Below are 144,179 nucleotides of genomic sequence, written 5' to 3' on the forward strand. Positions count from 1 at the left end.
ATGACATTGATCATTGCAATATAAAAACATTTGTAAAAGAATGATAGACCTAAGTAATTTTGTGTAAAAATTTAAGTTAACAATAATAATATTTCATGAAGATGACTCTAATTCATGGCATTTTTCTTCTTGCAAAATTCTCTAATCAAATATTACATGTGACGTGAACATATCAGTTTTTTTTTTTAAATTTATTTTATCAATATTGAGAATATCTAAACCTAATTCATAATAATGATACATTTTAAATTAACGTAACAAGGTGACATTTGCATATTAAAACCAAAATTTTTTTTAAAAAATAGTTATGAAGAAATTCTTTCATTTAAAAGTAGTTTATAATTTCTTTTGAAAGAATTTTCAAATTTTATACAATTTACAATTCTTTCATTCTTAGTTATAAAGAAATTCTTTCATTTAAAGATAATTTATAATTTTTTAGTTTTAAATTGTCTTCAAATGAAAAAAAAATATAATAAAAATTTATCTTTTAAATAAAAAAGTTACAAAGAAAGTCATTAAGTTTTTAAATAAAGGGATGCATTTACAAACTAAACAAGTGAAAAGATCACTGTGGCTCTCTATAAAAAAAAGAAAGTGAGAAAGTCGTTAGGTTGAGTTTTACTGGAATCAGTGGTCAAGAAAGGATTGCCTTAGCTTAACCTTGAGCCGATTGAAAATCGAGACTAGCCAGTTGCAAACCATGGTAAAGGAAAGAAAAACGGTGAAATATATGAGAAAATAGTTGAAAAATCTTTCAAATTTATACTAGCATTTTCGGTTCACTTCTTTTTTAGGAGAAAATTCGATCGACGATCGTTTAATAAAAGAGACTTTTTTGAATATTGACTAAAATTAATTTATAGAATGCAAGAAAAGTCAAACCATGTGAGGTTGTGAAATGAAATGTGAAATAGAAAAAACTCATCAATATTTATGTGTGTGTATGTATAGAATTTACTAAAATTATGCAAGGTAAAACTTCACTTTAACATTCTAAAACAATAGAATGCAAGAAAAATAGAGACATGTCATGATGTGAAATGAAAGGTGAAATAAAAAGATCCATTTACTTTTTTAAACCTGAAATAACATTTAAGATAAGTCTCAATTATCACTGAAAACATTGAAAGTATGCCTAACCTCTAAGGCTTCATTTAAAAAACAAACAAAGACAAAAAGCAAGAGAAGTTAAGTGAGCATTGAGTAAAAGGACCAATTTACAATGATGGAAATAACATTTACATTATTAAAGGAAGATATAATATTTATAAAACCTTCCTTATCAATCAAAGAGGACACTTGTCCCCACCATCATAAACCTCTATATCAACGACTCAAAAGATGCACATTTTCTCAACCTTCCCCAATGGCCTTCTGCAAGCCAAAAAATCAAAGCATTGATTTAAAAGACTCTCAATGAAAACTATCTTTTGTTTTTAAAAGATATGGTCTCTCTCCACATTGAAAGATGAAAAGGCACAAGTTTTATTTAAGTAGTCATAACACTATCAAAGTCACTTTTCCATTTCAACTTGTTATACTTCAAAATTTAGATATGATAAATCTCTTTATGCTTGAACAAAAAATTTATCACGTTTAGAAATTTTGAACTTCAAACTTCACATTACGCATTTTGGAAATGGGCATAAAAGTTATACATCAAGAAGTTATATTAGTGACCTTTCAATAATATAGCCTTTCAATGCTTCCATGTCTTCCCTGTAAAAACATTTTCTGAAACATAATGAATTATAACTTTGTGCATTTCAATCAGTAACTTACCACCACAATCACACCACCATCAAGAAACCGTACATAAACAAAATTCTCATCAAGAGACCATGGATCATAAACAAAAATCTCAGTTTTTGTCCGCCGACAATAAAATGTCGAAGAAACTCTCTCTTCACAATAGAATTGAGTCCGAAATGTGAGGAATAAAACTTCTCTTCATAATACCTCGCTTGGCTTTTGAGCACAAAACCACTTTCCTCATGAAGGTACCTTTAGTTAGAGAGCTCAAAAAAGGGATAATGTACAAGTATTCAAATTAAACATTTAAAATAAGTCCTCTTCAAATAGGCCAAAGTACATTTGCACAGAACCACCTCTCGGTGTCCCAATTCTCTAGAAAGAAGAGGCCATGCATGCATGCATGCATGCCCTGGCCATAAGGTCCCTGCAGAAGACATCCAAATGCTTCATGCACAAAATAGTCCATGCATGCATGCCTTGGCCATAAGGTCCATGCACAAGACAAACAATTGTATGCACAAGACATCCAAAATGCTTCATATACCAATATTACTGGTATTAGAAGCTTCTGCAGAAGATGTCACCATCAACCTTTTCCTTTTACTAAATAAAAATTGTCAAACTTGAAAATTAGTGGAAACCTATCAACATCAAACATATAAAACTAAATATGTGAAGAACCGGTCATTGTCAAAACCTGAACTTTAAACTTTCAAGTAAAAGAACACTTTCAAAATGAATAGCTTCTAATCTAATAAGGGTTCAATGTCACAAATAAACTCAATACAACGCCCAAAACTCCCATTTCAAGCCCTCGGATAAAATTGCTCTCTTGTCATGACATAAAAGAAGCAAATCTCATTGGGAAGTTGTGCCTAAAGGCACACTTTCTGTTTGTCATGATCATAGATCACTTCCATATCCATGAATCGCCATAGGAAGACTCATACCTTGAATTATGTGCCTTAGAGGATCACAAAATCGATAAATGAAAAAGCCAAGGTGAGAAAAGTTCTACCTTCATCACAGAAATCACACAGAAAACATTGGAGCCTTGCAAACGTTTGCATATTTCCCAACAAAGTATATGCACACAAGAAGACTAGGGGCACACGAACCCTACCAATATAGAAGGAGATTAGCAAGTTGAAGGAGTGAGAGGAAGCTTACCTGCAAAACATAACGAAACAAAGCCTGTTACAAATGTGCCTAAAGAATGACAGGATGATGATAAAAAAATATTAAAAAACTCGCTAGCTTGAAGAAAGCAATACTTAAAAAGTGAAAAGATAAGCCTACGATCTGCCAAAAATCAAGAAGTGGGGAGTGGTGTGCTTGCAAAAGGTTATACAGAAGAAACTTCACCCACTGTCCGATTATTTTTGGGGCTACCATCTAATGGCTCACCCACCACGTGTAGCCACGTTTATTTCTAGGCCAGACTTCTTTAAAGTTTCCTCTTCTTTTGAGTTTCTCTCATTTTGTACCATTTTAATCACTTTCCAAGCGGGCTTTTTTCACCAAATTTTGGCATGTTATCAAGCAAAGCGTCCCAAAAATAAATATAAAGAAACTTCATTAAAAAAGCTAAAATTTGTGTAGATTTTCCAAACGTCGCTTTCGAAGCCACTTTAGTCGCTCAAACACAACCCTAGTGTTAACCCACTAAAATTACAAAATTCCGGGCTTATCCAGTAGCATAACACAAGTTTTAGCGTAAATACAAGCAAATGTTTCAAATTTTAACGTGAAACTAGGAGAGTATTAACTGGTTTTTGGCAAGTCACAGCCCCTCATCATTATAAAATAGAAGAGACATGTAACCAAAAATACCTCGACAAAGAATACAATGATGATGTTTGCCCGTTGTGAAGATTAGACTGCACCTACAGAACCACTGTTGGGCAGATTTGTGACACAACTTGCAACTCTAGAGATCTCCAAAACCGCGAATTCTTTACTTTTTCTTGCAATGAGCTAGCCCACTCTTCAGCCACTCTCTCACTGTTCAGCTCGCTCGGCATTGTGAAGCTGTATACAAACAAGTTCAATGTGAATCAGATAGATAAAATTAACCACACAATTTACCAATGTGCGAACACACCATGTTGAAACCATGCCTTTCTGGTTGTACATAAACAAAAACAGGTCCCTATTTTATCAAATAATCCACAAGGATTCGCATGATAAAAACTGGAATGCTAAACATTGCATGTCACCCAAGGCAGTCACTTTTTGAAACGTTTTATCATATCATGTGAGTTAACCAGAGATGATTAATAATACTCCAACATGTATGTATACGTATACATTAGAAGGGGGTGGAGATTTTTTAAGTAGGCCCACAGTGTAGATGTAACATGTATCTTGGGGTATTATTAAAAATCTCTTGCACGCACATGATATAGGAAGCTTTTGAGGAGTGACTGCCCCGAGGGATGTCATCAGCATCAGCATGTAAGATTTACATCAAAGAGGAAGCAACCTGGTGAGCGAATGCATTGCAAAGATCCCTTTCTGGCCTTGCACTTCAGAGGTTTGGAAAGCTACAGAACTGCAGCTAAACTCTTTAGACAAAGAAAAAAAGGTTGTAGGCTTGTCTTAATCAGTGGCAAAGCATCCAAGTAGACCTTTGGATCAAGATCTTGAACTGAAGCAGTGCGCTTACAGATAATGTACGTACAGCTTTGGACACATTTTCTTTCTTGAAGTAATAAATGACAGGATATCCTAAAATCCATCTACAAAAACCATATCCACAACCACCTATCAGTTCTTCCAAAAATCACCGAATTTTACTTGCATGTTTAGAAGGACCAAGAGTGTCTAGAATCTAGACACCCTCATATAGTGGGTTGTCGAAGCATTCTTACCCATTTAGGGTAGGCAAGGCGGCCTCACACCATAATTCAGAGCTGCCCAAATCAATGAGTCCACAAGTAGAAGATGATGGATGACCAGAGGTGCTTTCAGAAACTTCACAGATAGTATATTGATGCACGTGACATAGCCTACATCAGTCTCTAACTAATCAGCTATAGAAATGGAGAAAAATTGAAATGTCTTTCTACCATTGGATACTTTTGAGAGGAAAAAGGTCGTGAAAGAAGCAAATTCATTCAAAGCTTCATCTTTCTCGGACGACAAGGCAAACTGCAAAACACACATCTTAAGCACATCGGCAACTAGTATGCTCGTGTACAGGATAAAATATGCAGAAGACCACAGCTACTTACCCTAGCTACAGTGTCATCCAAAACTATGAATTCAAGTTGGACAGAGCGGTTGAGGGATCCATTCATTAGCGCAGTCAAGTTCTCGACATGAATCAGATACACCACATCGTCGAAGCGCATGACTTTTAAACAAGATATAAGAACGACTTCCTGCAAACAAGAGCCAAGAATTGTTAACGTTTTACATTCAATGATAGTTCTTGCCTCTTAAGACTCCCTTATGTGACTAATTGAAAGGTCTAGCTTCTTTGAAGCGATAGCTCTCTTTTCCCTTCCATAATAAAACACGAGATCTAAATCATCTTGGCCACAAGCCTTTCTTTACAGAGAGTGAGGCAGCAGTGACCGGTGCAAGAAGATCCAAGAGTCTGCATAGCTGATCTTGCAAGTTACGAACTCCTAGAGCATAATCGACCATCACTGCTGGACGCAAGCCTGTGCAAAGGGCAGCAATATCTGCAGTGAAGAAAGAGTTAAAATTTAGGTCTTCAAAGTTATATCAAGAAGAAAACTTCATAGTGCATACAATGGTGTAGAAAGAAATAGGCAGGGAATGCTTTTCAGCAAACGTAGAGAGAGACAAGGGCTTCCGATATATATTCTTGCCTTCCTTTAAGATTTATAGACAATATGCTTTGTGCATACAGATTAAAACAACCACTGATATCTAAGCCATGGCACATCCCAGATTATTATAACTAATGGGGAGCCTAGTAATTTGAGCAAATAATGAAAAGTTAGATGTCCTCTGTCCAGATGCTCTTCATTTCAGATCTAGATATTTTGCTTATTCTTGCATAGGCCCTTGTTCCTAGGTTGTGGGGTTACCGCTATTCTGTCAGGCTGGAAATTGTTCTCTTAGGGCTATCCATAATATTTATGACCCCAATACACTTCTTCACATTCCATACAACGAATGTAACAGACTTGGACACTCCAAGTCGGGAATCTACCACAGCACACTTGCGAAAACTGAAAGAACTGAACAAAACTAAGAGAGAGACAACACGGCACGGCGAAGTTCCGCACTTAGAGAGATTGGCCCCAAAGACTGGCACCCCTTTCGGTATTTCTTTATTATTAATGTTGGGGACTCCCAAAAGCAGCCAACGTAATTTCCAAAACTCCACACAGCCTGCCACGTCAGCATAGTGTGCAATTTACGAAAAAAACGTACAATCCTGACACGTCACCATCCAGCACATTTTTCGGGGGTCTATACAGCCTGCTACGTCAGTAGCCAGCACTAGGGTTTTTTATTTTATTTCTTTTTTTTATGTTCCCTGGTCCCCACCGGACGGGACTCCATAAGTTGGAATAACTTATAAGATCATTTTATCTGCCAGGGATTGTCCGGGTGGTCATGCCACATCACCACTTAGTGACATACCCCCCTCTTTAAAGAATTGTAATCGCCCTCGATTACGCCTGCAAAAATTAGACACGCGCCACAAACAAGTTTAGTAGACACTAGCTCTAAGTACCGACGACCTAGACAACACAAATCCAACACACGATAGTCACTGAACATCTACATCACATTCAAATCAAATCACAAAATCTATTGACATCTAGGACCATGATCTCTCGGCGACGTGTTTAGCAATCGCATCTAGATCCACACCGGCCCTCACTGATGTCGGATTGATTAATTCTTATTGCTATCATGTCCATAGAATCTCAAGACCGAAATGATGCAGTCATTTCATCTTTCAAACCTACACTCAAACACAATCACATGAGAGAGCACACATAAATCAGATTCATGTCACGAATTCCCAATTCGAAGTACTTCTTTCATAAAGTCATCCAACAAAATACTGTAAACCCATCAGTATCCCTGAAATCCAAAGAAAAATCAGTGACTTTATTTCATCTGGGGAAGCTGTGACAAAGGAGCGGAGTGACAAAGTCCCATCTGCACCAGATTCAACCTTGCTAATGCACGGGATCTCTCGGAATAGTCGAAGCTAGACCGAAAACCTCAAGGTAAAGTTCCAATATCTGAGGAGTATTTGCTAGGTCCTTCTCCTCCATCCACTTCCCATCCATTGTCGGATAGTTCTTGACTAAGAACCGCCGTTCACTTTACCTTTCTCTTCCCTTTCCTACTCAACCAGTATCCGTTCCAAAACGAGAATCTTCTCGCTCTCTTCCACTTCAAGTTGCTCCTCAAGCTTCCTATCAATTGGCACGTCACCGTTAAAAGGTTTCAATAGACTCGCATAAAAAGCATTGTGAATCTTCTAAGTATCTAGTAACTTCGGTCTGAAGGATACATCATTTATATTTTTTTGAATCTGGAAAGGGCCATAGTACCGCATTCTTAGCTTTGGAAAAAACCGTTCCTTTCCCTTTCGTTTCCACAGGTATGTCTTCTCAAACCGTAAGAGCACCCAATCGTCTTCCTTCAATTGCAAGTCCCATCAATTCTTGTCAGCTGCCTTCTTCTGCCATGTTTGAGACTTCTCAAGAACCTCGTGCACCTTAGCAAAAGCTGTATCCAGATCTAGACCATACGAATCTACTCAAAAAAATTCTTATCCTTGGTCAGGGGAATTCTCTAATCTACCGATTTATTCCCTTTGCGTTTCTTTCCTTGTGCCTTGGGAGCTATGGGTAGCTTCGGTAGCTTCCCCTGTCCATTGGCACGTCAGTCTCAATCATTCACTCTGAGACGCACTATCCTCTAATCCCCTTTCTTCTTTGAAATCCTGTGATGAGCTGTTATCCGGCTCCCCTAATTCATTCACTCCACTGGCATACTCGTGCCGTGTTGAGATGGATACTATCCTATCCATAGGATAAGTCAATGAGCCGGCATGCATTCCAAGTCGTTGCTTAGCATGTTCCATAAGTCTCTGAATAGAGTTAGATTTTTGGTTTAAACAATAGTCTCGAATCTCTTTTAGCAAACCACGACAAAACCGCTCAACCTAGTCTCTCAAAGTAATCTTCCAAAACGCAGACACTCGCAAATAAGTATCCCAAAACCACTGGCAATAGTCATCCAATGTATTTTTCTCAGTCATTTTCAAGTGATGCCAAGCCGTGATGACATCTCGTGCATATTCATATGATATCCAAGTTGACGTGAAAATTATCTTGAACTTTAACCATGTCGCAGGTGCTTCTCTGCATAACAACAGAGTAGACCACCATGTCTATGCAATCCCTTTCAAGTAAGATGCCACCCTTTGCACCCTGGAGTGTTTTGTGAACCGTCCTCCAGAGAAGGCGACCTCAAGCTGTTGTACAAACTCAAGGGCTCGATGGGTGTCTTGGTAGCCTGAAAACGTCTCAAACCTGACGATCTGACTCCCTTCCTTGAACTCCTTGGTTTTCTTGTTGATCTAGTCATTGTCAAAAGAGGACGAACTCTCCTCTTCTAAATTGCTAGATGGTCTTCTATGCCTTCTAGACTTTTTCAAAAAAGAATCTTGTCTTTGGTGCTTAGATATTGAGGAGCCTTCCTAGCACCCTCGATTACTTCAAATGGCACCTTCCCCGTATGTTGTTGTAGGTAAACACCACCAAGGGTAAAGTAAGTCTTCTGATCCGAAATATTAGACTTCAACAGATCCAAAATCACCTAATTGGCTATCTCAAATTGCCCATCTATTTGCGGGTGGAACGAGAACGAGAACTGCAACTGTGTGCCAATGTTCACCCAGATTGCCCTCCAAAACAAACTAGTAAACTGGGGATCTTTGTCCGAAACAATAAACGCAGGCATGCCATGTAATCGGAAAATCTGTGAGACAAACAGTTTTGCCACCAAAGATCAGTCTTAGCTTGTCTTCTTTACCGGAATGAAGTGGGCCTGTTTACTCAATCTATAACTGACTGCCCAAATGCCATCATGAACACTTTGAGTCTTGGGAAGATCAAAAATAGAATCCATGACAATGCTTTCCTAGGGGCGGGAGGGTACGGGTGAAGGCTGTAGAAATCTTGATGCCTTATGCCTGTCAAACTTGACCTTTTGACAAATGTCAACAAACTCGTCCACATCGTTTTCTTTTTTTGGGCCTCAATCAGTAAAAGTAACGCTCAACACTCTTCAAGGTGGTATCCATGCCGCCGTGGCCGAAAAAAGGTAGACATTGGCACTCTGTCAAAACCTTTTGCTTGAGAGGCTGTGTAACACACAACATCGTTTTCCGTATCAAATAGCCGTCCCGTATGGAATAGCTTGCAACTGTCTCTCCACAGTGAAATATATTTTCAAAATCAAGATCTATGGCGTACTGATCTACCATATCCTCGAAGCTTTGATGATGTATCGTAGAAATAGCCATAACCAAGAGCTTTCTAGACAACGCATCTACCCCTTCTACGACAAGAAGTAGGGTAAACTTTGATGGTCTAGCTCCGAGTAGAGAATGTCGCCACTGAATAAGAGCATGGATAGCTGCCAAAAGCTCTCGATCATAAATCTGTGCAACCAACTCAGGACTTTAAAACATCCTGCTCTCGTAAGCAATGACATGGCCTTCTTGCATCAAAACTGCTCCCAGACTACGACCACATGCATCACAGTAAACTTAGAATGGCTTTTGCAAGTCTGGCAAGGCCAATGTCACAAACGGGAGCGCATAACTATATAAAATATACTCGGATAAACAGACTTTATCACTTAGTACTAAAGCCAAAGGATATAGATAGAAAGAGATATAGAGAGAGAGAGATAGAGAGTGAGAAGATCGACACAGTACTGGGGACCAAAAGATGGGCTGGTCCCCCCCCGTAATAGTATCTTTATTACTGAGGAGAAGTCTATACAAGCACTTGAACCGAACGTATTACCACATTCGTTCTAGAATAAGACTTGATGGTTCCCGGAAGCCTCGGCTTCCGATTCCTAGGGCAAAACCCTATTCCAAGGAACTTCCGTTCCTTATTCCAAATCCTTGAGAACCAAGATTCTCGCCTCTGGATCACACCTTCCAGACTCAGGGCATGGCATCCTTGCAACTCTTTTCCGACTCTGTTTTCAGAGCCTGTTCCTGCAGAATAACTCCGCTTTCTTGGACACGAAGTCCTTTCCTTGGGAATTTCAACTTTCGGATCACATCTCGAGAGTCTACCTCTCTTCAATCCTTGGATCTGCTTCCCAAACTTGGGTACGAAACCCTTGGGCTGATCTAGCTCTAGTTTCTCAGAGCGCTTTCTCCTGCAAAGGCTCATGCCTTCCTCTGCTCCTACTCCCTCACGAAGAGGAAGTACACCTGCAATCAACTACTCAGAGATCATAACATGAAAATCGTTACCTTCAAAGTCTCGACGCTCGAAACGCAACTCGATTCTCGAAAAAGCAATTCCTCGGAAGAGATCTCTGCATAGAAAATCCTCTCTTCCAATCCTACACACAAAAGAGGTGTGTTCTCGGGTTCCTTCTCGTAAATTAGCCCTGTCTACGACGTTTATGGACTGAAAACAGAGAAAAACAGCAACTTGTCACGATGGAAACATGCTCCGTAGGCACTTCTTCGCGAGGGAACTCGTGCACTGGGTCTTGACGACATCTGGTACACTTGGGGCAACTGTGGGCATCACCGGCAACGTCTTCTTTACGGCTGAAATCTGCAGTAGCATCTCCTCCTTGCCAAAAATGGTCCTCTCCTTGAGTGAGGGCATGTGATACTTTTATAGCTCCTAGCCACAAGCACGAATAGCTGCTCGCGTAGAGGTCGCGGCCGTTTTTTTTTTTTTTTTTCAAAAAAAAAAATGTCATTTTTTTTTTTGTTCTGCCAGAAAAAGAGAGAGAAAACACTGGCTGATCTGTTGCCTTATTTATCAGATGGATGCCCACTTATTAAATAGGCGGCCGGCGTATTTTAAAAATAGTCTGAACCTACCCAAAAACTCAATAAAACCTTATAAGTTAAAAACAATGCTTTCACGGCACTTCCCAGGCATCCCTGGATGCAATCACACGCACAATTGCAATGCAAACATAAACTTCCTCGCGGGAAAGCATTTGCTTTCCCAAAAAGCAATCCGCTTTCTCAGAAAGCATCTGTTTTTTCCTCAAAGTTTCCTCTGAACCCATCTTCATTCAAGTGCTTGTTTTTCCTTGTGCACAATTCTAACACAGTTCGGAATTTCCTCCAGACTATGGATATTCCCTTTTCGATGCACCCGTCACCCACCTTGTGACGCATCAGGAATACCCATCACCTAGTCCTTTCCTACCGAACTTACGGTACAATCTCCTTCACGATGCTCTATGTCACCCATCCTATGACGCATCAGAGATGTCCGTTCCCGGATGGTCGGATACTTCTTTCCGATGCTCCCTGTCACCCATCCGATATGACGCATCAGAAGTACTCGTTCTTGGTGGCCTTACAGATATTCCCGTTCTCAGTGCTCCCGTCATTACTTTGAATGACGCACTAGGAATACTCTGTACTCGGATGTCTCCAGTGAGAAAAGCCCTCTCACTTAATATTCCAATAATTCATTTAGAATTATTTTTCCTTGGTGTTCCAAGCGAGAAAACCCTCTCACTTAACCTTGGTTCTCAAGGATTTGGAATAAGGAACGGAAGTTCCTTGGAATAGGGTTTTGCCCTAGGAATCGGAAGCCGAGGCTTCCGGGAACCATCAAGTCTTATTCTAGAAGGAACGTGGTAATACGTTCGGTTCAAGTGCTTGTATAGACTTCTCCTCAGTAATAAAGATACTATTACGGGGGGGACCAGCCCATCTTCTAGTCCCCAGTACTGTGTCGATCTTCTCACTCTCTATCTCTCTCTCTATCTATTTCTCTCTATATCCTTTGGCTTCAGTACTAAGTGATAAAGTCTATTTATCCGAATGTATTTTATATTGTTATGCGCTCCCGTTTGTGACAGTGGTATCAGAGCGCTTTCTCCTGCAGAGGCTCATGCCTTCCTCTGCTCCTACTCCCTCACGAAGAGGAAGTACACCTGCAATCAAATACTCAGAGATCATAACATGAAAATCGTTACCTTCAAAGTCTCGACGCTCGAAATGCAACTCGGTTCTCGAAAAAGCAATTTCCCGGAAGAGATCTCTGCATAGAAAATCCTCTCTTCCAATCCTACACACAAAAGAGGTGTGTTCTCGGGTTCCTTCTCGTAAATCAGCCCCGTCTACGACGTTTATGGGCTGAAAACAGAGAAAAACAGCAGCCTGTCGCGATGAAAACACGCTCCGTAGGCACTTCTTCGCGAGGGAACTCGCGCACTGGGTCTGGACGACATCTGGTACACTTGGGGCAGCCATGGGCATCACCGGCAACGTCTTCTTTACGGCTGAAATCTGCAGCAGCATCTCCTCCTTGCAAACATTGGTCTTGCTTCTGAGTGAAGGCATGTGATACTTTTATAGCCCCTAGCCACAAGCACAAATATCTACTCGCGTAGAGATCGCGGCCGGGTTTTTTTTTTTTTTTATATAATTTTTTTTTCATTTCTTTTTTTCACCGTTCTGCCAGAAAAAGAGAGAGAAAATGCTCGCTGATCTGTTGCCTTATTTAATGTTGCTAAATTGGCTTTATCTTACAGAAAAATAATTCTAAATGAATTATTTTTCTGTAAGATAAAGCCAATTTAGCAACAGCCAACACTGGTCCAATTGTCAGCTTTTCCTTGAGAATCTGAAAGGCTGCAATCTCTGTCGGTCCCCAAGTAAAAGAAACGCCTTTCTGAGTCGACATATGCAAAGGAGAAGCTATGTCTCGAAATTTCCAAATGAACCGCGGATAATATGAGCACAAGCCTAGAAAACGTCGAACCTCATGAACATTTTTCAAATCATGCCAATCACAGATGGTCTCTACTCTGGCCGGGTCCATCTTTACCTCTTCTGCTGAGATGATATGTCCCAGAAAGTGTATCTCTCGCAAGATCAACTCGCTCTTTTTCGCATTTACAACCAGTTTATGTTGACGCAATGTCTGGACAACTTGTAGCAGATGGTCTTTGTGCTCTACCTCACTCTTGAGAAGACGATGATGTCCTCAAAGAAAGTGCCCACAAATGATCGCTACTCTCTGAAAATCCTATCCATCATGCGGTTGACATTCAAATGGCCAAATGGCATCACGAAATATTTATACAAACTCAAAAGTCGTCCTAAAAGTTGTCTTGTAGACGCCTCTAGGAGCAATTCTGATCTAATGATAACCACTCTTCACATCAATTCGGCTAAAGCAAGTAGAACCCTGAAGTCTGTCAAGTTTATCATCGATCCTTGGAATGGGGAATCTGTTCTGGTTCATTATTTCTTCATTTTGGGCTCGGCTAACTCTGTAAGGTGGCCGGTTTGGTGGTGTTCTACCGACAATCGAATCGATCGTTATGATCTTTCGCACGTGCAAGAGGTAACTGTCCTGGTAAGCCTTCAAGGAAGCAGTGAGCCTAAGCTTGCAGAAATTCTTGTTGTTCCTTGTGAAGGTCAAACATATTTGACCTTTGATCATCATTCAGTTCTTTCAAGAAGATCGAATAAACAAAAAGACTAGATTTCATCACGTGGGACGGACTCACCTTTCAATTTCACATCAAGTACAATCTCTTTGCCCTTCTCATTTTTCAAGATGGCCTTCCTTGCCCTATAATTGACCACGGCGTTGTTCTTGTGGAGCCAAGGGATTCCTAGGAGGACGTCACACCCTTCCAAAGGCATGATGTAAAAGTCCCCGCGTCCTAAATACCCTTGATAATGCAAACGTAGTTTGCCAATGACAGGTGTAATGGCAACATCCCATCAGAGCGCCGCTAGAATAGCCTCAGCCGGTGGCCCCATTTCCTCGGGCGTAATTCCCAATCGAGCCGCCAATTTAATTGAAGTTGTCCTTGGCTCCTCCATCAAAGAAGATAAGGGCTTCCTCGGCTTGCACTTTGCCCCATGCCCCGCAAAGTTCGGTACTTTCGTTCATCTGATCGGGTCGGCGGTCCCCACAAAATCTGGTACAGACTTGCTTTCGTCTTTCCTATTCTTCCGCGCTCAACTGCTGCTCTGTAACTATCTGTGCTTATCCTTTAGTGGTCCTGTAACAAACTTGGACACCCCAAGTTAAGATTCTACCACGACACAGCAGAGATTCACTTTAAAACAGTTCACAAAACACGACACGGCTCGGCACAGTTCCGTGCCAAGAGGTATTGGCCCCAAAGACTGGCACCCCTTTCGGTATTTCTTTTTATATTAATCTGTTTGCGAAGTACAAGGGAGTCCGCGTGAACTCACACTCAGACTCTGCGTCCAGATGCTCTGAATAATGCGTTCTAAAAAGACTAATTTATTCTTACAAGGGATGCCCCAAGAGCAAAGCCCCAGAATCAGTTAAAAATAACTCAAAAGCATTATGCCCAAAAGCCTTTTACTCAAAAATCTGCCAGCCAAAAGCAGTCAACACAAATTACGGGCATCCGTACACTGCCACATCAGCATGACAAGCGGAAATTTTAGAAAAGAGACGTGTCCTTGTTCTCCGCAGTCAAAACACTTCCCCTCTTTGAGGTAGTCTGATCTCTGTTCCTCCGTCAATCGGGGTCGTGCATCCTTCTTTTTTTTGGAAACTTTCTTCTCCTTCTGTTATCATTTGTCGAATTCTGTCCGGTCCTTGATGTCCGGTCGAAACTTGATCAATGGGGTAAGTCAGGTTACCCGAACGCATAGCAAATCCTTGCTTAGCATGTCCCATCAATTGTTGTATGGACTCAGACTTCTACTCAAGGCAGTAATCGCGGATCTCTTAGGGAAGTCCACAGCAAAACCGCTCCATTTGCTACTTAAAAGTGACCTTCTTAAAAGAAGAGGCAGGTATAAAAGCATCCCAAAATCTCTCACAATAAGCATCCAAAGTGTAAGGCTTGGTCATCCAAAGATAGTTCCAAGCAGTAATCACATCTCGTTTGTACTCCTCACTCAACCAAGAGGAAATAAAGAACCGTTTGAACTTTAACCACTTGGTAGGGACTTCTTTCCTTAAGAGGAGAGTGGACCACCATGTTCGTGCATTTCCTTTAAAAAATGATGCTGCCCTCTTGATTTTGGAGTGCTCTGAGTAGCGTCCTCCAGAGAATGTTATGTCAAACTGTTGAATAAAGGTTAAAGCCTTTGGAGCATCTCGAAACCTTGAAAAAGATTCAAAATTTACTGCTTGTCCACCCTCGTTGAATTCCTTGGTCTTTTTGCCCTTGTCCTCGAGAAAATCGTATTGATTGGCTCTGTAAAAATGTTTCTTTTTTGAATAAAACATGTAGTCGTCGGAGCCCGAACTCTCAAAAGAGGATGAATCCTCGTCAAAACTGTCAGAAACATGTCAAGATCTGCGGTATGGTCTGCTCTTCTTTGCCTTCTTCTTGCTCTTCTTGCCAAATCTCTGGTTGTTTCTTCATTTCTTGCCTTTTCTATCCTCATCACTCGAATCGGAAGAGGAAGAGCTATCCGAACTGTCGGAAGAAGATGAGGACGAACTGGACAGTCCTTCGAAGCGTACATGCTTCTTCTATTTTGTTGCACTTGCAAAAGAAGATTGACAGCCCAAATAACCGGGGTAGTCAGTCCCCTTGTTGCGTTTCTTCGATTGTTTCTTCGGCCCCAAAAGTTGGTTGACTCGTCTTTTGACAACGTCATCAAGTTCTTCTGCAGTAAACATCCTTGGGATAGGATGTTTCTTGACGGCTGTTTTTATTGGTGTATCAATGGCTTTATGCCAATGCGTATGCACTTCGTCAATCAGGTGTCGGGTCAAAAGTTTTGCATATTGTGGATTCTTTGCAAACTAGAGCATTTGCTTTGCGCAATCATCAACCTACTGCTGATGTTGCATCTCCATATACTTCGTAGGCCGAGGTGGCACGTATTCTTGATCCACTGATCCATTCGAATTTTCTGTGCTGTTCCCGAAGAGGCAGGAGTCGTCGTCTGATTCTTGTCAAAATCCGTATGTGTCAGAGAAAAAGGGATCGGATTTTCCTATAGAAGAGAAATCGAGTGAGCTTCGATACCATTGTAACAAACTTGGACACCTTAAGTCGAGAATCTAGTGCAACACACGAGAGAGAATCACTTAAAAATACTTCACACTTCATTCGCAGTTCAATTGAGTCGACACGGCCCGGCATAGTTCCGTGCCCAGAGAGATTGGCCCCAAAGGACGCCCCTTTCGGTATTTCTTTAGTTATTAGTGCTTGAGCAAAGTATAGTTGCCCGTGGGTCCTCTCTGCTCACCGGCTTGTAAGCACAAGTAAGCCACAGAGAGGCCCACGGGACTTATTTAAGGGCCCTTGGCCATGGGAAAAGCAATACATGAAAAGCTTCCAAACTCAAAAGCACTTGGCTCCCTAAAAGCAGCCAGCACATAATGTGGAATTCCGTACGGCTTGCCACAACAGCACAGCCAATGTGTTTTGGCAAAATCTGTATGGCCAACCACGTCCGCATTCCAACGCAACTACGTGATTCCGTACAGCCAATCGCCAGCCCTTTTTTACTAGTGCTAGTGTCGCCAGGGCCCAATCGGCAAGTGCCCTATAAGTTGAAACAACTTATGGGCATGCCACGTAATCAGTTTGTAACATGAGAATCTAGTGCGACACATGAGAAAGAATCACTTTAAAATACTTCACACTTAATTCACAGTTCATTTCGGTTGACACGGCTCGGCATAGTTCCGTGCTCAGAGAGATTGGCCCCAAAGACTGGCGCCCCTTTCGGCATTTCTTTTTGTATTAATGCTTGAGCAAAGTACATTTGCCCGCGGGTCCTCTGTGCTCACCGCCTCATCAGCACAAGTGAGCCACAGAGAGGCCCAAGGGACTTATTTAAAGGCCCTTGGCCATGGGAAAAGCAATACATGAAAACCTTCCAAACTCAAAAGCACTTGGCTCCCCAAAAGCAGCCAACGCATAATGCAGAATTCCATGCGGCCTGCCACGTCAACGCAGCTAGCACGTTTTGCGTAAATCCGTACGGCCAGCCACATCAACATTCCAACGCGATTTGCAAGATTGCGTACAGCCAACCACCAGCCTTTTTTTACTTGTGCTAGTGTCACCAGGGCTTTGAGGGCATGCCACATCATCAGTCTATGACATATCCCCCTCTTGGAAGAATTGTAATCACCCTCGATTACGCCTGCAAAACAGACAAAGGCCATAAACCAATTCAGTAGCCATTGACTCTAAGTACCAACGCACTAGACAAATACAAATCTAACACTTGCACAAAGACAACTCAGTCAGTGCACATTCACATCATATCGATCACATATAAATTGATTCCAAATCTAAGACCATGATTCCTGGCAACGTATTTAGCAATCGCATCTAGATCCACACCGATGTCGGATTAGCTAATTCTTATTGCGATCATGTCTATAGATTCTCAAGACTGAAATGCTGCAATTATTTCGTCTTTCAATCTTGCACTCAAAACAAATCACATGAGAGAGTACACATCAATCAGATTCAAGTTCGGGAATTCCCATTTTCAGTTTCCTTATTTGTAAAGTCATACAACAGAATACTGTCAGCACAGCTAATCGCTGAAATCCAAAGGGAAATTAGTGACCTTATTCTATATACATAATCTGTGACAAAGGAGCGGAGTGACTCCCCCAGTCCCATCTGCACCAGATTCAACCCTGTAGATCTGCAGGATCTTTTGGAATAGACGAAGCTAAGCCGAAAGCCTCAAGGTAAAGTTCCAAAATCTGAGGAGTATTTGCTAGGTCCTCTTCCTCCATCCACTTCGCATCCAATGCCGGATAGTTCTTGAATTTAACTAAGAACCGTCGAATCACTTTACCTTTTACTTTTCTTTCTTTATGGACCAATATCTCTTCTGGAACAAGTATCTCCTCGCTCTCTTCCACTTCAGGTTGCTCATCACGCTCCCTATCAACTGCCACCTCACCCTTAAAAGGTTTAAAGAGACTCACATGAAAAGCATTGTGAATCTTCCAAGCATCTGGTAACTTGAGTCTGAAAGATACATCATTTATCTTTGTTTGGATCTGGAAAGGGCCATAATACCTCATGCTAAGCTTTGGAAAAAGCCGCTCCTTTCCCTTTCTTTTCCTTAGGCGTGCCTTCTCAAAATGTAAGAGCACACAATCATCTTCCTTCAACTTCAAGTCGCGTCTATGTCTATCTGTTGCCTTCTTGTGCCATGTTTGAGTCTTCTCTGGAGCCTCAAAAACCTTGGCAAAAGCAATGCCCATATCCCTTGTGTATTGATCTACATCAAAAATCTTGTCCTTGGTGCTTAGAAATGAAGGGACCTTCTTAGCACCTTCAATTACCTCAAATGGCACCTTCCCCATCGAAGAGTGAACCGTGTTATTGTAGGCAAATTCCACCAAAGGCAAATATTTTTCCCGTTGAGTCTTCCTATCAGAGATGTAAGACTTCAATAAATCCAAACCAATGAATTGGTTATCTGAGATTGCCCATCTGTCTGCGGGTGGAATGATGATGAGAACTGCAACCGCGTGCCAATGTTCTCCCAAATTGCCTCCCAAAACAAACTCGTGCATCGGGGATCTCCGTCCGACACTATTGTCTCAAGCATGCCATGTAATCGAAAATCTGAGCAATAAACAGTCTTGCTAAATGATTAAGCTTGACCATAACCTTTACTAGATTAAAGTGAGCTTGCTTGCTAGATCTGTCAATGACTGTCCAAATGCCATAGTGCCCACTTTGACTCTTGGGGAGATCAAAGATGAAATCCATAGCAATGCTTTCCCAGGGGCGGGTGGGAATGGGTAAAGGCTATAGAAGTCCTAGTTCCTTATGCTTGTCAAACTTGAACTTTTGGCATACTAAACAACTGCGAACAAAGTCATCCACATCCTTTTTGAGCCTCGGCCAATAGAAGTAACGCTCCAAACCTTCAAGGTGGTATCTATGACGCGGTGGCGCGTAAATGGTGGACAATGGCACTCTATCAAGACCTTTTCCCAAAGGCTGTGTAATACACATCGTTTTCCGCATCAAATAGCCGTCACGTATGAAATAGCCTGAAACCGTCTCCCCATTCTGAATTCGGGTAAAAATGTCAACAAAGTCGGGATCTGTGGCCTACTAGTCAACCATATCCTCGAAGCTTCAGTAATGAATCGCGGAAATAGCCAAAACCAAGGGCTTTTGAGACAATGCATCTGCCACTAAGTTCTTTTGTCCCTGAACATGGACAATCTGGAAGTGAAACTGTGACAGAATGGTAGCCCATCGCGTCTGCTTTTCCAAAAGCTGCTTCTGTGAGTGACAAGAAGTAGCATAAACTCTGATGATCTGTAGAGACTGTGAAATCAGCTCCAAGTAAATAGTGTCACCGCTATGTAAGAGCATAGATCACTACCAATAGGTCTTTCTCATAGATCTGTGCTACCAACTCTGGCCGGGAAAACATCCTGCTTTCGTAAGCAATGACATGGCCTTCTTGCATCAAAACTGCTTCCAGACTACGACCACAAGCATCACAATAAACTTTGAATGGCTTTTGCAAGTCTAGCAAAGCCAATACTGGTCTGGTAGTCAATTTTCCTTTGAGCGTCTGAAAAGCGGTCACCTACGTCGGTCCCCACATGAAAGGGACTCCTTTTTGAGTCAGTAAATGCAAAGGTGAAGCTATCTCTACAAAGTTCCGAATGAACCGCTGATAGTAGGAGCACATGTCTCCCTACTGCTGCTCGCCCCCCCCTTGCTGCGCCATCGCTACCCCCCCCCCCCCCCCCCCCCCCCCAACCCGCTGCCCCTACACTGTCCCCCCACCCCCTGCAGCCCCTGCACGTTGCCCCTCAGCCCACCCGCTGCCCCCCCCTATCTGCGCGCTGCCCCAAAGGCTGCCCGCAGCCCGCTGCCCTCCTCTCGCTTTGCCTTCCCCACTCCTTCCCCCCGCTCGCTGCTGCTTGTGCACCCGCACATTGCACGACTGCCCTCTTCGTCCTCGCCGTCCCCCCATCCCCCCCCCCCTATCCTCTTCGCTCCCGAAGGCCCTCTGCACCTGGCTCGGCAGAACTTTCTCTTCGGAAAAAGTGCCTCGCTGACTTGTTTGCAGGTTTTTTCTTCACCGCCCGCTTCTTCGACTCAGCAGTAGACACAGATGGAGGCTCCAGCTTCACCACAGAGGGACTCGCTTTGGTCCTCTTGAGCAAGAGGAGCCCCCTACGCCAGCCTCCACCTCCGCTTCACCCTCGCCAGCCACTTCGCCTTCCGATCTCCCCTCCTCCTCCTCCTCATCCCCTCCCCCGCCCTCAGCTCCCGTCCACTCCCCACCTCGCCCCCCCCCATGTCTCTGTCGCCCCACCCCGATTCTCTTCTCCCCCCCCCCCCCCCCCCCCCCCCCCCCCAGCCCCTTCTCCCCCTCCTCCTGCTTCAGTACCACAGTCGGCTCAGGAGACTGGTCCCTCGCCGACGGCTAGGAGATCTCTTGGCAGCGCCTTTGCCACGAGTCGCCTAGCGAGAGAGGGTCAGCCCTTCATGCGGCCCCCTCTGCAGATTCAGACATCTTCTCTTGCAGCTATCCCTCGTGGTTTGACGAGCATTGACCTCCGACGCCGCTGGGATTTCTTCGATTATGGGTTCACTCGCTTTCTCGGCGATTCCGCAGCAGACCACAGAGGCAGCCTGCTTCAGAGTCCACGCATTGTTCATCGCCGCTAGGGGGACAGAGGCCTTGGACTCAGCAATTGGTTTCTCCTTCCCCCTCTATGGTAGGACTGAGACAGAGTGGTCCCTCGACTCAGTGGTGGGATGGTTACATACACACGTTCTTGAGTTCTCTCACCACATGAGAGAACTTGGCGTTACAGGCTTGCTGCAGACTTTGTGGCCACTGGCCAAGTTTGCGGTGACACCCCCAGACTCAGCAGGATGTAGACACATTGTGGTGTATTTTTTTGCTGATACGCAGTGTTTGCCTTGCTATGTATACATCCATGAGGACTCCTGGACAGAGGAGGTTGCTTTACGCATGGCTCGCTCCGCTTGGGCTTGGACTAGGCACTCACTGCAGTCTCGCCTATCTAGAGGACACTCGGATGCGGATTACTCCCCATCCAAGCCAGCCTCGAAGATAGCTCGTCTTGCTGTTGCGGCAGCATCTGTTCTCTCTCGCTCCCCATGAGGATCGTCTCGTGGAACGTGCAGGGACTAGGTGGGCCCCAGTTTCAGCGACAGCGGGGCCGATTGCGTCGGGAGCTTCAGCGTTGCCTTGTGGCAGGAGAGATTGATCTCCTTATGCTTCAGGAGCACCATTTGTCTGAGAGCCGCATTCGGCGATGTGGTCAGATTTTACGTGGACGCTATGATACCTTTTGGTCAGCTGCTTTTGGACCTGGAGGCATCCAGGGAGGGGTATGTATGACTATTGCGAACTCATTGCAGCAGGCCATTGTGGGCAGAGGGATTATTGTGCCTGGCAGGGCTCAGTGGATTACTATGCAGGTTCAAGGTGGCCATGTGGGTTTCCTGAACATCTATGCGCCCAATGTGGCGAGTGCTCGTGCAGAGTTTTGGTCAGAGATTGTTGAGTCTTTGCCACAAGCTCACCAGTGGTGTGTAGGAGGGGACTTCAACATGTTGGAGGACCCTTCTGACAGGATCGGAGGTAGCCATGCTACTGTGCATGGAGTCGAGTTAGCAGCTTGGGAGAGGTTGTGTATGACTTTGAGGGTCTCCGATACATGGCAGCATTCTGGCTTTGTGAGGCCTCCAGAGAGTCTTGCCTTCTCTAGATCGGACCGCAGAGTGGGAGGAGTGAATCTATCGCACATAGATCGCTTCTACACTAGTGACCACTTCAGAGACTTGGGGGGATCAGTGGGCATCCTGGCAGGGACATCCTTCTCGGACCATGCACCAGTGATCCTCACAGTGGCAGACAGGCAGAGGAGTGGGAGCACGATGCTTCGCATCCCAGAGCGGGTCTTGTTGGACTCAGCACTCAGAGAGAGGGTCGAGGCTCTATGGACAAAGGGCAAGGACAGCCAGGATCCACCTACAGACAGAGTGGCCTCAGGCCTAGCTCGGCTTAGCCACTTCTTTCTCCAGGAGTCTCTGGCTCGACGGGCTCCAGCGAGAGAGGAGAAGAAGCGTCTCAGACGAGGCATTGCTTCACTACAGAGGATGCAGGAGCAACATCCAGACAGTCCATGGTTGGAGGAGCAGTTACAGCAGGTTCGACAGGAGCTTGCTTGCACAGAGGAGAGGCGCCATGAGTTTGCCTTTCACCGACATGCATCTCAGTGGACTCAGGTGGGTGACAGAGTGACAGGTGCTTTTTTTGAGACAGTGGGACCTCGGCACTCGCATGCCAAGGTCAATCAGTTGAGGAGACCAGATGGGTCAGTTGTTTGTGAGACAAAGGATATGCGTGCAGTTGCTACTGACTTTTACAGTGAGCTACTGTCGGCTGAGCCCGAGTCAGAGAGATAGGTTGCATGCAGGGAGCAGGTTTGGGCACAGATGCCTTGTCTTGTGACTGAGGAGATGCGCCAGAGGCTAGAGATACCTCTTCAGCTTGAGGAGCTGCACACGGCTCTTAGGGCCCTCCCTCGTGGTAGCTGTCCAGGTGAGGATGGGCTGACTCCCAGCTTCTTCTTAGAGTATTGGGACCTGCTTGGCCCAGATCTTTGTAGTGCCTTTCAGTACATTCTGCACACAGGAGTGATGCCGGATAGCATGAGTGAGGGCTTATTTACCTCATTCGAAAGGAGGGTGGCTCCTTGGATGAGATTCGACAGTGGCGCCCCATCACCGTCCTCAACTCAGCCTACAAAATTCTTGCCAAGGCTTTGAGTTTGAGGATTCAGCCACTTTTGGAGAGCCTTATACATAGGACTCAGACAGGTTTTGTCAAGGAACGCAGTATCCTTGACAACATCTTCACTTTTTGGGAGGCTTCTGTCCTTGCACGGCTCCGTGGGGAGGACCTTGTGATTCTTCTTCTCGATTTTGAGAAGGCATACGACAGAGTTGACTGGGACTTTCTAGAGGGCACGCTACGCAGGATGGGCTTCTCAGATGCTTGGATCAGAGGGGTGTCAGCTTTGTACAGACAGGTTCACAGTCAGGTGCTGTTGGCAGGAGGTAGAGGTGAGCGCTTCATGCTCACACGTTCGGTCAGACAGGGCTGTCCTCTTGCCCCTTTTCTCTTTCTGTTCTATGTGGAGGCGATGAGCCGATTTTTGGTGTCACAGCAGGTTGGTTTGAGAGGCTTAGCACTCCCAATACGGGGAGATGAGCTTCTGGACGCTGAGTTTGCCGACGACTCAGCCTTGTACTTAGAGGGCCAGGAGGCCAATCTACACAGATGTGAGCAGGCTTTGGAGACCTTCTGCTGTGCATCGGATGCATTGATCAACTGGAGAAAGACAGTGGCTTTCTCGGTCGGCAGTGCTCCTGTGCCAGATTCGATGCCAGGAGAGGGTTTCGGTGGATTCCTCCAGGGACTACAATTCGGTACTTGGGTTGTCAGGTTGGTCTAGACTTGTCCCCCGAGTAGCAGATTGCTCCTCTTCTCCTGTCCATCAGGAGAAAGCTGTTACATTGGAGCTCAGCACGACTTTCGCTGGCCGGTAGAGTAGTAGTTGCCAACCAGGTGTTGATGGCGACTATGTGGTACATCACTTCTTGCTGGATCTTCTCGAGTTCTTGTATCAGCCAGGTAGAGAGGCTGATCAGGAACTTCCTTTGGTCAGGTCGCGATACTCAGATTGCCCGAGCCAAGGTGGCTTGGTCGGTCATCACACTTCCTTGTTCTCACGGAGGGCTTGGGATCATTGATCCTGCACACTTCCTTGTTCTCACGGAGGGCTTGGGATCATTGATCCTGCACAGCAGAGCAGAGCCCTTCTTGGGAAGTTTGTCGTCAGAGGACTTCTTCCAGGCGAGGAGCATTGGAAGGAATTCTTGTTGCAGAGGCTTCGTGCCAGGGAGCCTCAGTCAGGAGGTCCTTGGCAACCTTCGACCAGATGGATCTTTTCAGAGCTACGCCGAGTTGGTTTGAGCAGGAGACTGGAGGACAGATTCGCTGTGAGTTTGCTTCGATCTTGGGAGCTCTTACGGCGTGGCCTAGAGCAGAGACAGCCGACGTGCACGGAGGAGCGCCTACGGCAACCCCTCGTCTGGAACCCCATGGTTAGCACTCAGAGAGGCCACTTGGTTGGGAGTCGGCCTCATGTTTCTTGGGGTCCCATGGCGGCAGGTCCAACGTGTGGTCTAGGTGACTGGCTAGAGTTCACAGGTTTGTCAGAGGAGGTGCATGCTGTCCAGCTGCAGGGCATGAGAGGGGTGCAGAGCATGTGTCAGGAAATCTCAGAGTCAGTTTCAGCTGAGTGGCTCACGCCTCTCGAGCCAGTAGCAACCCGGTGGATGGGAGCCTTCACACGACTGGAGGTTCTCATTTCAGTCAGGGCTTGCTCAGAGACTGTCCCAGCCCTGTTCTTCGAGCTTCAGGGTAGGGGACGATTACAGCGAGTTGCAGTAGAGGCCCCGCAGGTAGCAGAGTGCTGTTTCCAGAGGATCCGAGTTGTGGGCATCTGTGGGAGGACTTGCGTCATAGACCCTGACCCAGCAGCTCTTGAGATTGGGCACTGGAGGCTATGGGCTTGGGAGTGTTGTCCACTGGCACGAGTACAGTGGGATCCTGGTGAGTGGCTATGGAGGGACCCCTTCTCTTCTGCCGACCGCCCAGGAGTCCCCTTCTTTCAGTACACTGTTCAGCTTGGACGTCATATACTTGCAGCACAGAGAGAGGCCCGCCACGCTGCAGACGTCATTGGCAGGAGGAGGGCCTCACAGTCGAGTTCTTGACAGCTTTTTGGCAGAGGCTGTGGGACTCCAGACAGCCGAGGCGAGTCACCTTGTTCCAGTGGCTGGTTGCACACAGAGCCACAGCAGTAGGGAGCTGGCTGGTGCATAGTGGTCTCTCGGCCGAATGTGCAGCCTGTGACCAGTTGGTGGAGAGTCAGCGTCACTGTCTTTGGGAATGTCCCTCGGCCCAGCAGGTGTGGCTACGTGTTCTTCGGCTGATGCCTGCCCTCTCCACGGCTCGACAGTACACTTGGGGGGCAACGGCTTGGTCCACCCTCACGGACCCAGCACTTCAGTTTGAGCTATCTTCCACCAGCAGGATGGTAGTGATAAGGGGAGGCGACCTACACTCCAGCCTGCTACAGAGATTACTCCATAGGAGTGGTGCAGTGAGAAAGAGGAGTGTTGGGAGCTCATCAGCGGCCTAGCTCTCTGGTTCATCTGGCGGGCCCGCTGTTTCCACATCTTTGAGGCTCGTCCTGTGCCACCAGAAGAGACTATTCGTGACTTTTGGCTAGAGCTGATCCATACTCTCAAAGGACAGCTTGAGGGACTACAGGGCAGCTCCGACCGCATGCGGGAGCGCCACGAGGGTTTTCTTCGACTCTGGCGCCCTGGGCCTTTCTACACCATAGTCCAGGAGGTGCTCAGATGGCACTACTGTCCACCTGTGTGGCTCTTCCCTCCTCCCATCTCTTGATTTAGCCTCATTGTATATATGCTGTTTTTTCATTGGGAGAGTCTCCCCATCATGCTTGTTGTAGCCCTCTCTCGCAGAGGTGGATGTAGCCCTATGGGCAGTTTTCATTAACTAATAGAAGGATCTTTTTCTCGAAAAAAAAAAACAAAAAGTAAGAGCACATGTCACAAAGTGATGACGTGGCGGACAGCAAAAACCCTAATTTCTGCCAAAAACCCTAAAATTCCTGCAAACACTAATTTCTGCCAAAAACCCTAATTTTCCGGAAATCGCAGAGGTGAAAAGAAAATTTGGAAATTTTGAGCGACGCAAATCTCAGCTTTTTGCTATGATTTGGGAGAAAGAGAGCGAAAAAGAGAACTTGCTTTTAACTGACTCTCATTGAGAGAGAGAGAGAATCTGCTTTTGCTTTCAAGATTTTGGGGCTCTGCTTTTGGGCATCCCTTGTAATCTTTAAATTAGTGGTGAGGGCCTCACTTCTCAGAGCATCTGGACGCAGAGTCTGAGAGTGAAACCCTAGCCACTCTCTTGTACTTTGATCTGATTAATATAAAAAGAAATACCGAAAGGGGCGCCAGTCTTTGGGGCCAATATCTTTAGGCACGGAACTCCGCCAGGCTAGTGCAAATCTATTGTGATCTCTGAATTGTTTTGAAGTGGTTATTTGGTGCTGTCGCGGTTGATTCTTGACTTGGAGTGTCCAAGTCTGTTACAGTGGTATCAGAGCACGGCCGATTTTTGTTCTACGGGAAATCCGATCCCAAATTATTTTTTTTTCCGCGGCACCTGTGGCTTTACGCAAGGATCATTCGACTCCCTCTGCATCTGGAGATAAGGGCTGGGATCACAACGAAGATTCAGACAGAAAGTATGGCCCGCCTCGGCCTACTCATGCGGAGCAAAGAGAAATGAAGCGTCGTCAATTGATCGGCGATGCAACAAAGATTGATGCTCAGTTTTGCGAAGGATCCGAAATTGGCAAAATATATGAGCGAGATTTCTTTTCAGGAAGTGCATACACTGGCAGAAAACCACTACACCACCACTGAAACCTGCTCTCAAGAAACCTTCTGATCACAAACAGTATACAGAGAAGTAATTACAAGAGGTGGTTGATGCACGGATTGCTCAGCTTTTTGACGCGCAAAAGAAAGCCGAAAAGCACGGCAAAAAGCAGAAGAAAAGCACCAACTTCCCGAGATATTTGGGTTGTCAGTCGACTTTTGACAAGCCAAAGAAACAGAAGAAGCGTGTTCGATTTGAAGGAGTACCCAGATCTTCTTCTTCTTCTGACAGTTCTTCTAGCTCTTCAAATTCGAGCCAAGAAGACAGAAAAGGTAAAAAGCGAAGCAAGAAGCAACGCTTCGGAAAGGGCAAGAGAGAGACAAAGAAGGCTAAATCTTGCCCAAAGACTGACAGTTCTACAGAGGACTCGTCTACAGACAGCTCAGATTCTGATGACGGAAACTTTTATGCGAACAAGAAGAATTTTTACAAAGCCAACCAGTATGACTTTCTCGAAGATAAAAGCAAGAAAGTCCGAGAGTTTAAGGAAGGTGGCCACTCGATCAAGTTTGATACTCCTCGGATGGAGGAGGAGGACCTAGCAGATACTCCTCGGATTGTGAAACTTTACCTCGATGTTTTGGTTTAGCATAGTCTACTCCAAATGGAACCCAGAATTCAACTTGGCCGGAGATCTGGTGCAGTGGGATGCACAAGAGGGGAGTCACTCTGCTCCCTTGTCAACAGATGCCTTGATTTTGATACTAAAGTCACTGATGTCTCTTTGAGCTTCAGGGATACTGAGAGCTGACAGTATTTTGCTGGATGACTTTATGAAATGGAATTCCTGATAATGATATTGATTTGTTTCTTCACTTCTTTTGAGTGCAGGAACTGACAGACGAAATGACTGCAGCATTTTGGTCTACATGATCTTGAATAGACATGGTTGCAATAGGGGTTAGTCAATTAGACATCGATGAGGTCCCGGTTGGACCTAGATGTGATTGCTAGCTACATTGCCGATAAATCATGCTCTAAGATCCGAATGAATGTTGAATGTCATGTGATGTCCTGTGATGTCTGGTGATGTCCTGTGATGTGACTGTCAATTTTGTACATGTGCTAGATGTGTGTTCCTAGTACGTAGGCACTAACAGTCAGTGTCTACTAAGACGGTTTATGGCTTTGGCGGTTTTGCAGACGTAATCCCAGTCGATTACAATGCTTTCCAGAGGGGGGTATGTCACAAAGTGATGACGTGGCGGACAACAAAACCCTAAAATTCCTGCAAACCCTAATTTCTGCCAAAAACCCTAATTTTCCGAAAATCACAAAGGTGAAAAAAAAAATTTGGAAATTTTGAGCGACGCACATCTCAGCTTTTTTCTATGATTTGGGAGAAAGCGAGAGAAAAAGAGAACTTGCTTTTTACTGACTCTCATTGAGAGAGAGAGAGAGAGAATCTGCTTTTGCTTTCAAGTTTTTGGGGCTCTGCTTTTGGGCATCCCTTGTAATCTTTAAATTAGTGGTGAGGGCCTCACTTCTCAGAGCATCTGGACGTAGGGTCTGAGAGTGAAACCCTATCCACTCTCTTGTACTTTGATCTGATTAATATAAAAAGAAATACCGAAAGGGGCGCCAGTCTTTGGGGCCAATATCTCTAGGCACGAAACTCCGTCGGGCCAGTGCAAATCTATTGTGATCTGTGAATTGTTTTGAAGTGGTTATTTAGTGCTGTCGCGGTTGATTCTTGACTAGGAGTGTCCAAGTCTGTTACAGCACAAGCCCAAAAATCTTCAACCTTCATGAACATTCTTTAGGTCAAGCCAATCGCGGATAGTCCCAATTTTGGCAGGGTCCATCTGCACTCCTTCTACTGAGACGATGTGTCCCAAAAAATGTATCTCCAACAAGAAAAACTCACTCTTTTTGGCATTGATAACCAATCTATGCTTCCGCAACGCCTGAAAGACCTGTAGCAGATGATGTCTGTGCTTTCTGTGCTTTCCTTCATTCTTGAAGAAAACTATAATGTTGTCAAAGAAAGTGCCTACAAAAGATCGATACTCTTGGAAAATCCTATCCATCATCCGATTAAATGTTGTTAGAGCATTTGTAAGTCCAAACGGCATGACCAAATATTCGTACAAGCCAAAGGTTGTCTGAAAAGTTGTCTTGTAGACATCCCCCGAAGCAATTCGGATCTGATAATATCCACTCTTTAGATCAATTCTGCTAATACAAGAGGATCCCTGTAGTCTGTCGAGAATATCATCGATCCTTGGGATAGGGAATCAGTCCTCGATGGTGATTTTATTGAGAGCTTTATAATCAATGCACATTCTCCATGATCCGTCTTTCTTTAGGACTAGCAATACCGGAGTACAGAAGGGTGACATGTTAGGTCGGATGAGACCCTTTTCTAGAAGTTCTTTTACTTGATTCATTATTTCTTTTGTATGGGCTCGGCTAACTCGATAGGGTGGCCGGTTCGGTGGTGTTTTTCCAAGAATCAAATCAATCGTATGGTCCTCAGGACAAGTTGGAGCTAACCCACCTGATAGGACTTCAGGGAAATAGTCAACTTGTGTGTGTAGAAATTCTTGTCGTTCCTTATCCAATTCAGACATATTGGTTCGTTGTTCATCATTCAATTCTTTCAAGTAGATCGAGTAAACGAAAAGACTGAACTTCATTAATTTGGAAATGGCCGAAGCCGATACAATAGGGACAGACTTGCCCTTCAATTTTACATCAAACATAATTTTCCTGCCCTTCTCATTCGTCAAAGTAGCTTTCTTAGCCCAATAATCAACCACGGCGTTGTTCCTGTGGTACCAAGGGATTCATAGGAGGACGTCACACCCTTCCAAAGGCATGATGTAAAAGTCCACGTGCCCTAAATACCCCTGACAATGCAAACGAAGTTTACCAATGACAGGGGTAATGGCAACATCCCGTCCGGGTGCCGCTAGAACTGCCTCCGCCTGTGGCCCCATTTTGTCGGGTGTAGTTCCAAGTCAAGCCGCCAATTCATGTGAAATTAAGGTTGCATTGGCTCCTCCGTCAAAGAAGATGAGGGCTTCCTGATTTCGTACTTTACCCCATGTGCGGCATTGTTCTATGCTTTTATCCATCTAATCCAGGTCAGTCCCTGTACAATTTGATACCAGTCCTGCTTTCATCTTTCCTTTTCTGCCATGTTCTTCAGTTGCTCTGGAACTCTCTGACTTGTCTTCTGATTGTCCTCGCTCTGCCTTTTTGGGGCACCTTGCAGAGATGTGTCCTTGTTCTCTACAGTCAAAACACTTCCCCTCCTTGAGATAGTCTCATCTGTATTCCTCCGTGAATCACGGTCGTTTTTTTCTGAAACCTCCTTCTTCTTCTATTATCATTTGTCGAATTATGTCCAGTCCTTGGTGTCCGATCGAAACTTGATCAGTGGGGTGAGTCAAGTTACCCAGTGGGGTGAGTCAAGTTACCCGAATGCATAGCAACTCCTTGCTTAGCATGTCCATCAATTGTTGTATGGACTCGGACTTCTGCTCAAGGCAATAATCTCGGATCTCTTTGGGAAGTCCATAGCAAAACTACTCGATTTGAATCTTTTCTATCTACCTCTTCTTTGTGCAGCGATGTATTGCTGAGACAACAAATTTGCAAACTGAGGGTCTTTCTCAAATTTAATCATTTGCTTTGTGCATTCGTCAACCTCTTGTCGACGTTCCATCTCTTGAAGTTCGTAGTGAGTAGGCCGAGGTGGCCCATACTCTTCCTCTCTTAAATCGTTAAACTCTTATGCATGGTCTCCTCCCGCATCAGCAGATGCAGAAGAAGTCGATTGATTCTTGTCGGAATCCATAAGTGTTGCAAGAAAAAGGATTGGATTTCCTTATAGAAGAGAAATCGGCCGTGCTCTGATACCACTGTAACAAACTTGGACACCCCAAGTCAAGATTCTATTGCGATACAGCAGAGGTTCACTTCAATTCAACTAACAAAACAAAAGAGAGACGACACGGCCCGGTGTAGTTCCGTGCCAAGAGGTATTGGCCCCAAAGGCTGGCGCCCCTTTCAGTATTTATTTTTTTAATAATCTGTGTGCAAAGTACAACTAGTCTGCGGGTGCTCATTGTCAGTCCCTGCGTCTAGATGCCCTGTTGAGTGAGCCCTTAAGGCCACTTATATAGATTGCATGGGATGCCAAAAGCAAAGCCCCAAAAACTCAAACTTAGAAGCAATCTTCTCCAAAAGCTACTCATCTTCAAAAGCTGCTAAAAACAGTCAACACAAGTTACAGAAATATTCGTTCATCACTGCCACGTCAACATGTCAGCGCGTTCTGCGGGATTTCGTACGCTGCCACGTCAGCATGTCCACGCATTCTACCGGATTCCGTACGGCTGCCACAACACCCTGTCGACGCATTTCCCGGGTGACTCTATGTGTGTGTATGTTAGGGTTGCTCTACCACGTCACCAATGGTAAGGTAAAATTCGCTTTGGCACCTGCATCAAAGAAAATAAGTGTCGTCTGATCTTTGACTTTACCCCATGCTCTGCATAACTCGTTGGCATCCGTGCTTGGCATGTCACTAAACGTGCCATGCATTTAGGCTTCTTTCCTTTCTTGTCCTCTTTATCATCTGAGTCAGCTAGTATTTTCCTTTGTGGACAATCTCTAGCAAAGTGACCAGGCTGCTCGCATATAAAGCATTTATTCTCAGCCATCAAGACCTTCTTTTCCTCGAGCGACTTACGCACAAAAGGCTTCCTTTTCTGTTTCTTTGCTTGCGCTCCAGAAGTCCCGACTGAGTCCTTATCCTTGTTGACTTTTTCTGACCCTGTGACGGTTCAAGAGCCATTTTCACAAAGGGCCTCTTTGCTGAATGTTTCTTTTGCTGCCCCCCTTCCACGTTGCCCAGAAACCCACTGTCCTCTCCCTTCAACAAGGCAAGACCAGTGTTGGCAATTTCAATAAGCTAAGTGAGGATAGCCACTCTGTTCTTTGTACAATAATCTCGAAGCCCTTTAGGCAACCCACAACAATACTTCTCGATCTGCTCTATCAGTGGCACAAACCTGTAGGAGGTTACTGAGAGCAACGCTTTACAAAACCTCCGATTGTACTCATGTAGGCTCTTGCAAGTAGCCGCAGTGAGTTGGTGCCAATTCGTCATGACATCGGCTTCAAATTCATTTGACAGCCACACAAATGCAAACATTTGCTTGAAGTATACCCATGTGGCGGGTGCCTGTCCTTGCATCAACAATGTCGTCCACCATGTAAGCGCATTGTCTTTCAAGAAAGTGGCAGCTTTCCTGACCTTAGAGGCCTCTGTAAAATTCCCTCTTGCGTAAGCTATATCAAACTGCTGGAGAAAAGTAAGAGCCTTTGCCTTATCCTCAAAGGCGCTGAAAGTGCTAAACTTTACAGCTGCACCACCTTCTTTGTAAGCTTTTGGCTTTTCCAGTGCCCCCAAATTTTCATAGGGGATTGTTTGCAACATGGGCACTACAAAAGCAATCTATCAACGGACCTTGGAGAATGTGCATTCATTATAGAGCTCTCAATAAAATCACCATCAAGAACCGATTCCCTATCCCAAGGATCTATGATATTCTCCACAGACTAGAGGGATCCTCTTGTATTAGCAAAATTGATCTAAAGAGTGGATATCATGATATCCGAATATGTCTACAAGACAACTTTTTGGACAACCTTTGGCTTATACAAATATTTCGTCATACCTTTTGGACTTACAAATGCTCCAGCAACATTTAATCGGATGATGGATAGGATTTTCTGAGAGTATCCATCTTTTGTGGGCACTTTCTTTGACGACATTATAGTTTTCTCCAAGAATGAAGCAGAGCACATACATCATCTACTACAAGTCTTTCAGGCGTTGCGGAAGTATAGATTGGTTTAAAAGAGTGAGTTTTTCTTGCCGGAGATACATTTATTGGGGCACAGCGTCTCAACAGAAGTAGTGTAGATGGACCCGGCCAAAATTGAGACTATCCCGCAATTGGCCTGACCTAAAGAATGTTCATGAAGTTCAAAGCTTTATGGGCTTGTGCTCTGACTATCGGCATTCACGGACGTTTGCAAAGATAACTTCACTTTTCCATTCACTACACTCAAAAAGGATTCCCTTTCACATGGGGACCAACAAAGGTGGCCGCTTTTCAGACGCTCAAAGAAAAATTGACTACTGGACCAGCATTGACTTTGTCAGACTTGCAAAAGCCATTCAAAGTTTATTGCGATGCTTGTGGTTGTAGTATGGGAGCAGTTTTGATGCAAAAAGGCCATGTCATTGCTTACGAAAGCAAGATGTTTTCACGGCTAGAGTTGGTAGCACAGATCTATGAGAAAGAGCTATTGGCAATGATCTATGCTCTTACACAATGGCGACACTATTTACTCAGAGCCGATTTCACAGTCTTATGGATCATCATAGTTTACGCTACTTCTTGTCACAGAAGCAGCTCTTGGAAAAGCAGATGCGATGGGCTAACATTCTATCACAGTTTCACTTCCAAATTGTCCATGTTCAGGGACAAAAGAACTTAGTGGCAAATTCATTGTCTCGAAAGCCCTTGGTTCTGGCTAATTCTGCAATTCATTACCGATGGCCAAGGGCCTTTAAATGAGTCTCCTCGGCCTCTGTGGCTTACTTGTGCCGACGAGCTAGTGAGCAGAATGGACCTGCGGGCAACTCTACTTTGCTCAAGCATTAATACAAAAAGAAATACCGAAAGGGGCGCCAGTCTTTGGGTTCAATCTCTCTGGGGACAGAACTACGCCGGGCCGTGTCGACTCAATTGAACTGTGAATTAAGTGTGAAGTAGTTTAAAGTAATTCTCTCTCGTGTGTTGCACTAGATTCTCGACTTGGGGTGTCCAAGTTTGTTATAGCCGGCTCGTGAGCACAAGTGAGCCACGAGGAGGCCCAAGGGACTTATTTAAAGGCCCTTGGCCATGGGAAAAGCAGTTCATGAAAAGCTTCCAAACTCAAAAACACTTGTCTCCCCAAAAGCAGCCAAAGCATAATGTCGAATTCGGTACGGCTGCCATGCCAGCGCGTTTTCGGAAATCCGTACGGCCAACGACATCAACATGCGAGCACGATTTTCCGGATTCCATATAGCAAGCCGCCAGCCCTTTTTTTTACTGGTGCTAGTGTCCCAAGGGCCTTGTTGACAGGGGCCCTATAAGTTGGAACAACTTATGGGCGTGCTACGTCATCGATCTGTGAAATTTCTCACTTGGGACACCAAGAATAATAATTCTAAATGAATTATTGGAATTTTAAGTGAGGGTTTTTCTCACTGGAGACATCCGAGTACAGATATTTCTAGTGTGTCATTCAGAGTAATGACGGGAGCACTGTGAACGACAATATTTGTAAGGCCACTAGAAACGGCTACTTCTAATACGTCACATCGAATGGGTGACAAGGAGCATCGGGAAGAATACTCAACCATCTGGCAACGGACATCTTTGATGCGTCATAGGATGGGTGACATAGAGCATCGCGAAGGAGATTGTATCGTAAGTTCGGTAGGAAAGGACTATGTGATGGGTATTCCTGATTCGTCCCAAGGTGGGTGACGGGGGCATCGGAAAGGGAATATTCCATAGTCAGGAGTAAATTCCGATCTGTGTTAGGATTGTGCACAAGGAAGAGCAAGCACTCAAATGAAGATGGGTTTAGAGGAAACTTTGACGAAAAATACAATTGCTTTCTGCGAAAGCAAATGCTTCCCCGTGAGGAAGTCTATGTCTGCATTGCATATGTGCATGTGGTTGCGTCCAGGGACACTTGGGAAGTGTTGTGTATGCATTGTTTTCAGCTTATAAGGTTTTATTGAGTTTTTTGGGCAGGTTCAGACATTAAAAAAAAAAAAGGGCCGTCCACCCCTTTTCAGCCCTCAATCACAATGAGCCAAAAAAAGTCAGCGCTCTCTTCTTGGCAGCCCATGTTCCTTCTCTCTCTCTTTTTGGCAGAACACTAGCGCTCTCTCTCCTCCCCTCTTTGGCGGCCCTCTCCCTCGTCTATTCCTGCTCGCAAGGTTGCCTCTATTTCCATCGGCTGCTAGGAGCAATAATAGCGAACCCCTCTCACACACTCAGTCACACAAAGAAGCCAGCGCTAGAAGAAAGAAGCGGCTGCTGCAGATTTCAGCCATGAAGTTGACGCCGCCGGAGATGCTCATGGCTGTCCCGAGTGTACTAGATGTCGCCGAGACCAGGTAGGCGAATTTCATCATGAAGAAGTGCCTACGAAAAGTGTTTCTATCACAACAGGCTGCCCATATACGTCGTAGATGGGGCTGATTTACGAGAAGGAACCCGAGAGCACACTTTCTTCTGTGTGTAGGATTGGAAGAGAGGATTCTCTGCAACGGGATCTCTTCCGGGGAGTTTCTTTTCGAGAACCGAGCTGCGTTTAGAGCATCGAGACCCCGCAGGTAACGTTATTCAAGTTATGATCTCTGAGTATTCGTTTGCAAGTGTCCTTCTTCTTCGTGAGGGAGTAGGAGCAAAAGAAGGCATAAGCCTCTGTAGGAGAAAAGTGCTCTAAGGAACTAGAGCCAGATCAGCTCCAAGGGTTTCATGCCTGAGTTTGGGTAGCAGATCCACCGATCTGAGAGTGGTAGACTCTCGAGCTGGAATCCGGAAGTTGAGACTCCCAAGAAAGGACTTCTCGTTCGTAAAAGCAGAGTTGTTTTGCAGGAAGAGGACTCTTTAAACAAAGTCGGAAAAGGGTTGCAGGGATGCCATGCCTTGAGTCTGGAAGGTGAGATCAAGAGGTGAGAACTTGGTTCTCAAGGATTCGAAATAGGGAACGAAAGTTCCTTGGAATTAGGTTCGACCCTAGGAATAGGAAGTTGAGGCTTCCAGGATCAAGTCTTATTCTAAAACGAATGTGGTAATACGTTCGGTTCAAGTTCTTGTATAGACTTCTCCTCAGTAATAAAGATACTATTACGGGGGGGGGGGGGGGGGACCAGCCCATCTTCTGGTCCCCAGTACTGTGTCGATCTTCTCTCTCTCTCTCTCTCTCTCTCTCTCTCTCTCTCTCTCTCTCTCTCTATATATATATATATATATATATATCTCTTCTGGCTTCAATATTAAGTGATAAATCCTATTTATCCGAGTATATTTTATATTGCAACACCCCAAGTGTACTATCGGGCTGAAGAAAGCGCAACCATCAGTCGCAAGATTCGAAGCCACACCTGTTGTGCCATTGGACAATCTCAAAGACAATATCGCTAGGTCTCAAGTGAATGGCCACACCTTGCGCATGCTACCGAGAGGCCACTATGTACCAGCCAACTCCCAATTGCAGTAGCTCTGTGTGTCACTAACCACTGAAACAAGGTCATTCTTCTCCTGTCAACTTTCCCACTACCGCTCCCAAAATCCTGCCAAAAAATCTACCTTGAGACCCTCCTCCTACCAATGGGTCGCTGCAACAGGATGAGCCTCTCTCCGAGCTGCCTCTCTTCGAGCTGTCAGTATTTGACGACCTTGCCGAGTTGTAACTGCAAAGAAGGGAGTCCCTGGGTGATCAGCTGAGGAAAGGGGGTCTTGGCAAAACCACTCTCCTGGATCCACTGCACACGAGCCAAAGGACGGCTCTCCCATGCTTAGATGTGCCGTGGCTAGTCTCAATATCAGTAGGGTTAGGATCAATGCCACAGATTGAAACCGGCCCGTGGGGCGGTAGGCTTTGGCTTTCACCCGAAATTCTTTACTTTAGACACACAAAGAGAGAACGTGCAAAGGAAACCTGCGACGGGAATTAACACTTAAGCACACACACGGCTCGGAAGCTAGAATGGTCCGAGCAGACGCCGACAACCTATAGGCCCCAAAATTGGCGCCCCTTTTGGTATTTCTTTGTACTTTGAGAGGGTAAGTTACAAAGTAGAGTCCGGGGAATCCTTTACCTGTATCCCGCTAGATACCACCTGTTTTGGCCAAATTTCGACAACATAACAACCCCAAAACTTGCGCGAAACCGATTCCCTTGCTGGAACTCACTTCCACTGGCATAAACCCTCTAATTCCTACCCAAAAACAGTAAATTCAGGGCGCTGTATTTACTGGTTTTTGCCCTGTTTTTAGCCCCAAACAATCCCCTAACTGTCCTCTGCCAGTGGGGCACGATTCCCAATGGTTCTGGCGTCTGTCTGGCTGAAAAACAGTCAAATTACAGCACATACACAACGCTGAAAACGCAGCTGTACGGTGCAAGGTTGCATAGGTACGTACGTACCTTACCTTTCGTACGGTACAACCGTACGGTACGGTAAGGTACGTAAGGTACGGTACCGTACGGTGCTTTAGTTTAAAAAATCCAATGAGCCCTAGTCTCATATTTAAAGGCCCTTGGCCTAAAAAGCAATTACAATGAAAAGCCTTCAAACTCAAAAGCATCTCGTCCAAAAGCAAAGCCAAAAAGCTTGCAGCGTAAATCACGGAAATCCGTACAACTTGCCACATCATCGACCAGCGCAAATTTTGAAAATCTGTCTACTGTCTGCTGCCCTTAGGTTAGGGTTAGGGTTTCTGCAGTTTTAGGGTTAGGGTTTCTAGAATTAGGGTTTGCAAGTTTTAGGGTTAGGGTTTCCAAAATTAAGGTTTGCATGTTTTAGGGTTAGGGTTTCCAACATTAGGGTTTCAACACTTAGGGTTTCTGGTAAAAATTAGGGTTAGGGTTTCTAGAATTAGGGTTTCAATAGATAGGGTTTCTGGCAAAAATTAGGGCTACAGTTTCTGCTCTCGAGCAACCACGTCATCACTTTGTGACAGTTTAGGCCCCTCGGCCACATCCGTAGGTTGGTTCCATTCTTTAGGCTTTGACACGTCGGCAGCTTGTTACATCTCCCCTTCTTGAAAGAGAGTAATCGTCCGCGATTACAGCATATCTGCAAAACAACTCAAGTTAGCTCAAAAAATTCCGAGGGTCATTCCGAGGGACAATCAGTTTGCTCTTTTGATCAAGAAGTTAGCTTCTCCTTTCTGCTCTTTTGATCAAGGAGTTAGCTTCTCCTTTTGGCTGTTTTGATCAAGGAGTTAGCTTCTCCTTTCTACTCTTTTGATCAAGGAGTTAGCTTCTCCTTTCGTCCAGATCGGAACTCTTGATATTCCGGCATAGTAAAATTAGCCATCACACCCAGACCGTATTGATCTTCCACGGGTGTCTTGATGCACTAAAATTACATACGCAGGCAATCTCATCCAATCAGGAATATTGAGTAGTTTGCACATCACAATGCAACACAAATGCTCACATATGCATGTTACAGGACATAGAAGCATAAAGCCGCCGACAAACACTCCTCCCGCATAACCTAACAAGGTCCGGGCCGGGAGATATTCAACGACTCCCTCATCACTCCTCCCGCATAACCTAAAAAGGTCCGGGCTGGGAGATATAGAGGCCTTTTACAACCAAACGCCCCCCAGACCGCAGCCTGCGTCATTTGGAGGTGCTGAGAGTAACCACTGCTCAGACTTCTTAATACTCCTCCCGCATAACCATCCAGGTCCGAGCCGGGAGTCAACAACAATTATATTACAAGCATACAACCAAACGCTCCCCAGGCATCGACTTGCGTCGTTCGGAGGTTTTTTAGCATACAACGGAACGCTCCCCAAGCATCGGCCTGCGTCGTTCCAAGGTTTTCAAACAAACAACGAAACGCTCCCCAGGCATCGGCTTGCGTCGTTCCGAGGTTCAAACAATACCAAAACAGTATTTCTCACTTTTCCATCCGAGAGTAAAATCACCAATCAATGAAACCAGTAATAAAACCAGAGTCAAACAATTCCAATCGGCACCAAGACAGGCTCATAACACATACCATCCATTTCAAACAAATTCCAAACAGAATCACCAAACAAGATCAATCAGAACTCAAACTTAAAAAGCATTCTCGACATCAGTCAAGCTCGAAAAGTCGAGTGACTTTCCATCTCAAAACCTGCACCAAAAATTAGGGTTAGGTTCCTTCCATGACGTCGTAATCGAGCACAGCATGGTACATCAGCTCTTGGACAGACAGTGTTTCTTTGGGAGCGATGGTAGTTCCAAGAGATAGCAATCACACCAAACGTCCAAGGTCATCTGCTCGTGAAGAGACATCTATTGAGAGATGTCGAGAAATTTCAGGTTATAATTTGCTAGGGTTTCCATGGCAAGCATTTCAGGATACCCCACTCTGCCAGAAGTTGCACTCCGAAGGAAGAGGTCAGAAACCATATAACTTTTTTTTCCGAGAAAACGATCCTTCTATTAGTTAATGAAAACTGCCCATAGGGCTACAACCACCTCTGCAAGAAAGGGCTACTACAAGCATGATGGGGAGACTCTCCCAATGAAAAAACAGCATATATACAATGAGGCTAAATCGAGAGATGGGAGGAGGGAAGAGCCACACAGGTGGACAGTAGTGCCATCTGAGCACCCCCTGGACTATGGTGTAGAAAGGCCCAGGGCGCCAGAGTCGAAGGAAAGCCTCGCGGCGCTCCCGCATAGGGTCGGAGCTACCCTGTAGTCCCTCAAGCTGTCCTCTGAGAGTATGGATCAGCTCTAGCCAAAAGTCACGAACAGTCTCTGCTGGTGGCACAAAGCGAGCCTCAAAGATGCGAAAGTGTCAGGCCACTGATGAGCTCCCAACACTCCTCTCTCTCACTGCACCACTCCTGTGGAGTAAGCTCTGTAGCAGGCTGGAGTGTAGGACGCCCCCCCTGCATCACTATCATCCTGCTGGTGGAAGATAGCTCAAACTGAAGTGCCGAGCCCGTGAGGGTGGACCAAGACGCTGCCCCCCAAGTGTACTGCCGAGCAGTGGAGAGAGCATGCATCAGCCGAAGAACTCGTAGCCACACCTGCTGGGCCGAGGGACAATCCCAAAGACAGTGACGCTGACTCTCCACCAAATGGTCACAAGCTGCACATGTGGCCAAGAGACCACTATGCACTAGCCAGCTTGACCAGCCACTGAAACAAGGTGACTCGCCTCGACTGTCTAGAGTCCCACAACCTCGCCCAAAAGACTACCAAGAACTCGACTGTGAGACCCTCCTCCTGCCAATGACGTGCTGCAGCGGGAAGGGCCTCTCTCTGTGCTGCTAGCATATGACGTCCCAATCGAACAGTGTACTGAAAGAACAGGACTCCTGGGTGGTCTGCAGAAGAGAAGGGGTCCCTCCATAGCCACTCACCAGGATCCCACTGTACTCGTGCCAACGGACAACACTCCCAAGCCCATAGCCTCCAGTGTCCTGTCTCAAGAACTGTTGGGTCAGATGCCCACTACTCGAATCCTCTGAAAACAGCACTCTGCTACCTGCGGGGCCTCTACTACAACTCGCTGTAGTCGTCCCCCACCCTGAAGCTCGAAGAACAGGGCTGAGACAGACTCTGAGCAGGCCATGACTAAAATGAGAAACTCCAGTCGTGTGAAGGCTCCCATCCACCGGGGTGCTACTCACTCAAGAGGCGTGAGCCACTCAGCTGGAACTGACTCTGTGATGTCCTGACACATGCTCTGCATCCCTCTCATGCCCTGTAGAGCTGGAAACCTTACACCTCCTCTGACAAACCTATGAACTCTAGCCAGTCACCTAGAGAGCGCGATGGACTTGCTGCCATGGGACCCCAAGAAACATGAGGCCGACTACCAACCAAGTGGCCTCTCTGAGTGCTAACCATGGGGTTCCAGACGAGGGACTGCCTTAGGCGCTCCTCCATGCACGTCGGTTGTCTCTGCTCCAGGCCACGCCGTAAGAGCTCCCAATATCGAAGCAAACTCACAACGAAGCGGTCCTCCAATCTCCTGCTCAAACCAACTCGGCGCAACTCTGTAAAGATCCATTTGGTCGAAGGTTGCCAAGGGCCTCCTGACTGAGGCACCCTGGCACGAAGCCTCTCCAACAAGAACTCCTTCCAGGGCTCCCCTCGAGGAAGAAATCCTCTGACTACGAACTTCCCAAGAAGGGCTCTGCTCTGCTGTGCTGGATCAATGATCCCAAGCCCTCCCTGAGAACACGGAAGTGTGATGACCGACCAAGCCACCTTGGCTCGGGCAATCTGAGTGTCACGACCTGACCAAAGGAAGTTCCTGATCAGCCTCTCTACCTGGCTGATACAAGAACTCGAGAAGATCCAGCAAGAAGTGATGTACCACATAGTCGCCAACAACACCTGGTTGGCAACTACTACTCTACCAGCCAGACCAGGTCGTGCTGAGCTCCAATGTAACAGCTTTCTCCTGATGGATAGGAGAAGACGAGCAATTTGCTGCTCCGGGGACAAGTCCAAACCAACCTGACAACCCAAGTACCGAACTGCAGTCCCTGGGGGAATCCATCTGAAACCCTCTCCTGGCATCCAATCTGGCACAGGGGCACTACCAACCGAGAAAGCCACTGTCTTTCTCCAGTTGATCAGTGTGCCCGATGCACAACAGAAGGTCTCCAAACCCTGCTCACATCTGTGCAGATTGGCCACCTGGCCCTCTAAGTACAAGGCTGAGTCGTCGGCAAACACAGCGTCCAGTAGCTCATCTCTCCGAATAGGGAGTGCTAAGCCCCGCAGACCAACCTGCTGTGACACCAAAAATCTACTCATCGCCACCGCATAGAACAGACAGAGAAAGGGGGCAAGAGGACAACCCTGCCTGACCGAGCGTGTGAGTATGAAGCGCTCACCTCTACCTCCTGCCAACAGCACCTGACTGTGAGCCTGTCTGTACAAAGCTGACACCCCTCTGATCCAAGCATCTGAGAAGCCCATCCTGCGTAGCGTGCCCTCTAGAAAGTCCTAGTCAACTCTGTCGTATGCCTTCTCAAAATCGAGAAGAAGAATCACAAGGTCCTCCCCACGGAGCCGTGCAAGGACAGAAGCCTCCCAAAAAGTGAAGATGTTGTCAAGGATATTGCGTTCCTTGACAAAACCTGTCTGAGTCCTATGTATAAGGCTCTCCAAAAGTGGCTGAATCCTCAAACTCAAAGCCTTGGCAAGAATTTTGTAGGCTGAGTTGAGGACGGTGATGGGGCGCCACTGTCGAATCTCATCCAAGGAGCCACCCTCCTTTCGAATGAGGTAAATAAGCCCTCACTCATGCTATCCGGCATCACTCCTGTGTGCAGAATGTACTGAAAGGCACTACAAAGATCTGGGCCAAGCAGGTCCCAATACTCTAAGAAGAAGCTGGGAGTCAGCCCATCCTCACCTGGACAGCTACCACGAGGGAGGGCCCTAAGAGCCGTGTGCAGCTCCTCAAGCTGAAGAGGTATCTCTAGCCTCTGGCGCATCTCCTCAGTCACAAGACAAGGCATCTGTGCCCAAACCTGCTCCCTGCATGCAACCTATCTCTCTGACTCGGGCTCAGCCGATAGTAGCTAACGGTAAAAGTCAGTAGCAACTGCACGCATATCCTCTGTCTCACAAACAACTGACCCATCGGGTCTCCTCAACTGATTGACCTTTGCATGCGAGTGCCGAGGTCCCACAATCTTAAAAAAAGCACCTGTCACTCTGTCACCCACCTAAGTCCATTGAGATGCCCGTCGATGAAAGGTAAACTCATGACGTCTCTCCTCTGTGCTAGCAAGCTCATGTCGAGCCTGCTGTAACTGCTCCTCCAACCATGGAGTGTCTAGATGCTGCTCCTGCATCCTCTGTAGTGAAGCAATGCCTCGTCTAGGACGCTGCTCCTCCTCTCTCGCTGCAGCCCGACGAGCCAAAGACTCCTGGAGAAACAAGTGGCTAAGCTGAGCTACGCCTAAGGCCACTCTGTCTGCAGCTGGAACCTGGCTGTCCATGCCCTCTGTCCAGAGAGCCTCTCTGAGTGCTGAGTCCAACAAGACCTGCTCTGGGATGCGAAGCATCGTGCTCCCACTCCTCTACATGTTTGCCACTGTGAGGATCACTGGTGCATGATCCCCCCAAGTCACTGAAGTGGTCACTGGTGTAGAAGCGATCTATCCGCGATAGATTCACTCCTCCCACTCTGCGGTCCGATCTAGAGAAGGCAAGACTGGCTGGAGGCCTCACAAAGCCAGAGTGCTGCCATGTATCCGAGACCCTCAAAGTCATACACAACCTCTCCCAAGCTGCTAGCTCGACTCCATGCACGGTAGCATGGCTGCCTCCAATCGTGTCAGAAGGGTCCTCCAACATGTTGAAGTCGCCTCCTACACACGAATGGTCGGCTTGCGGCAAAGACTCAACAATCTGTGACCACATTGGGCGCATAGATGTTCAAGAAGCCCACAAGGCCACCCTGAACCTGCATAGTAATTCACTGAGCCCTGCCTGGCACAATAATCCCTCTGCCCACAATGGGCTGCTGCAATGAATCGGCAATAGTCATACATACCCCACCCTGGATGCCTTCAGGTCCAAAAGCAGCTGACCAAAAGGTATCATATCGTCCACGCAAAATCTGACCACATCGCCGAATACGGCTCTCACACAGATGGTGCTCCTGAAGCATAAGGAGATCAATCTCTCCTCCCACAAGGCAACGCTAAAGCTCCTGACGCAATCTGCCCCGCTGTCGCTAAAACTGGGGCCCACCTAGTCCCTGCACGTTCCATGAGACGATCCTCATGGGGAGCGAGAGAGAACAGATGTTGCCGCAGTAGCAAGACAGGCTATCTTCGAGGCTGGCTTGGATGGGGAGTAATCCGCATCCGAGCGTCCTCTAGATAGGCGAGACTGCAGTGAGTGCCTAGCCCAAGCCCAAGCAGAGCGAGCCGTGCGTAAAGCAACCTCCTCTATCCAAGAGTCCTCATGAATGTATACATAGCAAGGCAAACACTACGTATCAGCAAAGAAGTACACCACAATGTGCCTATATCCTGCTGAGTCTGGGGGTGTCACCGCAAACTTGGCCAATGGCCACAAAATCTACAACAAATCTGTAACTCCAAGTTCTCCCATGTGATGAGAGAACTCGACAACCTGTGTATGCAACCATCCCAACACTGAGTCGAGGGACCACTCTGTCTCGGCCCTACCAAAGAGGGGGAAGGAGAAACCAACTGATGAGTCCAAGGCCTCTGTCCCCCTAGCAGCGAGGAACAAAGCATGGACCCTGAAGCAGGCTGCCTCGTGGTCTGCTGCGGAATCCCCGAGAAAGCGAGTGAACCCGTAGTCGAAGAAGTCCCAGCGGCGTTGGAGGTCAATGCTCGTCAGACCACGAGGGATAGCCGCAAGGGAAGATGTCTAAATCTGCATAGAGGGCCGCAAGAAGGGCTGACCCTCTCTCGCTAGGCGACTCGTGGCAAAGGCACTGCCAAGAGATCTCCTAGCCGCCGGAGAGGGACCAGTCTCCTAAGTCAACTGTGGAACTGGAGCAGGAGGGGGGGAAGAAGGAGCTCGGGCAAACGGAGGAGAAGAGGAGCGGGGTGGGGCGACAGAGGTAGAGGGGCGAGGTGGAGAGGCGACGGGACCAGAGGGCAGGGGGGGGGGGGGATGAGGAGAAGGATGGAAACTCTGAAGGGGGAGCAGATGTCGAGGGTGAAGCGGAGGTGGAGACTCATGTAGGGGACTCCTCCTGCTCAAGAGGACCAAAGCGGTTCCCCACGGGAACCCACTGCTGCTGAGTAGGCACCTGAGGGCCACTCTAAGTGCCAGGATGTCGCTGTGGCCCCTGGCGTCGACGGCCACGGGCCTGCTGCCACCCCTCCTCCACTGGAGCCCCAGGCTCGGAGGGTGGCTCTGCATCTGTGCGCTGTGTCGCTGACTGTGGCTGCGGCCCAGCCTTGGCAGACTGGGGCTGAGGCTGACGTGTAGGTCGTGGTCTCCTTCGTGGACAGGCCTTCGCAAGGTGGCCCATCTGTCGGCAAATGAAGCACTAGTTCGAGAGGCCCGAGTACTCCACACTCTGTCTAAACCAAGCCCCACTCACCCGAGGCAGAAGGATGACCTTCGGGAGCGTGTGGGTATCTCTGACCAAAACTCGAACTGAGGGGATGCCAGCCGCCTTGGCAGCTACTGACGCTGCCGTACGAGGTGTCTCCAGGACAGTCCCAATGGCGGAGCCAATCCTGGAAAGAAGTGGTAGGGACTCCCTCCGTAAACCCGGAAAGCAGACTGAGATGGGGATGTCTGCCTCCTCTACTAGAACATCCGAAGTCGGGTCAAATCCATGTCGCCACTGTCGAAAGTGGGCGCGTGATGCTCGGATGGCCAGTGGACTCATAGCTATGACCTTGGACGCCATCTCTGAGGTCTCGAACTCGATCTGATAGTACCCCCGTCCGAGAATCTGGACATCCAAGATCTTGCCCACCTCTGCGAGAAGGCGGGCCTGGAGAAGGTCATGCAGCTCTTCTCTGCTAGGTCGGGTGCCGAGAATCTTGCAGATGACCTAAGTCGCCTGCAATCGCTCTACTTTTGCGGCAAGGCTCGCTTGCTCTGTCGGCGAGAGAGCAAGTCAAATGGTGGGCTCAGCGGGGTCGGGCGAGGGGGCTTCTGGCGAGTCCCTCTGTGGCAAAGCTGGAGCCTCCATCTGTGTCTACTGCTGTGTTGAAGAAGAGGGCGACGGGTGGACACTGCAATCAGGCGCAAGAGACACTGCCCCAAAAAAAAAGAAGCAGTGCCGAGGAGACCGAATTGCAGGGGATGACGGGGAGAAACCGAGGCGGACGGGAGGACGGGCCCGGGGGGGGGGGCAGCGGGTTGGGGAGAATGGAGGCGCTGGCGGCAGCAGGAGGAGGGGGTGACGGGGGCAGCAGCGCGAGGCAGGCAACGGGCGAGCTGGCAGGGGGACGGCTCAAGCAACAGGTAGCGCGGGGGTGGGCAGCAGGGCAGAAGGACTTCGGGCAAAAATTTTCTTGAAAGCTTGCCAAGTACTTGGAGTATGTTGCTTGGTAGCTGTAGACATCAACATCTGCATGGCACTACTTCTGAGAAAAAAAACAGTGACTTGAAACAAATCTGGATCCTTCTCTTGCAAGTGATCTTAATTGGCTTATGCCCTGTAAGACATGAGCGGTGAAGACGGGAGGGCACCCGATGCGCAATGAAGTAAGGGTGGGAGTGGCTAACAAGTCCGGGTTGGAGGGCGAACATACCTCAAATCAAATTCCAATAGCTCTGTCTGCTCTTTTGTAGGACAGGTATGCTTTCAAAAAAGCACACGCCTGATGCTCTGATACCACTATCACAAGGCGGGCACCACATGCCAATAGAAAAGAACAGACTGAAACAAACTTTTAGCACTTCAATAATAACTGAATTGAGAGAGAGAGAGAGAGAGAGAGAGAGAGACGACACGCGACACGGAGTGGCGGAATTCCACCCCAAAGAGTATTGGCCCCAAACCTTGGCGCCCCTTAAGGTATTTCTTTATATTACATCAACACAGCACAAGCCGGTACTCCAGACTCTGCACCTTCTCCAAGAAGCGTGCCAGAGAATGAGCCCTAGCCTCATATTTGAAGACCCTTGGCCTAAAAAGCAATTACAATGAAAAGCCTTCAAACTCAAAAGCATCTGGTCTATAAGCAAAGCCAAATAGCTTGCAGCATAAATCACGGAAGTCCGTACAGCTTGCCACGACATCGACCAGCGCAAATTTCGAAAATCTGTATGTTGCCCTTAGGGTTAGGGTTAGGGTTAGGGTTAGAGTTAGGGTTTCTGCAGTTTTAGGATAAGGATTTCTAGAATTAGGATTTGCAATTTTCAGGGTTAGGGTTTCTAGAATTAGGGTTTGCATGTTTTAGGGTTAGGGTTTCCAACTATAGGGTTTCAGCAGTTAGGGTTTCTGGCAAAAATTAGGGTGAGGGTTTCCAGAATTAGGGTTTCAGCAGTTAGGGTTTTTGGCATAAATTAGGGTTAGGGTTTCTGCTCTAGGGCAACCACGTCATCACTTTGTGACAATTTAGGCCCCTCGGCCACATCTGTTTGTTGGTTCCATTCTTTAGGCTTTGACACGTTGTGAGCGGGATGAAAACACACACAGCGCCTCTATAACGCCTCGACACACACTCTTGGAATGATACACACACACTATGGGGCACCACTCGGCTTCCACAACACACTTGGCCGAGACAGGGAACACACCTCTGGAGTGAGAGGAGAGAGACTATCTACTTGCCCACTCCACACAGACACACGCACACACACACCCAAAAAACTCAGCTCAAAAGAGGAGAATTTCTGATGTTTAGATACAATTGAGCTTGGGCCAACACCAATGGGGCAAATAGCTCACACAATATGGATAAAAGATACCAGATACAATCACAAATTGGAGTAGAAGCTTCGCTCATAGGAGAAACTTACACAGCCAAAACAACAGAAAAAGAGTGAGGAATTTGGCAAAATGGACAGCGCCATCGCGTCCGGAACGGCCCAAAACCTCAGTCTACAATGTCAAAGTGCTCAAATCCGACCTTGGATGAGCAGTTTACGACCAAAACAGGCTCCAAAAACCCCAAAAACACACTTGCGGCTGTTCCTCCTCTCTTCTCCACGTTTTTTCTGGTCTTCTCTCTGTTTTTTCAGTTCCGACACTTAGCTTTATTAGTTGGGCACCCTTGGCCTTTTAGATGACCTCAAACGGACCCCGAAAAGGCCAAAAACTGACCTCGCAGTGCATAGTTGTCACCTTCTTGCATCATCCGCACACCTGGCACTCATTTCTTTTCAATAATGCGTCTCGCAACCACGTGAAGTAGCCCCAAAAAGTGGTCCTAATGATGACCTTTCTGCATAACTCTCACAAGAAAAAACCCACGTGTCCGTACTTCTCCACGTGCAAGTATTGACCCCGTTCGACCTCCTGACGCCACTAGATGCCATCTGACGCACCTGCTTACCTCATGTCGTTGGCCCGCAGATAGCTTCCTCGAGAAGTTTTACGCGCTACCAACTCCTCATTATTGTAGAAAAAACACACTGGTACTGGTAATAGTGAAAATCGATGCACTATGTACATGTTGTCCTACATGTACACATGTGGGCCCCACGTAACCACCTGGCTTTGAAAAATGGGCAATTCCTTATTTGATGCACCATGCATGTATATGTACATATGTGCAATCCCTTGCTCCAAAAAAATCCTGACATAATTTGCCCATCCCCTAGCCTGCTAGATAATTCATGATCAGCAACAGCAAAGAGAGATATGAGACTCGCAGCGTCACAGGTCTCCTCATCCCTCACAGACATCACTTGCTCCACAGACAGCTCATCCTGCTCCACCATCATCAATCTAGCATGATACAATTTAAGACGCATCCAGGTTAGCCAACTGATATGTACCATTCGAGAAACACTCCACTACCTTGAAAGGGCCTTCCCACTTAATTTGAAACTTCTTTTGGAAGGTGTTGTCCAGCTTACTGTTGTAGCGCAAAACCAAGTCGTGCTTCTTGATACCCTTACTTTTGACCTTTTCATTTATCTTTGCCAAAGCCTTATCCTGCATCTGCCCATAATGCTCCAATGCGCTCATCCTATCCAGCTGAACCTCTTGTAACTGTAAGAGCCTCTCTTTGAATGCATCACTAGGTGGCCCAAGCAACTTCTCTAGCATCTTTACTGCAGGCAACTCTACCTCCACAGGCAATAGTGCTTCCTTTCCATACACCAAATGAAATGGAGTGAACCCTGAAATTCTGAAGCACATTTCCTTCAATGAGGTGTTCTTGCTCTTCCACACACCCAACACTTGCTTCACAACTAACAAGGCATCACCTTTTATGCTCAACCTTCTAACCCCATGCTTCAAACAAATGTGTAATCCAGCTTCCAACGTAGCATATTCAGCCTCATTGTTACTATGCGCATCTAACTTGAACCCTCTCTTGCATACTAGCTTCCCCTCTGGATCATAAAGTGCTATACCTCCTGAAGCTGCATCATGGCTCTTTTTGTATGAACCATCAAAGAACAACACATGTGCATTGCTGATCTGTGGTACTTCGTCAACTACCTTTCTCACCACCTCTTCCTTGACAATAAGGGGATTCTCCTTGTAGGTCAACAAATCACCTAGGGTAGCCCTCGTACTATCTTCCACTAGAAAAGAGAACTCAAACTCTTGCAGCTCAATTACCCATTTCTTCACCACATTTGACATGTTAGTACCATTAATTAATTGTGGAAAAAAGGCATAACTCGTCAAGAAAACAAAAGGTCGTGGTAGCAAGTAATGACGAAATGGTCGACAAGCAAATATTACACTGGCCATCACTAGCTCTACTTCCGAGAATTTTCTCTCTGCTACCAGCTTCACACGGCTTGCACAATACACTGGCCTCATATAATGGTTGTTCTTCCCCTTTTGCAATAACATGGCTCCAATGGCATCATCCCCTACTGATGGATTTACATAAAACACTTGCTCCCAATCAGGAGCCTGCATGGCTGACAACCCCCCTAACACCTCTTTCACCTCTTGAAACACTTCTTCACACTTGTCATCCCATTGCAATGGATCATGCTTTGCCACTTGCTGTAATGGATAAAGAAGCTGCGAAGACAATGGAATAAACCGTGCCATGTACTTCACTTTGTCTATAAAAGTTGCCAATTGCTTCGTACTCGTAGGTGGTGGAAGAAGAATAATAGACTTAACCTTATCTGGATCAACCTCAATGCCATTTTCTGACACCATATGGCCCAATAACTTCACCCTTGGCTGTGCTAGATGACATTTCTTTGGATTTAGTTGTCCTCCACATTCATTATATCGAGCCAATACCATCTGCAGCTTCTCATGATGTTCAGCCCTACTGCTGTAGACACAGAAGTCATCCATGAAAGCTTTAACACAACTACCAATGAATGGTTCCAATACCCAATTTGCTCTCTCTTGATAGAAAGATGGTCCATTTGACAGCCCAAATGGCAATACTGTGTAGCAATAGCAGCCCCATGGCGTAATAAAAGTTGTCTTTGTGCGGTCTTTAAGAGCAATCTTCAATTGAAAATAGCCTGAAAAACCATCACACACACTGTACCTCTCATAACCAGCCACTGAATCCAAGATCTCATCGATGAATGGAAGAGGATATGGGTTCTTCTTAGTGGCTAAATTTAAGGGCCTAAAATCTACACAAATCCTCCACTTCCCATCCTTCTTTGGACTGACTACAACTGGACTCACCCATTCTGTGGTCTCCACAGGGACTATGAACCCTGCCTTCAATAACTTGTCCACCTCTTCTCGCAAGGCTTCCATTTGCTCTTGACCCATCCTTCTTAGCCTTTGCCGCACTAGTTTAGCACCTTCTTTCAGCTCTATATGTAACAGACTTGGACACTCCAAGTCAAGAATCAACCGCGACAGCACCAAATAACCACTTCAAAACAATTCACAGATCACAATAGATTTGCACTGGTCCGGCGGAGTTCCGTGCCTGGAGATATTGGCCCCAAAGACTGGCGCCCCTTTCGGTATTTCTTTTTATATTAATCAATCATCAAAGTACAAGAGAGCGGTTAGGGTTTCACTCTCAGACTCTGCGTCCAGATGCTCTGAGAAGTGAGGCCCTCACCACTAATTTAAAGGTTACAAGGGATGCCCAAAAGCAGAGCCCCAAAAGCTTTTAAAATCAAAAGCATCAGTTCTCTCTCTCTCTTAGAGAGTCTTTTCTCTTTTTTTTTTTTTTCAAAAGCAAAAGCAAAATTCGCGTCGCTCATCATTTTCCACAAAAAAAAAAAAAAAAAAAAAAATTAATAATTTGCCTCCGCGATTTCCGGAATTTAGGGTTTTTGGCAAAAATTAGGGTTTGCAGGAATTTTAAAGTTTCTGGCAAAAATTAGGGTTTCTGTAGTCCACCACGTCATCACTTTGTGACATACCCTCCTCTCGAAAGCATTGTAATCGACCACAATTACGCCTGCAAAACCGACAAAAGCCATAAACCGTCTTAGCAGACACTGACTGTTAGTACCTACGTACTAGGAACGCACATCTAGCACATGTACAAAATCGACAGTCACATCCCACGACATCACAGGACATCACCAGACATCACATGACATTCAACATTCATTCGGATCTTAGACCATGATTATCGGCAATGTAGCTAGCAATCACATCTAGGTCCAATCGGGACCTCATCGATGTCCGATTGACTAACCCCTATTGCAACCATGTCTATTCGAGATCAAGTAGACCAAAATGCTACAGTCATTTCGTCTATCAGTTCCTGAACTCACAAGAAGTCAAGAACAAATCAGTATCATAATCAGGAATTCCATTTCATAAAGTCATCCAGCAGAATACTGTCAGCTCTCAGTATCCCTGAAGCTCAAAGAGACATCAGTGACTTTAGTATCAAAATCGAGGCATCTGTTGACAAAGGAGTGGAGTAACTCCCCTCTTGTGCATCCCACTGCACCAGATCTTCGGCCAAGCTGAGTTTCTGGGTTTCGTTTGGAGTAGACTATGCTAAACCAGATCTTCGGCCAAGCTGAGTTTCTGGGTTCCGTTTCTGGGTTCCGTTTCTGGGTTCCGTTTCGGGAGTATCTGCTAGGTCCTCCTCCTCCATCCACTTCGCATCAAATGCAGGAAAGTTCTTGAACTTAACCAAGAACCGCCTTCAGACTTTACCTTTCTTCGTATCATTATGTGCCAAAATCTGTTCAGGAACAAGGATCTCCTCGTTTTCTTCAATTTTGGGTTGCTCATCAGGCTCCCCATCATCAGGCACATCACCCTTAACAGGGTTCAAGAGACTCACATGCAATGCATTGTGAATCCTCCAAGTATCTGGCAGTTTCAATCGGAAGGAGACATCATTTATCTTGTCAGTAAATTAGAAAGGTCCGTAGTATCACATACTAAGCTTTGGAAAAAGCCTCTCCTTTCCCTGTTTCTTCTTAGGCGTGCCTTCTCAAAAGTAAGAGCACCCAATCATCCTCCTTCAGTTTCCAGTCGCGACGATGGCGATCCATTGCCTTTTTCCGTCGTTCTTGAGACTCCTGAAAAGTCTGGCGAACCTTGGCAAAAGCCGTATCCAGATCTCGCGTATATTCATCCGCTTCAAAGATCTTATCTTTCGTGCTCAGGAAGGGTGGAACCTTTGCAGCACCTTCAACAATCTCAAATGGCGCCTTCCCTGTCGACGAGTGTATCGTGTTATTGTAGGCAAATTCCACCAAAGGTAAGTTCTTTTCCCATTGAGTCTTCTGATGTGAGATACAAGACTTCCATAAACCTAAAATCACTGAATTGGCAATCTCAGATTGCCCGTCAGTCTGCAAGTGGAACGATGACGAGAACTGCAACCGCGTGCCAATGTTCTCCCAAATTGCCTTCCAAAACAAACTCATAAATCTGGGGTCTGTGTCGGAGACAATCGTCTCAGGTGTACCATGTAATCGGAAAATCATCGTGATCATTCTGTATTCTCGGGAGATCAAAAAAAATGAAATCCATTTCAATATTTTCCCAGGGGCGGGTGGGTATGGGTAAAGGCTGTAACAATCCCTTTGCCTTATGCCTGTCAAACTTGACCTCTGGCATACCAAGCAACTGCGCACAAACTCTTCCACATCCTTCTTCAGTCTCCGCCAAAAGAAATCTCTCTACCCCTTTCATGGTGGTAGCAATGCCGCGGTGACCCGTAAAAGGTGGACAGTGGCAATCAATCATAACCTTTTCCCTCAACGGCTGTGTAACGCACAACATAGTCTTTTTCATCAAGTAGCCTTCCCGAAGGGAGTATCTAGCTACTGTCTCCCCATCCCGTATCCGTGTGAAAATATCTGCAAAATCTGTATCTGTGGCACACTGATCGACCATATCCTCGAAGCTCCTATGATGTATCGCGCAAATAGCCAGAACCAACGGTTTCCGAGACAAAGCATCTCCCACCACATTCTTCTGTCCCTGCACATGGACAATCTGGAAGTGGAACTGTGACAAGATGTTCACCCACCGCATCTGCTTTTCCGAAAGCTGCTTCTGTGACAAGAAGTAGCGCAAACTCTGATGGTCTGTAAAAACAGTAAAATCCGCTCCGAGTAGGTAATGCCGCCACTGAGTAAGAGCGTGGATAACCGCCAAAAGCTCTTTCCCACAGATCTGTGCTGTCATCTGCGGCCTAGAGAACAAACGGCTCTCGTAAGCTATGACATGGCCTTCTTGCATCAAGACTGCACCCAGACTACGACCACAAGCATCACAATATACTTCAATTGACTTCTGCAAGTCCGGCAAAGTCAAAATAGGTCCTGTAGTCAATTTCTCTTTCAACGTTTGAAAGGCAGTCACCTCTGGGGGTCCCCACGAAAAAGGTACTCCTTTCTGTGTCAAGATATGCAAAGGGGAAGCAGCCTCTGCAAACTTTCGTATGAACCGCCTGTAGTACGAACACAGTCCCAAGAAGCTTCTAACTTCATGGACATTCCTCAAATCGGGCCAATCACGGATAGTCTCTATCTTGGCCGGGTCCATTCGCACTCCTGCTGCTGACACAATGTGTCCCAAAAAGTGTACCTCTAGTAGGAAAAATTCACTTTTCTTTGCATTAATCACTAACGTGTGATCTCGTAATGCTTGAAAGACTTGAAGCAGATGATCTCTGTGTTCTGCCTCATTCTTGGAGAAAACAATGATGTCGTCAAAGAAAGTGCCAACAAATAGCCTGTACTCTCGAAAAATCCTGTCCATCATCCGGTTAAATGTCGCAGGAGCATTGGTTAAGCCAAAAGGCATCACCAAAAACTCAAATAACCCAAAAGTCGTCCGAAAAGCTGTCTTGTAGACATCTCCTGGTGCTATCTTGATCTGATGATATCCACTCTTCAAGTCAATCCTGCTAAAGCACGAGGACCCTTGTAACCTGTCGAGTATATCATCGATCCTAGGAATCGGAAATCTGTTCTTGATGGTGATTTCGTTGAGAGTGCTATAATCGATGCACATTCTCCAAGATCCGTCTTTCTTCAAAACCAACAACACTGGAGAGCAATACGGTGAAGTACTAGGCTGGACAAGACCCTTTTCCAAGAGGTCTTTCACTGAGTTCATAATCTTTTCATTCTGTACTCGGCTCACACGATAAGGTGGCCGATTCGGTGGCGTGCTTCCAGATATCAGATCAATGGTATGATCTTCAAGCCCTCTCAAAAGCAATCGGCATGAGCGTGGAGTTGGCCTTGGTGAAAAGAAGTGAAAAGAAGTTGGCCTTGGCTCCTTCAAAAGACCTTCCTGATCCTTCACTTTGCCCCAAAAAAAGCGGCAAAGGTTGTACTTTCATTCATTTGATTCGGTGCAAGTCCCACGCCATGTGGTACCAGTTCTACTTTTCTATCTGCCTTTTCTGCCACATTCCTCAGCTGCTCTCGAACTCTCAGACCTGTCGTCGTCTTTATCATTCTGTTCTTTCTGTGCCTTATCAGGGCACTTCGCGGAAATATGTCCATGTTCCCCGCATCCAAAGCACTTCCCCTCTCTGATGAAGCGAGATCTCTCCTCAGGAGTAAGCTTGGGTCGTGCATCCTTTTTTTTTCTCTGGGTTGCTCTTTTTCATTCTACTTTCATTCCCAGAAGTCTGTTCGGCTCGTTGTGTCATGGCCTCATCTGTGGGGTAGGTCAGACTGTCAAAGTGAATGGCAAAGCCCCGCTTCGCATGACTCATCAACTCCTAAATAGAAGCTGACTTCTGTTCCAAGCAGTGATCTCGGATCTCTGCAGGTAGACCCAAGGTAAACCGCTCAATCTGTTCTTTGAATGAGATCTTCTTGAATGAAGAGGCGCGTAGAAAAGAGCTCCAGAATCTTTCACAATAAGAATTCACTCTATCGCTCTTGGTCATCCGGAGATGGTTCCAAGCAGCTCGTATATCTCGCTCAAACTCTTGAGTCAACCAAGAAGAAATAAAAAGCCTCTTGAATTTCAGCCATGTAACTGGCACAGTCTTGCTTAATAGAAGCGTGGACCACCAAGTGCGAGCATTCCCCTTAGAGTAAGAGGCAGCTCTCCGAATCTTGGAGTGCTCTGAATAGCGTCCTCCCGCGAAAGCGATGTCAAAGACACAGCCTTCGAAGCATCTGAGTCTCCTAAAAAGTATCAAACTTGATCGAGTGGCCACCTTCCTTAAACTCTCGGACTTTCTTGCTTTTATCTTCGAGAAAGTCATACTGGTTGGCTTTGTAAAAATTCTTCTTGTTCGCATAAAACTTTCCGTCATCGGAATCTGAGCTGTCTGTAGAGGAGTCCTCAGTAGAACTGTCAGTCTCTGGGCGAGATTTAGCCCTCTTTGCCTTGCCCTTTCCAAAGCGTTGCTTCTTGCTTCGCTTTTTACCTTTTCTGTCTTCTTCGCTCGAATCCGAGGAGCTAGAAGAACTGTCAGAAGGAGTAGAAGAAGAACTGGGTACTCCTTCAAATCGAACACGCTTCTTCCGTTTCTTTGCCTTGTCAAATGTCAACCGACGACCCAAATATCCCGGGAAGTCAGTGCCTTTCTTCTGCTTTTTGCCGTGCTTTTTGGCTTTCTTTTGCGTGTCAAAAAGTTGAGCAATCCGTGCATCAACCACGTTCTCCAGTTCCTTCTCCGTATATTTCTTGGAGGCAGAAGGTTTCTTGAGAGCGGGTTTCGGGAGTGGTGTTGTGGTTCTCTGCCACTCTATCTGTACCTCTTTCAAAGAGGTCTGGTTCATATATTTTGCCATCTTCGGGTCCTTGGCAAAATTGAGCATCATCTTTGTTGCATCGTTGATCAACTGGCGACGCTCTATCTCTCGCCGCTCCGCCTAAGTAGGCCAAGGCGGGCCATACTCTCTGCCTGAATCTTCGTTGTGATCCCAGCCCGCATCTCTTGATGCAGAGGGAGTCGACTGGTCATTGCCTGAAGCCATAGGTGCCGCGGAAAAAAGTTCGGGGATCGGATTTCCCGTAGAAGAGAAATCGGCCGTGCTCTGATACCACTGTAACAGACTTGGACACACTCCAAGTCAAGAATCAACCGCGACAGCACCAAATAACCACTTCAAAACAATTCACAGATCACAATAGATTTGCACTGGCCCGGCGGAGTTCCGTGCCTAGAGATATTGGCCCCAAAGACTGGCGCCCCTTTCGGTATTTCTTTTTATATTAATCAATCATCAAAGTACAAGAGAGCGGTTAGGGTTTCACTCTCAGACTCTGCGTCCAGATGCTCTGAGAAGTGAGGCCCTCACCACTAATTTAAAGGTTACAAGGGATGCCCAAAAGCAGAGCCCCAAAAGCTTTTAAAATCAAAAGCATCAGTTCTCTCTCTCTCTTAGAGAGTCTTTTCTCTTTTTTCTTTTTTTTTTTAAAGCAAAAGCAAAAATCGCGTCGCTCATCATTTTCCAAACCAAAAAAAAAATCTGCCTCCGCGATTTCCGGAATTTAGGGTTTTTGGCAAAAATTAGGGTTTGCAAGAATTTTAGGGTTTCTGGCAGAAATTAGGGTTTCTGTTGTCCGCCATGTCATCACTTTGTGACACTATATGCATCTCTTCACCCTTGAACCCTCTGATCTCTTCATATGAAGTAATGAGCAAATCAGGAAAACTAGCCAGCATGTGCAAATATATCTCCTTCTCCATAGCTGAGAGGTCTCCGTTGATCATTTGTGTCATCAATTCCTGCTTCTTTGACAACTCAACCTTGGTTTGCATCAGCCCTTCAATCACTTCATAAGGCCCTTCACTTTCATCTTCAACCTCATTCGCAAATGCAACTAAACCAAACTCCTTGATTTCTTTGTCCATCAAAAGAAATGCAACATCAGCATCCTCATCACTGCTGGAAGTGCTATCACTGTCCTCATCTGTCACCGTGGAAGAGTCTTCATCACTAGACTTATCCTCATGTTCATAAATCTCCTCTAATCGTTTCCTTGTGTCCATATTATAAAGCTTCTTGGTACCTGTCTTTCCATAGAGGCTTATCGTACCATGTCGCCAATCTTGAACAGCTCCCATTGCACGTAACCATGGTCTGCCCAATATAATAGGATATGCTCCCAATCCTGCTGGCATCACATGAAAATCAACCACTGCATTTACATCATATGCCTCCACTTCTAAGCTCTTTACAACACCCAAGCATTTTACTTTTTGATGGTTAGCCAATCTGATCCGAAAACCTGACACCCCTGCCACTGTGAGACCCATCTTCTCAGCGCATGAGTGTGTTATGACGCATATTTGGGCTCCACCATCCACATAACCTTGTCCCAAATTTTTCCTTTTATGCCACACATCTACTATTGGACAAATGTCTGGTAGCTCATCCATTGCCAACACCTTTACTGAACCTCTCTCTGGCTCTTTCTCCATTGGGTTAACCATCCTCTTCCACTGTCGCTTTAGCTTAAGCACCATCTCTATAAGCTGCCCAAAAGTAACATCTGCTTTCCTGCTCGTCAGATCCTCCTTCAAGTCATAGCTTAATTGCCCATCCCCTAGTGGAAAATCTGAAACATGAAACTTTCGACGAGCTCTCCTTTTTCTCTTGGCCTTGACATCCTCGCCTTCATGACTCTTTCCCTTCTTCTTACTAGGACTCGGGGCATTTCTTCCTTCCTTATCCTCTGTGGTCCTCTTCCCAATAGGCATCACTAATGTATCCTCTAGCTTTGATGCCTTTTCCAAGGTGACTATACTTAGCACTTTTGTCTTTCTCTTTTCCTCCTGGGTTAATCCACAGGTTCCTTCATCTCCCTTAATTTCGATGCCATAATCATTTGACCTAGTTAATACCTATCTTGGCAATGGATACATGTCGCCCCCCATCCTTGGTGGCTTATCACATTGCGGATTGATGTGACACAACTCTCCACAATTGTAACATGTGGACGTCTGCCTCCAAAACCTACCATTGTTTTGTCCAACACCATTCCTAGGTCTTTCTTCACCTCCTGGCTGATTTGCAAACCTCCCTTGACCTCGATTATTTCCCACTTCACCTAGCATGTTTAGGCTGAGATTCTTTATCAAATCTACCACTTGCCTCATGTCTTGCCTTAGTCCATCATCTTGCACCGATGTAGTGACCATTGCTGGCATAACCTGAGTAGTAACAGGAACCACTGGTTCATGATGAACCCCTGACATGCGACCTTGTAAAGACTCTATAGGCTGAAATTCAGACCTCATGGGCAAAGACTCCACCCCTAACTGGCTCATTTTCCTCAACTTTCACTCTTTGTTCCTTGCTACCTCCAATGCATCTTCATATGTCCTAGACTTCTTTAGCTCCACTCTCCAACGTATATTCTCCCAAAGACCAGCCAAGAACCTGTCCTTCTACCTGTGGTGCTAAAGCCTTGCACATTCGCTCCCATGCCAATGAAAACTTACGTATGTACGCATCTACTCGCTCACCTTCCTTCTGCACCAAACCTTGTACTTCTTGCCACATTTTGTCAGGATCTTCTATCTTCACAAACTCCACTTCCAATCCATGCCTTAGATTGTCCCAACTCAATCTTACGGGTGGATCAGCCACACGCAACTCCTCTTCAAATGCTTTGAACCAAACTCGTGCATCACTCTTCAAACGGATTTGGAGAAGACGTAGCATCTGCGCAGGGTCATGAATCTGGTTGCTAATGCAGGCAACCTCCATCTTTTCCAAAAAGTCTTCCACATCTTCATCACTTTTTCCATGAAACTCCGGATAAGAGAAAGCCATGGGTACCCAAGTTTCAATGCTTTGAGAACCCCTTTGAACACACGTGCAAGAATCCAAAACTTTTAATGACTCAATTCCCAGAAACTTCAATGGAGCTCAACTTTAGATAAGGACAAACACATGCACATCAAATGAGTTTTCATAGTTGATCATCGGAATTACAACAGGCACAGGATATTCCAGGATCTCTCTTAATCTTCTTGGCCCGAACATAAAGACTATGCGCTACTGGAAAAAAATCTTCCTAGACACATGAACATTTATCTGGATTCTCTGAGTGAAATGAAAAGGAGTGAATTGAGGGCCATTTTGATCATCCATTAAAGCCCACCATGCAACTCCCAAGAAAGCACATCTGACTTATCCTCTGATTTTGCCAAAATTTCAGCAACATAACAACATAAATGCCTTAAAAGACCAAAAGACCAGCCATCATAACTTGGAAAAATTTTGACAGAGTTTCCCAAAAAGTAGAGCAGTGGAACCCAAAATATAGATTGTATATGTATGCATAAACTGTCAACAATAGAACCCGAGCATCAAATAGGACTCACTAGTACATAGCCTATGGCGAGGTCACGAAAAGGGTACTCCAGCTACCTGTATCACCGAAAGGATCTCCACATTTGAGAATCCCCCAGCTCAATAAAACCTCACGCTATCGACCCTCACAAGAAGGCTAATGCAAATCGCGTATAGTCAAGTCTCAGAAATGACTATCTTCCAGACCAAGTCTCAGAAATGGCTGGGACTGCCAAATAAAACCATATATGGCTCCACAAAGGAGTACCATGGCAGTTTCCACAAGAAACGTACAATCCAACAGAAAATGCGCACAAACAGGCGCCAAGTGATGCATACCCACAACAACTGCAAGTGACATCAATGCTAGTATATCACTGTACTCCAACTACCTGTACCTGTGTGAATCACTTGTACCTGTCCCTGTAACCTGTAACCTGTAACCTGTAATCCCGAATCTCGAAGCTTGAAGCTCGAAGCAGAAGGTACTCGAAGAAGATCCTCCATGGGGGCGCCAAAAGAATGTGAGCGGAATGAAAACACACACAGCGCCTCTATAACGCCCCGACACACACTCTTGGAATGATACACACACACACTATGGGGCACCACTCGGCTTCCACAACACACCTGGCCGAGACAGGGAACACACCTCTGGAGTGAGAGGAGAGAGACTATCTACTTGCCCACTCCACACAGACACACACGCACACACACACACCCAAAAAACTCAGCTCAAAAGAGGAGAATTTCTGATGTTTAGATACAATTGAGCTTGGGCCAACACTAATGGAGCAAATAGCTCACACAATATGGATAAAAGATACCAGATACAATCACAAATTGGAGCAGAAGCTTCACTCATAGGAGAAACTTACACGACCAAAACAACAGAAAAAGAGTGAGAAATTTGGCAAAATAGACAGCGCCCTCGCGTCCGGAACGGCTCAAAACCCCAGTCTACAATGTCAAAGTGCTCAAATCCGACCTCGGATGAGCAGTTTACGACCAAAACAAGCTCCAAAAACCCCAAAAACACACCTGCGGCTGTTCCTCCTCTCTTCTCCACGTTTTTTCTGGTCTTCTCTCTGTTTTTTCAGCTCCGACACTTAGCTTTATTAGTTGGGCACCCTTGGCCTTTTAGATGACCAAAAACTGACCTCGCAGTGCATAGTTGTCACCTTTTTGCATCATCCGCACACCTGGCACTCATTTCTTTTCAATAATGCGTCTCGCAACCACGTGAAGTGGCCCCAAAAAGTGGTCCTAATGATGACCTTTTTGCATAACTCTCACAAGAAAAAACCCACACTGTGTCCGTACTTCTCCACGTGCAAGTATTGGCCCCGTTCGACCTCCTGACGCCACTAGATGTCATCTGACGCACCTGCTTACCTCATGTCGTCGGCCCGCGGATAGCTTCCTCGAGAAGTTTTACGCGCTACCAACTCCTCATTATTATAGAAAAAACACACTGGTACTGGTAACAGTGAAAATCGATGCACTATGTACATGTTGTCCTACCTGTATACATGTGGGCCCCACGTAACCACCTGGCTCTGAAAAATGGGCAATTCTTTATTTGATGCACCATGCATGTATATGTACATATGCGCAATCCCTTGCCCCAAAAAACTCCTCACAACGTCAACAGTTTGTTACAATCATCTACATTTTCAGCCACAAGTGGTGCATCCTGAGGGTCAAGAATAGACCTAACAGGTGGCTGGTCATGCTGAAATTTGACCCATTTATGGTCATGCTTTGAAGCACAATTGTTTTGAAGCAGCCTTGCCTCATTAAAAACAACATCCCGGCTGTGTCCAACCCTTTTGAGCTAAGGTAACCAAATCCTGTAACCCATTTCGCCTTCTTCACCATATCCCATGAAGAGACCTTTAATGGACTTGGCATTTAGTTTGCTTCTCAACTCAAGTCTAATATGCACAAAAGCTTCGAAACCAAAAATGTGTAAGTGATCATATGAAGCAAATGTCACCTTTCAAAGACATGTGAGGGGATCGATTGCATATATACACTGCAGTTTTCAAAGCTTCTCTCCAAAATCCATGAGAGAGATTAGCTGTGGACAGCATGCATCTCACCCTCTCACAAAGTGTCCTATTGAATCTTTCAACCACATCATTAGAAGAGGGGCTGTATGGCACAGTAAGCTCTCTCTTAATGTCCAAATTTTCACAAAATTTGTTAAATTCAGCACTTGTGAACTCTCCCTCATTGTCCGTACGCAAGCATTTCAGCTTTGTACCTGTTTGGGTGGTCACAAATGCATGAAATTTCTTAAACGCAGCAAAGGCTTCATCCTTAGATTAAAGCAAATAAACCCAAATTTTCCTAGAATGATCATCAACAAAAGAGACAAAATAGCATGCACCTCCCATAGACTTAGTAGGCATGCTACATACATTAGAATGTACAAGATCAAGCACACAAGATTTACGAGAGACACCGGAGTAATAAGAACGCTTTACTTGCTTGCCATATTGACATTCATTACAAAAGTCAAGCTTTGTGCCTTTAACATCAAGCTTGTTCAAAGTACAAAGCTTAGAAAGACCCTTTTGGCTCATATGGCCAAGCCCCTTGTGCCATAACTCCATGTGAGTTAATTTCAGCCAACGCAATAAACTTGCCCAACATGGCCTTTCCATGCATGCAGTAAAGTGCCCCTTTCTTTGTGCCCTTTACAATCAGCCTTGAGCCTTTAGTCATTTTCCATGATTCTCTCTCAAACAAGATGTTGTAACCATGCATATCCATCTGACCAACAGAAAGCATACGCTTCTTGATTCCCGGCACATATCTAACATCATGCAAGACAAGCTCATTTGTGCCATCTATGGAGAGATGCACAGTGCCAATACCCTCAATGGAACATGCATGATTGTTTCCAAGGTATACGTGGCCATGCTTGCCTGCATCAAAAGTAGAGAAACACTCCTTGATAGGAGTCACATGAAATGAAGCACCGGAATCAACTATCCAAGTCTAGGATAATGCATCATTGACAGTCAACAAAGCATCAATAAGATCACTCTTGGTGATCTGCATGTCTTGTGAATGAACATTAAGAGAGGCATCAAGGTCATAAGCATCATCATCTGACAAAGTGGCACACAAGATGTCCTCTACATCTGACAGCTCATTCACAACACTAGAAGCCACATTGGCCTTCTCTTTGTCCTTTGAGCTGTCCTGTGCATCTGCCTTGACTTCCTTCTTCTCTTTCTTTTTGTCTCCACCATTCTTTTTCCGTTCTAACTCGGCTTTGTAGTACCTGTAATCTGATTTCTTGTGACCTTTCTTGCCACACTGATAGCAAGTCACATCACCCTTGGCTTTGCTAGCATTTCCCCTTTCCTTACTCTTACTCTTACTCCTTTGTACATAGACATTCTTCTTCTCTGTCCTGCCTCTAACCATGTTGGCAGAGCTGCCTCTCTCTCCACCTGCTTTTCTCTTGATTTCCTCATTCAAGACAGAACCCCTAACACCATCAAAGGTCAAATTGGGGTTATTCGACAATGAAAGCACCAATGTTTCCCATGGATCAGATAAGGTCATAAGCAAGAAGATAGCTTTCAGCTTATCATCAAAAGAAGGCAAACCTGAATCCTGTAACTGCGACAAAGTACCTGTAAACAACGACAAGTTCTCTGCAACGCTCTTGGACTCATCTAGCTGCATGCCAACAAGTTTTTGCATCAAATGCACTTGGTTGACAAGCGTTATACTCTCATACATCGCCTTTAACTTCTCCCACACATCAAAAGCATTTGTGAGACCTTTCAAATCACTGATTGTCTCATCGGTCATGGCCATTTTGATGTATGTAACTACCTTCCTGTTCATGCTAACCCATGCTTCATCCAACATATCCTGTGGCTTTACCTGTTCAAGTGCCCCTTCACAATCCTTAAGAAATAGGATTCCCTGGATCTTGTCTTTCCAAAGGTCGAAACCTGTTCCATTGAACCTCCTAATCTCGAAGAGATTCTTCACATCCGAAGAAGATGAGGCCATAGATGCACGAATAAGGGGACTCATACGCTGAATTTTTGGGCAAAATGCACCAAAACCGGAATATAACCTCACAAAAGTGTGCACTACAGCTCCAAATGGTCACAGGAGCAATTTGGGGCAAAATGAGTCAATTTAGGCACAAAAAAACAATTTCCGTAATTTCTGCGCAAGAAATTTCAGCAAGTGAATTTGTGCTCAAAAACAACAATTTTGGTTGTTTTTAGCCTCACAGGACATACATAAGGCTAATGCACAGGCTTTAGAAGCATGTATGAGCAAAAGCCCCAATTTGTAACATTAAATTGCAAAAAATTGAGCCACAAATGGTCGTACATAGCCAAAACATGTCAAATGTGCATAAATTGCATCAATTTGAACTTTCCTCAATGTAAATGCATCAAAAAACACTTGCAAAAACCTGTGTAAATCTAAAATTTGCTAAAAATACCTGTTTTGGAACCTGTTTTTCAGCAATTTCTTTGTTTTCGGGTAGCGGGACCTAGTAAAGATGTTCCCTCACCTTAATACATGATTTGCAAAACCTGTATTTTTCCGTCATAACCTGTAATTTGCTGATTTTGACCTAATTTCAACTTGTTTTAGGTCAATTTGACTAGCCGGGAGCGCTCTAGTGTCCGGGGACGAGTCCTTTGGCGATAAAATTGCAAAACCTCGCATGAAAGTTGACTTCCTTGGCTGAAAATCAGCGTTTGCAGGTTTCGGAGCAAACCCTAAATTTGTTGTGATACCAGTTGATGAGTGCGCAGCAATGTGTGCAAGTGATAGAGCACGAGGAGATGTGTAAGACTTAAGGCTTGGAGAGGAGACATTGGTGTGCAGAGATGGGGGCATGAGAGGTCGAAGTAGGAGAGAGAGAGACTGCACGATTCTTGTAAGGGGAATAAGTTGAGAGTGGATTGGGCTCTCATTCCCTTTATGAAAGTATAGGACCGTTTTTAAGTTAGTGGCCAAGTTCAATGTGAACTTCGCCAAAGGTTAGTAACCTTTAAAAACTATACACAAAAGGGGTCATTTGGGCTGGCCATTTGGCCTTTAACCCAACAAAAACAGCCATGTAAACACGCATCTGATGCCTTCCAATGCTGAAAATAAGCTCTTTGGACCTAGGTAAAGTCATGGGAAGCTCAAAAATGGAGAGAAATGGCTGAAAATCAGAGTTATCAACCTCCAAAACTGCTCTAGAAAGTCAGTTACGAGTTTTGTTCTCCCAAACCTGGTAAATTGGCCAAAAAGTGCCACCTAGCACTCATGCATGCAATTTCCCCGCATTGGGCTTCTTGCTTAAAAATCTCTCAATTGGTGCATCAGTTGACTTTGCAACAGAGTAATAAAATGTTTCCCTTGTCATTATGAAGCTAATGACGCGCGCACATGTACGGTGAGGTTATGATCCTCACCGGTGCTTGCTTTGGAGTAGCATTTAGCTACCCCTATTCTTGCTCAAGGAGGCTCTTGCCTCAGCACAAAAGCATGAAACCACACAGCTGTACATCAATCAAATAAGAGCCCTCTTGTGGGGCATCACATAACTACACAGGGCGGAGAGAGAGAGAGAGAGAGAGAGAGAGAGAGAGAGAGAGCAGTGTGTAGCGTGCAAGGCATCACAACTAGCACCACATTGTACATGAGAGGGAAAGAAAGCACTCCATAGCTCTTAACCTGTGGACATATTCTCAATGAAACATGCCCCCAACATAAATCGAGCACCCCCTCTTCTGTCCTTGACTTATAATGCATTTGTGAACAAAGAGATACAAAAAAGGGAAGATATCCATGCCTGCCAAAAGCTACGTATCGCTGAAAACGCAGCAAATTAGCCCTATAAACACACATCTGATGTCTTCCAATGCTGAAAATGAGCTCCTTGGACCTAGGTACAGTCATGGGAAGCTCAAAAATGGAGATAAATGGCTGAAAATCAGAGTTATTAGCCTCCAAAACAGCTTGGAAAAATCATATACGAGTTCTGTTCTACCAAGTAAATTGGCCAGAAAGTGCCACTTGACACTCATGCATGCAATTTTCTGCATTGGGCTTCTTGCTTAAAAATCTCTCAATTGGTGCATCAATTGACTTTGCAACAGAGTAATAAAATGTTCCCATTGTCATTATGAAGCTAATGACGCGAACAGATTTCATGGCCGAAAATAGCAGTTCCCTAATTTTTAGGAGATGCTTCCGTTGGGCTCCCACTGGTCTTCTGACCATCTATCCCCATTGGGACCGCATCCAAAAATGCAATGTGGCCCAACTATCGGATACTTTCCTTTGGTGACTTTATGCCTTTATTGAGTTCACTTCCTAGTATCCACCAACTTGCTAAGTGCGACGGGCGGGCCTACATGATCTTGAACTGAGCCTAGACATCCTTTTACTTTACAAGTTCCAGTACCGCGACCAACTTTCCGTCTGCGGATGAAACTACCGTTCGCATTGGCCATACAATGTCCGACCATTTGTAACTTCAAAAAGAGGGTCTCAAAAATTAAACAAAAATCATTGGAAAGAAACCAACAACTAAGGTTAGCAGTTGCCACGTCCTCGTGACACAAATCCTTCCACATATGCCCACTACTCCAATCCTCTGAAAGTAGCACTCGGCTACCTTTAGTGCCTTGGTAAAGATGCTATGGAGCCTGCCCTCTCCCTGTACCGCAAAGAAACTGCACGATCTTGTGACTGTACAGGCTTTGACTGAGATGAGGACCACCAATCGCGTGAAGACCCCCATCCAGCTGGGTGCTGCCGACTCTTGAGGGGTGTGCCACTGTGCAGGGATAGCCTCTCTAATGTCCTGGCACATGCTTTGCGCTCCCCTCATGCCCTGCAACTGAATCTCCTGCATCTCCTTGGGAAGAACTGAGAACTGCAGCCAGTCGTCAAAAGTACGAGCTGGACCCTCTGCCATGGACTCCCAAGAGACGTGAGACTTACTACCAACCAAGTGACTTCGCTGTGTATTGACCAAGGGGTTCCAAACAAGTGGCTGCCTCAACCACTCTTCAATGTGTGTGGGTTGATGTTGCTCAAGGCCCCCCCGTAGCTGCTCCAAAGACCGAAGCAATCTCAACACAAACCAATCCTCCCACCTCTTGCTCAGGCCTACTCTGTGCAACTCTGTAAAGATCCAACGAGTGGAAGGCCTCCAAGGGCCGCCTGTCTGGGGGGACCGGGCCTGAATCTTATGAAGCAACAACTCCTTCTAGGGCTCTGTCCTTGTGAGAAGACCATTGACCACCAGCTTCCCGAGGAGGGCTCTGCTATGATGTGTTGGTTCCATGATCCCCAACCCTCCCTAAGAACAAGGTAAAGTAATGACTTGCCAAGAAACCTTGGTCCGAGATGTAGTGTGTCCTTTCTTGTCCACATGAAGTTCCTGATCAGCCGCTCCAGCTGGCTGATGCAAGAACTTGAAAAGATCCAGCAAGACGTGATGCACCACATAGTAGCCAACAACACCTGATTGACCACTACAACCCTGCCTCAAGAGAAAGTCGGGCTGAACTCCAATGAAGTAGCTTCCTCCTGATGGAGAGGAGGAGGGCTATCTATGTGAGAGAGAGCGTGTGCGGAAAGCCGGGCTGAACTCCAATGAAGTCGCTTCCTCTTGATGGAGAGGAGAAGGGGGGCTATCTGGGTGAGAGAGCGTGTGTGCGGAAAGCCGGGCTGAACTCCAATGAAGTAGCTTCCTCCTGATGGAAAGGAGAAGGGGGGCTATCTGTGTAAGAGTGCGCGTGTGCGGAAGCGTGAGAGGAGAGGGGACAGAGAGACAGTAGACACAAACGCTGGTGTAGGGGAAGAGGGGGCGATCAGCCCCCCTGACTACCAGAGCATAACACATGTACAAATGCCAGATGATATCTAATAAATACCCCCCTGGCCCCATATATATGAGTGCCCAAGGGAGTCCATACTGGGCGGGCGGCCGCCCATATTAAAGTGCAACCTATACATGGGTGGCCAGCCTAGAGACATACTAGCCGTACAAGTATGCCATATGGGAAGCAGCAGTGTGGTGACATAATAGCTATACAAGTATGCCATAGACCAATGTGAAGCAGCAGTGTGGTAAATTTAACACCCCTCTCAGCACCGGATGCTGAACAAACCGCATGAAGCCGAAGATGTGAGGCAAATGATGAAGATGTCTGTTCCAATGTCCGCTGAAGGAGCCTCCATGAGTGTAGCAACAGTCTGTCTGGGGTGTCCCAACCTCCGAGAGGTCTGCATGGTAAAGTGCTGTCACGAGCAATGTAGCAAATTGTTGTACTCTGTCAATACAAGGTGAAGATACTGCGTGAAGGTCTTGAACTTAGTGTAAAAACAACTCCTTGTCGCTAAAGAAGTATCAATAGGCCTACAAGTGTCCTGCCCAATAGGATCTGTGGTGTCTGTAGTCAATCGGAGAAAATGGAGAAGCCTAGGTGCCGTCATGAAAATCATCGGAAGCCTGTCAATGCATGAACCTGCAACCGAAGGTGGCCAGGTGGCTAAGCTGTGGAAAACTCCAAGCAGGCCTGTAACAAACTTGGACACTCCAGGTCAATATTCTACCGTTGTCGGGGGATATGGGTTCGCAACATGAGCCAAGAAGCCGCGGGGCCTCTGGCTGTGAGAGGTCTGAAAGAGAATAAGTAGCCAAGGTGGGCTGTTAGCAGCACCGTCACTTGGATCATCTGATAACTAGTAGTTTAAGCTCCCGTTTTACAGGATTAACCGGGCCGTTAACGACACCGGGGCTTAATAAGATGATTAATTAATCTTCAGATTGATAACGGGTGAAGGAAATTTTCATCTGTCACTTTACCTGCTTCAATTGCCCCTTGGATTCTTCCAAACTTTAATTCTGCTCATTGCCTCAATCTTCATGCTTAAATTATTGTCGAATGTTCTGCAGCTTCCTGCTCTGTGTGCTTTGCACTACCTTAATTGCCGTTCACAAGCTTTGACTTTCTCCTCTAATCGACTTGCTCTGATTGCCTTCAAGCTTTGTATGCCCTTGGTGATTTCTCTTACCAAGCTCAATAGAGTGAGAGAAGCTTCCTCTTCTTCTAGCTTTCATGCTTGCTCCCAATCTCGGCTTCCTTCACTTCAATTGCTCGCTTATGCCCGTACCTCCTCTTCTTCAAGGTCAAAAGTACTCCTTTCTCTCCCTTTGCCGAGAGCCTCTTCTCACCTTCGTCATCAAAGCTCTCTCAAGTACTTGCTTCGAGTTCTTCAACTCTTCCAGAGCCTTGAGAGCCTTCCTTTCCTTGTACGAACTACTCCTCTTGTTTGCTTGTGCCTCCTCTCTATAAGGAGGGTAGAGAGAGAGAGAGAGAGAGAGAGAGAGAGAGAAAATGAAATGAAATGATATATTTACGTCTACAAAAGGCCAAAATGACCTATGAGACCATCACGGTCACAAAATGGTGTATCTGATACATTGTCTGTAGAACTAAAAAGATGAAAAAACTATGAAAGAAAAACTAGACTGAAAGCTGTAGTGACAAGCTAGGGGGTGGGGGGGGTGGGCGCATTGACTAGAGACTCTCTAGCCAGTACAACAATCCAATGATACAAACTCATGCACATGAAGAAACTGAGGGTGAGGGAGCATCTGCACATCAGGGTCCCAAGATGTCCAGCATCAGCCGCTGGCGAATCTCATCAATGTCCTCCATAGTAAGCACTACGGCTGGGCGTCTCCCATATCGTGCTAGAATGATCCTGATCCTCTGATGAATCCTCCGTCGATGAAGTGATGAGAGAGAGAGAGAGAGAGAGAGAGAGAGCTTCAAGCCCTTCAACTCTTCGAGAGCCTTGAGAGCCTTCCTTTCCTTGTCCGAACTCCTCTTGTTCGCTTGTGCCTCCTCTCTATAAGGGAGAGAGAGAGAGAGAGAGAGAGAGAGAGAGAGAGAGAGAGAGCCCTGGTCGAGGAAGTGAGAGAGCCCCTAGAGAGAGCTCGAACTTTTTCTTCTTCTCCTTCGTTCTCATCTCGTTCCCTTGCTCCACAAAGATATTCCAAGGAAAAAAAAAACTAGTTTTCTCATGCCATGCCTCTATATTTGGCAAAAAAAAAAAATCTTTCGGCTTGTCGTGGCAGCGTGACAAGCCACCTGCTGACGTGGCAGGGCCGGGGTGGACCAGCTTGAAACTCGACGAGAGTGGAGCCGAATTTGAGCGCGCGAGACAGCTACAGATTTTGTGTTCTTGGGCGACGCCATTGGAGCATCACGACGGCCTCCGCAAGCTCCCCTACTCTCCCCTTTGCTGCCTGTGCGCTGCAATCGTCGCAATGGCTCTTCTTTTTTCCCCTTTTCACTCTCTCAAAACCCTCCTTAATTGGGTGGCCACCCCATGGACGGCCGTTCTCATGGTGGGCGGCCCTTGGCCCTTGTAGGGCACCACATTTGGTATGTATATCAGCTAAGGCATTGCCCATTACGGCATTTAGCATGCACACCAGCCAAAGAATTGCTTAGCGCGGCTTTCGATTTTCAGCAGCCCTTGATTGACAATATTGTGAATTTCGTTGCCATTTGAATGTCATGGATATTGCCACAGCCTTCAAGATGCAAGTATAAGTGATTGCATTTGGAGAAACGCCTTCCCTTGCATTTAGTTAACAAGCCAGATCTTGTTTGCCACAGCCGTGTTAGGTATTCTCCGCAACCAATGATCTCCGGTAGACGACATTTTTGAACTGAAGCTCATCAAAACCTTGTGGTTTCGTACAGGCACCACATTTAACATATTTAACTTCCAAAGCATGCGTGTCTCCATTAGCCATATGGCATCATAGTCACAAGGGACGCCCTTTTTCGGCTTCCGTCCCCACTTGCCGTCCCACCCTCTTTTTTACACTAAAAATCCATTTGAACCTCGTTCCCCATCCTGAAATGCGTCCCTTGTGACTATGTCTGGCATACAACTCAACTAAAGCACTACCAAGCACGACATTGTTTTTCGGCATTCCTTGGTTGAAACTCAAAAATTTCCCCAACCAAACTGGTACGAAATTGGCCCTCGGTGAAAAATAATCTGGCGATATCTTGGTAACCGTAACTCCGATCATTGATCTGAAAAGACCGACGCGCTCCACAAAGTGAGCACTTCAAGACCATGCATTCACTTCATTTCTGTCCCATCAACTGCAGTTGCCCGATCTGATACAAATCTGCAATTGACTCAAACTTCAAACTGCCATAACTTCTTCACCGTAGCTCCAATCGAGGAGCCGTAAAGACAAGCCGATAGAGCACTTCAAGCACTGCAGTTTTAGATCATAATCTCCCATCTATGATCACCTCAAGCATACTCCTTTTTAGCATCATTAAGGCATCTGTTGGCCCTTTAAAGCCGCATCTGGCATACATTAATCGTAAAACTAGCTTGTTAGCAAGCCCTGAACATTAATCATTAATTAGGTAAGCTTCAATTAAGCTCTATGTGCATCTTCTTGGTATCTTTCTTAGCATGGGAGCAGAGCAGCACGACATCCACCCCCTCTGAACCTGCACAACCTTCAGTCTGTACCAATTGCACTTCAATCTGGATTTGCTATAGGTACCTTAAGCTCTTTGCCATCATCAGACGTAAATGTTAAACGTATGAAAAATAACTTTAGGCTTATACCCCATCATCAATGTTCTAGCTTAATCGTTAGGTAGCTACCCATCAGAAATCTTTGAAGCGTATCTGCCGTATCTCCAAAGCATTCATTTATGGAAAACCTGTTTAGTAAACCCGCCAGACTCAAGTGCTCCAGTTAATGATGCACACGGCTTCACCATCAAGCTCGCTTTAGGGAACCCTGTCAACCTCAAGTATGCCTTACTCTGTCTACACACGGAATGGCCGTCAAGTCCTTTATTTCAAGTTTTGGTAGCAGAACCAACTTAAAAGATGTGAAGATACTTCATCAATTGTCCAAAGAAGTCAAGTGGAAGCCACCATGTAATCTTATTGAACGCGGCGCAAAACCCGGGCTGCCACGTCAGTATTCAGTCAGCGTGATTTTCGACGGATATTCCGCTGCAACCTGTCGACGCATTCCTCAGTGTCTGGGGGCCTACCACGTCACCAATTTGTGACATACCCCCCTCTTAAAAGAATTGTAATCCCCATCGATTACGCTTGCAAAACAGATAGAGGCCATAAATTGTCTTAGTAGACACTAACTATTCGTACCGACGCACTAGACACAAAACATCTAGCACATGCACCAACCGACAATCACATCACAGGACATCACTTGACAAATCACATTCAAATTCATTCCAAATCTCAGACCATGATTAATCGGCAACGTATTTAATAATCGCATCTAGATCAAGTCGGGACCTCACAGTTGCCCGATTAACTAATTCTTATTGCAATCATGTCTATAGAGATTTATGAGACCGAAATGCTGCAATCATTTTGTCTTTCAGTTCCTGCACTCAAACATGTCAAGTACAAATCAATCATTTTCATTTTCGGGAATTCCAGTTCATAGTCATACAGCAAAATGTTGTCAGCCCAGCAGTATCCCTCAAACCCAAAGGGACATCAATGACTCTATATCAAAAATCGGGGTAATCCGTTGACAAAGGAGCGGAGCGACTTCCCTCTTGTGCAAGCCCGCTGCACTAGATTCACCCATGTTGAAATCGGGGTTCTATCGGGGTAGACTATGCTAAACCGAATGCTTCAAGGTAAAGTTCCAAAATCTGAGGAGTATCTGCTAGGTCCTCCTCCTCCATCTACTTCGCATCCAATGCAAGATAGTTCTTGAATTTAACCAAGACCCGCCTAATCACTTTACCTTTAATCTTTCTATCTTTATGTGCCAATATCTGTTCTGGAACGAGTATCTCCTCGCTTTTCTCCACTTCGGGTTGCTCATCTAGCTCCCCATCACTCATCGGACACATCACCTTTAAAAGGCTTCAAGAGACTCACATGAAAAGCATTGTGAATCCTCCAAGTATCGGGCAGCTTCAGACTAAAGGAGACATCATTTATCTTTTCTTTTATCTGGAAAGGTCCATAGTATCTCATGCTAAGCTTTGGAAAAAACCGCTCCTTTCCCTTTTTCTTTCTTAGGCGTGTCTTTTCAAAACGTAAGAGCACCCAATCGTCTTCCTTTAATTTCAAATCGCAACGGTGTCAATCTGCTGTCTTCTTGTGTCTTTCCTGAGATTTTGCTAAAGCCTCGTGGACCTTGGCAAAAGCAGTGTCCAGGTCCCTCGTGTTCTGGTCACCTTCAAAAATCTTATCTTTCGTGCTAAGGAAGGGTGGAACCTTCGTAGCACCTTCAATAATCTCAAATGGCGCCTTCTCCATCGAAGAGTGGATCGTGTTATTGTAGGCAAATTCCACAAGGGCAAAAATTTTTCCCATTGAGTCTTCTGATTAGAAATGTAAGACTTCAATAAATCCAGTACGACTAAATTTGCAATCTCAGATTGCCCATCTGTCTGCGAGTGGAAAGATGACGCGAACTGCAACCGTGTGCCAATGTTCTCCCAAATAGCCTTCCAAAACAAACTCGAAAATCGAGAATCTCTGTCAGAGACTATTGTCTCAAGCATGCCATCAGGTAATCTAAAAATCTGTGAAATGAACAATCTCGCTAAATGATCCGGTTTGACTGTCTTCTTCACTGGAACAAAGTGAGCTTGCTTGCTAAATCTGTCGATGACAGTCCAAACAAAGTGAGCTTGCTTGCTAAATCAGTCAATGACAGTCCAAATGCCATCATGCCCACTCTGTGTCTTCGGGAGATCAAAAATGAAATCCATAGCAATACTTTCCCAGGGGCGGGTGGGAATGGGTAAAGGCTGTAACAATCCTTGTGCTTTATGCATGTTAAACTTGACCTTTTGGCATACCAAGCAATTGCATACAAAGTCCTCCACATCCTTCTTGAGTCTCAGCCAAAAGAAGTAACGCTCCACACCTTTCAAGGTGGTGTCAATGCTACGGTGACCCGTAAAAGGTGGACAGTGGCATTTAGTTAGAACCTTTTCCCTCAATGGCTGTGTAACACACATCGTTTTCTTCATCAAGTAGCCATCCCGTATGGAATATCCCGCGCCGAGTCGTGTATCCTTGTCTTTCTTTTCTTGGGAACTCTCTCTTTCTACTTTCATTGTTAGAAGTCTGATGGGTTCTCTGAGTCAAGATCTTATCAGTGGGGTAAGTCAAATTTCCCGAATATATCGCAAAACCCTGTTTCGCATGACCCATCAATTCTTGAATAGAATTAGACTTTTGTTCCAAGCAGTAGCCTCGGATCTCTGTAGGAAGTCCGCAACAAAACCGCTCAATCTGTTCCTTAAAAGAGACCGTCTTAAATGAAGAGGTTGGTAGAAAAGAGTTCCAAAATCTCTCGCAATAAGCGTCCAAAGAATCTCCCTTGGTCATCCGAAGATGATTCCAAGCGGTTCGTATATCTCGTTCGTACTCCCAAGTCAGCCAACAAGAAATAAAGAGCCTTTTGAATTTCAACCATTTAACTGGAGCTTCCTTCCTCAGAAGAAGAGTGGACCACCAAGTTCGAGCATTTCCCTTGAAGAAAGATGTAGCCCTCCTATTCTTGGAGTGCTTTGAGTAATGCCCTCTAGAGAAAGCTATGTCAAACTGCTAAATGAAGGCCAAAGCCCTCGAAGCATCTCGGAACCCAGAAAAGGAGTCAAACTTAATCGACTCTCCACCTTCTTTGAATTCTTTTACTTTCTTGCTTTTGTCTTCGAGAAAGTCACATTGGTTGGCTCTGTAAAAATGCTTCTCCTTTGCATAAAACATGTGATCGTCGGAGTCCGAACCGTCTGAGGATGACTCCTCTGTAGAACTGTTAGAAACTGGGCGAAATCTGGGCTTCTTTGCCCTTTTCAAAGCTTTGCTTTTTGCTTCGCTTTTTACCTTTTCTGGCTTCTTCGCTCAAGTCGGAAGAGCTAGAAGAACTATCAGAAGAAGAAGAAGAAGAAGAAGAAGAATTGGGTAGTCCTTCAAATCTACACGCTTCTTCTGCTTTCTTGCCGATGCAAAAGAAGATTAACGACCCAAATAACCCGAGAAGTCAGTCCCCTTCTTGTGCTTTTCTCTTGCTTTTTGGATTTGTTGTTTGCGTCCAAAAGCCAATTGATCTGTGTCTGAACCACCTCTTGTAATTCTTGCTCTGTAAACATCCTGAAGGAGGTTTCTTGATTGCCAGTTTGATGGGTGGTTCTGGGCTTTCTGCCACTGGGTGTGCACTTCTGCAATGGATTGCTGAGACAAATTTTTTGCAAATTTCGGATCCTTCGCAATTTTAATCATCTGCTTTGTTGCCTCGTCAACCTGCTATCGGCATTCCATCTCTTCAAGTTTAAACTGAGTAAGCCAAGGTGGCCCGCACTCTTTCTCTGTTTGATCATGAGAATCATCTTCGTGATCTCCTCCCGCATTCGCAGATGCAGAAGAAGTCGACTCATTCTTGTTGGGATCCATAAGTGCCGCGAGAAAAGGATCAGATTTCCCGATAGCAGAGAAATCGGCCGCGCTTTGATACCACTGTAACAAACTTGGACACTCCAAGTCAAGATTCTACCGCGACACAACAGAGATTCACATCGGAACAGTCCACAAAGACGACACGGCCCGGCGTAGTTCCGTGCCCAGAGCTATTGGCCCCAAAGACTCGTGCCCCTTTCGGTATTTCTTTTTATATTAATCTGTGTTCAAAGTACGAGAGCGTAGGCAAGCGCTCACTCTCAGACTCTGCGTCCAGATGCTCTGAGTAATGAGGCCTAGCCCACTTATTTATTGATACAAGGGATGCCCAAAAGCAGAGCCCCAAAATCTTTTAACTCAAAAGCTTTATGCCCCAAAAGCAATTCTTTAAAAACCTTTCATCCAAAATGTCACGTGACACATCCAACCCTCTGTGTCCGTGGACAAGCTACAGCATGATAAGAGTTCAATTCAGTCAAGTCAGTCTAGAATAGGAAGTGATCTGGCACTTTTGTGAGTCTGTTCGCAGATCGTGCATGTCCAGTCACTTAGATTAGATGCATATCCTCTGGTTGCACACAGCATGACCATCAGATTCCCATCAGATCCCAACGGTAGCATTTTTACGGTGCATAGACCTATTTTCCCTATTTTTGACATTTTTCACTTATTATTTTTAAGTGACTTTTGTTGGAAAGTAGGTAGGGCAATTTTGCTAAGATAATATATAAGCAAACTAGAGCTAGCACTTTCTGGCAGAAGAGGCAACAGGAGCACCTTGCTCAACAGGGAACTTCTCAGCAAGAACACCCGCAACAGCCTAGCGTTTTCAGCCATCTGAGGACATAGCGCTTTTGCATCAGATCAGCCCTTGCGTTTTGTGCACAGCAGATCAGCCCCGGTGTCATCACGACACAGCAGATCAGCCTAGCGTTTTGCATTTGCAGAACCACCGACGACAGCAAGACCAAGATCAACCTTAGCGTTTTTGGTTTGCAGAACAACCCTAGCATTTTTGCAGATCATCGCGACAGGATCAGCCATAGGACCAGCGTTTTCAGTTTTCAGCCTTTAGACACAGCAGAACCACCCCCAAACCTCGCAGATCTCACCTTCTCGCAGCAGATCCTCGCCGCACGGTCAATTTCCGCAAGGTTTTCAGTTTCAGCCCGGAAAACGCAGATTTCAGCATATGCGTTTTCAGCGCGTCGTCGTCGCATCGTCGCCATCTCATCGAAATAGAGTCAGATTTCAGCAGATAAAGATTTGCAGATTTCAGCCCTTAGCGTTTTCAGATTTGCAAATATCAACCCTCATCGTCGTCAACATCGTCGGCAAGTCCAAGCATTGTAGAGATTTGTGCAATCATAAGTAGACCGCTCTCGCCATAGAGAGTGGGGCCTTCGGAGGAGGGTTTTACAACGTCTCTGGTGTCGTATTCTCTCTCTATCTCTCAGTCTCATGCACTTTCATTCACAGTGTCCATTCACTTTGTTAGTGGTCATTGCACTCTCTCGTTAAGAACGGAAGGCTCTCCCTTCCCTAAGGACAAAAGGAACCTTGAGCACATTACGGAGCACTCATCTTGAGAAAGAACAACATTCATTCCGTTGCACCTTACATTGGTATCAGAGCTTTGGCAGTGTTCTGTATCACTCAAGCAAAGAACCACAAGAACCACAGACCCAAGTTCACTTGGGCGTGTCGATTCCTAATCGTGTTTTTGAAGAGTGACACGAAACCCAAAAAAGAAGGGCTTGTCCAGCCTCCCCTTGTAACTCTTTTCACTCATTGAGAGCGGACCGTGCACTTACCGGCCGGCCAATCGACGTGACGTGGGAAAAAGCAACCTTGGTGTGAGCGCAAGACCGCTAAGGGGTTCGCCCGCAGAAAAGAGCAGAACTCGGGTGAAAAGAAGATCCTTCTCTAACACAGATTGCAAGCGAAAGAAGAACCTCAAGAACCCAAGAACCTCAAGACCCCCAAGAACCCAAGTTCCTCGTGAACACAAGAACCCACAAGAACCCAAGACTTCAATGGATGGTCATCACTCGAAGCGGAATGGATACATCGCTTGGAGGTGATGAGCATGAGAGAGGCGACGAAGAATTTTTCCCACCAGTAGGCTTTTCCGACCCTCCCACTTCTCCATCTACGCCACGAGTTGTACCAAATCCTATGGAGGCAATGGTCAAGTCGATTGTGGACATGATAGCACAACAACAAGAAGCGAATCGAGTTATGTTGACACAACAACAAGAAGCGACTCCCGTTGCGCTGGCACAACAAGAAGTGACTCCCGTTGCGCTGGCACAACAAGAAGCGACTCGCATTGCTTTGGAACGCGAGCGCGATGCACGAAAAGAAAGAAAAGCACAAAGAAAGGAGGAAGCCGAAGCAAGACGAGCGACCTAGGAGGCCAATCGTGAGGTTCAAAGAGACCTACGCACTCAAGAATTGGTTCGACAAGTTCTTGCCTCGAAGTCCGAACCAACCAAAGATGTTGGGAGTTCATAAAGTGGCGCAAGCCGAGATGCGGACTCCAACAATCCAGTCACAGAGAAGTTGACTTTCAGTAAGTATGATGGTAAGATGGATGCTACGGTTATTCATTCTTGGTTGCATCAATTTAATGCTTATTTTGCGACAACTAAGAAGACAGGGAATAGCAAGGTTTTGACGGCAGCTATGTACCTTACCGGTGATGCCATCAATTGTACCACGCATGGCAAGAGGCACAGTTAGCCGCGCACCTAGACGAAGCCAATGAATTCACGCCCCTTTCCTTCAATTGGGCTAATTTCCAAGACAAGCTCAAGGCGCGGTTTATGCCACCTCAGTACCTCGCACGATTGAAGGACGATTGGCACGCTCTCAAGCAAAATGGTATGCCAGTTATGTCTTTCTCTAATCTTGTTTTGCAGCTAGGTACCCGATTACGCAAGTCGAATGATGAGCGCAAAGAGGCATTCCTTTACTGGTTGGACGAGTATATCAAGTACGATGTCGAGGTGCTCGATCCAATCGATCTCAACAAGACGGTAGCGATTGCTCTCGCACAAGAGATGAAGCACAACAAGGGAAAGCCTAAGGAGAACAAGACTTCCACAAGTACCTCTCAGACTTCGCGGAACCCTCAGAATGGTAAGAACGGTAAGAATGGTAATCTTCCAACAGTCTTTCAGAAAAGAACTCTTCCAATGAACCTAAGGGTAAGGCTAACACAAATGCTAAACCTAAGCTTACTCCAGATGAAAAGGTAGCACAAGGACTTTTAGGAGGATACATCACGTCGGAAGAGCAAAGCACTTATTCTAAGGAAGGTCGTTGTTTTCATTGTCAGATTAAGGGTCACATAAAAAGAACATGTCCTAAGCTTGACTCTAATGAATCTAAAGAATCCACAAAACCCACTTCCTCTGTCAATGCAATCACTGACAACACGAGTGTGCCCCAAGTTTCTCATGACCCTCCCATTGATGAGTCTCTCATTAAATGTTAGGATCATATGACGAGGAACCGTTTTGTCATGTTGTTTGACCCAGGTAGTATGCATGATGTGATCAATCCCTCTCTTGTTGAAACTTGAGAGAGTCCGCCTAGAGGTTAGTCGGAAATCTCCTCTCGAGGTCTCTAGCTTCGCTCCCGGTACGGACTCTCTCATCATGAAAGAGTGCCTTGATGTGTTGTTTATAGTTCAACAAGCTACCTTCCAAAGAAAAATTTTTCTCTCTCCTCTCTCAGGATGTGATATGATTTTGGGCATTCGATCGTTTCGTGAGCATAACCCTCTCATTGATTGGGCGGAAAATACGTTCACTTTCAATGCCAAAAGTGACTCTCCCATTGTCATTCGTAGAGAGCAAGTTGTTCATTCTCCATCTCTCATTGCTAATGTGCAGGCGAAGATTGAACGGATTCAGGAGAAGGAGACTCTCTTGGTCTCGTCTTCTCCAAAGCATCATACACAGATTGGCATGATGATTTCATTGATAATGATGAGCATGATGATTTGGATGACAATGACAAGCATGATGATTTGCATGATCAAGATGTGATTTCTGACAAGCTTGATGATTTGCATGAAGATGACGTGATTATTCACAAGGATGAAGAGTTAGTTGATGCTTTTTCTAGCGAAGCTAACCTCGTTGCAGATTCAATCAATGACGAAGGATCGCTCTTGGCTCTCAAGCCTAGGTCCAAAGAACCCTCACAGGAAGTATTATGTGTTCGCATGATTAGTACGCACGCATGTTCGAGTGTTTAATTCATGATCGTTTCCTGTATTTTCGTCAGCGTCTTTATGTGATCCCTTTTCCTAGGCATAACATATTGTACGTTGAGCACATTTCACTCATGAATGACCACGAATGTATGCGGATTGTTCATGAAAACCTGAAAAGTATGCATTCAAGGAAGTCACATTCCATGTCTCTTCCTTGGCATGACACAATTGTAGAAAGAGCACATGAAAGTATGAGTACCAAGCATGGGCATTTCCGTTGTGAATTGCCATAGTTGATTGCTTTAGATCATAAGAGAAAGATTCGATCTCATTGTTTGCGTATGTGTGGTGAACGGTTTGGCACTCCGTCTCTTTGTTCATCTACATTGCATGCACAATCGTTGAGGAAGACAATATTTTTTTCCGTCACTTAACATGGAATAGGTATGTTCATGGTTTTGTGTTGGAAATGGTTTCAGGAATTTTCAACCATGGAGATTCTTGAAGGAGAAAGAAGCATGACTCTAGATGAAGTTGAACCATCGAAGAAGCCTCAAAAGCCTTTGTGTCGCTTTCGGCGCAGCCCAAAGAAGCAAACGTTGCAGACCTTTATGAAGTTCAAGTACCGCACCACCCACACATCGGAGTGGGCCGGCGAAGAGTCCCTTCCAGGATTCCGGATGCTATTGGTGATCTCCCTCGACGCCATACAGTTCGGTACCAGTACGTCACTTTGAAAAGAAGGGGATGTCACGTGACACATCCAACCCTATGTGTCCGTGGGCAAGCTACTTCATAACAAGGGTTCCGTTAGTCCAGTCAATCTAGATTAGCAAGTGTTTTGGCAGAGTGTGCATGCCCAGGCCCTTAGTGAAGATGCATATTCTTTGGTTGCACACAGCATGATCATAAGCATTCCCATCAAAATCCCTCAGGGGAATTTTCCAGTGTATTTGACCTATTTTCCCTATTTTTGACATTTTTCACTTACTAATTTAAGTGACTTTTGTTGGAAAGTAGGTAGGGCAAATTGAGTAAGTTTGTATATAAGCAAACCTAGGCTAGCACTAATTGGCAGAAGAGAAGGAGAACACAGGCCACAAGAAGCAGGTTCCCCCTCTCTCTCAACAAGATCCCCCCCTTGGTGGCATTTTCCCTCCAAGGAAGACACCCCAGCCCTAGTGTTTTTCATCAGCAAGACTTCATCGCCATAAGACCCCTGTACCTAGTGTTTTCAGCCATAGCCTCATCGCCAAGACCTCTCAGCCATTGGTGTTTTCCATCCAAGCAATCCTCGCCACAAATCCTAGCCCCTGGCATTTTTTAGCAAGGCATTGTCGCCCCCTTTCCCTAGCATTTTCAGCATCGTCACAGCAGCAGAATTTCAGCAATTAAAAGACCAGCAAACCAGCATTTTTCCTTGCGTTTTTGGACAGCAAAGAGAGTACATCAGTTTTCAGCCATAGCGTCGATCTCGTCATCCCCGTCGTCGACATCGACATAGCCTAGACTTGCATCAATTTTCAGTCATCCACTTGTACGAGTTTGTGCAATCAATAGTAGACCACTCTCGCCAACGAGAGTGGGGCCTTCGGAGGAGGGTTTTACAATGTCTCTGGTGTCGTATTCTCTTCTCTCTCTATCTCTCAGTCTCATACACTTTCACACACAATGTCCATTCACTTTGTCCGTATCCATTGCACTCTCTCATTAAAGAACGGAAGGCTCTCCCTTCCATAAGAATAAAAAGGAACCTTGAGCACCGATCAGAGGACTCATCTTGAGCAAAGTTCAAACATTCACTCCACTACATCTTACATTGGTATCAGAGCATGATGATTTGCATGATCAAGATGTGATTGTTCACAAGGATGATGTGTTAGTTGATACTTTCTCTAGTGCAGCTAACCTCATTGCAGATTCGATCAATCACGAAGAACCGATCTTGGCTCTCGAGCCTAGGTCCAAAGAACCCTTACAGGAAGTACTATGTGTTCAAATGATTTGTCAGCACGCATTGTACGAGTGTTTCATTCGTGATGCTTTCCTGTATTTTAGTCACCGTCCTTATGTGATCCCTTTTCCTAGGCATGACATATTGTATATTGAGCACGTTTTACTTATGAATGAGCACAAATGTATGCAGATTTTTCATGAAAAGCTGAAAAGTATGCATTCAAGGAAGTCACATTTCATGTCTCTTCCTTGGCACGACACAGTTGTGGAAAGAGCACAAGAAAGTATGAGCACCAAGCATGGGCATTTCCGTTGTGAATTGCCAAAGTTGATTGAATTAGATCAAAAGAGAAAGATTCGATCTCATTGTTTGCGTGTGTGTGGTGAACGGGTTCGCACTCCGTCTCTTTGTTCATCTACATTGCATGCACGGTCTTTGAGAAAGACAAGATTTTTTCCACTCACTTTACATGGAATGGGTATGTTCATGGTTTTGTGTTGGAAGTGGTTTCAGGAATTTTCAGCCATGGAGATTCTTGAAGAAGGAAGAAGCATGACTCTAGACAAAGTGAAGCAAGGAAGGAAACTCAGAAGACTTTGTCGCTTTCAGCGCGGCCCAAAGAAGCAAGCGTTGCAGACCTTTATGAAGTTCAAGTACCACATGACCGACACATCAGAGTGGGCCGGCAAGAGTCCTTTCGAGGATTCCCGATGTTGTTGGCGATCTCCCTCGACGCCATACAGTTCAGTACCAGTACCTCACTTTGAAAAGGAGGGGATGTTACGTGACACATCCAACCCTACGTGTCCGTGGACAAGCTACAGCATGATCAGGATTCAGTTTCGTCAAGTCAGTCTAGAATAGGAAGTGATCTGACACTTTTGTGAGTCTGTTCACAGACCGTGCATGTCCAGTCACTTAGATATCCTTTGGTTGCACACAGCATGCATCAGGATTCAGATCCCATCAGTAGCAATTTTACAGTGCATAGACCAATTTTCCCTATTTTTGACATTTTTCACTTATTATTTTTAGGTGACTTTTGTTGGAAAGTAGGTAGGGCAATTTTACTAAGATAATATATAAGCAAACCAGAGCTAGCACTTTGGGGCAAAAGAGACAACAGGAGCACCTTGCTCAACAGGCAACTTCTCAGCAAGACCAACACCCACAGCAACCTAGCGTTTTCAGCCATCTGAGGACCTAGCGTTTTTGCATCAAATGAGCCCTGGCGTTTTGTGCACAGCAAATCAGCTCCGGCGTCATCACGACACAACAGATCAGCCTAGCGTTTTGCATTTGCAGAATCACTGGCGACAGCAGGACCAAGATCAGCCTTAGCGTTTTTGGTTTGCAGAACAACCCTAGTGTTTTTGCAGATCATCGCGACAGGATCAGCAATAGGACCAGAGTTTTCAGTTTTCAGCCTTTAGACACAGCAGAACCTCCCCCAAACCTCGCAAATCTCACCTTCCCGCAGCAGATCCTCGTCGCACGATCAGTTTCCGCAAGGTTTACAGTTTCAGCCCGGAAAACGCAGATTTCAGCATCTGCGTTTTCAGCGCGTCGTCGTCGCATCGTCGCCATCGACATCATCATCGACATAGTCAGAATTCAGCAAATAAAGATTTGCAGATTTCAGCCCTTAGCGTTTTCAGGTTTCAGTCCGTCTCGTCATCGTCCTCATCGTTGTCGACATCGTCGGCAAGTCCAAGCATTGTAGAGATTTGTGCAATCATAAGTAGACCGCTCTCGCCATGGAGAGTGGGGCCTTCGGAGGAGGGTTTTACAACGTCTCTGGTGTCGTATTCTCTCTCTATCTCTCAGTTTCATGCACTTTCATTCACAGTGTCCATTCACTTTCTTAGTGGTCATTGCACTCTCTTGTTAAGAACGGAAGGCTCTCCCTTCCCTAAGGACAAAAGGAACCTTGAGCACATTACGGAGCACTCATCTTGAGAAAGAACAACATTCATTCCGTTGCACCTTACACAAAAGATACTAAAAACAGCCGGCGTAATTTGCGCAATTACGTACGGACTGCCACATCAACAGCGTAATTTGCGACGCAAAATCCGGGCTGCCACGTCAGCATTCAGTCAGCATGATATTCGACGGATATTTCGCTACAACCTGTCGACGCATTCCTCAGAGTGTCCGGGCGCATGCCACGTCACCAGTTTGTGACAAGGCCAGTGTAGCAATTTGCGTCGCAAACGTCCTCTGAAACAAGGAGAGCCAGACTAAACAGTCACACTACAGAAGCTGCTAGCGTAAGCTGCAACAGTCACCAATAGAGCGCACGGTCCACCACCGGATGGTGTCCTATCAGTAGGTAGAGTAATCCAACATGAGGGGGAAGCCAGACTCAACAGTCTGCGTTGTGAAGGGCCTCTGAGAAGAGGTGTGGCCAGACCAAGCTGTTTGCACCGTAATCATCCTGTATGAAGAAGGGGAGCCAGACTAAGCAATCTGCGTTGTGAATAATCTCTGAGAAGAGAAGTGGCCAGACCAAGATGTCTACGCCGTCTTGCCTGCATCTCTTGCCTCCAATTCTCCAATGTCAACCAAAACAAAATCCACGCCAACACCACCACCAAACCGCATTTCGGTGTGGCTCTCAATGTGAATGAGTTGGGAGTGGCCTACTGACCAGGTCGGGGGATAAGTCTGCTGTAAGGTTATCGAGGGTGAGTGCAAGAAACTCTGAAGGTAGCAATCCAAATGATCAGGAGTGCAGAAGAGCAAATGCACTACCATCCAAGCTAAGCTCCGGGTGGCTCCGGATGTAGTCGAGGGATTCCTAATCCCCCCCATCTCGTGGGTAAACTCTCCAAGAGAGTCCAAAGCACTGAAGTCCCACTCTGGTGTGTAGATCCAAGCAATGAACGTGTCCAAGAAGAGATCCAAGCACCTCTTCCTAAGTCCATGTAGATGCTCCTCTATAAGCAAGTGATCTGACGCGTCGAGGTCAAGTGGTAAGCGTCTGTCCACCCAAGATGGTGGTGTCTTCTTTGGGAATGTCGCGATCCCATATGCCATGAGCATGTCCATTACTCGTGTGAACTCCTCTGATGAGTGCATAGGTGTGTCCATAGCACTAAGCAAACTACAAGTCGCCACCCCCTCTCGAGTGCGCAACCACCGAATGATGGCTGGAATGAATGGATCTCCCAAGGATCGTACGCCCATAGATGATCAAGCCGATGTCGAAGATACCGTGGACTGAAGAAGTCACTGAGAGACCGCAGCAGGAGGTAAACCTCATCCTCTGTAAAAAACACAAGCCATGTGGCGGATGTCCACCCAAAAACGCAACTTCGAGGTGATGAAAACGCTGCTGTCCAGCGATTTCCAGTGTGCTCGTACTCCCGGCAAGGTCCGGAGCGGTGCAGAGGGTCTGGGGAGGGTGGGAAATCAAAGTCACAACCCCAGATGGGCTGAAAACAGAGAAAACAGCAGTAATTAATGGGTGAAAACTAATGGAAATGAAGAGGAACAGGGTCGGCAAGGCACTGGATGCCAAGCCGGGTAAATGTAGGCATGATCCATGGTGGGCCAAGGCTAGCGCTGCCCCTCTCTGCAAAAAACGCAGGTTCAGCCCTGAAAACGCAGCTCTGCAAAAGACGCAGGTGCTTGGTGAAAAACGTAGGAGGTAGGGAGGGGGTTTTCCGCAACGAAAAAGCCTGTAGAGGCCAGCGCTTGCTGCAAATGAAGTGATCGCCATCTTGAACAACAAAAAACGCAGGTGGAGGGTGAATCTCTGCGACAGAAACAATCCTTGTGTCTTCGCTTGCCTGGCTGAATGCTGATAACTGGTTGAAATCAGCTTGGGAGGGAGAAACGATGCAGGCAATGGTGGAGAGCTAGGTCCAAGACCATGAAGAGCTCGTTGTTGATACCATGTGAGAGTTTGCATGTGCGGAAGTGTGAGAGAGGAGGGGGGGGGGGGAGAGAGAGAGAGAGAGAGAGAGAGACAGTAGACACAACACAAACACTGGTGTAGGGGAAGAGGGAGCAATCAGCCCCCCTGACTACCAGAGCATGAGACCTGTACAATGCCAGATGATATCTGTGGGTACCCCCCTTGGCCTCACATATATAGGTGCCCAAGGGGAGGTCGAGCACTGCAAGAGAAAGCCCCACGACCCAGCATAATAAGTGAGTAGGGCGCCTGGACAAAAGAGAGGCCGCCGGCCCAAAAGTGGGCAACCAGACAATGCAGCCTATATGCATATGCTATGAGTGGCCATCCCAGAGGCACACTAGCCATACATGCATGCCCTAGACCTGTGAAGCAGCAGAGTGGTGTAAATCTAACACTGCCTCTCAAATCTCGGCGGCCTGGCTATTGCAGAAACGCTGGCTGATCTTCTTCTTGGGAGGGAGGACCTCATGCGGGAAGCACCCAGACCATGGAGAGCTGGGCTTTGGAGTCTGATACCATGTGAGAGTGCACGTGTGCGGAGGCGTGAGAGAGGAGATACAAACGCTGGTGTAGGGGAAGAGGGGGCAATCAGTCCCCCCTGACTACCAAAGTATAAGACCTGTACAAAATTACAAATGCCAGATGATATCTAATGGGTACCCCCGGGCCCCCTGGCCCCATATATACGAGTGCCCAAGGGAATCCATACTAGGCGGGCAGCCACCCCAAATCTTGTCGGCCGAACAAGAGTGCAACCTATACATGGGTGGCCAGCCCGGAGACATACCAGCCGTACAAGTATGCTGTAGACCTATGTGAAGCAGCAGAGTGGTGTAAATCTAACAATCTGTTCCTCTGGTGGGAGATCCAAACCAACCTGGCACCTAGGTATCGTATAGGAGTACCTCGAGGGATTCACCGATAGCCCTCGCCAAGCGACCACTCAGGCACAAGAGCATGGCCAACCCAGAAAGCCACTGTCTTTCTTCACTTGGTCAATGCTCTTGATGCCATAGTTACTAGGGAACGCCCCTCCTAGGACCTGGAACGCCGGAACGGCGTTTCGGTCGGTCTCGTGCAGGGAACGTCCCGGAACATCTGGGCATTCCGACAGGCCGGATGGTACCGGACCGACAGAGCAGGAACAGATCGTAACGGGGTGGAACGGCTGGAACGGACTGCAACGACAGGAACAATAAAAAATTGGCAGCCTTAAACACGCAGAAACGGGCATTTTTCCAGGGTGTTTGTTTTCTGGCAGCCATGGCCCCTTATAAATTGCTCCCCCCTCACCCCTTTCCTTCACAAATCCAACAAGCCTCAAGGCTGTCCCTCTCCCTTGCTCTCAACCTCTACCCTCAAGCTCTCAAGCTCTCTCCACCTTGCTCTCAAGCTCTACCCTCAAGCTCCCAAGGACCCAAGCTCTCTCCCTTGGGCTTGCCCTCAAGGCTTCAAGCTCTCTCTCCCTTGGTGTCAAGAAGTGAAGCCTCTCTCTCAAGCTATCTATCTCAAGCTCTCACGGAGTCAAGCCTCTCACTCAAGCTCTCTCTCTCTCAAACCCTCAAGGATCAAGCTCTCTCTCTTTCTCGGATAATCCATGGCTTCTTCTTCTCGTACAACCCCCTCCGGTCATGCGGGCAACACTCAAAAGGCGAAGGAATGGTCGTGGTGGGATGAAGTGATCTCGGAGGGCACCTTGTCGGCGGCGGGAGGTTCTCATGCATGGGCATGCAAGTTATGCTCTTACACGCAGAAAGGGGGCATGACAAAGTGAGGGCACACTTTCTTCGAGTGCTGGGACATGAGGTGAGATTTTGCACCAACGTAGCGTCGAGAAGAGGAAGGAGCTTGAGGAAAAGGATCGGCAACTCAATCATAAATCCAAGCCCACACACAAAGGTATCGACCCAAAGACCCTCATTTTCCCTCCTCCTCTACCTGGTGCCGGTGCTGGTGGATCTTCATTGGGTCCAATTCGTCGCCAAAGGACCCTTGCCACCTCTTGGGACCCAAAGAAGAAGGAGGAGGTGGATGCCGTCGTGGCTTGACTCTTCTATCTCACAACCATATCCCATTTGTCACGGTGAGGTATGCTTTATCGATCTTCTCTCATTTCCTCCGTTATCGTCGTTTCTGCCACTATGATCTCTAAAGTTTAAACTATGAATAATCAATTATCATACTAACCTCTTCTATGTGTGATCGAAATAGGTCGGAGTAATGGAAAGTTATGGTGCAGCGGATAGGAGAGTACGGCACCGGCTATATGCCGCCATCTTCAGAGGCTCTCCGAACCACTTTGCTCGATCGAGAGAAGGCGATCATGGAGTAAGCAACACTCAATATTCAACTGCTTTGGGGCAAAGCATGGCGTTTCCCTCATTGCCGACGGGTGGAGCAATACAAGGAAGAGATCTATTCATGGCCTCGTCGCATACTCGAGTGAAGAGATGTACTTTGTGCATCTCATGATGCCACCGAGACTGGCAAGTCCGCCGATGTCCTCTTTGCAAAGTGGACACCGGCCATAGAAACAATCAGTGAGCAACATGTGATGGCCTTTGTCACAGATGGGGAGGCATCAAACAAGGCAGCAACAACTATTGTAGAGAGCCACTATCCGCATGTGACAATGTGCTTTTGTATGGCACACTGCTTGAACAACCTTCTAAAAGACATCGGTAAGCTGGAATGGATCGCTCCAATCATTGCTGATGCAGTGAACATTGTTACTTTTATCAACAATCACAACTTGATTCGGAGCGAGTACCTCAAGAGGTCGGGCGGCAAAGTGCTTCTAAAGTATTCAGACACCCGCTTCGCATTCAACTTTCTTCTTGTACGCAAGCTGTCTTAATGTCAAAATGCGGTCCGATAGGTCTTCATCAGCGATGAGTTCACCACCTCTCCCAATGCAAAGACAGTTGCAGGGATTGTGTGCAAGGAGAAGGCAGAGGATCTTGAGTTCTCGAAGAAGTTCAAGAGTCTAGATGCACAAGTAAAACCGATGGTTCATTTGCTTCATGTTGTGGATGGCATGGACCCTTGCATTGACAAGGTTTATGAGGCAATGGACCGCATGATTGAGCAGCTTGCACAGCTTGAGCCGGATGTAGAGTGATATGAGGAGATCCATGCGCTTTGCAGCTCGAGGTGGAATTCATATACCTCTCCTTTACACGGGGCAGTGTACATGGTGGATCCAGAGTTCCAAGGTGCAGGGCAAGAGACAGATAGAGAAGTCATGAACCAATTTACAGAGATCTTAAAAAAGATGGTTCTAGACAGAGATGGGCGACGCATTGTCGAGATCAATTGAGACAGTAAAGAGAAATGCGGGGGTCATTTGGCAGTCTAGATGCTCAGATTGATCGCAGGAAGATAGGTTTAGTGCTATGGTGGGAGGACTATGGCTATGATGGCCTTGAGCTTCAGAGATTGGCGATCCGTATTCTCAATCAGTCAGTTAGTACCACATGCTTGGAGCAATTGTGGAGTACCTTTAGCCACACTACTTCCAAGAAGAGGAATCAGCTTGGAGTGGAGAAGGCAAATGATCCATGGCTGAGGTCGAGGCCTAGAGCTCGATGATGAGGAATGAGAGGATGTGCATGACGTACAGCAGGCTACTACTAATTGGGAGGCTTCTCAGGCTTGTGGCTCTTGAGTCTTGAGTCTTGAGACTCGAGAATTGAGACTTTAGGACTTCCATTATCCATACCTATTTGTATTGTTGTAAGGTGCAGCGGAAGTGAATGTTGAACTTTGCTCAAGATGAGTGCTCCGAACTGTGCTCAAGGTTCCTTTTACTTACGGAAGGGAGAGCCTTCTGTTCCTTTAATGAGAGAGTGAAAGTGATCACAAACAAGGTGGATAAACATTGTGAATGAAGGTGCTCAGACTGAGAGATAGAGAGAGAAGAATACGACACCAGAATGTTGTCAAACCCTCCTCCGAAGGCACCTCTCTCTATGGCGAGAGTGGTCTACTATTGATTGCACAAATCTCTACAATGCTTTGGACTTGCCGACGATGTCGACGACAATGAGGACGACGACGTGACGCGTTGAAATCTGAAAACGCTAAGGGTGAAATCTGCAAATCTTTATCTGCTAAATTCTGACTCTATGTCGATGACGATGTTGATGACGACGATGCAACAATGACGCGCTGAAAATGCAGATGCTGAAATCTGCGTTTTCCGGGCTGAATCTGCAAACTACGCTGGATCTGACCATGCGGCGAGAATCTGCTGCGGGAAGGTGAGATCTGCGAGACGCTAGTAGGTCATGTTGATGCAAAAACGCTAGGGCTGAATTCTGATCTTGCGTGTTTAAGTGGAATGGGTATGTTCATGTTTTTGTGTTGGAAGTGGTTTCAAGAATTTTCAGCCTCAGAGATTCTTGAAGATGACTATGGACGAAATTGAAGCATTGAAAGGGCCACAGCAGACTTTGTCGCTTTCGGCGCGGCGCAAAGAAGCAAGCGTTGCGGACCTTTATGAAGTTCAAGTATCGCATGACCCACGCATCAGAGTGGGCCGGTGAAGAGTCCTTTCCAGGATTCCAGACCCTGTTGGCAATCTCCCTCGACGCCATACAGTTCGGTACCAGTACCTCACTTTGAAAAGGAGGGGATGTCACGTGCACATCTAACCCTATCTGTACGTGGACAAGCTACTTCATGGCATGGGTTCAGTTCAGTTAGATTAGGAAGTGTACTGGCACTTTTGTGAGTCTGTTCGCAGACCGTTCATATCCACACACTTATGCATATTCTCTGGTTACACACAGCATGACCATCAGATTTCCATCAGAACCCATCAGGAGCATTTTTACAGTGCATAGACCTATTTTCCCTATTTTTGACATTTTTCACTTATTATTTTTAAGTGACTTTTGTTGGGAACTAGATAGAGCAATTTGACTAAGTGAATATATAAGCAAACCTAGCGCTAGCACTTATGGGCTGAAGAGCCAGCAGGAGCTTCGGTTCAACAGGCACCTTGTCAACAAGACCCCCCAACAAGGCCTAGCGTTTTTGCAACACGGCAGCAAGGCTAGCGTTTTGCATCCATAGGACAGCCTTAGCGTTTTTGCATAGCACATCAACCTCGGCGACAACAAGAGACAGCAGATCAGCCCTAGCATTGGCAAATTCCACAGCCACACAACAGACTCCCCAGGGTTAGCAGATTTCCACCGCAAGTCAGAATTCAGCCCTAGCGTTTTTGCATCTGCACCTCAGCGTTTTGCAATTCCATCACGACAGATCCAACAAGAAGACCAACGTTTTCAGGTTTCAGCAAAGACAGTCCGCAGAACAAGTCCCGAACCTCGCAGATCTCACTCCAACGTTTTAAGTTTTCAGCAAAGACACTCCGCAGAACAAGTCTCGAACCTCGCAGCAGATCATCGCCGCACGGTCAGATCCCGCATAGTTTGCAGATTCAGCCGGGAAAACGCAGATTTCAGCATCTGCGTTTTCAGCGCGTCGTCGTCGCATCGTCACCATCGACATCGTCACCGACATAGAGTCAAAATGCAGCACATAAAGATTTGCAGATTTCAGTCCTTTGCGTTTTCATATTTCAATCCGTCTTGTCGTCGTCCTCATCGTCGTCGATATTGTAGACAAGTCCAAAGCATTGTAGAGATTTGTGCAATCAATAGTAGACCACTCTCGCCATAGAGAGTGGAGCCTTCGGAGGAGGGTTTTCACAACATTCTGGTGTCGTATTCTTCTCTCTCTATCTCTTAGTCAGCACCTTCATTCACAGTGTTCACAACTTTGTCTGTGTCCATTGCACTCTTTCACTAAAGGAACAGAAGGCTATCCCTTCCGTAAGTAAAAGAAATCCTTGAGCACAGTTCGGAGCACTCATCTTGAGCAAAGTTCAACATTCACTTCCGCTGCAACTTACATTGGTATCAGAGCTTTGACAGTGTTTTGTATCACTCAAGGAAAGAACACAGAAATTTTTTTTGCTTACGTTTTTGCATCACAGCTAAGACCTAGCGTTTTCCCATAGAACCAGCCTTGGCGTTTTTGGCATAGAAGATCAGCCTCGGCAACAACAAGAGACAACAGATCAGCCGTAGCGTTAGCAAATCTCCCACAGCAGACAGTTTTCAGCCCTAGCGTTTTTGGTTTGCAGATCAGCCCCGGCGTTTTGCAGATTCACCGCGACAGATCACCAAGGAGCACCAGCGTTTTCAGTTTTCAACAGGCAGACACCGCAGTAGAAGTCCCAAACATCGCAAATCTCACCCTCTTGCAGCAGATCCTCGCCGCACGGTCAGATCCAGCGTAGTTTGCAGATTCAGCTAGGAAAACGCGGATTTCAGCATCTGCGTTTTCAGCGCGTCGTCGTTGCATCACCGTCGTCACCAACATAGTGTCAGAATTCAGCAGATAAAGATTTGCAGATTTCAGCCCCTTAGAATTTTCAGATTTCAGCCCGTCTCATCATCGTCGACATTGTCGGCAAGTCCATTGCATTGTAGAGATTGTGCAATCAATAGTAGACCGCTCTCGCCATAGAGAGTGGGGCCTTCGGAGGAGGGTTTGACAACTTGTCTGGTGTCATATTCTTCTCTCTCTATCTCTCAGTCTCAGCACCTTCATTCACAGTGTTCACCACTTTGTTTGTGTCCATTGCACTCTCTCACTAAAGGAACGGAAGGCTCTCCCTTCCGTAAGTAAAAAGGACCCTTGAGCACAGTTCGGAGCACTCATCTTGAGCAAAGTTCAACATTCACTTCCGCTGCATCTTACATTGGTATTAAAGCTTTGGCAGTGTTCTATATCACTCAAGGAAAGAACCACAGAGTTTTGTTTGCTTGTTGCGATCGCACGTAACCCAAATCCACTTGGGCGTGTCGATTCCTAATCGTGTTTTTGAAGAGTGACAGGAAACCCAAGAAAGAAGGGCTTGTCCAACCTCCCCTTGTGCCTCTTTTCACTCATTGAGAGCGGACCGTACACTTAGCGGCCGGCCAATCGACGTGAGGTGGGAAAAAGCAACCTTGGTGTGAGCGCAAGGCCGCCAAGGGGTGCGCCCGCGAATAAGAGAAGAGCTCGGGTGAAGAGAAGATCCTTCTCTAACACAGATTGCAAGCTAAAGAGGAACCACAAGAACCGCAAGAACCCCAAGACCCTCAAGAACCCACAAACCCAAGAACCACAAGAACCCAAGTTCCTTGTGAACTTAGAACCCAAGACTTCAGTGGATGGTCATCACCCGAAGCGGAATGGATACTTCGCATGGAGGTGGTGAGCATGGGAGTGGCGAAGAAGAGTTTTCCCCACCATGAGGTTTTTCCGACCCTCCCCCTTCCCCAACTAAGCCAAGGATTGCACTAACTCCTATGAAGGCTTTCGACAAGATAATGATGGACAGGAAGTTAGAACGCGAAGCAAGGAAGTTAGAACGCGAAGCAAGAAATGTAGAAAGAAAGATTAGGAAGTGATCTAGCACTTTTGTGAGTCTATTCGCAGACCGTGCATGTCTACACACTTAAGTAGATGCATATCCTCTGATTGCACAGAGCATGATCATCAGATTTCCATCAAAACCCATCAGGAGCATTTTTACAGTGCATAGAGCTATTTTCCCTATTTTTGACATTTTTCACTTATTATTTTTAAGTGACTTGTTGGAACTGGGTAGGGCAATTCTAGTAAGAATATATATAAGAAAACCCTAGCGCGAGCATTTCTGGCAGAAGAGGCAGCAGGAACTCCGCGTTCAACAGACAACTTCTCAATAGGGCCCCCATCAACAACCCTAACGTTTTTGCATCACAGCAAAGGCCTAGCGTTTTTCCCACAGAACCAGCCTTGGCGGCTTTGCACAGCAGATCCCTTAGCGTTAGCAGATTTCCCTCGCAGAACAAAATTCAGCCTAGCGTTTTTGGACCAGCATAACAACCAGCGTTAGCTTCTTCCTGCAAATCATCATGTTTAAATCATCATGTGAATAGTCACATCTTGATCATGCAAATCGGTATGCTTATCATTATCATGCAAATCATGTGTGTCATGCTTGGGAGAAGAAGAGACCAAGAGAGTCTCCTTCTCCTGATTCTGTTCAAACTGCGCCTGCACAATAGAAAAGAGTCGCAAGAACTCTTTCATGTGTTGGTCGCTCTTTTCTTTTCTTGCTTTGTTCTCGCGATCAAATTCTGCTTGTCTTTCTTTGTTCTCACAGTCGAATCCGGCTAGTCTTTCGTCGCGCTCATGATCCAATTTGGCTTTTCTTACTTTGGCTTCCAAGCGTGCTTACTTGTGCTCACGTGCTATGGCTTTCATTATTTCTTCATATTTGCGCTCTATGGCTGCTATTCTTTCTTCGCTTTCTAACTTCCTGTCCATCATCATCTTGTCGAAAGCCTCCATAGGAGTTAGTGCAATCCTTGGCGTATATAGGGAAGGGGGAGGATCATAAAAACCTCTTGGTGGGGAAAACTCTTCTTCGCCACTCCCATGCTCACCACCTCCATGCGAAGTATCCATTCCGCTTCGGGTGAGGACCATCCACTGAAGTCTTGGGTTCGTAAGTTCACGAGGAACTTCGGTTCTTGTTGGTCTTGGGTTCTTGGGTTCTTGAGGTTCTTGAGGTTCTTCTTTAGCTTGTAATCTGTGTTAGAGAAGGATCTTCTCTTCACCCTAGCTCCTCTTTTCCGCTGGCGCACCCCTTGGCGGCCTTGCGCCCACACCAAGATTGCTTTTTCCCACCTCATGTCGATTGGCCGGCCGCTAAGTGCACGGTCTGCTCTCAATGAGTGAAAAGAGAGACAAGGGGAGATTGGACAAACCCTTCTTTCTTGGGTTTCCTGTCACTCTTCAAAAACAAGATTAGGAATCGACACGCCCAAGTGGACTTGGGTTACGTGCTATCACAACAAGCAAAAAAAAATTATTGTGGTTCTTTCCTTAAGTGATACAGAACACTGCCAAAGCTCTGATACCAATGTAAGGTGCAGCAAAAGTGAATGTTGAACTTTGCTAAAGATGAGTGCTCCGAACTGTGCTCAAGGTTCCTTTTACTTACGGAAGGGATAGCCTTCCATTCCTTTAATGAGAGTGCAAGTGATCACAAACAAAAAGGATAAACACTATGAATGAACGTGCTGAGACTGAGAAATAGAGAGAGAAGAATACGACACCAGAATGTTGTCAAACCCTCCTCGGAAGGCCCCACTTTCTATGGCGAGAGTGGTCTACTATTGATTGCACAAATCTCTACAACGCTTTGGACTTGCCGACGATGTCGACGATGATGAGGACGACGACAAGACGGGCTGAAATCTGAAAATGCTAAGGGCTGAAATCTGCAAATCTTTATCTGCTAAATTCTGACTCTATGTCGATGACGACGACGCGCTGAAAATGCAAATGCTGAAATCTGCGTTTTCCGGGCTGAATCTGCAAACTACGCTGGATCTAAACATGCAGCGAGAATCTGCTACGGGAAGGTGAGATCTATGAGGTTAGGGACTTTTTCTATGGAGTCTGACTGCTGAAAACTAAAAACACTGATGCTTCTTGGGGTTTGTCGCGGAGAACCTACAAAACGCTAGTAGGTCATGTTGATGCAAAAACGCTAGGGGTGAATTCTAATCTTGCTCAGGAAATCTGCTAACGCTAGGGCTGACTTGCTGTGTCTTGTTGTGGAATGTGCTAACGCTAGGGCTGATCTGCTATCTTGCTGTCGCCGGGGCTGATCTGCAATGCAATTGCCAAGGCATGCAAAAACGATAGGCTTTCAAATGGGCTAAAATCTGGTCTTGCTGAGAAGGTGCCTGTTGAACGCGAAGTTCCTGCTGCCTCTTCTACCAGAAATGCTAGCGCTAGGGTTTTCTTATGTAGTCACTTACTGAATTTGCCCTACCCAATTCCCAACAAAAGTCACTTAAAAATAATAAGTGAAAATGTCAAAAATATAGGTCTATGCACTGTAAAAATGCTCCTGATGGGTTCTGATGGAAATCTAATGATCATACTATGTGCAACCGGAGGATATGCATCTAATCTAAGTGTCTGGACATGCACGGTCTGCGAACAGACTCACAAAAGTGCCAGATCACTTCCTATTCTAGACTGATTGAACTGGACTGAACCCTTGTCATGAAGTAGCTTGTCCACGTGCACATAGGGTTAGATGTGTCACGTGACAATTGCGGCTTGCCCTCTTTGTAGCATCTTTTTGGTATTTGTCACCTTTGGTCTTTTGGTATTGTGGTTTGCCCCCTTGTGTCTCATTATGGTATATGTCACAATTGTTTTTTTTGTAGTGCCTTAGAGGGCCTTGTTAGCCAAAATTAAGCGAAAAGTATTCCTTAGCACTAAAAGAATTTCATTAATTAAAATCTCAGGGCAATGCAAAAAGCCTTTACACTCCCACCCAAGAGAAGAAACCATTATTAAAACAGGTCCAACTCCCGACCTTCAAGGGAGAGGGACCTAACTTAGAACGTGATGCCGAAGCTTGGCTTGACGCCATGGATGACTATTTCCTGGCGGCAAGAACTGCTTCAAAAAATCACGCAATGCTGGGAATGTTTCGACTCACTAGAGATGCTAAAATCTGGTGGAAACAACATTGTAGGATAATCCTTCCATTAGTCCATCCTGGGAGAAAATGAAACGGGCAGTAAAAGAGAGATATCTTCCTCCGCCACATCAAGCTATAAAAATGAATGAATTTTTTGCCCTTCGATAGTTAGGGATTACTTTAGAGGAATACTACACCAAATATGAGTCCTTACGGTACTATGCACCACAGGTGACTATGGCTCAACTTTCAAGTCTTATCTCTAGCTTCTACTCTTGCAATTATTTGAGAGCTCTAATCTGTAATTGCATGTGTTATTGTGTATGAGCATTGTGTCTGTTGTGTATGTACTATGACCGTGGCGTCACACATCACAATCAAGTCATAATAAGGTTGAATGGTCTTCAATCGCGTTTTTGGTGCAGACTTGTCAACCTTCTGGACGAGGTTTTGGGACGCCAGACAGCCGCGACGAGTCACTTTGTTCCAGTGGCTAGTTGCACATAGAGCTACAGCAGTGGGGAGTTGGCTAGTACATAGTGGCCTTTCGCCAGCATGCGCGCAGCTTGTGACCATCCTTTGGAGAGTCAGCGTCACTGTCTGTGGGACTGCCCTATGGCACAACAGGTTTGGCTTCGGGTCCTTCGGCTAATGCTAGTGCTTTCCACAGCACGACAATACACTTGGGGGGTAGCTGCTTGGTCCACTCTCACGGGACCTGCACTACAGTTTGAGCTATCCTCCACTAGCACATGTTAGTGATACAAGGGGGTCGACCTACACTCCAGCCGGCTATAGAGCTTACTCCACAGTAGTGGTGCAGTGAGAGATTGGTGCGTTGGGAGCTCGTCTGTGGCCTGACACTCTGGTTCATCTGGCGGGCCCGCTGCTTCCGCATCTTCGAGGCTCGCCTTGTGCCACCAGCGAAGACTCTTTGAGATTCTTGACTAGAGTCGATCCATACTCTCACGAGACAATTCAAGAGAATTCAGGGCAACTCCGACCGCATGCGGGAGTGCAGAGAGGTGTTCCTTCGACTCTGGCGCCCAGGGCCTTTCTTCACCACGGTCCGGGGTGAGCTCAGATGGCACTACCGTCCACCTGTGTGGCTTTTCCCTCCTCCCATCTCCTAATTTAGCCCTCATTGTACATATGTTGTTTCTTCATTGGGAGAGTCTCACTTTATGGTTGTTGTAGCCTTCCCTCTCTAGTAGAGGTGGTTGTAGCCCTATGGGCAATTTGATTAACTAATAGAAGGATCTTTTTCTCGGAAAAAAAGATTGCGCTTCCAAGATTTCCTTGGACTTATTAGCCACTCCCACCCTTACTCCATCGTGCATCGAGCACGTTTCCGTCTTCATCGCTGTGACTTACAGGGCATAACCCATAAAGGACACTTGCAAGAGAAGGATCAAAGATTTTTTGAGCCCCCGTTTTTCTCAGAGGCAGTGCCATGCAGTGGTGGATGTCTTTAGCTACCAAACCGCACACTCCAAGGACTTGGCAAGCTTTCAAGAAAAAAATTGCTTGAAGTTATATGCTTCCTGAAAACTTCCGTTGCAGTGCAACTTCTTGCAGAGTCGGGTATCTTGAAATGCTTGCCATGGAAACCCTAGCAGATTACCACTTCAAATTTTTGGACACCTTGCAATAGGTGTCTCTTCTGGAACTGATAACCTTGGAGACCCAATGTGATCAGTATATCTTGGGGCTACCATCACCACCATAGGAACACTATCTGTCAAGGCCTGTTTTGACTATTCAAGAGCTTATGGACCATGCTGCGATCGGCTACAAACTTTTGGAAGAAATCTAACCCTAATTTTGGTGCAGGTCTCAGGATGCAAGCCCTTTCGAATTTCGAGCTCGTTCGATGTCCAGAATGCTTTTTCAGTTTGATTTAGCTTTTTTTTTTTAATTTTGTTCGAGAACTTGTTTGGTGATGTCACAAAGTGATGACGTGCCATCACTACCCAGACAATCCCTGACGGAAAAAATGATATTATAAGTTATTCCAACTTATGGAGTCCCGTCAGATGAGACCCAGGGGACATTAAAAAAGGGGAAAAAAAAACCCTAGTGCGGGCTATTGACGTAGCAAGTTGTATGGACCTCCGAAAAACGAGCTGGATGGTGACGTGGAAGGACTGTACAGATTTTTTATAAATTCCACTATTGTAATGACGTAGCAGGCTATACGGATTTTCGAAAATTACGCTAGTTGCTATTGGGAGTCCCCAACACTAACTTTTGAGAGCATATGCTTTTGGGTTTAGTGCTTTTGAACTGAATGCTTTTGGGCCTCTGCTTTTGAACATCCCTGGTGAGTTTATAAGAGCCCCTGGGGCCTCACTCTGCAGAGCATCTGGACGCAGAGTCTGAGAGCAGAGGTCCCACGGGAGTTTTATTTTGCAATGATTAATGATAAAAAAAAACCAAAAGGGTCACCAGACTTGGGGCCAATACCTTTGGGGCACGGAACTACGCCGAGCCGTGTCGACTCTCCCTCTCTCTCTCTCTCTCTCTCTCTCTCTCTCTCTCTCTCTCTCTCTCTCTCTCTCTCTCTCTCTCTCTTTGTTGTAATGTCCAAGCCTGTTGTAATGTGTAGCAGAAGTGAGTGATGGTGCAAGCTCACGATGAGTGATCAGTAGGTGCTCCAGGTTCCTGTTACTGAAGGGAAGGGAGAGCCTTCCTTAACTTATTGACAGAATGTGCAATGACCAAAACAAGTGGAAACTGTGAGAGAGAGTGTTGTGAGTGGTAGAGAGAGAGAGAGGATACGACACCAAATGGGGTCCCAAACCCCCCTCCAAGGGGCCCCCTCTCTATTAGAGAGGTATTTGCTTTAGATTGCACAAAGTCTTGTACAATGGTTCTAAATGCTATGATGCTTGACGACGACCGGGTCAACGACGATGTAGATGCTAAGGGCTGAAATCTGAAATCGCTTGAATGCTGATGGGAATCTGCTAGTGCGGCGAGGTTGCGGGCTAATCTGCTGTCGTCATGGATGACGATGGCTGAAAACTAAAAACGCTCCCTGTTTTGAGGGCTAAAAACTAACAACGTTGGTGTAGACACTACGAGGACTGCGACCACGGCGAGGCTATCACTGTCCGTGGTGGATCTGCTACGGGGTGCCGAGGGAAAAGCAAAACGCTGCTGCTGGCTGATCTTGGAAAAAGCTGGAAATGATGATATCCTTGGTGCTTGATACTGCTTGGTTCTTGAGAGGCACCTTCACTACACCTCTGCCTTCTACTGCAGGAGCTAGGTCTACCGTCTTCTCATATAGCCAGATATATGCTAGGTCAAGCAGCCCTTATTTCAGCCCACGATTTGGAAAAGCTGCCAAAAGTCACTTATTATTTAAGTGCTCCATAAGAGGTGGTTCCCACACGTGGCTAGAGGCGGTTCGCATGCAGTGGAAAAGCTTATGCTGGGTGCTACTGCTCATGCTAAGTACTAATGGCTTATGCAATCAGAGGGTATGCCATAGTCCATCTTTTTCCGGCCACTATGGCATAGATACAATAACTATGTCAGACTTTGTAAATAATTAATGTATTTACGAGAAAAGAATTATCTAATTAGTTGTGTACACATCAGAATAGATGTTGCTAATTGGACTATTTTCTTATTTTTAATGATTAATCTCTTTTTTTTAGGATATTTCATTATGTGCACTAAGAACTGTTAAAAGATTGTAGCTACACGAACTGCCATCAAGAACGGACAACTCTGATGTGTCATTTGATGGGTGACGGTAAACATCGCGTAGGAGTTTCCGTAAGTTCGGTGGAAAGGACCGGGTTACGAGTGCCCCTGATGCGTCACATGATGGGTGACGGGTGCATCAGTAAGGGGGCATCCCGTAGACTAAGGAGGAAATCCGAACTGAGTAAGAAAATACGCGTAAGAACGCAAGCACAAGAATAAAGATTGGGTTCAATGAAGCTTTTTACGAAAAGAAGGAACAGTCGCGGGATGACAAATGTTTTCCCACGAGGAGTCTATGTCTGCATTGCATCTGTGTCGTGTCCTGCACCCGGGGACGCCTGAAATGTGTCCGTGTAGCATTATTTTAACTAACTGAGTGAGTTTTTAAAGTTTGAACAGGTTCACACTTTATTTTATAAAGTGGCCGGCCACTTTAAAGTGACCAACCCTTTTATTAATAAAATAAAGCAAGCAAGGCCCTTATAAAAAAAACAGCGCTAAAACCAAGGCAAGGGGCTGATTTGCGATCTCTCTCTCCTCTCTCTAAAAAGCGCCAAGCCCAACGATCTCTCTCTCTCCTCTCTCTAGGGCGCCAGGGCTCGGCTTTTCGGCTCTATTCCCGCCGGGTACCAGACCCTATAAAAGGGTAGCCAGCGTTTCAGTTTCACGAGCCGGAAGCAGCAGAAAAGCACTAGCGCTAGGATTCTGGAGCAGAGACTGGCGACGGAATTTGCAAGTGTTCGCGTGACGACTGAGTACGGAGGTCGACTCTCCGAGCAAGGAGCGACAGGTATAAGGTGTTGATACGCATTGAGAATTGTTGCTCTGCGTGGTTTGTTTTGCAAGAATCTCCCATCTTACGGGAAGGCCCTTCACGGGAAGTACGGCTTCACGCCTAAGTCCCTTACGGGAAAGTACAGCTTCGCGCCTAAGTCCCTTATGGAAAGTAACGGCCTTGTGTCCAAGCCCTTTACGAGAAAGCACGACCTTCAGGTCTAAGATTACAGACGGAGGGGTTTCCTCGGGTTCTCGTGCTTGTATAAGAATTCTCCTTGAATAAAAGAATACTCTTAACGGGGGGGGACCAGCCCATCTTCAAGTCCCCAATACTGTGTCGATCTTCTCCCTTCTCTCATGTTTTCAAAGAATTATAATTTTCAGATTTTCTAAGTGCTCGTGTACGCTCCCGTTTTGTGACAGTGGTATCAGAGCTCGGACTCCTCTGTTTCTCTGAAAAGAAGGACGATTCCGGGAAGAACGGGAAGAACCATGTCTAGCCAAGGGAGAAGCGTTGAAGAGGAGCTTCAACAAGTGCAAGCTCAGCTTGCGGAGCTGCAACAAATCTTACTGTTGCCAGACGTCCAAAAGCTTTTGGGCGGAATGAAGAAAACGAATGGAACTGATGCAGCCAAGCATCCAGACAACACTGTTGGCGTGAGACCACAAGAGGCAAGAGAAGAAGAACGTGCCGAGGTGCACAAAGGATCTTCGGATCGGAATGAACGGCCTACTTCAAGGAAAGGCCAGGAAAAAGCGCTCTCTTTGCTAGACGAGAGCAAGGACATCTCTATCTCATCTCCATCTTACTCTCTTGATTATACTTCTACTTCTCGATCATCTCGTCAGGAGAAGGAAGCCGCTACTACTACTACCCTACATCAGCCTAAAGATAAGCCTCGATTCAAAAAGCATGGTCGCAAGTCTCAACATCGCATGAGAGTCTTCAAATCAGGCGACAAGGACATCAAGTTCGAAACCTACAACGGACGGAGAGACACCTCCAAAGCACTGTCCTTCATCAAACAGTTTGAAGTCGCCTTTACCAACGGGCACTTCACAGAAAAATCCAAATTACACCATGTGGGGATGCATCTCAAGGAAACGTCAAGTAATTGGTGGTTAGCCAAGATTCTGAAAGGTTCTCACGCCAGAACTTGGGAGAGCTTCAAATCTGAATTTTATGAACAATTTCTTCCGCCTGACTTCGAGCAAGACATACGGAAGGAATGGGACTGGCTTGCCCAGAAGGAACATGAAAGAGTAACGACTTATGTGGACAAGTATTGGTCGGTTCTTCTGAAGGTCACTCCCTTCATGAAGATTGCCGACGAGGAAAAGAAAAGAAACTTCGAAGCGGGTCTCCAACCGCAACTTCGAAAGAGTATGAAGGTGTATCCGCATGATACTCTTCAAAGGATGATGGAGTCAGCAATCATTGCTGAGGATTTGCACTCAACTGGGACGCCCAGAAAGATGGAGCATAGCACTTACCGTGCAAGACAAAGAGGGGTCTACGATGACCATGGGGGCCAAGGAAGAAAACGTCCTCCATCTAGAGACGATGATCATTCTAAGAAGCCAGAGGGCACTGGCAAGCGAACTAAGTATCTTTCTCCTACTCAACTTCAAACTTTCAGAGAGGAAGAAAGATGCTTCTATTGTGGCGAGAAAGGACATATGAAACCGGACTGCCCGCTAAAGCAGCAACGGCAAGAGCAAGCCTCTATGAGGCAAGAGAAAGCAAGGAAGGAACCCGCACCACCAAGCTCGAACTCAATTCCAGATATTCAAGGAAACACAGAAACGGAGAAAGGGAAGCGCCAACTTCTGAAGGGCTGGGGGTCTTTGAATAACCAGCGAGTATTGATTCTTTATGATCCAGGATCCACAGATAACTTCATCTCCCTGGATATTGCATAACGTTTGTGCCTTACACCGGCTCAGCTTGGCACACCGGTTACATCCGGATCGGCATTCGAGGGGTTGACAACCAATGCAACTCCCGTGCAAGGACAGCTCAATCTTCGGATTGGCGAGTACAAGGACCGCGAATCATTTTTGATGGCACCCATCGAGGGATGTGATATCATCTTGGGTATGCCATGGCACTTCCACATGACACCTATTCCCGATTATGTGGAAAAGACCCTCACTTTTGATCATGGGGGTAAGAAAATAAAGATTCAAGATGATGCAAGAGATTGGCAGTTCCCAATTGTAAGCCATATCTCCATTAAGAAAGAAATGAAGAAGTGTGTTTCTGCTTACTTGATTTTTGCACGTGAAAAGGATAAAACTAGTAGGGACTCTCTCTCTAGTCTGGAAATTAAGCGTCTTCAATTTATTGAAAAGTACAAGGATTGTTTCACGGAAACACTTCCTGACGAACTCCCTCTGGTACGCCCGGAAGATCACCGCATAGATCTCATACCGGGTAGCTCGCCTCCCAATCAACCCCCTTATCGGGTGAGTTGCTCAGCAAGAGGAAATTTTGAAGCAAGTCAACAAGCTTCTAGAGAAAGGGTTAGTACGGCCCAGTGCTTCACCCTACTGCTCTCCAGTTCTACTGGTGAAGAAGAAAGATGGCACGTTTCGAATGTGCATAGACTATCGGTCTTTAAACAAGATCACAATCAAGAATCGCTTTCCGATCCCTCGGATTGATGATATACTTGATAAGTTGCAGGGTGCAAGTGTCTTTAGTCGCATAGCCTTAAAGAGTGGGTATCATCAGATACGGATCTCCCCTGAGGACGTCCATAAGACTGCTTTCAGCATAACCTTTGGACTATATGAATTTTTGGTAATGCCTTTCGGCTTGACCAATGCTCCTGCGACGTTCAATTGCATGATGGACCGCATTTTCAGCCCGTATCGAGCTTTTACGAGAGTATTCTTTGACAACATACTCATCTTCTCTAAGTCAAAAGAGGAACATTGGAAGCACTTCGACTTAGTGTTTCAAGACTTGCGAAAGCATGAGTTGCATGTGAATGCAAAGAAGAGCGAGTTCTTTCTCTCTGAGATACACTATCTCGGCCATATAGTCTCTCACAATAAAGTGAGTATGGATCCTGCCAAGATCCGAGTGGTAGAAGATTGGCCTATTCCCACTACGGTACATGATGTACGTAGCTTTCTGGGATTATGTTCATATTATCGAAGGTTTGTCCGAGGATTTGCTCATGTAGCAGGACCACTTCATGATTTGACAAAGAAGAAGATTCCTTTCAGATGGGGATCGAGACAACAAGGAGCTTTTGATCAGCTCAAGTACTTGCTAAGCCATGGACCTATTTTGATAGTGCCTGACTTAAGGAAACCATTTGAGGTTCACTGCGATGCTTCAGGCGATTGCATCGGGGCAGTGTTAAACCAAGAAGGCCATGCAATGACATACGAAAGCAGACGGCTTAAGGATGCAGAGTTGCATGCATCAATCTACGAAAAGGAACTCTCGGCTATGATTCACGCCTTATCCAACTGGAAGCACTATCTTCTAGGAGCGGATTTTGTGATCAAGACTGATCACCAGAGTTTGCGGTATTTTCTCAGGCAAAGGAAACTATCTGAGAAGCAGATGAGGTGGGCAAACTTTTTGTCTATGTTTCACTTCCAGATCCTTCACACGGCTGGGAGTAAGAATGTAGTCGCAGACGCATTGTCTAGGCGGCCAAGGGTGAACGCTATCACTTCGGTGTATCACCAAGAATTAGAAGCACTACCGGATTTGTATCCGAATTATCCAAACTTCTCCACCATTTGGGGAAAGCTACATCGTGGAGAGAATGAGTTTCCCTATTCCATTCGGGACGGTTATCTCTACCACCATCAGGCCATATGTGTGGCGGAACCATTAAGAAAGAAGATCATGGATGAAGCACACGCTTCGCCTTATGCGGGTCATCGGGGTATTCTCCCTACAACCTTAGCAATGAAAAGCTATTTCTTTTGGCCTAGCCTTAAAGCAGACATTGATAAGTATGTCAGGGAATGCTTGGTTTGCTAAAAAGTGAAGTATGATCAGCATAAGACGCCTGGGTTGCTACAACCTTTGCCTGTGCCTAATGAACCTTGGGAAAGTATTGCCATGGACTTCATCATGGACCTCCCTAGAACTCAGATTGGAAATGACGCAATCTGGACCATTGTGGACAGGTTTAGCAAGCAAGCACACTTTATACCAGTCAAGAAAACGATAAAAGCAGATCATATGGCTAGGGTCTTTCTAGCACAGATCTTTAAGCATCACGGAATGCGTAAGTCTATTGTGAGCGATCGAGATCCTCGCATGACAGGAAATTTTTGGCGTGCCTTGATAATCTTGGTACAACGCTGAATTTTTCATCTGCCTACCATCCTCAAATGGACGGGCAAAGTGAGGTAGCCAATTCCACAGTATTGGATATGTTAAAAGCTTATGTGTCAAACCGGCAATCTGACTGGGAGAAATATTTGCCTCTTGTCGAGTATGCGTATAACAATACCATACACTCATCGACGGGGAAAGCACCTTTTGAGATTCTCTATGGTAAGCCTTTTCTTCCACCGATCCTTTTAACTAAGGATAAGATCTTTGCAGCGGATGAATTTGTCCAGGACTTGGACATAGCCTACAGGCAAGTTAGGAGAACTATTCTACGCTCTCAAGAAAAGCATAAGAAAGCTGCAGACAAGCACAGAAGGAATCTAGACTTAACAGTCGGACAGTTAATCTTACTCAAGTTTGAGAAGGCAAGACTTAAGAAACAAGCGTCTCATAAGGGGAAAGTGGTAAAACTTTCTACCCGTTATTATGGGCCGTTTAAGATCACTGAGCGAGTAAATGATGTCACTTTCCGATTAGAGCTACCGCCTAATTGGAAGATCCATAATGCTTTCCATGTCAGTTTACTCCGGCCGTATGTGGGACCGCCTCCGAGCCAGCCTAGCCCTGAGGAACCTCTTGAGGTTGAGGAAACAGAAGAAATACTCCAACCGGAGCAAATAGTAAGTCATCAGGAGCGGTCTCTCAAATCCGGAAAGATAACACGGAAGTATTTGGTTAAGTTTAAGAACTATTCAAATCTAGATGCTCAGTGGATGACACAGGAGGAATTAGCAGCTTATCCCGAGATACTAGAGGTATATGTCCCAGCACTACAGTTGAGGTCAACTGTTTAGAAGCCAGAGGGATGTTGCTAATTGGACTATTTTCTTATTTTTAATGATTAATCTCTTTTTTTTAGGATATTTTATTATGTGCACTAAGAACTGTTAAAAGATTGTAGCTACAAGAACTGCCATCAAGAACGGACAACTCTGATGTGTCATTTGATGGGTGACGGTAAACATCGCGAAGGAGTTCCGTAAGTTCGGTGGAAAGGGCCGGGTTACGAGTGCCCCTGATGCGTCACATGATGGGTGACGGGTGCATCAGTAAGGGGGCATCCCGTAGGCTAAGGAGGAAATCCGAACTGAGTAAGAAAATACGCGTAAGAATGCAAGCACAAGAATAAAGATGGGTTCAATGAAGCTTTTTACGAAAAGCAGGAACAGTCGCGAGAGGACAGATGTTTTCCCGCGAGGAGTTTGTGTCTGCATTGCATCTGTGTCATGTCCTGCACCCGGGGACGCCCGGAATGTGTCCGTGTAGCATTATTTTAACTAACTGAGTGAGTATTAAAGTTTGAACAAGTTCACACTTTATTTTATAAAGTGGCCGGTCACTTTAAAGTGACCAGCCCTTTTATTAATAAAATAAAGCAAGCAAGGCCCTTATAAAAAAAACCAACGCTAAAACCAAGGCAGGGGGCTGATTTGCGATCTCTCTCTCCCCTCTCTCTAAAAAGTGCCAAGCCCAGCGATCTCTCTCTCTCCTCTCTCTAGGGCACCAGGGCTCCGCTTTTCGGCTCTATTCCCGCCGGGTGCCAAACCCTATAAAAGGGTAGCCAGCGTTTCAGTTTCAAGAGCCGGAAGCAACAGAAAAGCACTAGCGCTAGGATTCTGGAGCAGAGACTGGCGACGGAATTTGCAAGTGTTCGCGTGACGACTCAGTACGAAGGTCGACTCTCCGAGCAAGGAGCGACGGGTATAAGGTGTTGATACGCATTGAGAATTGTTGCTATGTGTGGTTTGTTTTGCAGGAATCTCCCGTCTTACGGGAAGGCCCTTCATGGGAAGTACGGCTTCACGCCTAAGTCCCTTACGGGAAAGTACGGCTTCGCGCCTAAGTCCCTTACAGGAAGGAACAGCCTTGTGCCCAAGCCCTTTACGGGAAAGCACGACCTTCGGGTCTAAGATTACAGAACGAAGGGGTTTCCTCGGGTTCTCGTGCTTGTATAAGAATTCTCCCTGAATAAAAGAATACTCTTAACGGGGGGGAACAGCCCATCTTTTGGTCCCCAATACTGTGTCGATCTTCTCCCTTCTCTCATGTTTTCAAAGAATTATAATTTTCAGATTTTCTAAGTGCTCGTGTCTTTTCAGATTTTCTAAGTGCTCGTGTACGCTCCCGTTTTGTGACAATAGATCTAGCAGTTCTGGGGCCTCAGGTGCGCCCAAATTTGGGCCAGTGCACCTCAGGGAGACCCTAGCAGAAAATACCCTGAAGCCCTAGTGATTGGGAAATCGAGTCTTTAATGAAGGGGTAGATAGTAGCCTCAAATTTCAGGCTCAGAAAATTACGCGTGCTAGTGCAAGCACAGGAATGAGATGGGGTCCTTAGAATAATAACCCTAAGGCCTGAATTATTTTACGACCTTAGGATAAGTTAGTTAAAGTATTTTTAAATTGTTTATGCTGGACCAAATGGCCGGACAAGTGCGAACAGGTAATGCCAGAGCAATGCTGGTACGGCATTGCGCTAGGGTGCAGGTAACAGTTTCATTGGATTGCATCTATGTGTGCAGTTGTGGTTCAATTTGCACATTTCATTAATAGTTTGTGAGCTTTTAAAAGTGAAAGTTGAAGGGTTTTTAAGTATTAAGTAAGTGTGCCAAGTGCCACACTTACCAATGCAAACTAACTCTCTCTCACTCTCACTCTCACCCTATCTCTCTTTCTAGCGCCCCCTTCCCCTGATGGCTATTTAGGAGCCCGCCCTCCCCCATTTTCAGTGTTGGCAATGCTCCTACCCCCCCCCCCCCTATTGTGAGTATGCTCTACGCATTGGAGCCCTCCATGGAAGCTTGAGAGCAACCCCTTGCGACATATGTGGTGGCCTCGTGCTCCCATTGTCTAGAACAAGGGTTCTCATAACCATAGCCAGCTTTTGGTGAAGTTTCATCGCGAGAAGTTGCAGCAGGCACTCTCTTCGTAGAGAGTGGTGGCTGTAAATTCTCTGTTTTCAGCCATTAATTACCTCCTTTAGGGTGAATTTCAGCAAAATACATATAGAATCTAGTTCTTCTCTACCTACACTACGCGTACACCAAGTTTCGTGCAATTCCATCGCGGAAAAGGTCTCTACTTCGGCTTTGGAAGGTGCTCAGGTAACATTTTCGGGTTATGTGCAGAAAATTGCAGCAAGCATGTGTGCGTGCATTTTGCATGTTTCTCCCTTGTGTTTGTTGCAGGAATGATTATGCATAAAGGGACTCAGTTAGCGGAAGGTAGACTCTCATTTTCGAGAGCTTCCCCGTTGAGTTTTGTGGAAGAGACCCTCGTTTTCGAGAGCTTCCCAAAATCTCATAGTAGAGGGAAAATCCTCTCAGTATTCAGAGAGTAGCTTTCGCACTCTCTCAGTCAGAATCAAAAAAGAAAGAATAGAGGACGGGCTATTGCCCCATTCTGGTGCTTGTAAAGATTCTCCCTTAGTAATAAAGATAATCTCTTTATGGGGGGGACCAGCCCATCTTTTGGTCCCCAATGAAGTGTCTCTCTCTCTCTCTCTCTCTCTCTCTCTCTCTCTCTCTCTCTCTCTCTCTCTCTCTCTCTCTCTCTCTCGTATTTGAAGTACAATTAAAAGTCAGTTTACGCTTCTGTATTTTTGTGACAGATACTGTCACCAGCGTGTGACTACTATCTATCCTTTTTGTTGATTTCTTTCTTATTATCTATTTACTTTCACTTTTTGGAAACACCCCTCGGGAAATCTAACTGCCCTGCATTGCATAGCTAGTGTGGAACTGTTCAGAGGGAGTCCAGGCCTGAGGGCAAGAGAGCACTAAAGTTGGACAAGGACTATGGTTAGCCAAGTGGGGTCATTGACTAGCCAAAGTGGAATCCTTTGCTACAGAGGCTACATTTCAGTTCTGGATGTGGCCGCAGTGTACAAAGAGGGTCGGATGACCTAGAAAGATACAATGGCAGCATCTCCTAAAATTTAGGGAACTGCTATTTTGGGACCTGAAAATGTGTTGGCGTCATTACCTCCGGAATGACAAAGGGAACATTTTCTTACTCTGCAGTGAAGTCAACTGGGCAACCGGTTGGGATATTTTTAGGCGGCAACCCCGAAACGGGAAAATGCTTATAAATGTGCCAAGTGGCACCTTTTGGTGCACTTGCCTCATGCAACAAGAAGTGGCGCTGAATTTAGGAGGGGGAGAGCCTCATTTTCAGTTTTTGTCACAGGTTAAGAGCTATGGAGTGCTTGCTTTCCCTCTTATGCACAGTGCGGTGCCAGGAGTGATGCCCTGCACGCTACGCACTGCCCTCTCTCTCCCCTTTGGCAGTATGTTATGCCCCTCTAGTGGGCTCTTCATTTGACCAATGTACAGTTGTGTGGGTTCATGCACGATTGCCGAGGCAAGAGCCTCTTGTACAGGTACTGGATTAGCTAGCGGCTAATCCCCCCACAGGTACAGGTGAATTCGGAGAGGTTTCACGCCAGAAATCTCGTCCGATTCAAAGGGCAAGTAGCCCTACAAGTGCGGGAGCTCGAGGACTTGCTACGGATGCGACCGGCACGCGAAACGGAGCCCGAAACAGTGAATTACAGCCTGCTGTGTATTTTTGTAGGTTTAGGGTTTTGGCCCTAAACGGACCCTAATACCCCCAGGAGGTTCGAGGACGCAAGGGGACCGCTGTACAGGTGATCTGGCGCATTTTCAGGGCTGAAAACAGAGAATTCAGCGTGCTGCAGATTCTCGCCAGGTTTTGCAAAGTGCCCGTATGCGTCGGGAAAGTCGACCAATGCGTGGGAATACTGACCGTGAAGGGTTCTAGTACAATTATGCTGCCGAAATCGGGCTGGAACAGTGGAAATTCAGCCGAGTTTGTGCAGGGCAGCTTGTAGGGAACCACAACGTTTATTCCCTCTTTTGAACAATAAAGAAATACCGAAAGCGGCGCCTAAGTTAGGGGCCAATCTGGTGTCTGTCTACTCATACAGGTGCAATCTAGCAGCCTGTATTCCTCTCCCCTTTGTTGTGTCTTGAAAGTATAGGTAAAATAGACGACTAATAATGGGTGAAAGCTAAATCAAGGTTTAAAGTAAAGTCTACCGCCCTTTTTGGATTGAACAGGCCGGTTACAGATACCACCTTGAAGAGTGTTGAGCGTTACTTTTACTTGCCGAGGCTCAAAAAAAAAAAGGATGCGGACGAGTTTGTTCGCATTTGCCAAGAGGTCAAGTTTGACAGGCATAAGGCATCAGTAGCCTTTACCGTATCCTCCCGTCCCTGGGAAAGCATTGCCATGGATTTTATTTTTTATCTTCCCAAAACTCAAAGTGGGCATGATGACATTTGGATAGTCATTAATAGATTCAGTAAATAGGCTCACTTCATTCCGGTAAAGAAGACGATTAAGAACGATCATTTGACAAAACTGTTTGTCTCACAGATTTTCCGATTACATGGCATGCCTGAGTCTATTCTTTCGGACAGAAATCCCCGGTTTACTAGTTTGTTTTGGAGGACAATCTGGGAGAACATTGGCACACGATTCCAGTTCTCGTCATCATTCCACCCGTAGACAGATGGGCAATTTGAGATAGCCAATTCAGTGGTTTTGGATTTGTTGAAGTCTTATATTTCGGATCAAAAGACTTAATGCGAAATGTATTTGCCCTTGGTGGAGTTTGCCTACAATAACACACGGGGAAGGCGCCATTTGAAGTAACCCAGGCTGCTAAGAAGGTTCCTCAATTTCTAAGCACCAAAGACAAGATTCTATTTTGAAGCAAATTTTTAAAAAAAAACTCTAAAAGGCATGGAAGGCCATCTAGCAGTGTCACGGGAACGGGCACCACGTGCCAACGGAAAAGAACAACTTTAAGCACTTCAAATAACAACGGAACTGAAAGAGACGCACGACACACGAGACGGGAGTGGCAGAGTCCCCCCCCCCCCCAAGAGAGCATTGGTCCCAAACATTGGCGCCCCTTTCCGTATTTTTTTAAATTACTTGAACTCATCACATCGCCGGTACTCTTATCTTCTGCACCTCAAGGGGAGCATGCCAAATAATGAGCCCTTGGCTCATATCTAAAGGCCCTTGGCCTATGAAAAGCAATCTACATGAAAAGCTATAAACTCAAGCGGTTGGCCAAAAGCTGTCACCGTGTTTTGAGGAAATCCGTACAGCTGCGACGTGGCACTGTCCACGTGAATTGCGGGATTGTCCGTACACTCTGCCACATCAGTATGTCAGAGCGTTTTGCAAGAGTTCCGTACAACAACCACGTCATCATCTTCTAGGCTTGCTTGTGTTGGCCCCGCTTTAATTCTAGTGCCTTTAGGTTAATTGGCCCCATTGAACGGGATCACATAAGTTGGTAGGACTTCTTCTTCTTCTGTTGCTGCTTCGTCTTAGGATTTAGGCCCCTCGGCCAGGATCTACAAGTCGGCTTTGATCTTCAGTGGCTTGATACGTCAGCAGTTTGTGACAAGCAGTTCACAAGAGGAGAGTGTCCTCTTTTGACAGTGACCAGATCAACAAGAAAACCAAGGAGTTCGAGGAAGGGAGTCAGACCGTTAGGTTTGAGATGTTTTCACGCTACCAAGACACCCATCGAGCCCTTGAGTTTATACAACAACCTTCTCTAGAGGACGGATCACAAAACAATTTAGGGTGTGAAGCGTGGCATCTTACTTGAAAGGCACTGCACAAACATGGTGGTCTACTCTATTGTTATGCAAAGAAGCACCTGCGACGTGGTTAAAGTTCAAGACAATTTTCACGTCAACTTGGATATCATAAGAATATGCACGAGATGTCATCACGGCATGGCATCACTTAAAAATGATTGAGAAAAATACATTGGATGACCATTGCCAGTGGTTTTGGGACACTTATTGGCCAGTGTCTTCGTTTCGGAATTACATTGAGAGACCAGATTGAGCGGGTTTGCCATGGTTTGCTAAAAGAGATCCGAGACTATTGTCTAAACATAAAGTCTGACTCTATTCAAAGACTTATGAAACATGCTAAGCAACGACTTGGAATGCATGCCGGCTCATTGACTTATCCTACGGACATGATAGTATCCATCTCAACACGGCACGAGTCTACCAGTGAAGTGAATGAATTAGGGAAACCGGATGACAGCTCATTGCAAGATTCCGGAGAAGAAAGGGGATTAGAGGATAGTGCGTCTTATAGTTCCAATGATTGAGACTGACGTGCCAATGGACAGGGGAAGCTAGCGAAGCTACCATAGGTCCCAAGGTACAAGGAAAGAAACGAAAAGGGAATGAGCTGGTAGATTAGAAGACAATTGGGTGCTCTTACGGTTTGAGAAGGCACGCCTGAGGACACGAAAGGGAAAGGAGTGGCTTTTTCAAAAGCTAAGAATGCGATATGATGGCCCTCTCAATATTCAACAGAAGATAAATGATGTATCCTTTAAATTGAAGTTGCCAGATACTTAGAAGATTCACAATGCTTTTTATGCGAGTCTGTTGAAAATTTTTAAGGGTGAGTGCCAATTGATAGGAAGCCTAAGGAGCAACTTGAAGTGGCAGAGAGCGAGAAGATTCTCGTTTTGGAACAAATACTGGCTGACTAGGAAAGGAAAGAGAAAGGTAAAGTGAACGGCAGTTCTTAGTCAAGAACTATCCGGCATTGGATGGGAAGTGGATGGAGGAGGACCCAGCAGATACTCCTCAGATATCGGAACTTTACCGTGAGGTTTTTGGTCTAGCTTTGACTATTTACAATGTGTACATGTCGCGTCATTTTTTAAACTTGAAACCACTTTGCAAAGCTCCCAAATGCATGTATTTACATCTTTCTATACCTATGCCGATGCATATACACGCTACTTTGTACACGCCAAAAGCAATCTATCATCATTGCCCACCCTCTAGGTCAAGCATTTATGCTCAACCAAGAGACTATTTGCATCTGGAACCACATCCCCTGCAAAATATTTCTTCCATCTATAACCATTTATTCTATAGCGCAAATGTTCGCTAGAGAGCCTTTCCAAAATGCATGCTTCCCTCTATACAGCCCCAACCATTTGTCCCTCAACTTTTTCTGAAAAGTGAAATCCGAGCGGGAATCGTACTTCATCACCTGATCCCCCTCTTTAATTTCTTTTTCTCGCAACCTCGTATTCATTTTCTCCATCCTTGTCTCTGCTTGTTGTAGATAATAATCATTGGCTTTCTCTCTATTCATTTGTCAACAACGCTAAAGCAAGAATTCTTTCCTGCAACTTGACTTTATGCTTGCCTTGCATTCTACACAACAACTTCAAGGCATCCAACTGCACTTGTATAGGCATGAGAGCTTCCTTTCCATAAACAAGCTCATATCGCGTAAACTGTGTAGACACTCTATACGCAATTCTATAGGCCCACAAACACTTTTCCAGGTCCGAGTCCCGCTCCTTAGGATGCTCTCTAGCATACTCTAATAGCATCTTCACAATTTGACCACTGCAGTTTTCAACCAGCCCATTGCATTGTGGGTAGTAAGGAGAAGAATGCCTATGCTGAATTTTCAATTTCTTTATGAGAGCACCAGCAACTTTTCCCCTAAACCTTGGTCCACAATCAAAAATGATAACCATAGGAGCTACAAACCTACAATACACCTATTCATACCAAAAGCAGGCCACTCTTCCTGTTGTTACATCTTTCACAGCTTTTGCTTCCACCCACTTTGTCAAATAGTCCACAGTCACAAGGATATACTTTTCGCCATTGTTGGTCCTTCGCATTGGACCTACAGCATCCACTCCCCATTTTGCAGATGCATCAAAAGACATTATAGCTTTTTAAGGCTCAGCCAAAAGCTTTCGGTTTGCAAACACTTGGCATTCATGGCATGACTTGCACCAAAAATAAGCATGTCTCATCATAGAGCGCAAACAATAACCCCCTCTCAAAATACGAAAGACAACCTGATCCTTACCTTGATGGCCTTTTGGTTCATGGCAATGCTTCAAAATCAAGCCTATTTCTTCTTTGTCCGGCACTTCCCTCAAAATGCTATCTTTGCCATAAAACATGAGATCCTCACCTACCAACGTGTACTTTCTTGCTTTTGCAACTATTTTCTTACGCCGAACCTTTGACATGCCCTTAGGACATTGTTCTTTACTAAGAAATACTTCTACATCTTGCAGCGATTTTCTTCCTGCACACAAATCTTCCTTGACCTTGAAAGGGGCTACCAAGGCATCCAACTTGTCCCTAGCCAACTCATCAGCTTCTTTATTCTACTCACGAGGAACATGCTTACACAATATCTTCTCAAATTCATGCAAAAGCTTCTTAATGCCATAGAACCACTTCTTCAAGTTTTGTTTCTTAACATTCCACAAACCAAGTAACTGATTCATGACTAGCAACGCATCCCCTTTCACAATAACCCTCTTCAATCCAAACTCAACACACTGCTTCCATCCAAGGAGAAGCGTGAGATACTCGGCCTCATTGTTACTTTCAGCTTCATCAAGGTCGTAAGCTCTAGATAAGATTACATCGCCTTTTGGGTTATTAATGATTACCCCACCACTTGCCTTTTGAAGAACTATCATGTATGCACCATCAAACATCATCGTATACGAATCTGTAATAGTCCACTTCCTTTTTCATGATCATCCTTGTCAATTCTTGGGTAAGACGGCATCTCTGCTCCCTTGTGTACCACTATGTCCAGCAAGTGAGCTTTAACAGAATAGTCCACTTTAAACTCAAACTCATACTCTTGAAGCTCCATAGTCCACTTTAAGATGCGCTTGCTACGCTTCAAATGTTGTACTACATCCGGCAAAAGGTTTGATGTGGTGAGCACGTAGAACTTTTGGGACAACAGATATGTTTTGAACCTACTACAAGCAAGAACCAAGGCGAATACCCACTATTCCATTTCTGTGTAGGAGAATTTGCTTACATTCTTCATCTTGCTCTCAAAATAGACTGGCTTGAAGTTCCTTCCCTACTTTTGTAAGAGCACCGACCCAAAAACTATTGACCCCACACTAATAGATACATAGAAAATGGATTTCATGTCAGAAGGATTCACTATTGGTAAAGCACACAATACCTCTTGATACCATCAAAAGCCTGTTGCATGTCTTCATTCCACTCAAACCTCTGAACTCTTTGACTTAATTTCTGAAGAGGATACTTAGACTGACATAGTATCTAAAAGAAACGTGACAGGTACCTGAGCTTATGCACAAATGATGCCAAATCCTTTGTGTTGCTCGGTTAATCCATAAGCAATAAAGCCTTAACTTTCTCTGGGTCAGCTTCTATTCCATTTTGGGAAACCACATGTCCTAGAATACTTCTTTGGGTTGACTTGCCCACCCTCTTGTTGAAGCTTTCAAAACTCAACCTCAGTCTCTCCAAATGTGTCACCCTAGAGCTACAACATCCAATGTCATCCATGAAAACTCGAATGAACTTACCCAAGTAGAGACCAAACACTCTATTTATCCACCCTTGGCAGGTAGCATATGCATTAACCAGCCCAAAAGACATTCTTTTGTAGGAAAAACAACCCCAAGGATTAATGAAGGTCATCTTCAATCGATCTTCGATCGCTATCAAGATCTAAAAGTAGCCTGAAAATCCATCCATGATTGAGTAGCGTTCATGACCTGCAACCTGATTGAGGATTTCATCCAAGAAGGATAGTGGATAATGATTCCTTTTTGTGACAGCATTCAAACGTTTGAAATCAACATATATCCTAGATCTTCTATTCTTCTTGGGCACAATAACTACTGGAGAGACCCAGACTCCTCCACTCAAAAGATGAAATCTACTTTCAAAAGCTTCGTCACCTCTTCACGAAGTGCCTTCTCATGAATGACCCCCAACCTCCTAAGCTTTTGAACCTTTGACTTGGCATCTTCTATTAGATTGATTCTATGCTCGACCCTTTTTGCTCCTTGCAATCTGTATATTCAGTGGCGAATAGCTTTGGAAACTCCGCAAACATGTATTCATACTCCTTGTTTTCTTTCTTCGTCAAGTCCTCTCCTAACATGCTCCTTACGTTCACTTTGGCAGGCCCCACATTTGCTTTTGGATTCTCCTTCGCCTCCTTGACGTCCACATCATGCATTGATGCTTCCTTTTCGACACATATCCTAAATAGATCAGGACATAATTGCATCAAGCCTTTCTCTACACTTTCTTTTGATGACGTAGACGAAGCATCACTATCGTATGACATAGTTTCTGTTGAATCTGTATCTTGCATCTCCAATAAGAGCTGTATATGGCTCTCGTGTGTCGTCATGTTGTAGACAATGGTCCTTCCTTTCTCTTGGTCGGGGATGGTGATCAAGCCCGTGCCCCAATCCTGCTTAGCACCAAGGGTTATAAGCCATGGCCTCCCTAAAATGATCGGATAAGCATTCTCACCCCCTTGCATCACGTAGCAATCAACCAAGCACTCAATCCCCAAGACTTTTATCTTAACATTTTCAACTATCCCAAGACACCTTGCCTTTTTGTGGTTGGCCATCCTCATACAGATCGAAGCATTCACTCACATCTTGACGCCTGCTTCCTTCATGATAGCCTCGGTCATGACACACACCTGGGCACCACCATCCACATATGCTTGCACTTCCGTCTTCTTTCCCAACATAGCTTCAACTATTGGCACCATATCCACTGGGTGACCAACCCTCGAGGATGACACCATGCTTTGATGCTTTTCCTTTTTGGAAGGAAGCCGCGTACTCACGCATTTGGTCCACTGCCTCCTCAATTTAGCGTTTAAAGCCACCAATTGACCAAAAGATATATTGGCCTTTTGATTTCATATGTCGTCAACAATATCATAGTCTTTGACACCTTGGCCAAGAAGGTAATCCTTTGGACCTGTTTTTCTTCGTCGCTGCCTCTTGCTACTCTTTGGTTGATCTTCTACTTTAGCTTTCCCTTTCCTTGCTCGTTTCCCTCTCTTCTTCTGTCTCTTTCTCCCTATCATGTTTGGCTCTCTTATTGGCCAAGACATCCACATCTTGATGCTCAAGGGTAATGATGTTGATAGCCCTATCTTCTCCATTTGCCGACAACGGTTGTGGTTGTTGTTGAGGCGGTGGTGCTTCTAGTGCCCGCTCTTGATGATTTTTGAAAAAGGAACTATCACGGTTATATATATTTTGAGTGCTCACACTCACTTGATCTATTACCAACATCTAGTGGTGCTCTAGCATCTCTTTTATGTGCACATGGTTGCAAAAGCAACTTAAAATCACTTGTTATTTTTTTAAAGGTGCTAAAATCACATGAATTGTTTGATATCAATAATTGATGACCAAAGCACTGAAGATAATCTATTTTCATGATATGGCGCCCAAAAAGCAACTTTGTAGCAAGGGTGTCACACCAGCCTTGTCCGTAAGTTTCCATGTAGTAAATCCCGTACACTTGCCACATCAGCATGCTATGTTGGCAATCTGTATGGTACCTAAAAATGTGGCACATTTCCTGACTGTTGCTGGGTGATTAGGTTTTTGCCATGTTGGCTGTAATATGCTCAATCCAGTACAGTCATGCCACACACTACTATTTACCTTGCTTCAGCTGATTACTTAAAACACCTTATAAAATGGACAGTCAATATTTTGAGCAACATTAAAACTATAGTGATACATTAGGACTGAACGTGATAGTGCATTCAATCGCTTCTCATTACACCCAAACAACAAGCCCTGATGGAAGCTCTCTCAACTTTGCAAAATTGTTGTGAGAACCAACCCGGACTGCTTAAATACTACGCATGAAATGAGTTCCAGCTCAAGCTCGTTGTCTCCATCCACTGATGTGTAACTTTGGTTATCGCAAACAAAGATAGAAGCATACATGAGTTAACAACAGCCCACTTCCGCTAAGTAATGACAGTAGAAATATATATGTGTGTGTGTGTGTGTGTGAGAGAGAGAGAGAGAGAGATGGGTGCCGCAACCATTTATGTGCGCAAATAAAGAGGATGTACCTAGAGCAAGACGATCGCGTGCAGCTGCTTTGAGTCGAAACCGCAAGCGGGAGAGGCAAACCAGCAGAAGCCCGCCATCCCATTCGAATGTCGTTTCCTCCATGCATACGAGAGAGAGAGAGAGGGGAATAGACTATAGACTCGGCCGTCCGACTTTAAAGGTCCCGACTACATTTTGTGTGCTAGTTTAGAGCTGGGTCGCACCCAATGGCAGTGGCGGGATGAAGTAATCGAGGTCGTACTCTCCACTAGTGCTTACTTTTCCATGCAAGAGATTTCGTCGTTCGGCTTTGTGGACAATGAAATGCGGACGTTCCACCTCATTTAGGTATTTACTGACGCAGAGAGCACGGAAATCTCGAGGGAACGGTCAAAAAAAGGTCGTGGTCAACGCCTGCGAGGTGACTCAACCCCACCACCTACTTGTTGATAGGTTGTTGTCCTAACCACACGGGCGTTAGTTTGTGATGGCATCTAATCCAAAACACAACCTTATATTGTGAACGCAAATGGGGAAAAAGTAAACTCGGACAACATCTGACGGTGCCTGTGGTTTTTGATTTTCGAATCTGGCTTGCACGTCGTCGATCCCAGGGCTTGGGCTTAAATTAAAGACCTATGGTCTTTAGTGATGAGGGCATGCGTTCGCACACTTAGCTCATTGCGCTGCCTTTGAACAAGTGGTGGGTTTAAATTGAGGGGGGCGGTGTAGATTGTGCATTTTTGTTGACATCAACTCTCCTCGAGATCCATGCGTGCACCTGTCCGCCATAGACCCCATGACGGGGGCCTAGTTGAAGACCCCTTGTTCTTTAGTCTCGTGGCATGTCATGCAGTAGCCTTAGTGTTTTGTCCATTTTTGGGACCAAACACGTGGCTTTTATCCATTGTTCAGTGATGTGCGTTGATTGAATTGGGTAGAATGGTAGGCTCGTGGCATTTTGAGTCCTCAATCACCAATGCTTCCAAAAAGTGATTTGTTGGTGGATTTTGTGCATGTGGCCATTTTTGCAAGTGCTTATGCACGTGCTTCTAGTGTGGGGTCCATGTTGGTCTTGGTAGGTGCTATTTCTGGTGTGCGGTGTCGGGGGATTTGTGTTCGAAAGGTGAGCCGGGAGACGCGGGGCTTCTGGCTGTGAGGTGTGAGGAAGAGCATTGCAGCAGACACAATCAATGTACATGAAGCTTAAAAACTGACAGCTTGAACAAGATTCTGAAGCTTGATTATCCAAAGCAGGCAATTAACAATACCGCTGCTTAAATTAAATGTTAATTGAGGATTTTAAGCCCTTATTACTGCTGATAATCATATAGGATTCAAATAAACCTGATCTGCATCCCTTTGCTCATTTTCTTATCATGGAAGCGAAGCTGCATGACGTCGGCCCAAACTTACTTTTTAAAGTAGATGTTTTGTGTTCTTATTCTTGAGCTCAAGCGTTCATTTCAAATTAAGAGAATTGCTTATGCTCGCTTTCTGCCATGCATAGGGTTTCAAGAGGTTAGCTTCTTCTTCTTCTTCTTCTTCTTCTTCTTCTTCTTCTTCTTCTTCTCTCTCTCTCTCTCTCTCTCTCTCTCTCTCTCTCTCTCTCTCTCTCTCTCTCTCTCTCTCTCTCTCTCTCTCCACCCAAGAGGAGTTTTTGCCAAGGACGGCCAAAAATGTTACATGGGATGTTGTTGCCTTGGTGATATACAAAGGCAAATTTGCAAAGAGGAGGATTGCCTAAACCTCACGCAAGTTCTCACGCCTCGATTTCCAAAGAAAATGGTGGATGACAAAAACCTCCTACGCCATGCTCAAGTTTCTTAAGAAATTTGCTAAGAAGACTGAGAAGGGCAATAAAGCATCTAAATCTATAAATAAAGTGGGGGCTTAGTCTATATATTTGCGATTTTTGCATTCTAAACTCGTTGTATTGTTGGTAATGTGTGTTGGCTAAATTATGCGATGGATGTGTATGAACTCTTCTTTCCTTTCCACAAATGGTCGTTGAATCAACCGGGTTTGTCGTTGGATAAAAGAAGATAGGCTTTCACATACTCTCAAATCCCTCTTGTGTTGCTTACACATCGAGCTTCAATACCATGCTACATTCACACACGCTCAAATTCCTCTTCTATAGCTCATACTTGGAGCTTCAATATCGTGCTGCTTTGAGAGACAACCACAAGAGCTAATTCTCAAGGGAACGGTGTCGTGTGAAGTGGTGGGGGAGAAGGGACTTTGATTTCAGATGCCATGTGAAGTGGTGCCTCTTCTCTTCTTCTATTAAGATTCTAGCATATTCATCCTTCTGATTTGGTTGTGCCTTGCTCTCTATTACAAACAATTCTTTATCTGTTGTCGCTCTGGCAACTTTCCTTGGTCGTAGCTTATTTGCACATGATGTAACGCGAAGGAGACATCTAAGCTACACCACTTGCCCAAGCTAAGGGCTGGTGATACCTCGTGATGATCATGGCTAGGTATGCCCTTTTCCCATGCACAGATATATTTTTACGAAGCACTTTGTGCTTGCTCATTTTGCATGCTCAAAACAGCTCCTGCAGCCATCAACATTTCAATAGCAGCTGCATCCCCAAGGTGCACGGCTACAATAGATTCTTCTTCTATCACCACTTTTCCTGATTTGAGCAACCCCAAGAGCTTGAATAGAATGCCCTTCAGGGAAGAATAGTCATGGCAAGCTATTGCACGGTGAATTGGGTTGTGCCTATATCTTTCAATTTCTTGTAGTGAAATTTGTGTTATGCTATAGATGTAAAGTGCTATGTGCAAATCGAGCCTTTGTACTATATAGGCCATCAAGATGGGAGGTGAGCACATAACCCACCTCAACATGAGGTCGTAGAGGTTATTTGGGCAAGCACTTCTATTTATAGAGGGTTTGAATTAATGAAAAGTGAGCAGTTCTTTCCTATCTCTCCTATGTAACTATCACCCACATACATGTGTGTGTAGATTGCAGACTTGAAGCCCTTCAACCAAACTTCAACACTATGGGCAAGCTACTATCTGGTGTGGTGCTTGTAGTCTAGCAATGCCTAACACATCACGCATTCAAGGTTGTGGTGCACGCCTCTGAACTTGACCTTCCTTAATGTTTTGGAGGAGGTTGTCAGTGAATGGTCGAGTTGCGCCTGCGTTTCGCACCGCAAGAAAGTCAGCAGGTCAATCTTTTTCCATGTATGAAGAAGGGAATGACCAACGTTTACTATAATCGGCCATCACAGGGAACCCTTATGCAGATGCATTCCCTAGTCGGCGAGCAACGAGAGAGGCATACGCTACTTTTTTACCCCTTCGACGTTAGGAGGTCCAATACCTCATCCACGAAATGCAAGGAATTATATAGACTTTACTATCTTGGTTGGCAATTTAGTTGCCCACCTTCTCTCCTGTCATGCCAAGGGTCTAGAGGGCTAGGGCCGAGTTTGAACTCGGCTCAGGGGTTGCCTATAAATTGGCAAGAGGCTTGGAGGAGAGGATGGAGTTCAGTACCCCTGCCTCATATTGGTATCAGAGCTCATGCTATTATTAGGAAGAAAGGCGTGGTCTTTTTTTAGCAAAAATCTTGCATGTGGGTATGGTCGCTTAGTAGAGAAGAAGACAATCTCGAAGACAAGATTCCATGCAAGAAGGGCTGCTTAGGAGCAAATGGGTGACCCAACGAGGAGCACCAAATGAGGCATTGTGGAGCTCGTTGGCCTCACATTGTGGAGGGGAAGGAAAGTTGACACAGCGGTGCGAAGTTTTGATGATTGTGGCAAGCTCTATGAGTGTATCTCCCTCACCCCTCGTTGTCAGCATCATTGCAGAGAAAAAACCAAAGCGTCTTTTCCCATTGGCCCACCGCCCAAGCCAAGGCCTTACAACAGTTCAAGAAAATTAGAGTTTTTTTTTTTTTTGGGGGGGTGGGGGGGGGGGGGGGGGGGGTGGGGGCTATGACCCTCTTCTTGCTTGATCGACAAAGCAAAGGCAAGCAAATTCTCTATTGTTGAGGCAAGAATGGCATTAACACCAAGCCCGACACTTGATTTTTGAGAAAATGGTTAGACACACTCTAGATGCAGTCAAGGCACTGCGAACGCGCCTCACACTAGAAGGCAAGGCCTACAAATGGTGGATGTCTCTCAAGGAGAAGGACATCATACCCCAAACTTGGTCAACCTTTGAAATTATGTTCAAAAAATAAATTATGCCCACAAATGAAGCGGATAGGGATTGGATTGCCTTGGATAAATGCTCTATGCATCAAAATAAGATTGTTGAGTATATGTCGCACTATCATGATGTAATTCTCAAGCTGGAGAGTTTGGATACCTTTCAACGAGTGCGTGGGTTTATCCGTGGGTTGACACCAAAGCTTAAGAAGCATGTCAAAACCCACAACCCCAAGACACTTGAGGAGGCCATAGTGCAAGCGCATATACACAAGGATCCGGATGTGAAAGCACTACATAATATTCATGTGCCTGACATTGCACATGTAAATGCACGCACATAGCATGCGCACAATAAAAGAAAGTTTATAGCAGTTGTATCTGAGGCATCCAAGAAACCCAAGGGGTCTAGGGGCCCTCTCTCTAGTGAAGAGTTTGAGAAGGCTAAAAAGGAAAAATTATGTTTTACATATTTAGGGAGCGGACACAGCCAAAAGGATTGTCCCACGGAGAAATCTACTGCCCAAGGTAAGGAGAAAGAAGTGCACATGGTGTAATTGTTGCCTTTTGAGTCCTCCTCTCATTTGTCCAATGTGGAGATAACACACACCGAAGCGGTGTACGAATGTTGTATAACGGCCTCAATGTGGTAGCCAACCTTTGGTCCACATGTGTTGGTGCATATACATGGGTATATCCAATGGCACAAAGTGTGGATATTGGTGGATGATGTTGCTTTGCACAATTTCATTCACTATAAGTTAGTAAAACGGCTCAAGTTGCCCTAGACTTTGAGTTTTCACCATTACAAAGTAGCGATGATGAACATCCATGATGCCGAGGTGTGGGATACTCAAGAGAAAGATGTACCGGTGGAGATTCAAGGGTATCACACGCCCATGAATTTCCAAGTCATGAATATGGAGCGAACATATGTAGTCATTACATAGTCTTTGATCATCACATAAACATAGTTATTATCATAATAGCTTGATGTTCAAATTTAATGGCATGCACGTGCTACTTTTGGGAGAGAAGGATATTTCTTCCTCTCTACTCATTTTTACATCCGAGCTGAATCTCTCTTCTCAAGATCAAATAGAGGAACTCTTTTTGTGTTACTCCATGTGTCATTTTCTTTCAAATTTTGATAATGTTTTGAATGATAATTCTTCAATGCCGAATGCTTCTCTCTCTTCTCTTCCAATTATGACTACTTGTCTCTATCCTAAACAAGTAAATGTTGCTAATAAGTTAAAATATTTACTGATGGAGTACAAAGATGTATTCTTAGATAATTTACCACCAGGGCTACCACCGACACGGATTGTGCAACCTGGCATAGAAGTGATTGCAGCAAGCAGTAAGCCCGTGAGTAAACCACTCTATAGAATGAGTCTTTCTAAGAAATTACTGTGATTTGGATGCAACTATTGTTAAGAGTGGATAAGTTACTTCATAAGCTCACCCATGCTTGTATGTTTATGAAGATAGACTTGAGTTCAAGGTAGCATCAAATATGCATTAGGCTTGTTGATATATCAAAAATTGTATTCCGATTTTTTGGTTATGCCCTTTGGGCTAACCAATGTGCCCGCAACTTTCATGACGCTTATGGACAATGTCTTGAAACCATATTTGGACAACTTTCTTATCGTTTTTCTTGATGGCATTCTAGTTTACAGTCTCTCTGAGGAAGAGCACTTACAACATTTAAAGTAGGTGTTTAAATTGCTAAGAGCAAATAAGTTATATGCCAAAGAATCCAAGAGTCATTTTTAAAAAAAAGAGATTCACTACTTATGGCATGTTATTTCAGCTAATGGGCTACACATGGATCAATCCAAAGTGGATGCCATTCGGAGGTGGCCTTCTCCCAAAAAACCTAGAAGAGTTACAAGTCTTTTTGGAATTTGCAAGTTTTTATCGTAGGTTCGTTAAAAACTATGCTCATATTTTTGTATCGACGACAGACCAACTGAAAGCGAAGGGGACAACCTTTCAGGGCAAAGCTCAACTACAATTTTGATGCTCTCAAGGACACATTAGCTACAAATCCTATTTTGGCTATTGTGGATTGTTTAAAACCATTCGTTTTAGAAATGGATGCTAGAAATCATGCTATTGGAGCAGTCCTTCTGCAGGAGGGAAGGCCAATTGCATTTGAAAGCAAGAATCTTGATTAAACACATCAAAATAAATTTTCTTTTACAAAAGAACACTATGAAATAGTGTCTGCTTTGAAGACATGGTGGCATTATTTGTAGGGAGCTTAGTTTGAGATTGTGTTTGACCATGAAAGTATAAATTGATTTACATAGCAAATAGATTTGAAGGGTCGAAAGGCCATGTGGGCTAAGATTCTTCAGGAGTATGATGCAAAGATCCTGTATCATAAAGGACAATACAATGTGGTGGCTGATCCTCTTAGTCATATGCTTGAGATCAACTCTATCTCTTGTCTTTACTGAGCTTTGAAGTGAGTTTTTTAAGGCAAACGTGAGCATGACAAGGCATACTCCAAAGTGTGGAGCCATGTGAAAATGAGGGATCCTTCTCATTCCAATGTTGGTAGTGTGTCTTTAATTTCACACCCAGTTCTCCTTTTTTCAGTGATGAGCTACAGAGATGGAAGAATTTTTCCATAGAGGATAGGTACCTACTCCACAAGGACAAACATGGACATTCGGTGCCAAATTCTTTATGAATGTCATGATAGTCCAAGTGCAGGGCACCTAGGCATAAAGAAAACTTATGCACTCGTACGATGATAGATTTATTGGCCAGATTTACATGGCTATGTTCAACACTATGTCTTGCATTGCCAGAAATATCAAGTAGATAAAGAAGAGCACCTAAAGTTAGGAGTTATATTTGCATCCATTGGAGATTTCCAATGGTAAATGGAAAAGTATATCTATGTATTTTATTGTGGGTTTACCAACCACTCTAGAAGGCTATGGCTCGATATGGGTGGTCGTAGACCAGTTGATTAAACTTTGCAAGTTTATTCCAACCAAATCCACCATTAAGGCTCTAGAGTTAGCTAAGTTGTTTATGGACAATTTGTATAGGTTGTATGGGTTTCCAAGTAACATTCAGATTGAACGAGTCAAACAAGTGCTAGAGGATATACTAAGAGCATACATTAGTAAGAAGTGGTCAAATTGGGAAGACGTCTCCCTATTCTTGAGTTTTCTTACAATAGTGCTAAGCATGTGACAACTGGTTTTAGTCCTTTCATGCTTATGTATGGTTTTCAACCAAGGTCACCAGTTATGGTGGGGTTGCCAATTGAAAAGCTTCACCAGGTCAAGGATTTCCTCCAAGACCATATGGATATGCTAAGATTGGCTCGTCAAAATGTTCGACAAGGACATGATTGGTATAAAAAGTGCGTTGATGAGAAACATCGGTAAGTTAACTTCACGAAAGTGGAAGCAGTATTTTTGCGAGTGCTAAAGCATTCAAAAAGTCTAAAGACTAGGCCAATAGCTAAATTATCTCCAAGGTATTGTGGGCCTTTTGGGATACTCATGCAAGTAGGTGATATGGCCTACAAACTCTCATTCCTCGCACACTCATGCAAGTAGGTGATATGGCCTACAAACTTTCATTACTTGCACACTCTTGCATTCATTCGGTATTTAATGTAAGTCATTTACATAAACGTTTACATAAGGATGACAATGTTATTGATCAACAAATATTGGTTGATTTCATTGAACCTCGAACTAAGCCGCATGTACATGAGCGCATACTTGACTACCATGATCTACGTATGTGTCATCATGGATGTCGACAAGCATTAGACAAGTGGAAAGACAGCTTTGAGGAAGGTGCCACTTGGGAAAACTTTAGTGTTCTCAAGAAAAAAAATCCCACTTTTGTTTTCAAGGACAAAAATGCTTCTCTAAGCTTGGGAGAATAATGTCAGGCCAAGGGCCTAGAGGGCACTTGGGGGTTACCTATATATTGGCAAGAGGCTGGGAGGAGAGGATGGAGTTTATTACACCTGCTTCACAGCTCCCGAACATTTGGATCTTTACCTTGAGAGTTATAGCCTTGCAATATGCAGAGCCTTTGACATTCGTGAATGTGGTCTCCCATCTTGGTAGGAGGTCCAAGAGGATAATAATGCAAACACCTATAGACAAGCCACTTGTAGTTTGGCAGTCCCTAGCACACCACAAAATCAAGATTGCTTTGTAGACCTCTCAATGTTCTGCAAGTGATTGCATGTCCATGTCTTTTTTCACTTGTTTGCATTCACAATGCACATCAAGTTGAGGAGAGCTTACGTTCGCTACCTAGGCATTAATGAACAAGGTTTTGCTTTCTCATAAAAAAGAAGCTTAGAGAAGCATGGGGTAATGAGGTCAAATGGTTGCCTAATTTTCCCATCGACCAGCCTATAGATGCCATGCATTTCCAAGGGTGTTGAAGCTGCCCAAGTAGTCAGTAGGCTAGGCATATCTACACGTCTCCCACGTATTGACTTCTTTAGCAAGCAATGTGAACCCCCCATAATATAGTAGTAAGCAATGAAGGCAGAGAGCAACCCCATCAACTAAGCCATTGCTAGGTATTTTTGTAAAGTGAACCGTCAATTCCAAATTGAATAGGTGAATACAGTAAGCTCTATCGAGGATTGCAACATCCCACATAAGCTATCAGAGAACCTCCTCCACTGACATTAGCGAGTAGAATGGTTTGTTCCCTTCCAACAAGTTGAGGCCAGTTGGTGGTGAAAGCTTTTGTACAATGCAATCCATGACAATGAGAAGTGCAAGAAAAACATCAATGGATTTTCACAAAAATATGATATGCTGCAAACAGATGGCACTGAAAGATCAAACATGAGCTCACTTACAGAGGTTTGGGATATGGAAGAGTCAGGGTCAACCTAATCCAGCTTTTGCAAGGAAACCCAAAACCTCAACTTGTAGTCACCGATCATAGCTTAAGAGGAGCCCTAGCGACATTGTATATAGTCCTAGCCTTGTACAACGAGATGGGGCAAAGCAAAAACCCAAAATACTTTATTCACAAGCCAAATTGATATCTGCTATCAAAATTACTTGCAAAAAAGAAAATTTGCGACCAAAATTATCTGTGAGATGGAAAAATAACATGCATGACAATTTTTTGAAAGTCATTTTTTGAAGTCACCTAAAAGCAAAGCAAAAAAAGTTATAAACCTTTTCAGTTTGTGAAGTTTGCGGATGTCGACCACAAATAATGAATCGTTTCTTTGTTGTGAAATATGCCCAAATTTTAAGGATTGACATACGTAGACTTTGATAGTCTATTACAATCAACTAGAAGCAATCGAGTAGTTCTAGCTGTGATTTTGTTATGAAGAGCGCATTTGGATCAACAATTGCAGAAACAATTGTGCAATGACAATGGCATGAACCCCTATAGGTAGACCTCTGCATAGCATAGTTCTTGTAGTATAGCAATAAATGCTACAACGGTTGGCCGAGTTTTCAGTGCAAGCCTCTCAACCTGGCCTTCCTAGACTCTCTGTAGATTGGCTATTTCAGCCGTGTTTGTGTTTTCAATTTCAAGGCACAAAATCTCATTGTTTATTTACCATTGCAATGCCTCATCTTATTGTAGGTTTGACGCATTGCCTTTCCCTCAGCAACATAAGCAAACATGCCTTGAAAATTTTTCTCTCCCAAATTTTTGCACCTGCTCAAGAAAGCCAACACCGTTTCACTAAGTCCAACTCTGCATGTCTCCTACAATCGCAAAGTCGCCAAGTCACCAACCACATGGCTAGCCTAAACCATCTACAGATATTTAGTGGAGATGTTAACCACTTACGGACATCCTATCACCTTTGATGGACGTCCTATCACTTTATTTGAGTCATGGACCGGGCTTGTTGAACCTATAGGTACGTAGGTGATCGCCAATGAGAGGTGCACCACTTATCTCATTTTTACATCATTTTTGCTATGACCGGGCCACTGTTGACGTCCATTGTGAATGGGTCAGATTCATATAAAAGGTCCATTTTGACCTAAAATCCTCATTCTGGAGGTGCATGCTAAAGAAGATCTCTTGCTCTACCTCTACCTTCTTCTCAATCATGTGCTCATGAGTGTGTGTGTGTGTGCGCGCGCGAGCTTGAGAGAGAGAGAGAGAGAGAGAGAGAGAGAGAGAGAGAGAGAGAGAGAGAGAGAGAGAGAGCATTGCAATGGTGGTGGCTCCCTCTTCTTCACGGACGGAATGCTTCACAACGTCAAGCGTAGAGCGGTGAGTGACACACCATTGACCCTTTTGAGCTTACTAGGATAGTCTGGTTGTGTGCTTGCAGTCATTCGCGGCTCACACACAGTGTTCGGCAAGTCCCTAGCCTTCGACACGTGAGGTAGAAGCGCACATTTTTTGGCACCGTTGCTGGGGATTTCCCTGCACCAAGCTCGAGGAGCACTCCGTACTGCCTCGTGAAGCCATTCATTTCTGTCCTTTTTGTTTTTTTTTTAGTTTTGATTAGATTTGTTAGTGCTGCAATGTGCAGGTTTTGTTAGATCTATTTAAGCTCTATATGTGCAGGTTTGAGCATGTTTGTCAGTGTTATCAGCTCTGTAATGTGCAAGTTTTTTTTGCAGTGAGCAGTGTTGTACGGTGTTGAGCCACGCAACACAACCCTATCCACAAAAATATTTTTTGCAAAAAAAACACCTAAAAATTTAGAAATAAAAAAGAAAAGGAAAAAAGAAAACGATTACATCAAAAGATCAGGATCGGGAGCATTCCCCAAGTCCAAGCCCAAGCCGAGGCCGAAGCCTTAGTCCTCAGTCTTATGATATAGTATATACACTAATATATATATATACTACCCCCTCAAGAGGAAGGGAGGGCATGTGGGACAAGTCCTCCAACCTTCCCTTCACACTTACACCCTTGGACTTAGCCTTCTTTCCGACTAGAAAAAGATTGTTTCTAGGATTTCGAAGGCCTAAAGTAATCGAATCAGGGGCCGTAAAGCACGTCACGTCTCTCTAACCAAGATGCTTGTTTTGAGCTATCACGCGCCATATTCTATGGATTGGTAAAAAAAAGAAACAAAAAAAAAACAAAAAATTGAGAGTAAATTTGGGTTGCAAAACACCCAAAAAAACCCCCCCTTAAACCAAAACTATAACAGAAAGCATAGAGAATTTGTGAGGAGATCCCCTCTCAAATGCCAATAAAAATAAAACTATGCTGAAATACAATGAATGTTGTTGAAGATGAAGCTAGGGAGCTTTCAAACCGGCCTTTGTTGAGCAAAGAATATGTTTCTCAGGAGGAACTACCTTGGTAAGGAAATCTGCGACATTCTATGTGGTAGAGATGTATTTGAGGTGGATGAAGTTGTCTTCTACTAGTTCCTTGATAAAGTGATATGCGAGCTTGATGTGCTTTATACACTCGGTAAGCTGAGGACTCTTTGCCATTATAATTGCTAACTGACTGTCACAATGTAGAATGATTGGAGAAGTGGCACATGGTATGGTAGTTCTTCTAGGAGTTGGTGAAGCCATAATGCTTCACGAGCAGCGAGGGATGCTGCGATATACTCTGCCTCGGAGATAGAGCAAGAGAAGTTTGGCGCTTGCTTTGCCAAGAAATAGCACCACCTAAGGAGCGGCAGCAACGTATTAGACACCAACGAGAGGCCAACCTTGGAGTTACACATGCATTTAAAGTTGAAATACAGGATGATTGGTTGGACTTTGACACACCTCTACGATACCCTATTGAGTTAAACGATACTTATGGGAAAGTTCTATATAATGCCTTATTGGACATAGGTGCTAAATATAATATGTTATCATATGGAGTGTTGTGTTAGTTGAAAAAGCCATCTCTATCTGAGAGTACCATCCAAGTCAAGGGTATCAACAAGAAAAAAAACTAATGTTTTTGGAACCTGGCACACTTCTGTCAATTATGACAACGGGGTCGTAGCTCAAGACTTTTTGGTCATGCCTACTGGAACTACGGAAGGCAATATAAACCTAGGACACAAGTGGATGTTAGCGACCAAATGCACTATTCATTGGGGGACTGGGAGTGTCACAACACAAACACCACCTCTTAGCCCTACCACTCAAGTGATAGTCCCTGAGATATCACCTCTTGAGGAAATACAACCTAAAACATTGCATGTCCAAGAGATTGAAACATATGTACCTATAGCCCAACCCTCTAGAGCTTCAACTTTTGTAGCTGAAACAAAGCAGGAGACACACTAGACTCGTCATAATATAACAAATAAAATAAACAAATGGGTCCCTAAAGCTACTTTAGCGACCATTTTTTACGCTAAAAAACAAAAGCCTTGTAAGAGACTTCCCACTCACTCCAAGAAATGTAAGAAAAAGTTGCATCGGATTCCTAAACGACTATTGGAAGCCCAAGGCTACTATGAAGGGAATGATCACATCTGGGTGCCTAAACATAAATTGTGTTCTTACCTGTCACTTATAGACCTATGTGAGTCAAATCTTGTAACAATAAAGCCGATTGAAGACCGTGGGAAGGGAAAGATCACAAAATACTATACACCTGATCTAGAGCTAGTTTGGGTACCCAAGCGAGAATGACTTGTATCGCTTGGCTCAAACATAGAAAAAAAAATGAGGCTTCTTGCTCTTCATGTAGTTCTTCTACAAAAACACAAACTTCTTCACAACTTCCACCTACCACCAAAAATGTACAAAAAAAAGGCAAAAATAGCACCTCTCATTGTAAATTCATCAACCTAAAACAACGTTTCAAGTAAAATCATGGGAGAGTACCTTACCACCCTTGCAGCTAGATGAAACACCTAGGGTGGTGAAAAACTATTGGTCAAAGTCGTCACCGATTACAACTTGGAACAATTGGTTTCAAAAGGTGATGACATCATTCCAAAAGGTATGATCTACCCAAGGAAGGGAGGAGTGTCTGTTGACATCCATCATTCACTTGCTCCCCTCTTAACCTTCCTCCCTGACCTCTCAATCTCCCAATCTCAGGGAATGTATATATATAGCCCTATACTCAAGAAAACCCAAATAAAAAAGTAAAAGAGCAAGAGCCACCAAACAAAAATCTTGAAACCTACAAATTCTAGTACATGACCCAAAAATCATCATAACACATTATGCACAAGGGCATGACCTTTTGACATGACCCTTATAATATTTGCACACTAACTAAAATCTATCTGTGTGTACAGATATGGCTAGTACTCTAGAGTCATCCACTCCTACCTTGGGTGAGAGGTACCCTCTTTACTTTTCACAAGTGTTTCACATAGTCTAACCGGTGCTTGCCTGTGAATGGGATTTGGTAGATACACTAGCGTGCGAGAAAAATTTTGAAGAATTAGAATGGCTGATATGTTTCTTGACCACGACTGATCCCTACTTAGTACAGAACGTCTCTCCGATTGCACAAGCTTACCCTTTTGAGCAAGATAACTATACACACCTAGTGACATTATTAGTGAGCATATGTGCATCTAATGATGAGGAAGATCTACATGATTAATGGATGGCACGTATGGTCTCATTGATGATGAGTTTAGTTTTCTTGACGATGATGAGGAGAGGGTTTTAGACTTAGGGCTACTTGCCCATCTATACAATATCTTGCTCCCTTGACCCTCTAGGGGGTGCAAATACTTAGGTTAGGGTTCTTTATGTTGTTTTGATTGTGTTCAATAAAGATTGATGCCTCTTCCTACTGATGTGCCTCCTAGAGGTATTCCTTGTGTTTTCTAGTGTGTACAAGAACGCATTGTAGTAGATGGGATTTTGAACTTCATACAATCTTTGTCTAATTCACTCTTTGAATCAAGTGCGATCATCAATATGAACAAGTGTTTCTTGTCCATTATCATTGCCTCTTGTCTTTTTTAGCATCCATCTTTTTCTGCTTTATTAACTGTGATTGGTAGCACAATATTCAACATATTTACTTAGTATTAAACATTAGATTCAATATAATTTTATGTCATAGTCCCTTGTCTAGGTTTATCAATAAAGAAGTATGACCAAGCTGATTTGACCAAGATAGACATTAGATATCTTCTCTTAATACCATGGGAAATACCTTCCTAATTGTCAATGGTTACTTTAGGTTCTTAATTTGATATTATGTAGCATTGTGTGCAATGTACTAGTGCTTTCTACTGGGCTTAATCCCTCTTGACCTTTAGCTTAAGTATTATAAAGGAAGTTTACTATTATGATGAGCCTAGGGAGGGCAACAATGTTAATATGACCCTCCAAAGTTACAAAATTGAAATGCAGTAAAAACCAAAAAAACAAAAAAAAGTGCCAAAAATGTCAAATCTGAAGGTGGAAGAGAAATCCCAGCTTGATTTGGTACTTCACTCACATGTATTGCCTATGGTGCTAGAGCCCTAGACGTTCCTAGTGTGGGCGCTTTTCCTTGAGAAGCAAAAAGACCAAGGCATACAAAATAAGCACACACGTCAAAAATTGAATCGATGTGGAAAACACTTTGGGGGTCAAACAAAGGAAATAATTCAGGCGATGATTTCATATGCAATTCCTTTTATCGTAGCTTAACTATAGAAGCTCTTCTAGGTATAGCCTCTAGTTAGCCCTCAGACATGAAATACTTTGCTCTCGTGATTACACAGCTTCATTGGCCAGAGAGAATTGAGAAGCTTGCCCATGGTATTGATAGTTGACCTCTAGTGCCTCCAGCCGTTAAATTAGCGACCCTAGACTTGTTTATTGTTTGACATTTACAAGTGCTTATGCATTTGATTATATTACAGTTTAATGTTTATTGCTGAAAAATTATTTAATATTATGTTACCAATCAATCTGTGTGTCTATTCACTTCATATGCTTTTCAATTATATATGTTCTACGAGAATGAAATTACTGTGTCATTTTTGGTTGGTTTTGCAGTGTTTGAAGAAAGCTAAAGACATTCAATCTCAGATGCTCTTCCACCTCGATGAGCGGGCTTCACCTCACTAGCTTCCAAGGACAAAATCTAGATCAAGAAGGGGGGCATGTTAACCACTCACAGACACCCTATCACCTTTGACGGATGCCTTATCACTTTATTTGAGTCATGGACCGAGCTTATTGGTCCTATAGGTGCGTAGATGATCGTCGATGAGAGGCGCACCGCTTATCTCATTTTTACATTATTTTTGCTATGATCGGTCACTGTGGACGTCCATGTGTGAATGGGTTAGATTCATATAAAAGGTCCATTTTGACCTAAAATCCTCATTCTGGAGCTGTATGTTAACGAAGTGCTCTTGCTCTACCTCTACCTTCTTCTCCATCGTGTGCTCTCTAGTGTGTGTGTGTGTGTGTGTGTGTATGCTTGAGAGAGAGAGAGAGAGAGAGAGAGAGAGAGAGAGAGCATTGTGGTGGCATTGGCAGTTGAGCACGATGACAGTGGCTCCCTCTTCTTCGAAGCACGGAATCCTTCACGGTGGCAAGCGTAGAGTGGTGTGACACACCATTGGCCCCTTTGAGCTTATTAGGATAGTCTAGTTGTGTTCTTGTAGCCATTCATGGGTTGCACATAGTGTTCGGCAAGGCCCCAACCTTTGACACGTGCGGTAGAAGCTCACATGAGACAAGTTAGACAAGTTTGGGTACATAAATCCATAATGGCAACCAAACCAATGCATATATGGTTACCCAAAGCAACCCCTTCAAAGGAGACTTCCAACTCAATCCAACTAAGCTTAAGAAGACCAAGAACCACTCAAAGTAGTTATACTAGGTAGAAAAAATCCACACAATGGATTAAGTCTTCATAAAATAAACCTAGGCATAGATGGATTCCCAAATCCAACTTAGAAAAGGCAACAATTGACCAAAACAACAACCCGGAAATGAAGACCAAAACAACCAGCACAACAACCACCTTGGTTGTCTAAACAACAAGTATACAGCCAAGTCAAAGCAACAATTTGCCAACCGTACTCACTAAACCAACCATCAAGGAATGAGCGTACCATATTCAAAGGCTTTTGTTCGAAAAACACAATTTAGATGGAACCTCACCATCAAAAATCACTGAATGTGTCAATTTAGTACCCGCATATTGCACAACATAATTTTACCCATTGTATCTCTTCCATGAGCATAATAGAGCCACATTCCACGGCCTTGCATATACACACTTTCTGTACCCATGCACATTGTACAAACCTTTGTCTGGTATGACTCAGAATGGGAAGATGGGAGTAACAGTAGTTGGAGTAGTTTATTGCAAGATCTAAGGCTACAAATTTTGAAAGATCATTTGTAGAAAGAAGGTTTTGCCGCTTAAATTTTTACTTTTTTACTGCTTTTTAGTACAATTTGACACTTATGAGACATAATAATGAGCCTTAATAACAAATTTTGACGGTCAAGATACCTAGAGTGAGAGTATGTACATATGAGTGTAAGAAATAATTTTGGCTGAATTTTTTGCCATAATAATAATTTTTAGAATTTTTCTTTTCTTTTTAACCTAATGAGGATTAAAAAATTAATAAACAGAGCCAAAATCAAGTTCTAAAAGCAAACACCGAATCTACAAAGAATGAGCTTCCAGCATATCAAGTATGGAAGAATTTGGCACATGTCAAAACTCGGGCCAACTTACGACAGACCAGAATTGCAACTTCTAAAGCAACTAATGACTAAGCATCCAAATGATGAGCGATTTGAGCTGCAAGTGGTATGCCATGAAAAATATGAATAAATAAGGTAAGTATACACTTGGCACTTGGGGTAAGTAAGGCACATATAAGAAAAAATGGCAAATAAGACCTCATAGTCAGAGAGAGAGAGAGAGAGAGAGAGAGAGAGAGAGAGAGAGAGAGAGAGAGAGAGAGAGAGATAGCTTGTGACATAGAGCTACCTAGCAGAATTTTGCCTGCTATAGCCACTCACGACACTCTTCCTCCACCAAATTTCACAACTATGATCCTTACCAATGCAAGAATAGTTGTGTATGATCTAATGTTGGAATTAGGGTTGTAGGGTAACACACACATCTTGAAGAAGACAAAGGAAGCTTAAGGCACATAACAAAGAGTGTATTATCTAATGTGCAATGGAAAGATAAGATAGCCCTAGAGTGATGGGTGAAAATATTATGCACAGGGAAAAAAACCTCCTAGTGAGGGAAAAAATACCCCGACGGTCCTAAGTGTGTTCACACACATCACTACCACATGTGTATGGTAGCAAATCCCCCTTCGGAGTGATGTGGTCAACGAGAGCTCGCACATAGAGTATCGGGAAGTCCCATGCCCTTTCACAAAGGGGAGCAAGCCCAAAGCTTGCTGGAAAGCTTCGAACTTCTCACAAGACAATGCCTTTGTGAAAAGATCTACAAGGCTGTCTTGTGTTGGCACATAAGCCAAGATGATCTCTCCTGTTGAGAGTCTCTCCCTGACATAGTGATAATGCACCTCAATGTGCTTTGTGCGAGCATGAAAAATTGGGTTCCTTGCAACTACCAATGCACTTCTTCTGTCAGTATAGATGATATTGGTAGTGTCCTATCCAACACCGAAATCAGCCCCATAAGGCATTTGAGACATACACACTCAACCGTAGCTGTGAAGATTGCCCTGTACCCAGCCTCACAACTAGAACTTGCCTTAGTAGGTTGCTTCTTACTCAACCATGAGATGCATGAACTGGCCAGCATGAAAAAAAACCACTCATGGACACTGGCGTGTCAAAACAACCAACCCAATCTGAGTCCGAAAAAGCATGTAAATCTGGTGGCAATGATCCCCCCTTGGGATAAAACAACGCAAGATGTAAAGTGCCACTTAAATACCAAAAGATCCTCTTGATAGCGTACCAATGCTTAGACCCTAGGCTATGAATAAATCTCATCACCTATGAGACTACAAACTGAATATTTGGCCTTGTATTGCATACATAAATAAGGCATCCAACAACAGTTTGGTAAAGAATGACATTTGTAGGATCACCAGCATCATGAAGACTCAATTTCAAACCTGTTTCCATGGGAGTGGCAATAGGTTTGCAATCCTCAAGTCCAAACTTGCATAGCAATGTCTCTATGTAACTCGTCTGACACAAGGAAATACCACCATCACATTACTTAAACTGTATACCCAGGTAATGATGCAACAACCCCAAATCTTTCATCTTGAAAGTAGCATTCAAATTAACCTTAAATTTAGCAATATGCGCCTCATTCGACTAGTGATCAACAAATCATTTACATATAGAACAAGGGTGAGAATTACATCACCCTCACGCTTCACATACAAAGTGCTTTCTGTTGGACTATTATGAAAGCCTCGTTTGACCAAATGAGTGTCAGCTTTCTCATACCAAGCATGAAGAGACTGCTTCAACCCATAAAAAGCTTTCTTACATTTGCACACTTTATCCTCCTTTCCTTTCTTGATACAAATCTATGAGGCTGCGTTACATAAATTTCCTCAAATAAATCCATGTGTAATTTTCTATAAGTGCATCGTATTTTGATTGCATGGCAGCCATCCAATTTATTGAATTTTGTGCTTCATCAAAAGACAGAGGTTCCTCCATGTAACCCTAATTGAACCATCCTTTGGAAACTTTGAATGCTGCATCTTACCCAAAATACATCTTTCACAAACATGCTTAATAGGTGTTTCAAGAGGTGGCAAAGAAGCAACAATATTATATTTCTGAAAATGCAACAAATTGGCAAAATTCAAATGTCCAAAATTTGCATGCCAAAGTTTTGCATCTGAAATAGCCTTAGAATCCACAACTGCTTTTGTAAAATTTTGGCCACACTTGTCATCCAAAGTGAGCTTATACAGTCCATGACATAAAATTCTTGATGCAACAATCTCATAATCAAACTGAGATCATGAACTATACATCTATCATCCACAAATTTCATAACAAGACCAAGTCTAGCATGTGCAGATACAGACAAAAGGTTCTTCTTGATCTCATGTACATAAAGTGCATCAACAAGTGTGAAAGAGCTACCATTTATAGCAATTAACACAATCTTTCCAACTCCCTTGATCGGATAAGAGGCATTGTTAACACAAGTGACTGAATTCCCATGAGGGACATCCTCACGAAAGGTAAACAAGTCATGATGAGAGGTAATGTGTTTTGTAGAACCACTAAGTACCACACACGAGCATCTGCAACAACTAACATACATGCATCATGGAGAGAAGGATCATAAGTGCACTTTTCACTAAAAGCCCATTCTGCATCAACATCAGCATCACGATCTCAGAAGACTCAACAATAGCTGCATTTGTAGTGGAACCAACCTCTTTCTTCTTAGCCTTTTTTGCCTTCAACTTAGGATACTGCTTGATGAAGTGATCATTAGATTTACAATAATGGCAATGCATCTTCTTTTTGCTTTTTTCACCAGAAATCCTAGATGAAGTGCTTCCAGCAAAAGCATTAGGAACATGTCATTTACCACTCACACAGAAGAACCATGAGAAGTGGCTACATTGCTGTTACCACCTTTTCTTTGAGCACCAATAAAGGCTGGTTCAAGTGCATCTTGTTTAGAGATTTTTTTTCTAGAAAGTGACTCTTCTGCATAATGCATCAAACTTGACAACTTTTGGATTTCCTTGGGTCATAAGTCTCCAAGTACTAGCAAAAGTCAGGTAAGAATTTGACAAAGCATCAAGAACAGTCTGCACAAGGGAACTGTCTGAAATGACTTCACCTACAGAAATATGTTGCTTATTAATATCCTTGAAACCAGTAAGAAAGCTTCCATCTCATCTTCCTCGTGCATAATCTTTGACTCCAGCTCTTTATGCAACAATGCAATTTTAGCCGCATCAACTTGGATAAAGACCAACGAGAATATGCCAAGCTTGTTTTGTAGATTTTTTTGAACAAATATGAGGAGTAATAATGCACTTCATAGACAACACAATCAATGCATGAGTGTGTGCATGTCTTACATCCCAAACGAGCTTGCTCAGTCATAGGCAAAATAGCTCTGGTAGCAGCAGCCCTACCACCAAAACCTACACCAAAATGGGCCAACCTTGCTAGCAGGCATGGGAGGTCAAAACAAACCCAACAATTACGAAAATGGACATACAGATAGGGGTGGCACTATACTTCAACTCTCAATCATGACATTGGCGAAATCTCAAACAGATCAACCATAAGGAGAGATCAAAGATGGGATCAAAAACTAAATATGGAGAAGCCGAACCAAATTGGGCCATAAACTAGGAAGTTTGGTAAACTTAGGAAAAATAATTCCAAATCTGAAAAGATTTCACTAATGTTTTAGGGTAAGCTATAGGAATATGTGTACCTAGTTTCACCCCAAAAGGTTGCCAAACATGGATCGTGATCCATGTACCTAGTTCACTTTTCTAGGCCAAAACCCCACCAAGAGGTCCTACTTGCCAAGAAAAGCCTAACCCTAAAGTATCAAGCCATTTGGATCCTAAAACGCTAGCCAAAGTGCCAAAATTCTCTAAGTCAACAAATTTTTTCCAAGAATTGGCATAAATCTTAAACCAATGATCCAAATTCAAAAAAATTTGGACCATAGCATCCCAATATCATGCTTGATCTAATGGTACCATCAGAAGTTAAAAATGTGTTCCAACATGGATTGCGATCCATGTACCTTAGAACAAACCTGACCTGTAACCACATGACCCAGTGCATGTAGTTGTCCTAAATGCACTTGTGAAGTTTGGTCAAATTTGGATTTGTTTTGATCAAGTTATGCTCATTTTTCATTTTATGGTCAAGTTTGCTTTTTTTTTTGACTTTTTAGATACCTTTTGACAAATTTCAGGAGATAATCAATTTGTTTTGTGATACAAGAAGACCTCAGGAAAGAGTGGAAAGTAGATCCCTACGAGGTCATTAACATCTTGTCAAATGCAAAGGCACACATCTCAGAAGCAAGAATTAGCCAAAATCCTAGCAAATGTATTCATTGGGAAGTTTCAAGCGACTGATGGAACCAAATTAGTAGAGAAAACAATCTTCCCCTGAGAATTTTGGACCTTGCACCAGCAGAGAGAAGCGATTGAGGGATCCAGATGTCTGCAATTACATTTTTTTGGCTTCCGCCATGGGAAATAGAATTCAAGAGATCATGCGAACTTGTGAGCTCAATCCAGTACAATGGAGAAGCCACACTAACCGATAAAGATGGTGAAGCTGTCAAGGTCCAGAAAATAGATGACCTCATCAACCAAGCACTCCACTACTAGTAGGAAACCATAATATGCTCCACAAAACCAAGGCCATATACAATGACAAAGCTTTTATCAACCAATAGAGGCACAAATTCACATACAAGGACCTAATCTACATTGAAACAACATTGACCCTGAGGTTGATTTCATAGCATCTCAAAGTTCAAAAACCACCGCGCTACATAGAGCCAAACTTGCACATAGCGGTGGTGATGGCCATGGGGCTAGCCGAACAAAGGGTGATCTGGTGTGATCTTGCCAATTACATTTTGGAAAACCTAGTCAAAGCCAACTTGAAGGGTAGCGACCACAATAAGACATATATGAATGCTGGCCTAGTGGTGACGAGGATTTCCTACCAAGCACTTGGCATGATTGATCAACTACCACCGATCGAGTCATAACTGGATTTATTACACAAAGCCAAGACTTTTAGTGATGGAAAAGTGTGCCGAAAGCCCTAAGTGTGTTCACAAACATCACTACAACATATATGGTAACACTTGCCTCTTTCTTTAAGTTGCACAAGTACTTTAACCCCAAGGGAGAAAATCCATTTAAGGTCCCTGTGTGGATAGACTTCCCATACCATCCTATAGACTTCTACCCTTTGCTTCACGATATGTGTAAGGTAGTTGGAAAAGTCCTAGGGTAGAAGGAAAGAGGGGGATCAACCCTAAGTGGGATCCCCAACTGCTTCTTGAAGCTTACCTCAACGAAGGGCTCATATAGTCTATCTTCATCAAGGATTCTCTAGGCACTTTATGTCATGAACAGAAAGTGTTATAAAGAAAGTTCTCCAATTCTTGTTTCAAATGTTTCCAATCAGACCATTTGATTAAATATTATCCTCTTGTTTTAAAAAAAATGGCAGACGACTCCCCTAATACCTTCAATTCTTTTCAATAGGTCAATAATCTCTTTGTTAAGTCCTCTAAAAATCACAAAGCTAACCCGTCTAGGTACAATAAAAAATCACTAGTGCTTTTGGAATAAGTATTTGATCTCTTTGAATTGGATGCTCCTTCTGAGTTCTAGCCTCTCCCTACCTAGAACGTTACTCCTTCAAGAGTCCAACCCATTTCTCCAAAAGGCTCTCAAGATGAATAGGAACCTTGTCCTCAACAACCCGAGTGACAAGGCTATGGGTATCTTCTAAAACAAATTACTCTAATATTGAAACCAAGGTAATCAAGAGTGCTCAAGGCACATCTTCTCAAGACAACCAATCCCTCTTTGTCCAATAATTAGAGGAAAAATGATGTAGGATCTACCTGTTGCCTCCCCAAAACCCTCTATTGACATTTTAATGTCACAACCTAAAGAAGAATCTTTTTCCAACCTTGCTCCTTCAAAATCAAAGAGGAAGAAGGAAAAGTATCAAGATCCTAACAAAAACTCATCTTTTCTTAGCTGTCTTCTGGTTTTTGGCCTACCAATATGTGCAGCCTTGCAATCCTAATTCCAACAATCAATATTAGAGCAGCTCACATTCTCTTGGTATTGTTGCTAGCACCACTTCACTCACATTCTCAATTTTTTGTGAGCTTTGGCACGAGCATCAGTAGGTCAGCTCACAGAGCTTTGTGTGCTCACATTTTTCATTCAAGCTCATTTTGGCCTCTATTCCACCCACAAGTAGTACTACATAGGCAATTCCATCCTTGTGTGAAAGTATTTTGTTAATGCAAATTTTTTATAGAAGAGGTTCCTTATAGTCCTCTTCAGGTTGTGATATATAGCACATGTTAGTCCTACTCCATGTTTCTTCTTTTGGGGTCGCCTTTACATCAGGTATAGTCACTTGCTATAGCTAGCAACAACACATATGTTTTCAAAAAATTTGGTGGTGAGGATAAATTGGATAGAAACAATTACACAATGTGGGCCTATATAATTACGCATGTTCTTGTTTCAACATGCATCTGGAATTTTGTCTAGTGCATTGATGTATGTCTGCCTTCTATTGATACAAACTCCATTGAGGATGTTGCAAATTCTAGCGGATCTATTGTTAATAGAGTTGTTTTGTCTTTAGTTCAGTTGTGAGGGCCATGCCAAGGATCATCAGATAAACCATCCTCAAATGGAGACACCGCGATTCCTAACATCCCTCCCACTCGAGACTGACACCAAGAAAAGACTCATCCTACTCTTTGATGCCAGCTCAAGGGGTGATAACATTCTAGTTTTCTTACATGGATACCTTAACCCCAAGAAATATTTCCTTATCGGATCGTCCTTTCAAATCAAAGTCATCAGGAGAAATTAAACTCAACTTTCCACGGCCAAGTGGCAGGAGTTCTTTAATTCACCCTTGGCTCAAGGTCAATAAAGTTTTTTTTCTTAGGCATGGCCAAGCACAACTGTTGATGCATTCCCCTAAGGTGAGTGTTATTACTAACTACACGTATCCCATGTTTCCATGTTTGTCTAGAGAGATGTTTACAATCAAAGGACGATCTTGCAGACATAGAGATGTTGTGTGTTGGCATTGTGGTCATACAGGGCATGTACGTAGGCATTGTTTTCGATGGATGAGAGAGTGCAGGAGACAGTACAGGAGGGATGCTATCACTTTGGATGAGAGAGTGCAGGAGACAGTACAGGAGGGATGCTATCACTTTGGATGATATGGGAGCAGATGTAACGTATGTGGCTACGCATGACGGAGATGTCACCTTTGCTTCCATGTTTACTCTTGACTTTTCTATGTCCGTTTTTGACGACACATTACCTTTGCATTGGATTCTAGATGTAAATGCTAGATTTCATGTCACACCAAGTCGTGAGTGGTTTAGCACATATGCTAGTGGTATGCTTAGACATGTGTGTCTAGCTGATGATTCAATGCATGACATAGTTGGTACAGGAGATGTCAGACTATTGTTGCCGAGTGGTGCATCATACGTGTTGCAAGATGCACACCATGTGCTAGGTTTGACGCAGAGCTTGATCTCTGTGAGTCAATTATTACAAGACAGCGGATGCCAAGTAGTGCTGGCTGAGCACGGTTTTAGATTGCATCATGGACAACTAGTCATAGCGAGAGGTGCTAGTGTTGGTACGATTCATGCGCTACGAGTATGTCATGTACGAGATGACACAGTCTTTGTGAGTACTCAGCCATGTAGAGAGATGAGGCATGTCTCCTTTGCGGATAGGTTACATGATGCTCCAGTTTGTGAGCATGTTGAGCCAGTTGTACAGACAGTTGTGCAGCATGGCATGTCATTGGTGGATACGATGATGGATATGGATGGCTTCAGTGTTGAGGATTCAGCTGTGATTCAGTCATTCATGGATATGCTTAGTCCATAGGTTGATGTATGTCAGTTAGAGCTAGGCATTGCTCTTACCACACAGGGTTCAGGACAGACAGATTCTCTTGGTACGCATGTGACATGTGATGGACACAAGGATGGATTCCAGGGATCGGAGTTCGGGTGTCAGGGTGATTTCCATGAGTGGAGTTCTGAGCCAGATTTGATTGAGATGGTCAAATTGGTCGATATTGCTAGGATTGCATCAACATTTGGGAGTCTCATGTACAGATACTGATCTCGAGACCCGACATTGCATTTGCAGTGGGAGCAGTTAGTCGTGCAGTGACTAACGTTGGCCTTGAGCATAGGGGTACTTTGCAGCGTATGGTGAGATACCTGTAGGATGTGTGCGGCTTTGGTGAGGAGTATGGTGTCAATCAATCTATACTTCCTCTACAATTAGAGCTGGATGCACACAGCTTGAGTTAGCGAGTGGGCGTTGGCTGATGCCATACTTGTGATGACCTTTGTATAGGTTTTGTACGGTTTTCTTTTCTCTCTCACGGCCACATTGGCCTTTACGTGGGAGGTTGTTGGGGTAAAGCCCCATGTGGCCGGTTAGGCTAGGTGCCTGCCCACTATAGTTATTCATTATGTACATAATAGAATAACGGGGCTCACATGTAGTGAGTGAGTTTTAGCCCCTGCAAACACAAGGTCTCCTCTTCTCCTCTCTTCTCATTTGTTGCACACACTCACACACACTCTCGCTCGTGCACTTCACATATTGCTGAACTTAAGGCTGATTTGAATGCTAATTTCAAGATGAAAGATTTGGGGCTGTTGCATCATTACTTGGGTATAAAATTTAAGCAGTGCGATGGTGGTATTGCCTTACGTCAAAAAAGTTACATAGAGACATTGCTATGTAAGTTTGGACTTGAGGATTGCAAACCTATTGCCACTCCCATGGAAACTGGTTTGAAATCGAGTCTTGATGATGCTGGTGATCCCGTCAATGTCTCTTTTTACCAAACCGTTGTTGGCTGCCTCATTTATGTCTGCAACATGTGGCCGTTTATTCAACTTACAGTCTCACAGGTCAGCAGATTCATGCATAGACCAATGTCTAAGCATTGGCAGGCTGTCAAGAGGATTTCTTACTACTTGAGTGGCACTTTATATCTTTGCTTGTTTTATCCCAAGGGGAGATTATTTCTGCCAGACTTACATGCTTTTTTGGACTCAGATTGGACTGGTTGTTTTGATAGACGAGTTTCCACAAGCGGTTTTTGTTTCATGCTTGGCAGCTCATGCATATAATGGTTGAGCAAGAAGCAACCTGCTGTGGCCACTTCTAGTTTTGTGAGGCTGAGTACAGGGAAATCTCCATAGCTAGTGTATGGCTCAGACACCTTATGGATGATTTGGGTGTTGGATAGGACACTGCCAATACTATCTACACTGACTATCAGAGCATATTGGCAATTGCGAGGAACCCAATTTTTCATGCTCGCACAAAGCATATTGAGGTGCATTACCACTATGTCAAGCAGAGGCTCTCAGAAGGAGAGATCAGCTTGGATTATGTGCCAACACAGGAAAACCTTGCAGATATTTTCACAAAGGAATTGTCTTGTGAGAAGGTTGAAGATTTCCACAAAGATTTGGGAGTACTCCCCTTTGTGGATTGATCATGACCTCAGGGCATGACACTTCCCTATACTATAAGTGCTAGCTCTCGTTCACCACATCACTCCCAGGGGGAATTTGTTACCATATACATGTGGTAGTGATGTGTGTGAACACACTTAGGACCTCCGTGGCTTTTTTTCCCCTCAGTACGAGGTTTTCCCCCCCGTGCATTGTATATACGCCCATCACTCTAGGCTAAACAACTATCCACCAAAGTTTCTCAACAATACTTGTGACCTTAACAAGTCTTACTAGGTATACGACAATAATTCATCTTTCCATTGCACACTAAGTAAAACACTCTCTGTTGTGTGCCTTGAGCTTCCTTCATCTTCTCCAAGCTGTGTGTGTTTTCTTGCAACCCTAATCCCAACAATAATAATAATATGTCTCTTTTAAAAAATAAAGTTAGCTCAAAGTCTAGCAAAAAAAAGAATCCAATGCTTAGCTACCTCTAGTTTATGGCAACTATATTATTGAGTAGTTTAGATGAGTAAAATCTAAAAGTAATCAACAATGAATAGCTCAAATGTATAAAATAATCAACAATTAATAAGAGGTTGTATGAGGTGACTAGGGAGTAATTATAAATAAAATTTCACCATCCAATGTGCATACTACTTATATAAGTATGATCTTCAAGCATCTATGGATAAAGAGAGTGCTTTCTACTCTTTCTAAGACATATTAGACTTGTAATCTAAAGAACTTGAAATAACAAAATTTGAAATTAGGTCATGATTAATGGGTTAATGAGAGGTCGTCTAGTTAAGAATGGAAAACAAATCATATAGTTGAGAGGAAGAAATAATTTGCTTATAAATTTAGCCATTAGTTAAGAAAAGAAAACAAATTATATAGTTGAAAGGAAGAAATAATTTGCTTATAAAATTGGGTAAATCAAATTCATAGTAGGAAGATGAAAACAAAATTGTTACCTTTAGTATGTGTGCTCTCTCAAGGTTGTCCCTCATGGGATACGGTCCCTTGTGCCAAAAATATCTCTTATCCGGTCAAGGAAGTTGGAAAGATTGTCCTAGCAATTGCAAATGGCAGTTCTTT

General features: G+C 44.8%; 1 protein-coding gene across 5 annotated transcripts; it reads right to left on the reverse strand.

Moving 5' to 3' along the window:
• Positions 1-1,148: 1,148 nt before the first annotated feature.
• LOC147429481 (uncharacterized) lies at positions 1,149-116,940 on the reverse strand. Of its 5 annotated transcripts, none has more exons than XM_086495160.1 (9): positions 116,745-116,939; positions 5,341-5,450; positions 4,995-5,144; positions 4,830-4,911; positions 4,632-4,734; positions 4,389-4,499; positions 4,244-4,312; positions 3,592-3,789; positions 1,149-1,377 (listed from the first exon to the last, which is right to left on the reverse strand). In XM_086495160.1, exons 1-8 carry the CDS (start codon positions 116,845-116,847, stop codon positions 3,645-3,647), a joined length of 873 nt encoding a protein of 290 aa, XP_086351286.1. In that variant the 5' UTR covers positions 116,848-116,939; the 3' UTR covers positions 1,149-1,377; positions 3,592-3,644. The 5 variants fall into 5 exon arrangements, with proteins under 5 accessions (XP_086351286.1, XP_086351288.1, XP_086351287.1 ...); XM_086495162.1 differs by lacking the exon at positions 1,149-1,377 and adding an exon at positions 1,871-2,182 and having other exon boundaries at positions 116,745-116,940; XM_086495161.1 differs by lacking the exon at positions 1,149-1,377 and adding an exon at positions 2,238-2,722 and having other exon boundaries at positions 116,745-116,940.
• Positions 116,941-144,179: the final 27,239 nt, after the last annotated feature.

Source organism: Adiantum capillus-veneris, chromosome 22, assembly GCF_014529385.1.
Source record: "Adiantum capillus-veneris isolate H3 chromosome 22, ASM1452938v2, whole genome shotgun sequence".
Lineage (NCBI taxonomy): Eukaryota > Viridiplantae > Streptophyta > Polypodiopsida > Polypodiales > Pteridaceae > Adiantum > Adiantum capillus-veneris.

Excerpts from the sequence above, each read along its gene's own strand:
- LOC147429481 (XM_086495160.1), bottom strand. The coding sequence starts at position 116,847 with ATGGAGGAAACGACATTCGAATGGGATGGCGGGCTTCTGCTGGTTTGC. Across the intron at positions 4,500-4,631 it reads GCCTTGCCTACCCTAAATGG|ATGGATTTTAGGATATCCTG; the intron begins GTAAGAATGCTT and ends TGGTTTTTGTAG. Across the intron at positions 4,313-4,388 it reads TTCAAGATCTTGATCCAAAG|TTCTGTAGCTTTCCAAACCT; the intron begins GTCTACTTGGAT and ends GTTTAGCTGCAG.